We start from the raw sequence: 126545 nt of genomic DNA, 5'->3' as shown, positions 1-126545 counted from the left end.
GGAGGGCAGGAAATCAAAGAAAAGTGAAAAACCGGGGAGGGGGGGAGGGGGGCAAGTTATGAAGAACTTTGAGAGAGCTGTCCCAATTGGCATATCTCTGACACCTCTCATCTACAAGTTGGCATGAGATAGAATTTATAGGAAACTTGAACAAGTTTACTTTCTACTTTCTCCTCTTCCTCCCCTTCTCTGCCCTCCTTGCCTTCATCAATACTTTAATCCTTAATAAAAAAGGGTAGACTACCCTTAGATACAGTGCCATTTGCTTGAGGTGAGTGGGAATGTTAGGTTCTTACTTTAAAACAAGTTAAATGTACTTGTCACTCTTAACGCAGTCCTCGGCAAAAGACCTTAGTTTTTGTTCTACCCTCTTTCCTAAAGGGGGAAAGTCTGGAAGACTTGTAGGCTGGAGAAATAGTGTTTCTTACTATTTCCTGTTGAACTAAAGAGGAAGAAGGCTTTTAAAATGTTTTCATAGGCTGGACGACATTGGGACAATCTCTCCCCAGCACAAGATATCAATAGGAAGGGCAGAGACACATCTGCCAAATGGGAGGCTAAGAAAGAGAAGAGATGGCCTTTCTCAGTTGCATTGTCAATTGCTACTAAGTGGAGTCTGGAGACCCCAAATAATCCCTGACAGTCCTTTCCACCTGAGCCAGCAGGTCCTTCCCTAATCTTAGTACTCGTTTGTTATTCTAAACCTCTTCCCGATTCCCTCAAGTTAGCCCTGTGATTTAGAGCTGGAAGTGCTCTTAGAACAAACTAGCTTCCTCCTTTTACCGAAAGAAAACTTGATACAAAGCGGTGAAGCCATCCACTTAATGGCATCCAGGTCGTGTGGGGACTGTCAGGATTAAAAGTTCCCTGAGCTCAGACCCAGAACTCCTCACTGCCTCTAGTACTCTGAGGCAGTACTGAGGGTTTGTTTCTAGGCAGCCCATTTAAATAGCGAACGGGGTAGCTTTTCTTCAGGTCAAGATGACCTTTTCTCATCTTTTCCTAGGCGTGTGGAAATCAATCTGAGAAAAAACATCTTTTCTGTCCTGATGGAGTAGGAGGCAGCGAGCTAGCTGTGTTATCGTAGCGAGAAAACTAACTTGATCATCAGAGGAATGTGATTTCAGATCCCTTCAAGCCTCTCGGATACTGTCAAGTGTTAATTTGAGCCTTAATTTCCTGTTGTTAGAAACAAGACCCCTAACTCAACTTCAAAAGCTGTGATGTTTTATTGAAAGAGTGAGAGACATTGAAGGACGAAAGCTTCGACTCTCGTGAAAAAGGGACATCCCCTCTTCTCCTTGTCCTTTCCCTCCCCCTCCTCCTCCCCGCCCCCCGGGGGTTACAGAAGCCAGTGGAAGCTCTTCTAGGTTAGTCCCCTCCCACTTAACCTTTAATTGACTAGAAGGATAGTGCCTAGGAACGCCCTCTTCCCCACCCCTTTGTGTCTAGATTTGTGTTATTGCTCTCCCCTGGGCGGAGAAGATACTATGCATGAGCTCTATTAAGCAAGCGCAATAAAGAAAAGCCTTCTCCCGGTCATTGACCCTAGCTGTTTAAGCCAGTTTCTAGCCTAGACCCCTTTATCAAAAATATGGAGCCAAGTGAGCCTCTTCTTCTGAAAGCTCATTGGTCAGAGATAACTTATTATCTTACATTACCTTGAAAGTTACAACATTCTGTGGAAACTTAACTTTTCATTATTTCTCATTGCCTGTTCAAGGTTTCTAAGGAATTGAATTTCAACTGTTCTTGTGAAAACTTAACCCTAGTTTGTCTCTCACGTTTATCTCTAAAATATTCTTTTAAAAATGTCTAATTAAGCCTCTAAAATCAAGGATTGGGCTAAGTCCATTCCAGCCCTGAATTTATGATTCTATTATCTATACACGGACATAGAGAATTCTTGCATAGTAAACTCTATCTGTAATTGTAAGGCAACCTGTTCTCTGCAATTTATAGCTATCAAGTCAACAAATATTTATTAGATACCTGCTTTACCCTGGGAATATGGAGAAAGGGGTTAAGGAAGAAGAAATGTCACCTAGAACACTAAGAGATGATCCCAGAGTCATATAGCTAATATGCGTCAGAGCTCGGACTTGAACCTGATTCTTCCTTGGAGTGAAGGCTGGCTGTCATAAAGCCACATTGCCTCTATAGTGTGTGTGTAGATAGATAGATAGATGGATGGATAGATAGATATAGATATATGTCATATGGTGTGTATGCATATATATAACATAAACACAAAATAAGGGAATGGAAAGGGGCATAGGGGGAACAAAGAGAGTAATATAGAATTGAGTCAAAACTTGAAGTCCTAGTTAGAATCCCCTATGCTTCTTGTCTCTGCAATACTCTATCTCTTTGCCAGACTTTGAGGATATCCTTTCTGATATGGGACTATGATATAATTTCTAAAAGTATTATTTAATTTGTTAAAGAAGTAATTAATTTTAAATTTCATTAAAAGGAAATCTCTTTACAAAATTGCCTGATGATGTGGGATCTGGATAGGATACCCCTAGATGTAGATCTAGGTGAGATAGTTACTCCTTTAGGATGTAGGGAAAAGTTGATTAATTAGCCTGGTAGGGTTTTATTTCTAGCATGAGTATGAGTCATTGAATGAACTGATTGCAAAGTCCAGGGGTGGACTGAAAATATTGGTTCTGACCTTTGAAACTATTTATAAAGTAAGTTAGCCAGCTATAAGAGTCAAGAAGAGAAACAACCATGAAGGAAAAACTCAGCTTCAGAAAATGCTCTTTATCTTTGCCTTTGCTCCTATTATAAAATAGGTGGATAGGAAAGATATATCCTCTCCCCACATATGGCAACTTGAAAAGGAAACATGACCGTGTCCAGGGCAGAAGGGAGTCCAGCACAACCTAGCTAACCATGTCAAAGAGGGAAATCAAAAGTTAGCTGCTTAGGGAAGAGATTCTATTCAGGAGACAGCAGCCCCCAGAAATGTCACTCTTTCTGGTCTTCCATTTGAGTCTCCATTTTCTTCTAAACATGCATCATATAAATGTAGAAATATTTAAAACTGCATGTTTAATTCATTTTGGATTACTTGCTGTCTAGGGAAAAGGGAGGGAGAAAAATTTGGAACACAAGATTTTGCAAATATGGAAAACTATCTTTGCATGTATTTTGAAAATAAAAAGCTACAATTAAAAAAATAAAAATGCACTATAATACCTTAGAGCAAAATGTTGTCAAACTCTAAAGTTGGAGGCAGTGGTAGTCAATAAATCAAATTCTGGGAAAGCCTGGGAAACAAGGCTAATAGAAGGAGTTGGAGGATATCAATCATCAGTGGTTCCTATCACCCTCATCCCCACCCCCACCAGAATCCCCACTTTGAATATATCTTGATGACCTATATTCCCTTTGCATGTACTTCTCCACTTATGAACTCTATTGGTATCTCCTGTTCCCATTGATATCCTGAATACTTGTTAGAAGTGTTCATCAGGTAAATTAAATGCTGTAACGGTTATTATACCATTTCAATAAATTCTTTTGTCTTGAGCAATTGGTCCTATGGCTGACTAGAGTCAAGTCAGCAAACATTTGTTAAGAAGGATCCAAATATAAGGATTTGGAAAAATCAAGATATGTTGATTGATGCAGCACATTTTTTTTTTTTTTACTCCATAAGCTAAAAAAAAAAAAAAAAAAAAAAAAAAAGGAGATAGCATCAAAAATATTTCAAACAAAATTATAATAACATTTTCATATCAATTGAGACTCTTCAATTTCTAGTGTTAAGCATTTATAATGTGTCAGGCAGTGTGGTAAGCAGTGGAGATGTAAAGACAAAAACAGTATAAAGACAAAAAAAAAGGAGCTTACAATGTAACATACAAACATATAAACAACTATGTAATTACAGTGTAAATGGGAGGCAGTCTTAAAAGAACAGGCACTGGCATTATGAGGAACTGAGAGGTTTCTTGTAGAAGATAGAATTTTGACTGACACTTAAAGTAAAGGTAAATATATAGGTAGAAACTTGAGAACATGTGGTATTAGGAGTGTGGACATATAAAGTCCTTGATGGCACAATCAGCTAGTTTAAATGGGTATGGCAAGGTGCCCCAGAATGGTGCCACAACTATATTATGGTAAAGCACATACCAAAGGACATAGATGAGTGTTTGAGCTAGAAGAATTAGCATTTTTTCTTGGTGATAATAATAAAGATGAAGCAAATTCATTTTATAATGAAAAATGTCCTCCTGAAATCTAAATGTCCAATGGATTTTTTTTTAATGGAGTATTCTAAATAAGCCAGTGGAGGGTCTTCAAATTCACACAGAACCATCAATTTCAGGTAAGTTGTCCACTGGGACACTCAACCTGCAAATTGTTGGGTGCCCCCGAACATTATATATATATGCTATTTTTATTGTTATATTGAAATTGTTTATGTGTTATAAAAGTGGTAATAAATCCTTACTTTTATTTGAATAAAGTATGAGCTGAAACAAGATGGAGTGGAAGAGGAAGGTGTCATTACATAAAGTTTGGAAACTTTTACTTTTCAATCTGTCTTCCAACTTTACCAGTGTATTAAAAGTACCACCTCCAAAGCTTCAAATATTTTTAATTGAAGCCTAGGAAGTTTGAGTGTTTTTTTTGCAAAGTCATACAAAATAGTAAGGGATAGGACTTCAGCTCAGATCTCCTGACTATGTTCTCATAGAGTGTCTCCAAGAGCAGAATAGTTGCTGAAATAGGAGATAGGGAAAAGCTACCTACCTTGTGTCTTGAAGCTAACAAGATCCATCACCATTTCTACTTCCGATTCTTATCTTTTTTCCTCATTTTTCCTAGTCTGGAAGTGGGAGAAGCTGGGGAGGGAAGATGGGGGAGAGAGAGAGAGAGAGAGAGAGAGAGAGAGAGAGAGAGAGAGAGAGAGAGAGAGAGAGAGAGAGAGAGACAATAAATTAATTTTTTTCCAGTCATTCTTCAGTCCTATCTGATTCTTCATGATCCCATTAAGGATTTTCTTGGCAAAGATACTGGAAAGTGATTTGCCATTTCCTCTTCCAGTTCATTTGACAGATGAGGAAATTGAAACAAACAGGGTTAAGTGACTTGCCTAGGTTTTATTTTAGTAATTATTTTATTTTAATTATTTTAGACCAGACATGAACTCAGGAAGATAAGTTTTCCTGACTCCATATCTGGCATTCTATCCACTATGCCACCCCCAAATCATATGTACTATAGAAATTAAATATAAGATATATCTCATAGTTAAAGTCTTTTGCCAGAAGTTGTTTTGGATTTGCTCTCCCAGAATGGGGTAATGGATGTAGTTTGTATTGATGATGCTCTTATAAAAATAAAGGCTAATTTAGCCAGTAAACATTAATTGAGAGTATATATTATATTAAATGCCTAGGTAAAGTCTTAAAAGAAGTAAGAAACTGGTTTCCCTTCCCAAAAAAACCTGTGGTTTTATTGGTGTAAGAAACTCCTGTGAGACAATTTCTTTTAATACACATAGGCAATTGTTCTGTAATTCAAGGTCTTCAAGCTTTGCCTGGGACAAGGGTCAGCAAACTTTTTCTATGAGAAACCAGATAGAAGATATTTTAAACTTTGTATATCAAGAGGCAAAACTGGGGATATTTTGTAGATGATTATATAACAAGAAAACAAATTTCCAAAATTTTTCATTGATGAAATTCAAAATATAATATTAATAGAGTATAATTTTTTGTAGGGCAAGTTTACTAAAAGGAATGGAATTGTTTGGGGGAGATAAAATTTCACTTAATTAGAATTCAAAATTAGTGTTACCTATTATCAAAATTAATTACAAAGTTTCATCTTTTAATGCTATTTTGTAATGAGAGTTTATGCATTTGATCTTTGAAAATGATTTTTCACATAAATAGGTGCTGGCAAATTCTTATATTAGTCCATCAGCATATAGTTTTATTGTGCATATTCATTACTTAGAAGGCATTTGTAGAATTTAATTTGATTTTTCCCTTGATATTTGCCTTTTAGCAGGCTATTAACCACTTCCAATAGATACTTAAATGGAAGTTCCTCAGTTGCTTAGTTAAATGGATTTTGAAATGTGCATATTTCCTTTACAATTATATTGGGGTGAAAACCACCAATATATCCAATGCAAATTTGTGGGGACTAGAGATCTCAGTTTTTGAGAATATGAGAACTATTTAAAGCAGCTTGCCATTTCTTGTGAATTCAAACAATGTTAATCATTCTAGAATTGACTTTACCATAATATAAGTTTCACATATAAATGGTGCTTTTCTTTGTAATTTTAGACTGAATTCATTAAGAAACATTATCAACTCTGTAGAAAAGGCTAATTTCCAAAGCCATTTAGTATTTGATAATAGTAGTTAAGGATAGTTCTCATTCACAAAATTTTCTATCTTAACACTGAACTAAAAAAAAAAGCAATAAAACCTTTTTTTCTCTTCTTTTGGGTATGTTCTCTGTCAACATGATGTGTAGGTCTAAGTGTCAGAGCTCTGTGACTTCTTATGTAAGGTCCCTTCCCTGTTCTCTTTCCACCACCCTGCGAAGAAATACAGAATGGATCAGAAAATGCCATCAAGGATTACAACTGCCATTTTGTGATATATAATTATCATTGTCAAGTCTTTCAGTGGTCTTTGCATAGAAGATAATGCCACTGTTGTGACCTAGGATATTGGAAGGATGGTGGTATTCATGATAGGAATAAGGAAAATTGAAAGAGACAAACATTTGGGAAAAGATAATGTGTGCTGTTTTGGACATTCTGAGTTTGAGATGTCCATGAGAAACCCAGTTAGAAATTTCCAATAGAAAGTCGGGAGGTATATTCAGAATTTAGGAGAGTAGCTGAGGTTGGATATAGAAATCTGGGGTGTCATTTCCATAGGAATGCTATTTAAATCCATGAAAGATGATGGAATTATTAAGTTATAGCAGGTAAAGAGAGAAGAGAATGCTGGACAAAGCCTTAGGGTAAAGTTAGAAGATGTGCTATAGTTGATGAGCCAGCCAAGTAGACTAAAAAAAAAAAATTGCTCCAAAGACAGATCCAGGTATAAAGAGAACCAGAAGAATAATGTAATGAAAAACCATAACAGAGAAAGTATCAGTGCCAATGCTGCCCAAAAATATCAAGAAAAAAGGAATAAGAATCAAGAAAAAAATAAAATTGACAAAAGATTATTGGTAATTGGAAAAAGCAGCTTCGAGTTGAGTAGAAAAGCCAGATTGCAAAGGATTGAAGAGTTGTGAATAAAAGAGGAAGTAAAGACAAAAGAGTAGGCAGATGTCTTTAGTTAGATTGTGAAAGGGAAGAAATCATTCTCCAGATTGGAAGGTTAGTTATCTTCAGGGACCATCCTAATTTATTAAGCAAATTTGGAGGAGATAATCTGCAGGACCTTCTACAGACTGTGTTTTGTCAATTTCCTATCCTGGGAATTTCAGAATGAACTGAACAATTTTGCAAGGAAGGATTTGGGTGTTTTTGTTTTTGTCCCTTTCGGCATTATATCTATGATTTTATGAAAGTTTGATTCTAGAATATCCCAACATTATCTTTATACAAACTGAGAGGTAAAGCAATTAAATCTGTTGTGAACCAGGTTGGGAGGAAAATAATAAGGATCTTCAGAAAAGTCCAATTGTGAGGACCAAGTTAGCACCCTGGATACCTTAGAATCAGCCAGAGTCAGGATAAGCAAAAGTCCTTGGTCTTTATTCTTGGTCTTTAGGGGTAGAAGTGAATTAGATGGACGCAGAATCTCCACTACCTCTCCTCTTCGTCTCCCTCCCAGAAGTGACTCTGGCTAGTCTTACTCCACCCCCTAATCCTTCCCACAATTCTCATAATACACCAAAAGATTGGACCAGCACAGAAAAGTGGGGAGGGCCATTTTCCAAGCATATGCTAATATTGTCCAAGCCTTAAGGGCTTGGTTGTCCTAACTTCAGTGCATCAACTCAAGAGTTTCAGCCCTTTACATCTCCTGCTTTCTTTTGTTTTAGAACACAGGTGGTCACGCCATCCCTGACTTCTCAGGGAAGGAAGTGAAAACACCAAAAAGGAGGTGATCACGCCCTCCCTGACAGGAAGGGAGATGAAAAGTACCAAAGGGAAGTGGGGATTGCCCGTGGGTTTCTGGGCTGAAGAGTCTTATTAGAAGCAGGTATGCACAAACCCATCAGCATATAGCAATAATGCACAGACTATTAGTGGTGACTCTCCCCACAGCCAGTGCAGGCTCAATGTGGTGTAATAAACATGAATTGTACATGCAAGTAGTGGTATAACAAACAATATAAATTAACATGGTGGTGTAAAAGATTTCCAGAAGTCCTAGAAGGAGGGTATTGTAAACAACAGTCATACATATGCCTTCTTCAGCAGCCAAGAGATAGTCCAAACCAATCTATTGCCCATTGCTTCACGTGTCAGGGAATCTAATGATCCCCACAAGTTTTTGAAGTCCCGCAATAGTCTTATCATTTTTCAGAGAATCCAATAATTCCTGAGGGTTTTCAAGTCCTACAACAATCTTTTCATGTCTCAGGGATTACAATGATTCCTGAGGGTTTTGAAGTCCAACAATTTTTGATATCCATGAGTGAAACACCAAAACTGCCAGGCTCTTTCAGTGGTGGGCACAGTCAGTAATGGAGCCACCCAATGTTTCTTGGGTCTTCTCCTTCGTTTCAAGGGTCTCCTTCGTCTCTCTGCGATAGACAAGGCAAATATGGCTCATTGGCACCCATCTAATTCCTTCTCCAACTGTGGAGATACAAGCAAACCCTCTCCCCCAAGCAGTTAACCTATCTGGTCCCTTCCATTTACCACTTTCTAGATCTCTTCACATCACCTGGCGATTATCTAAAGATAGTGGAGCTGCTCGCACTAGACACTGCCCTTCCGATGGGTTATAAAACCTGTCTGCCAGAGCCAGTGCATCTTTGTCAAAAATCAAGAAATTAATAGTATAAAGAGCTAGATTTAGAAGTTCTCTAGAGTTACCTGTGGCTCCCCCTTTCTTTTGTTTTTGGAGGAACATCTTAATGTCTCTGTTTCTCCTCTCAACTATTGTCTGTCCTTGAAGATTAAAAGGTATACCAGTAGTATCTAAAATCTTATACTGTGCACAAAAATGTGCAAAATGTTTAGACATATATACAGGACCATTGTCTGTTTGTATTGCTTGTGGCACACCCATAATTGCAAATGCTTGTATAAGGAATTCAGCAACCACTCAGGCTGTCTCTTTTGTTGTTGGTATTGCAAAAGTGCATCCTGAAAAAGTGTCTACCACAATATGGATAAAAGACAGGAAATCAAAAGATTTATAATGGGTCACATCCATTTGCCAAATTTCACTGGGGCTCAAACCATGAGAGTTCTTCCCTGGAGGGAGTGTAGGAGTGTGGAAAGGAAGGTAAGCTGTACAGGCTTTACTGTACTCCTAGCTTCCTCTCTTGTTATTTCAAATTGTAAATGTAAAGCTTAAGCAGCCTGATGATATTTAAAATGAGATTCTTGGGCTTCCTGAAATAAAGGAGTATTGGTCAACATGGTTAGAAGGCTATTTGCCTTTGAATTACCATCAAAAATAGGACCTGGAAGTCCACTATGAGAGGGACATGCAAGATATAAAGCTTACCTGGAAGCTTTCTCAGTTGCTCTTGAAGTTCCTTAAAGAGCTGATATATATTAGAGGCTACAAATTTTATTTGGGCTGTAGCAATTCTTTGTACCACACCTACTGATTAGGCCGAATCAGATATTATATTTATATCTCCTGGATGATAAGTAAGAGCTAGAATGATTGCATCCAATTCATTCTGCTGAGTGGATTGAAAAGGACTTCTGACTATTCTCTTTATAGTTAAATCATGAGAGTATATAGTGCAAATGTTATGTTTGGAAGCATCTGTAAAGATAGTTGGTCCTTTAAGGGGAACTTTAGAAACCTTTTCTTCAAGAATACATCGCCAATTATGTAATAGTCTGGTTATCTTTAATGGAGACCCATATGTAAAATTTGGAGCCATGGGCAATAAAATTTGCCACTCTGGGATGGTTTCACAGCATACATTAATTTGTGCATTAGTATTAAAGGTGTATATCTTGTCAGGTCTTATCCCAGATAATTGTATGCTCACTTAATGGCCTTTAATAAATTCTAGCCACAAGTACTAGGTAAGGACTAAGGCTTTGTTCTGGTTGTGCCGAGAGGTTCACCCATTCTAACACTGTCTCCTTGATGAAGGACTGCTGTGGGTGCTTTTTGTGTAACAAAAACTGATATTTCCAAGGGTGCTTCTTTTGTAAGCTGGCATGATGAGTTTAAAACACTGTCTCCCCTTAAAATGTTATATAATGGTTGTAACTGATAGGTAGTCAAGCCTAACACTGGACACATCCATTGGATATCTCCTATCAATTTCTGAAAATCATTTAAAGTGTTTAGCTTCTCTGTTCTTAAGGAAAGTTTTCATACTGTAAACACCTTAGGGTATACTTCATATCCTAAATTTTTAAAAGGAGCATGTCTTTGAATTTTTTCTGGAGCTATGTGAAATTTGTAGTTCCTTAGTGTTTCCATGGTCTTTTGGGGACATGCTTCTAACATTTGTTCCTCAGGTACACATCCCAATATATCATCCATGTAATGTAATAACATAACTTTTGGAAATGCTTTTATTACTGGAGTAAGAGCAGTATCAACATACATTTGACACATAGTAGGGTTGTTTTTCATTCACTGTGGCAAAACTGTCCATTGATATCTTTTATAAGGCTCAGCTAAGTTAAAGCTGGGCATTTAAAAGGCAAATCTTTTCATAGCCTCCTTATCTAGAAAGATAGAATAGAAACAAATCTTAATGTCTATAACCCAAAGAGGCCATTCTCTAGGCAACTGAGCAGGAGATGAAAGTCTGGGCTGAAGACTTCTCATAGTTTCCATCTGTTCATTTACCTTTCTTAAATCAGTCAACATCCTCCATTTTCCAGATTTCTTTCTTACAACAAATACTCGAGAATTTCAAGGATTTAGAGAAGGTTATAAGTGTCCTTGGTAAAGTTGTTCCTGTACTATATCTAATAAAGTCTGAATTGTATCACTACCTATGGGCCACTGTTCTCTCCACACTGGTGGTATCAGTTTTCCATTGGATAGGGAAAGTGTTGGCAGGTCTTCAACAGCTGCCCAAACTAAAAAAACTGAAGTACTTGTTTTTAATCCTAATTGTTGTAAAATATCTCTTCCCCACAGATTGATTGGGAATTTTTTCAACTATAAAAGGAGTAAAAACTCCTGTTTCACCTTCAAAAGTAAATCTCAAAGGGGTAGCACTAACTTCAGCTGCTATTGATCCTCCTACACCAGACATGTAGATGTCTGCTTTAGTCTTTGGCTAGTGATTGGGCCAGTTGGAACCTCTAATGACTGTACGATGTGCACCAGTGTTTAACAATCCTTCTAATAACATGCCATTTATATATACAGTAAGCATAGGTTAGTCAGCTGTCACAGCTGCTATACAGTATATTCCTGGATTTTGTTGCTTTGAATCAGAATCTGGGTGACTATCACCAGGTTGCTTATTAGAAGTCTGTTATCAGTAAACCTGATGCTACTACTTCTCCTGGGTAATAAGTCACACATTGTCTACCTGTATTAGTGACTGGGATATTACCTACACATTTTCAGTTTCCCACACCATTGTATGAATGGACACTGTTTTGTAAGTGCTCTCAGGAGGTGAAATGGTCAAGCTTACTATGCCTGGAGACAAGAGATCCATAGGCTGGAAAGGAACAGATTTCACTTCTCCAAGGGGTATCTCAGTTATCCCAGCTGCATACAACTCTATTCTCCCCAATTGTAATCCCTTTCTCCCATCAGGTTGCTTCCTGGCTGGTTGATTGTATAATCCCCTTCTCCCACCATAGGGGTTGTAGTTCCTTAATGTTTCCATGGTTGGAAACACTTCCTGGCTGATTAATCATGTCTGGGGACTGGACTCTCTGAGTGTAGCATCAGCTGCCATCATGCCCCAAGTGTTTTTTGTCTTGGGTCCTAGGGCTGGGCCCCTCATCCTGTTTCCCTACAGAATCTCTACATTCTGAGGCCCAATGGAAGTCTCTGTTGCATTTTGGGGGGGTATTGGGTCTTGTTTTCCCACCCTGTTTTCTCATTCTGTCTCTATACCAACACTGAGCTTTCAGATGCCCTACTTTACCACACTGAAAGCATTGACGAGTCTCTCTGGAAGTCCCTTTCCAGAAGGGACCCTGTCTTCCCATGTCTTTGGATCTTGGGAAGTCTGCATCATAGCCTGGCTATAAAAGGCATTTGTGCCCACTGTGGCACAGCATCTTATGAGCTCCTTTAAAGGAGCATCCTTGCATAGTCCTAGTATAATTCTTCTGCAAACCTCATTAGCATTTTCCTTAGCAAGTTGCCTTATCAAAATGTCTGTTACTGCATTTTCACCATTAGTTCATATGACAGCTGTCTGCAAACATCCCACAAAATCAGCAAAGGATTCATTTGGCCCTTGGGTTCTTTTTGTAAAGGCTTCACCTTTATCATTTTTACTGGGGAGAGAAGTCCACACTTTGATAGTAGCAGTAGCAATTTGCTCATATGCTGCTAAAGGGTAATTAATCTGTACTGAAATTTCTGCATAAGAACCTACACCTGTTAGTTGGTCATAGGTGATTGGAGGATTAACTCCACTATGAGTATTTTGTTGGGCTTGTATCCTATAGAGTTCACTATATTCAGAAAGCTACATCAAGTTTTGTCCAAATTCTAAGCATATTCTTGCTATAGATTTCCAGTCCCTAGGGGTTAAGACTTCATAAGCCAAATGCTGTAATAACATCTTAACATAAGTTGATGCAGTCCCATAAAGAGTGCAAACCTTTTTCAGGTCTTTGAGGATTTCTATATCAAAAGGAGCGTATCTTCTACTTTCTTGACCTGAAGAATTAAACTGTCGAATCACAGGATACATTCCTATTTTCAAATCATCTAAATCCTGCCCTTCTTCTGTGGCTTTAAGTAGTGCCCTTTGCAATCTAGTCATAGGAAGAGGTGATCGCTGGAGGGGGAGGTGCTGGTGATATCACTGCCCCTCCCACTACTCCTCCTCCCTCCATCCTGGAAGATGGAATTGATGGGGGCCAGTCATTAACCAGTTCTGATTTAGGAGGGGTTGAAGCTGTCTTGTGAGAGGGAGAATCACCACACCCTTTGCCATGCCCTTCATCCTCACTTAACTCCTCATGCCCTTCATGAAATAGCCATTAATCTGTTCATTGTCTTTCTCTTTTTCCTCACACTTCCTCATTTGGCTGTTCTTAAAATTTTTCTTTTTTCTATAACTTGCAGGATTCTTTAAGGCCAATTGTATTATGTTGTATATATAGAATGTTTCCTTGGAAACTGAACGAGGACCTTTATCATTGTAGTATTCACATAGTTTACACATTTCCATTTATCTGGTCCAATATCTTCTTCCTTTAAGAATCAAGGGGACATGTGTTGTAATGTATCCAAGAGTCTAGCAATCTGCAACCAAGTTATAATTAAGCCTTGTCCCTTGATCAACTTAAGTATGTTTTCTATAGCACCCTCTTGGGGTGGGGATGGAGGTGGGTCTGGGGGAGAATCTTTTCCTAATATCTGCCCCATTTCAGCTAGAAAAGATTACTAATTTACCCCTTAACAAAATAAGTTCCCTCTTTGTCTATTAAAATACTCACCCTATTTCCTGGTCACTGGGGACTTCTTCAGTGAAATTAGGGTCCTTGGTCCACACATTGGGCACCAAATGTGAGGACCAAGTTAGCACCTGGATACCTAAGAATCAGCCAGAATCAGGATACGCAAAAATCCTTGGTCTTTATTCTTGGTCTTTAGGGGTAGACGTGAATTGGATGGACACAGAATCTCCATAACCTCTCCTCTTCATCTCCCACCCACAATTGAGTCTGGCTAGTCTTACTCCACCTCCTAATCCTTCCCACAATTCTCTGTATACAGCAAAAGATTGGCCAGCACAGAATAGTGGGGAGGGCCATTTTCCAAGCATATGCTAATATTGTCCAATCGGTAGCTAGCCTTAAGTGCTCAGTTGTCCTTACCTCAATGTAGCAACTCAAGAGTTTCAGCCCTTTACATCCAACCACCAAAAGTAACCTTCAGATGCTGCTCTTTTCCCATACAAACCTATCTGGAACAGTCAATAATTAGATAAAACACACAGATCCATTATTAGAATTTCAGTATATCTTTCATAAGCATTGAAGTAAATAGTGGCCCTACCATTTTTATGGTTTCTATGATTTGTTCCTTGATGCACTCATCATTTAGGATCAGGTTATTTAATTTCCAATTTTAATCTATCTTTCCATGGTCTTTATTGAATGTAAATTTATTGAGCAGAACCAGGAGATCATTATACACTTCGACAACGATATTGTATGAGGATGTATTCTGATGGAAGTGGATTTCTCTGACAAAGAGACTTAACTGAGTTTCATTGGAGAAATGATGGACAGAAACAGCTACACCCAAAGAAGGAATACTGGGAAATGAATGTGAACTATTTGCATTTTTGATTTTCTTCCTGAGTTATTTTTACCTTCTGAATCCAATTCTCCCTGTGCAGCGGGAGAACTGTTCGGTTCTGCAAATATGTATTGTATCTAGGATATACTGCAACATATTTAACATATATAGGACTGCTTGCCATCTTGGGGGGGGGGGAGGAGGGAGGGAGGGGAAAAAACGAAACATAAGTGATTGCAAGGGATAATGTCGTGTAAAAATTATCCTGGCATGGATTCTGTCAATACAAAGTTATTACTAAATAAAATTAAATTAAAAAAAAAAAGAATGTAAATTTATTGCATTATGATCTAAAAATGACATATGTCATATATCTGCTTTTCTTTATTTGATTATAAGTTTTATGCCCTAATACATGCTCAATTTGTGTGTAGATACCCTGTGCCACTGAGAAAAAAAGATATATTCTTCTTTTCTATTTCCATTCAGTTTTCTCAAAGGTTTTTTAATAATCCTATTCATCTCCTAACTTCCTTCTTATTTATTCTTTTAGTTAGATTTATCTATTTCTGAAAGGGGAAAGTTGAAGTCCCCCACTAATATAATTTTACTATTTCCTTCTATTTTCTCACTTCTTTAAAAATGTGGATGCTATCACAGTTGATGCATATATGTGTGGTATTGAAATTATTTCACCATCTATGGTACCTTCCTTATCTCTTGTTTTGTCTCAGATCATGATTGCTATTCCTTATTTTTACTTCAGTGGAAACATAATAGATTCTGCTCCAGCCCCTTACCTTTATTCTATTTGTGTCTCTCTGATTCAAATGTGTTTCCTATAAACAACATGTTGTAGGATTCTAGTTTTTAATCCATTTCCACTTTATGGATGAGTTTATTCCATTCCAGATTTAATTATTATGTATTTCCCTCCATCCCATTTAACCTCATTTATCCTTCTCTCTTCTTTCTCCCTGTCCCTCTTCACCAGTGTTTTGCTTTAGACTATCATCTCTCCCAATCTATACTCACTTTTATCATAGGGAGGACTGATATCTAACCTCTATCAGTCCTCCCTTTTTGAGTCAATTTTTATGAGAGTAAGGTTCAAGTGATGCCCACCCCCTCAGCTTTTCCTCTATTGTATTAGATCTTTTGCATCTCTCTATCTAAGATAATTTACCCATTCTACTTCTACCTTTTCTCCCAGTGCAAAACTCTTTTGCACTCCTTATTACATATATAATATGTGTGTGTGTGTATATATATATTTGTGTGTCTATCATTGCTCAAAGTCAACTTATACCTAAACCTTCTATCTATGTATACTCTGCCTAATAGTAATAAAGTTCTTAGGGGTTACAAGTATCATCTTCCCAAGTAGAAGTATTAAAATTTTAACTTTGTTGAATTCTTTATGTTTTCTCTGTCCTGTTTACCCTTTTATGTTTCTCTTGAATCTTATATTTGAAAATAATTTTTTTGTTTAGCTCTGGTTTTTACATCAGAAATGTTTGAAAGTCCTCTATTTCATTGAAATATTCTCTTTTTTTCATAAAGGATTATATTCAGTTTTGGTAGGTAGATTGTTATCATAGTGTTTTTGCTCTCTGGAATATTTTATTTCAAGCTCTCTAATATAGAAGTTGTAAATCCTGTATAATCCTGACTATGACTTTATGATATTTGAATTGTTTCATTCTGACTGCTTGCAATATTATTTCCTTGACCTGTGAGTTCTGGAATTTGGCTAGAATATTCCTAAGAGTTTTCATTTTGGGATCTCTTTCAAAAGATGGTCAGTGGATTATTTCAATTTCTATTTTATCCTCTGGTTTTGGATATCAGCATAATTTTCCTTGATAATTTCTTAAAACAGGATGTGCAGGCTCTTTTTTTGATCATAGCTTAGTCCAATAATTCTTAAATTATATCTCCTAGATCTATATTCCATGTCAATTGTTTTTCCAATGAAATATTTCACATTTGGCAGATTTTTTTGTACTGGCAAGAAACTGGAAACTGAGTGGATGCCCATTAGTTGGAGAATGGCTGAATAAGTTATGGTATATGAATGTTATGGAACATTATTATTCTATAAGAAATGATCAGCATGATTTCAGACTTACATGAACTGATGCTAAGTGAAATTAGAACCAGGAGATCATTGAACAAGGCAACAGCAAGATTATACAATGATCTATTCTGCTGGATGTGGCTCTCTTCAGCAATGAGATGATTTGGGCCAATTCCAATTGTTCAATGATAAAGAGATCTCATCTACACCCAGAGAGAGGACTGTGGGAACTGAGTGTGGATCACAATATAGCATTTTCACTTCTTTTGTTATTGTTTGCTTCAATTTAATATTCTTTCTCATTTTTTTCCTTTTTTGATCTGATTTTTCTTGTGCAGTAAGATAATTGTATAAATATATATGCCTATATTGGATTTACAAATATTTTCACATCTTTAATGGATTAATTGCCATCTAGGAGAGGTAGTGGGGAGAAGGAGGAGAAAAATTGGAACACAAGGTTTTGTAAGGGTCAGTGGTGAAAAATTATCCTCGCATATGTTTTGAAAATAAAAACTTTCAATTAAAAAAGAAAATAAAAGAGAAAGATAAAAAAAAAAAGAATTTTAAGACATAAACTCAATTCCACATTCTAGTTCAAAGACCTTCAAAATCAAAACTCACTTCTCAGGACTGGAGAAGAATGCTTGTCTGGGTGAACCAGAACTTCCAAGATCTAAGTTAGTTCTCAAACTCCATATTATGTATATATATACTTTGAAGTTAGTTACTTATTGTATCCTATCCAGAGAATTGAAACTCTCTGAGAACAAGGATTAATTTTGTTTTTGTCATTATATCCACAGAAGATAGTATGTAAAATTATAAATCATGGATAAAATACACATATAATGTGTCTTGGCTACAAGTTGAACTAAATTTAATGGCTACTCAAGGGATCTAAAAAAAAAAGAAATATTTCACATTTTCTTCTAACTTAAAATTTTATTTTATTCTTTCTTTCTTTGCTGAGGCAATTAGGATTAAGTGATTTGTCCAGGGTCACACAGCCAGAAAGTGCTAAGTGTCTGAGACCAGATTTGAACTCAGGTCCTGCTGAATAGCTGCCCCCTTATTTATTATTTCTTGATGTCTCACAAAGTCATTAGCTTCCGTCTCCTTAATTCTGATTTTTAAGGAATTATTTCCTTTAATTAGCTTTTCTATCTCCTTTTCCATTGGCCAATTGTTTTCTTCAGTAAATTTTTATACAACTTTCCCTATTTCTTGTGCTTCTTTTACCAAGATGTTGATTTTTTTTCATGATTGTCTTGCATCATTTTTATTTCTTTTCCTATTTTTCTTCTACTTCTCTTATTGGAAAAATGATTTTTGAGCTCTTTAAGAAGTTTTTTAATGGGGGGGGGGAGGAAGAAAGAGAGGGCCTGAGATCAATTCATATTTTTCTTTGAGGCTCTGCAGATAGGCATTTTGACATTATTGTGGTCTTCTTTGTTTTGTGTTTTGATTTTCCCTGTCACCATAGTAACTTTCTAAGGTCAGGTCTTTTTTGGTTTTTGCTCATTTTCCAAACTATTTCATGATTTTTAAAATTGAGCTCTGTTCCTGGATTAACTGAAAGCTATGATCAAAAGAAGAGCCTACATATCCTGTTTTAAGAAATTATCAAGAGTGTGTGTGTGACCTTGGGCAAGTCACTTAACCCCAATTGTCTCAGCAAAAAAAAAAAAAAAATTATCAAGGAAAATTATGCTGATATCCCAGAACCAGTGGGTAAAATATGAATTGAAATAATCCATTGACCATCTTCTGGGGGTAGAGGGAGTCTCTCTCAAGTTTGTTGCTCCGGGAGAGAAGAGCCTCTCAGCTAGACATGTGCTGGGGACACGGGGTCTAGCCTTCCGTATAGGGCTGGGTAGTTCTGGTCACTGGTTTTTCTGTACCGGGGCCATGGGGTCTGACCTGTGCCTGGATTCAGACCCTTGTCCCTGCCTATTGTTGACTTGGTTGGCACTATCTGCACTGGACTGTGCTGCCTTTTTACTTGAGTAAGACAGATCTTTCCTGCTGATCTTCTAAATTGTCTTGAACTAGAAAATAGTTTTACTCCATCTTTCCTTAATTCTAATGCTTCAGATTATTTTACCAGGTGAGGGGGGGGAGGGGAGGGATAGTGACAGGGAGTTAAGGCAATCAGGGTTAAATGACTTGCCCAGGGTCACATAGATAATGTGTCTGAGGCTGAATTTGAATTCAGGTCCTTCTGACTCCAGATCTGGTGTTCATTTGAGCCTCCTCCCTGCCCCTCCAAAATTCATTTCAAGACATTATTTTGTAATTATTTAGAGGTAAATTTACTTAGAGATAAAATTACTCCATCATCTTGGCTCCATCCCCTCTCTACCTTCAAAAATATTTATTCCTAATTTAATTTTTAAAATCTTTTTTTAGTACAGTTTGAAGGATCACCTCACACTCATCAATGTGTTTTAAATTATATTCCCTTATTATTATTGAGATTGGAAATCTTTTCAGGTGATTATTTCTAATTCTCTTTTTATCTTTTTGTTCATTTATCCATTAGGAGCACTGTTGGGCATCTTATTTAAGAAAGGTAGTCAAACAAACAAAACAAATGCAGACAAGATTAGAAGTGAAACAATAAACTGGGAAAACATTTTTACGATCAAAGGTTCTGATAAAGGCCTCATTTCCAAAATATATAGAGAATTGACTCTAATTTATAAGAAATCAAACCATTCTCCAATTGATAAATGGTCAAAGGATATGAACAGAAAATTCTTAAACAAAGAAATTGAAACCATTTATGGACAAATGAAAATATGCTCCAAATCATTATTACTCAGAGAAATGAAAATTAAGACAACTCTGAGATACTACTACATACCTGTCAGATTGGCTAGAATGACAGGGAAAGATAATGTGGAATGTTGGAGGGGATGTGGGAAAACAGGGACACTGATACATTGTTGGTGGAATTGTGAACACATCCAGCCATTCTGGAGAGCAATTTGGAACTATGCTCAAAAAGTTATCAAACTGTGCATACCCTTTGATCCAGCAGTGTTACTTCTGGGCTTATACCCCAAAGAGATACTAAAGAAAGGAAAGGGACCTGTATGTGCCAAAATGTTTGTGGCAGCCCTGTTTGTAGTGGCTAGAAGCTGGAAAATGAAAGGATACCCATCAATTGGAGAATGGTTGGATAAATTGTGGCATATGAATATTATGGAATATTATTGTTCTGTAAGGAATGACCAGCAGGATGAATACAGTGAGGACTGGCGAGACTTATGTGAACTGATGCTAAGTGAAATGAGCAGAACCAGGAGATCATTATATATCTCAACAACGATACTGTTTGAGGATGTATTCTGATGGAAGTGGATCTCTTCGATAAAGAGAGTTAATTCAGATCAAAGATGGACAGAAGCAGCTACACCCAAAGAAAGAACACTGGGAGAGGAATATAAACTGCTTACAGTTTTGTTTTTCTTCCCGGGTTATTTCTACCTTCTGAATTCAATTCTCCCTGTGCAACAAGAAAACTGTTCGGTTCTGCACACATATATTGTATCTAGGATATACTATAACCTATTCAACATGTAAAGGACTGCTTGCCATCTAGGGGAGGGGGTGGAGGGAGGGAGGGGAAAAATTGGAACAGAAGTGAATGCAAGGGATAATGCTGTAAAAAAAAAAATTACCCTGGCATGGGTTCTGTCAATAAAAAGTTATTAAAAAAAAAAAACCCAAAAAAATAAAATGAGAAAAAAAAAAGGTAGTCAATTAACATTTATGAAACACTTTTTATGTGCTGGGCACTGTGCTACGTGTTAGGAATAGATACAAAAAGGACACAAGTACTGACTTTAAGGAGCTTATAATTGAATGGGAAAAAACAACACACAAAAGGAAATAGAAAATCTGAGTGGACGTGGAAGGGAAGGTACACTATAGGAGTGAACAAGTATGATGGAAAATCCAAAGGATTGCAGCCAAACAAGGTCTGGGTAATCTATCTTGGTGGAGCTCAGCTCCACCCTCTAATTTGAGGTGTTCCTGAAGTATATGAAACAGATGAGATAGGAATAATAAGGCTGATTTGATTCTGTAACATTATGAGTAATCAGGATGGAGAAATATGAAGGAGTACAGTCAAGTGGGAAAACAAAATACAGTGTATTCAAAGACAGGCAACAAAGTTTTTTTTTTTTTTTTAACTTTTTATTTTCAAAACATACTCATAGATAATTTCCAATATTCACCCTTGCAAAACCTTGCTTCAATTTTTCTCCCTCCCTCCTCCCACCCTCTCCTTTAGATGACAAGTAATCCAATATAAGTTAAACATGTGCAATTCTTCTATATATATATTACCACAATTACCATGCTGCACAAGAAAAATCAAATTAAAAAAGGAAAATAAGAAAGAAAACAAAATGCAAGTAAGCAACAAAAAGAGTGAAAATGCTGTTATGGTCTACCCTCTGTTCCCACAGTCTTATCTCTGGGTGTAGATGGCTCTCTTCATCACTGAACAAGTGGAACTGGTTTGAATCATCTCAAAGTTGAAGAGAGCCATGTCCATCAGAAGTGATGATTGTATGGTCTTGTTGTTGCCGTGTATAATGATCTCCTGGTTCTGCTCATTTCACTTAGCATCAGTTCATGTAAGTCTCTCCAAGTCTCTCTGAAATCATCCTGCTGGTCATTTCTTACAGAACAATAGTATTCCATAACATTCAGCTTATAACTTATTCAGCCATTCTCCAATTGATGGGCATCCATTCATTTTCCAGTTTCTAGTCACTACCAAAAAAGGGTTTGCCACAAACATTTTTACACATGTGAGTCTCTTTCCCTTCTTTAAAATCTCTTTGGGATATAAGAAACACTGTTGGGTCAAAGGTTATATACAGTTTGATAACTTTTTGAGCATAGTTCCAAATTGCTCTCCAGAATGGTTGGATTTGTTCACAGTTCCACCAACAATGTATCAGTGTCCCCATTTTCCCCATCTCCTCTAACATTCATCATTAATTTTTTCTGTCATCCTAGCCAATCTGAAAGGTGTGTAGTGGTATCTCAGAGTTGCCTTAATTAGGCAACAAAGTTTGTGAGAGAACCTGAAACTCCATCATGAAAAACAGTAGAAAGGAATGGGATGTTTTACTTCAAAAAGAAGATGTCAGGGAGGGAGGGAAAAAATCAGAACAGAAGTGAGTGCAAGGGATAATGTTGTAAAAAGTTACCCTGGCCTGGGTTTTGTCAATAAAAAGTTATTAAATAATAATAATAATAATAATAATAATAATAATAAAAAGATGTCTTCCTGACAGCATCACTATTTTTAAATATTTGAAAGGAAGAGGATTTTGGACTTACCTATGGTATTGTAATAGAGAACAGACTTAGGCCCATCAGTGGATGGAAGTTAAAAAAAAAAAAAAGGAAGGGATCACTTTAATGTAGAGAAAATTTTTAATAATTCAATTTAACATGCATTTAGTTAATTACCTTCTATATAACAAGCACTCTGTTAAGTACAAGAGACATAGAAAACTAAATGAATCAGTTAGGATTGTGAAGTAGTCAACTCCCCAACTGTGGAAGTGTTTAATAAGCATCAAAATGTTATAGAGGGATTTCATGTATCAGGTGAGCTAGATAACCTTCAAAGTCCCTTCCAACTCAAGTATGACCTGATTTGGAAAAGCAGAGAGATATTCTATCCAAAATGCAGGTTGATGAAGTTGTGTTTTGGAGTTAACCAAAATATGAGAGGTCAGGGATATAGAAAGTGTTAAGGCATTTTCAGTGTAGTTAAAGTTGTAAAAACAATGACTTCTGCAAACCACTTCAGTATCTTTGCCAAGAAAATCCCAAATGGGGTCATGAAGAGACAGACATGACTGAAAAATGACCAAACAACAACCAGAACTTTTCCATAAAATGATGCCTGCTATGTATTAGGCATATAAATATATAATATAAAGATAATAATGAAAATAGACCCTAGTCTCCATGAAATTTATATCTATTGGGAAGAAACATCTATACACATATACAACCAAGACACCATGTATACACACACACATACACAATATATATATATATATATACATAATGTAATTATTTGTAGGTGGGGTAGGAGTAAATGAAGGTCTTATGTAGGAAGTGGCAATTAATCCATATCATTGTTATCCTTGAAAGGTATTTCCTTGGAAGGTTATGTGTTTATTTTTAGGTTGCCATTGCTCAAAAATCTGTTTGCAGATCCTCTTTGAGAATTACCTTATGAGCCAACAAGAACATCACATATAAAGGTCATACATTTTCTTTTCTTTACCAAAATCAGTATCATCAGCTTGATCTTCCCCAATCCAATTCAGTCTCAAAGGATTAAGAATTGAGATGTTACCCAAAGGGACTTTAAAGGTAATTTAAAAAGAAGAGGGATAGAGGAATAGAAAAGACAAAATGTCTCTCTTCTGTGATTTCAGGAAAAGATGTGGTTAGGAATAGGTATAAAATAGAAGGGTCAAACACGCAGCCTGTGGGTGGGCCCTGCTGAGTGCAGCTGATCTACTTTAAAAACTAAAAGAAAATATTTAACAAAGTAAATAAAAATACAATAAAACATAGATAACATTGTCTTTTAAAAACTATCAATATGCAGTCAACAGAGATCTCTATGGAACGCTACCATTCTAGTTGAGTTTGACACCATTGCTGTAAACCCCTATTTTTGGAACATGTACTAGTAAATTCTTGAGGAATACTACTAATTGGGAAATTAAGAAGGGCTTTATTTAATCCTAGTGCCTTTCAATTTATCCAGCATATACATTTTGTCTGTATTAAGCTATTTCATGTTGACTCTCCCTATTAGATTATGAGCTTCTTGAGAGAAGCGGGAAGTCATTTTTTGTCTTTTTTCCTATCCCCAGTGCTTAGCACAGAACCTGGCACATAGTAGGTGCTTAGTAAATGCTAGTTGACTTACTGGGAAGGTAAAAAAGCAACAAAACACAGGAAAATGTCAAGTGGGATATTAAGTACTGGGAAAAAATAGTGATCCACAGAGAAAATTTACTGAAAATCTGTGAGATACAACAGAAGGCAGAAAGGGACTAAGAGAAACTGTAGTTCTGGGGACTGACTGGCCAAAACACTTTGTATATACTTAATAGTTTTAACCAGAGGGTGGAGAGGGAGGCATTAGGCTAAGAGAAGAATTAGGACATACTAACTAACTTCAACAGATGAACTGGGAAAAATTGGGATGGACAAAGTCACAAGGAGGCCTTCTTGGCTAGAAGGTCAGACAATGAAAAAATGTCTGAGGGACCTTTCCAGAAGTAGCCAATCTTGACAACTGAAAAGGAAAATGTAGAAACAAGCTAAATTCCTGAAGTATGTGCTTGGAGAGAAATTTGACCATTGCAACAGTTTATTGAGAGTGTATTCTTCTCCAAGTGAAGGAAGTCTAGATAATAAATCCTTTCTAACTCAATGAAATAACTCAAGTAAATCATCTTCCTTTGCTTTTTTTTAACTGAAAAAATTTAACAAAGCAAATGCATGAATACAAGTAAATTCCCTCCCAAACATTAAGCAAATCATTGATACACTGGCATATTTTTGTAATTTTTGAGGTCTGTTGAAAGTAAGACTGTATATCTTAACAAGGAAGACACATTGTGTTGCCATGTAATGTAGTCTTCATCCACATGTAGTAGTCCGTGTTATTCTTTTAGATTTGCTTTCTTTGCTATGCACCCATCATACAAGTTTTCTTCCATTTCTTATAATTCTTGAGTTACAATTCCTTAAAACATGATAATATTCAATTATTTGCATGCTATATAATTTATTCTACTATAATTAGGAAATGGAATAAATTCTGTAACATGCAAATTGTTTGTTTCTAATTACAGAATTATAATTACAAAAAATGGCTGCTTTGAATAGTTTTGTTCAGAGAATCTTTTCTTCCTGTCAATGACTTCTGAAAAGAATGAGTTATTGCACCCCCTATTTTAATCCAGCATTAGTTTAGTGTAATTCCATATAGGTAGTAATAGTCGTCAACTAATATTAGCATAAGGATTATATATATTAATGTTTTTATATATATATATATATATATATGCATATATATGTATATATGCACACACATATGTATATATGTATGTATTTAGGGATCATTAGATAAGACAGATTCTTAGATCCCAAATTTTAAACTACAAGCTATAAGTTTACTAGCTTGTTAAGATAGTTCATTGTTAACTAACCTGTTATAAAGTTCATTTGCCTAATCACACGAATTCTGACTAGTGGGCTTCGACCATTTTGGGTAAAGAATCATGACCAAGCCCAGGGTGAATAGGATCACATATTTTCTCTCTGGATCACCTCTTGCACAACATAAGGAGCCCATTTTATGACCACTTAGCAAAAATGACCCTTGTCTTGTCCATCCTGTGACCACCCATGCTGATGCAATATTTCTGACCCGCCTGGAGGGTCACAAATAAGAGCTGTCAACAAATAAAACTTTTTCTTTGCATCTTCTGAATATTAAGTCCTATAAAAACAAGGCTCTGGAGAAAGGTGGCATCTCAGCTTGTAAGGGGATCCAGTCCCTTTAATAAATATTTTTTTTGCTTTTGTTATTTTTTAGATTTGACAATTTTGGATGATTAAGTGGTGGATGAGTCAAAAATGTATCAAGAATTTTGTAACTTTTGTTACATAATTTTATATTACTTTTTTAAAAGGATGGTCCAATTCACAATTCTATTATTAGAGAATCAATATGCTTGTTTTCTCAGTATTGCCAACATTAAATTTTCACATTTTTTGCCATTTTGTAAATTTAATGGATTTAAAGTACTTCAGTTTTAAAAGTATTATTTCTCTATACATTCACCAATGTTCTGATTGAATTCTTCGCATTTATAACTGTCAATTGTTGTTGACAATCTGTTGTGTTTTTCTTCTTTAAAATAATAATGGTTCTCTCTGAGAGCAGGTTTCTTGGGGAGGTTTTCTGGAGGCAGCCTTAGTTGCAGTTAAGAGAAATAATCACCCAAAATGCAACCAGGTGATTTTCTCCTTTCAAAATAGCCTGGTTAGTTGAGGCCTCTCTCTCTGCTTGGTTCTAAGAGCTCTTGCAGCTTTGTCCTTTGCTTCTGCCTCTGCTTTCTTCATCCTCCAGCCAGCCAAGTGGAAAATGGAATGAATCTCTCTTGCCTCTGAGAGAGGGCTTCTGGCTCTCAATCTCCCAGAATGCTCTGTGTCTGTCTCAGCATGCTCCTCTCCAATCTAATTCAGCTGAACTCACTGACTGGGCTCATTGAAACTCTATTTATGCTCCTTCTTCGAGAAAGGGATTGTGGGATTTCTCCCAGAGTGCTCTCTGGCCCTAAGAGCTTCAGGGAGGTGTGAATTTACAAAGTTACAAAATTTACTTTGTGAAGCTCCCATACTTGTGAACTCCAATGAGTACTTAAATACATTAGTGAGCTAGAGGATTTGCTAAGTACCATGCTAAATTAGCACTTTGTAAAGATTCCAACAAAAATCCTCATTATAGAATCATAGATTTAGAATTAGAAATGACCTTAAAAGTCATCAGTTCTAATCCCTTTCTTTTACAGATAAAGAAATTGAGGACCAGAGAGGTTAACTTGTCTATGGGCACAAAGAAAATAAATATTAGAAACAAAATGTGGTTGTTTTTTTATTTTTGTCTTCCTGCTGTGATGCCCATATATGAATTTTTGTTGTTCAGTCATGTCAAGCCTTTCACAACCCCAGGTGGAATTTTCTTGGCAGTGCCACTGGAATGGTTTGCCATTTCCTATTCTAGCTCATTTTACAAATGTGGAAACTGAGGCAGAGGGCTAAGTGACTTGCCCAAGGTCACACAACTATTGTTTTTTGAAGCTGGATTTGAACTCAGGAAGGAGTGGGCCAGCACTCTATTCACTGCACCATCTAGCAGCCCTTGTAGATAATCATAGCCTAATCTGGAGTTTGAGGGGACCTGAGAAACCATAAAGCCCAACCTTATTACTCTACAGAGAAGGAAACAGGTCCAAGAGATTGGTGACTTGCTCAAACCAGAGACAGGCATGGACTTGAACCCAGGCCCTCCTTCTCTAGACTCAATCATCTTTGCACTGTCATAATACCAAAATAGCAGATGATATTTCTGTTATTATTAGGAGTCAGTTATAGAAGACTTTTGCTCGATTGGCTCCAGATGACAAGATCAACAAATCAATTTATTACCAAAATTACTAGAGATAGTTCTGGCCCTTTGATAAAGTTCTATAGTTACAAGAGTAACAGTGAACATACTTAGAAGTTCTAGTCTTATGTTTAATCATATTATAATCAATCCAGCTTGCATTTACTCTCAGGATAAAGTATTTTGGGGATTTAACTTGCAGTGTTTGTCTCTATTTTAAACAACTGTAAGAATGATCATAGGATTCTAGCCCTGGGGAAAAAAAAAAGAGTAGAGACTAGTGCTGGACTGGATGAAAACTTCAAGAATATGCCCTAAAATTTAAACTTGGAATCATAGGTGGCTAAAGATTTAGTTCTATCTTAAATGAACATAGGAGTGAATCTTTGGAGAGCTTTGCTTATTTTTTGAGGATTACAAAAAAGGCAATAAAATAGCAGTACAATAAGCAATTTGTCAAAAATCTTCCAAGAACAAACAGGTTTAGAGATCACTGAAACCATGATAAGTAATGATGATGAAGGGAATCTTGTCATATGTTAAGGTTAGGCAGCTGAACTTAAAAAGTTGTTTTTAAAATGTATGATCATCAATTTAAAAAACAACAACTGGATTTCACAGTAGACACACACACACAGAGTGAATCCAAACAGTTCTAAATGTTTGCTGATTTCTTGAATTGGTATTTGTAATATCTCTTCTCTAAATTATAATGTTCTTGGGAGCAGGTTTCTTGGGGGGCTTCTGGGAGCAGCCTTAGTTTCAGTTCAAAATAATAATCACCTCAAATGCAACCAGCTATTAAAGTCCAAATCCTTTATTGTTTCCGTCAAAATCTTATCTCCTTCACTTGGGGCTCGAATAGTTTTCTGGAGGCCTTCTGGATTTTGGTTTCAGTGTTCTCCACAGGACAGCCTGCCACCACTTCTCTGTCTTCCTTCATTCTGCCTGGCTTGTGAATCTCCTAGACTGAATCTAGGTGTGAACTCTAATAAGTACTAAGTACATCTATAGAACTGTTAAGCACCCTGCTAAATAACCATTGTCTCTATCAATTCCACTGACTTAGCCCTTGTAAGAATTCTAACAGTATTTTCTTAATACTGGGAAAATATAGCCATTAAAGCTTTTTTGCTGTAGTATTAAGAAACAACATTTTGACAGTTTGGTAATCTAAAGTCCTTGGTTTCACTTGAATTAAAGACCTAGTCACTTTTTAATAACAAAACTTAAATCCAAGGAAGAATTTAATTCCTTAAAACAGATTAAATGGAGGAAATCTTTCTTAAGAAAAAGAAGTGTCCCTGGATTCATCATGAATCAACTCAAGAGAAGTGATCCTTTTCCTTCCCCTGGACCTGACTGAAATAATAGAAGTACCTTTGTTTAATTCAATTAAGAATTTTATCTCTTAATCTACCTTTGATGAAACAGAAAGGAACTGATTGGAGGGTATGGTGAAAGAGAGCGAATGGTTTTAGAAGAAATGTCTATGTGGGTCCAATGACATTACTGTTGTTTTGTTTAAGCAAAACAAAAACACTATCCCCTAAATTCTGTGCTTTACTTTATCTTGCTGTAATACTTTTGTCTTTTGGTTAGTATAATATTAAGAGAATATTGCTTACATTGGGAATAATTTCAAATTTCAGGAGAAACTTGCTGATTTTTTAGAATGTTACATATTTTAAAGTGCCACTGGAATGACACCTATAATCCGGCTCTTCCTCCAAGCAGGAATGCTGAGTAATAATGCATGGCCTCTGACAAGCTTATGGTTAAACCAGAGAGGACAGAGTTTTTCTTCTACAATACAAATAGGAGGGTAGTCATCTTCAAGATGAAGTCAAATATCTACTTGATTGTTCACAAAATCAATCTAAACCTGATGCCATGGCATTTCCCATGTTAACTATTTTTAACTAGTTGAGAACTAGTTCTTTCCAAATTCACATTTCCAAAGTTTCTCATGCTAACTTCTTCAGAGAGTCTCATGAATTCTGTACCTTTTCTCATAGTAAATGTGAAAAGTTCACAGAACATTACTCCCCAAACATCTGAAAACATTTATATAAATACTCATTATATCTTGAGATAATCTGTCTATAAATGAAAATAAAGTTTTTAAAATTTTTCAATGGACAGAATTATTAAGATGGGAACATTTGCTTTAGTGGTTTAAATGTTACCCAACTGGCATATTAAAAAAAAAAAAAGTCTCTTTTCTTATATTACCACCCAGTGGCCAAATAGTTTATTAACTTCATAACATTCAACTGTTATGTCAAATTCTATTATAAAAGTTGTACCGACTTCCAGGACTTGAAGGTAGGATTGAGGGAAGAAATTACATATCAATGATTCTAAAACCATGATTAATTTAAAATAACTACCACTTCTGTAACATACGATGTTTTAAAGTCACCAGTTTTAATATTAAGAGGTATAGTTTTCATAAAATACTGAACATAAAAAAAAGATACTAAAATTTTTATTCTATGTTGTTGAAATACTTTATTTAGAAAAGGTCCAACCTATAGTCATTTTCACAAGGTCATAAAGCAAACAAAAATTATAAGCTATTTGAAACTATATATTTAGTCCTTCATATACACTGGTTGGAATGATAAAGGTCAGGCCTGTTCTGTATTTGGAGTGTCAGTGTGAGGCTCAATAATTAGTCTTGGTTCGATCAGTTCTTTCCAACAAATAGTTATCTGGGAAAAACAAAAGACAATCAATATGGTGATATTATCTTTCCAGCAGACTGCTCTAATGAAGTAATTCATTATCAAATATCGTCAACTTTCATATGACCAAAACATTGAAGAAAACTTTTTTTCTAGTAGCTAAATACCTGGCTGAGTTATAATAAAGTTTATGTACAAAACAATAAAAACTTATTTGTATATAACATTAAAATTGAACACATACAAAAACCCTTAAAAAAAAAAAAAAAAAAAAAACCTGAAGCAGGTTTCATTATCTCCTTTCTAAATTAAGCACAGGGAACATATCCTAGCTAAACTCTCTATCTCACCTAGCAGAGTATTTTGCATATAGTAGGGACTTAACAAAAATTGGACTAAATTTATCTTTAATTACTCAGAAGGCTCTTTAGAACCTTGTTCCTCAAAACAGAGGACATCTGTTCCCTGTGGTTATCAGATGGCAAAGTAATTCCCTTTGTTTTTGCCACTTTGCATTCCACAGATCTGTTCTTCTTAAAAAAAAAAAAAAAAAAAAAAGTAATTCATTTTTTGTCACAGTAAAGCATGCATTTATTAATATATATCAGCTTTCCTAAAATTACAATGACATTGACTTTATTAATGACGTCAGAAGCATCACTTAATAGCAAAAATCACAATAAATGTAATTGCATAAGCAGTACACAGAGGAAAATGATATTGCCTACTATCTACTTAAAATTTAAATTTCCAGAAACATACTGTAGTAAAATAATAAGTATAACAGATTGGGCTAATATATATTCATTCCAAATATATATTCTGAAAGTTGAATTTTTAAAAAATAAATACGAGAGCTTTCCACCTCTTTCATAAAAGATAGAAAAACCTATGTATTTGACCATTTAACTATTTAAGTTTAGGACAAAATAAGGGTTTACTAATTATGAAGTTCACTTGAAATACAAAACTTTCAAATAGAGCATTGTCTTAAATATAATACTCATATTTTTCATTTCAATATTGGCAAAATAAAGTCAATTCATGTCAAAAAACTTTAAACCTGTAGATTTCAAACCTAAATCAAATACTCTTAAAACAGCAATCTTCCTAGTTTAAGCAAATAGAATAGAAAGCAAATTATGCTTAATAAAATTACAAAATAACATTATTAACAGAGAAAGTTTACTACAAAAATCTTGTCATTATGTTTAGAGTAAAGCATTAATAAAAATTAAAAAAAAAATGATACCAAGTAGCTCCCTGAATAGAAGCATACCCTTTTATCCTGTGATACTGCATACTCTACCACTTCTGTTCCATTTTCATTCTGGTATACCAGGTCAAACTTCCCGGGCTCTTTCACCACTGAAAACATAGGAAAAGGGGGGGGAGGGAAGGCCAGAGGAGGAGGAGGTAAGTCTATGTAATTTCTAGGCAATTAAAATATTCTGCTAATTTCTATTTTCTTCATTTTACTAGAACTGTCAGCTGGATAGTTGGTGTGGGGGGAAAAAAAAAAGACAATACAATTCTAATGCCAACAAGGTCATTCAAAACTCAGCAATCTCTATGAAAGTTGTTTAAAAGCACTCTAGAAACCCACAGCCAATTGACTCTAAAAGGACTTACCAGGTAAAGATGAAAGGATTTCAATATCTACTTCCTGAGCATCAGGATTGTAGTTTATTATTTTCCCCTCCTTCAAAAATAAAAAAGATCACATCAAAGTAGTTTAGTAAACACCCCATTTCAACAACACTGGCATACCTCAATACAAATAAAACAAAATTTCATTTAAGTCAATATATGTTCACATCCAGAAGATTAGAAACAAATGAAACATCAGCCAAATGTTGAGAGGCTATGTACTTATTTCAATAAGACTGTCATTACCATCAACCTCTCTGGAAACTTCTTCAAAACTGCTTTATGACCAGAGGATGATAAACTACAGGGAGAAACAGGGAGGCAGCAAAGTTGTATAATTGGTCTCATATATTTTTTAACCTGTACATTTCTTTCCTCACAAGATTCCATCCTGTGTTCTCCCCAAACATATATTCTGGTACTAAATGTTAACTTCCCTGCTGTCATTAACAATGACTAGCCACTAAGACTAAGCTGATTTTTTTTCTGCCTTTGCCAAGAAATTCCTACTACACATGGCATGGTGGCAGTTGTTGGGCAGAGAACTTTCTATATAAAAATCTGCAGGACAGGCTAAAACACTGATGACTCCTCATTCTTGCGTGGGGGTCTCCATTACACTATGACTTGAAAAATTAACCAAAATTATCAAGAGAGAAAAGAAAAAGGAGAAGAGGAAGAAAGACAGAGGACCAGGGAAAGGGAGAGGGGAGAAGAGGAACCTTTTTATCAAGATTTTATTAAAAATCAAAATCTTGAAGAAATGTTCTGGAATTTCAAATTCACCAATTTTTTTACATTTTTCATAGCTATTATATAAGAATATAGCATAACTGACAAGAATTTTAATGCACTGGAAAAATCACAAGAAGCATAGTACTAAATGCCTTTGCTAAAGAAGTGTACTACTATACCTTAGAAAGACTTGCAATAAGTTGTTTTTTAAAAAAGCAGATTCAAGACAATCAAGTACAAACAAATCAACATATTATTTTCTGACCATTCTGGTTAAATCAAAGTTTTACTGAATTGTAATATATAATCTGCCAATAGAAAGTCTCAAAGAGATATAAATAGCTCAATTTCAAAGAATTATAAAATGACAACTCAAAAGAAACACGTTAATGTAACTATCATTAATATAATTATGTAATCTGTAATTTTAGAATTATCTAAATTTTTAAACAGCTTTTACTTAACTCAGATCAGAATTCATAATGGAAAAACTGGGTTCTGAAAAAATGTGAAAAAGATGGACAAGGCTGATTCCAAAAAATTATCTCTTTGGATGAAAATATTCATCCTTTATGAATTACATGGGAAAATTCACCCATTACTAGGCTTAAAACAGAGGTGGCTCCCTAAGTAAGAAAGCCAGTCATTTTGTTTATAAATTAATAATTTTTTCATTCTTCTATCAATTATACTCCTCAGTTCAATCTCCTATACTGTCTGTATCTATTAGGCTATAAAGAATTGGCATGAAAAATAACTGTATGGATATGTATACATATATTGTACTAACATATACTTTAACATGTTTAACATGTATTGGTCTACCTGCCATCTGGGGGAGGGGGGGGGAGGGAAGGCCAGAGGAGGAGGAGGTAAGTCTATGCAATTTCTAGGCAATTAAAATATTCTGCTAATTTCTATTTTCTTCATTTTACTAGAACTGTCAGCTGGATAGTTGGTGTGGGGGGAAAAAAAAGACAATACAATTCTAATGCCAACAAGGTCATTCAAAACTCAGCAATCTCTATGAAAGTTGTTTAAAAGCACTCTAGAAACCCACAGCCAATTGGCTCTAAAAGGACTTACCAGGTAAAGATGAAAGGATTTCAATATCTACTTCCTGAGCATCAGGATTGTAGTTTATTATTTTCCCCTCCTTCAAAAATAAAAAAGATCACATCAAAGTAGTTTAGTAAACACCCCATTTCAACAACACTGGCATACCTCAATACAAATAAAACAAAATTTCATTTAAGTTAATATATGTTCACATCCAGAAGATTAGAAACAAATGAAACATCAGCCAAATGTTGAGAGGCTATGTACTTATTTCAATAAGATTGTCATTACCATCAACCTCTCTGGAAACTTCTTCAAAACTGCTTTATGACCAGAGGATGATAAACTACAGGGAGAAACAGGGAGGCAGCAAAGTTGTATAATTGGTCTCATATATTTTTTAACCTGTACATTTCTTTCCTCACAAGATTCCATCTTGTGTTCTCCCCAAACATATATTCTGGTACTAAATGTTAACTTCCCTGATGTCATTAACAATGACTAGCCACTAAGACTAAGCTGATTTTTTTTCTGCCTTTGCCAAGAAATTCCTACTACACATGGCATGGTGGCAGTTGTTGGGCAGAGAACTTTCTATATAAAAATCTGCAGGACAGGCTAAAACACTGATGACTCCTCATTCTTGCGTGGGGGTCTCCATTACACTATGACTTGAAAAATTAACCAAAATTATCAAGAGAGAAAAGAAAAAGGAGAAGAGGAAGAAAGACAGAGAACCAGGGAAAGGGAGAGGGGAGAAGAGGAATCTTTTAATCAAGATTTTATTAAAAATCAAAATCTTGAAGAAATGTTCTGGAATTTCAAATTCACCAATTTTTTTACATTTTTCATAGCTATTATATAAGAATATAGCATAATTGACAAGAATTTTAATGCACTGGAAAAACCACAAGAAGCATAGTACTAAATGCCTTTGCTAAAGAAGTATACTACTATACCTTAGAAAGACTTGCAATAAGTTGTTTTTTAAAAAAGCAGATTCAAGACAATCAAGTACAAACAAATCAACATATTATTTTCTGACCATTCTGGGTCAAAGTTTTACTGAATTTTAATATATAATCTGCCAATAGAAAGTCTCAAAGAGATATAAATAGCTCAGTTTCAAAGAATTATAAAATGACAACTCAAAAGAAACACGTTAATGTAACTATCATTAATATAATTATGTAATCTGTAATTTTAGAATTATCTAAATTTTTAAACAGCTTTTACTTAACTCAGATCAGAATTCATAATGGAAAAACTGGGTTCTGAAAAAATGTGAAAAAGATGGACAAGGCTGATTCCAAAAAATTATCTCTTTGGATGAAAATATTCATCCTTTATGAATTACATGGGAAAATTCACCCATTACTAGGCTTAAAACAGAGGTGGCTCCCTAAGTAAGAAAGCCAGTCATTTTGTTTATAAATTAATAATTTTTTCATTCTTCTATCAATTATACTCCTCAGTTCAATCTCCTATACTGTCTGTATCTATTAGGGTATAAAGAATTGGCATGAAAAATAACTGTATGGATATGGATACATATATTGTACTAACATATACTTTAACATGTTTAACATGTATTGGTCTACCTGCCATCTGGGGGAGGGGGTGGGAGGAAGGAGGGGAAAAGTTGGAACAGGTTTTGCAAGAGTCAATGCTGAAAAATTACCCATAAATATGTTTTGTAAATAAAAAGCAATTAAAAAAAAAAAAGAATTGGCATGATATAGTAAATAAAGCATTAGACTTGGGAATCAAGAATCTTGAACTTGAAACTCATGGTAGACAATTATGAGTTTGTTCACTGGCAAGTCATGTTAGCTTTGAGTCTCATCTATAAAATGGAGATAATAATATTCAGATCACATATTTCGATGATTGTCAGGAGGAAGTGCCTTTTAAATTTTTAAAAGTTCCATATAAATGTGGATTATTATATTAAAGTATATATAATAACTAAAAACACCAAACATCTTGAAAGAGGTATTATATTTTATAAATATGGTTTACATATGCAAAGATTATTTTTTTAAGCCATATGTTCTAAATACCTTTCCTTTTGTCATATAACAATTTTAAAATAAGTAGTACCTTGTAACTAGAGACATCAGGAGAATAATCTGCTGTCAATTCCAAAAGCTAAGAAAGATAAACAAACAAAAAGATATATGATTGTTTAGTTTTTAAATTTTTAAAATGCTGCTAACATGACAAGAACATTTAGCCACTCCATTGTGGATAACACAAGATGAAAGCTAAAAGGTTTTCCATATCAGTAAGTAATATCCATTTGCCATTGATATAACATAGAATAAAAGGGGAAAATACTGAAACTAGATATGGAAAAAATGGAATTTAAATTATGGCTATTCTGGATCTTCTCATTTCTAAGAAAGGCTGTCTTCCAATTTCTTACTTCTAATTTCTCAAAGTAATTAGTAATGTCAGAACGCTGATCTCTCCTACTTCATCTGCCCTACCAACATGTTTAACAGATGAATGAATGGCAGAGGTGGAAATAGGAAACAATTTTAAGCTATTTTGTTATGAATTCAATAGACACAAAATTCTTAACTTTTTGTGACATGGCTTCCTTTGATAGACTGGCAAAACCTATGGACTTTTAAGGATCATTTTTGAATAAATAAAATAAAATATATAGGACTGCAAGATCATTTATACCAAAATTTTTGAGACTGTTAGTCAGTTATCTTAGTTGTGTCCAATTCTTCATGACCCTAACTAGGATTTTCTTGGCAAAGATACTGGGAGGGTTTACCTTCCCATTTTACAATGAGAAAATCAAGGCAACCCTGTTTAAATGATTTGCCCAGAGTCACACAATTAGGACATATTTGAAGCCAGATTTGAACTCATAAAAATGCATCTTCCTGACTCCAGACCAGGCACTCTATCCACTGTGCCACATGGTTATAAAATATATATTTTAAAAGTTCACAGACCCCCAAAAATCAATGGTTCTGAAATTTGGAACCCCATGATATATTCTAGTTGGTGAGACCATTTAGATGTAAGAGGAAATATACCTTAAATGCAATCTTTTCCCCTACCCGTGGGGGTGCTGCTAATTGAGGAAGTTGACTGTAGTCCTTCTGGGGAGTCTCCACTGGATTCTACAAAAGCAATGTTAGCTATGAAGAGATAACACCTATCACCAAGGCCAACAAGCTACATTTATTCCTGATAACAATCTCTTCCCATCTTTCCTAGAAGACCACCAGGGCTATCATCCCGTACCTTTCTTTAATCTTTAATTTCTCCCCACTTAGTGGTTCCTTCTCTGCTAAAAATCATACTTAAGTCTCTATCATCCTCTCTTTAGATCATGCCTTTCCTTTAAGTATTTTCCTTTCCTTTCCTTCTCAGCCAAATTCCTATTTAAAAAGCTGTGCACATTCATTGCCTCTTTCTCTCTTCAACCCTTTGCAATCTGTCTTCTGACCTTATTACTCAATTAAAATTGCTTTCTTCAAAGTTACCAATGATTTTAGTTGCTAAATTTGATGACATTTTCTCAGTCTTCATCCTTTCCAATTTCTTTGCAGCAGCCTCACACTACTCTCCACTCTAACCTCCTGGATCCTTCTTTGCTGAGTTTTCCAACAATGATCTACCTGAGCTCTCCTGCTACTTGTATGACTGTGCTCCCTCTCAGCCCCTTTTGCTGGGTCATTAACCTTATCATGGTACCCAACTCTGGGCATACCAAGAGAGGTTTCAGGGTTCTCTATGCTCTTTTACAGGCTTAATTAAAATTTCTATGACTCCCAGATCTATACAGTCACATCTATCTCTTAGACTTTGGTCATGCAGCTGCAACTGCTTACTGTACATTTCCAACAAGAAATTTGGTAAGCTACTATAATTCAATAAGTCTAAGACAGAACCCTAAATTCCCTCTAAATGCACTCTTCTTCCACATTTTGTTATTTTGCCAAGGACACCACCATTATGCAAGAGGTCTCCTAGGTTTATAACTTTAATATTCTCTCTCCTCAATGTCTCATTCTGTCTCATTTCCCATACCTGATTAGTTATTAAATCTTGCTTCTACCTCTACAACATGCTTGTTTAGGATCACCTCAGCATGGACTACTGATAATTCTTCTAACTTGTCTCCTAGTCTCAAGTGTCTCTCCAATCCATTCTCCACATAGATGTCCAAATGATTTTCTTCAAGAAAAAGTCTGACCACATCACTACCTTAACTTCAACTCTCACCTTACTGTTTCTAGAATCAATTGTAAACACCTTCCGTTTGGCTTTTAAAGCACTTCATAGCCTGATGCCCACCTACCTTTTCAACTTTGTTTTATATTATTCTTCTTCCCGCACTGTTCTGTCCAACTAGACCGGCCACCTTGCTGTTCTTCACCCAGGGCACTCCATCTTCCATTTCTGTGCCTTTGCACTGGATGTCCTCCATGTGTGGAAAGTACTCCCTCTTCACCTGAGCCTTTTAAATACTGATTCTTTCAAAACTCAGCTCAAATGCTGCTATATAAAATCTCTCCAGATTCATCTAGCTACTTGTGCCCTAATCCCCCAAATTAATTTCTATTTATACTTAAAACACACACACACACACATACACACAGATAGTGTGTTTACACCATCTCCCCAATAAAATTTTTAATCCGTAAGGTAAAGATTGTTTCATTTTTCTTTGTATCCCTAACACAATGGCTAGCATATAAACAGATACTTAATAAATACTCAAATATTGACTGATTTCATTAACAATAATAAATACTGATAAACTCCAGACTCACATATATCAGGTTGATTAACATATGGAGGTAATAAAAATAAAGAAATAAAAGAAGAAAGGAAGGCTACATACCTGGATAATAATGGAAGTATTTTTTACTACTTCATTTAATTGCTGTTGTTTCTGGGATTCACCATTAAACACATAATTAATGTTTCCCCCTCTCCCTCGTCCTCTGATTCCACGAAAACCCCGTCCCCTAGGTCCCCTCCAAGGGAAAATGTCTTCCCCTCTTCCCCTCCCCCTTCCAAAACTGCTGGGGTGAGGAGCTGCTTCTGCAGTCAGAGGGGTTGGTTGTTTCCCACTATTTCCCAATACTGGCTTATCCCAGAGATCAGAGTATCGCATCTCCTGTCTTGTTCCTAAGTGACTGTCTGTATTTGGACCATTTGTCTGGGAAGATCTTGGAGATCCTGCTGCTCCCATTGGGGGACGAGCTGGCGTTGGAGCTCTCTTGGGCATCCCGCCCTGGTCATCTGAACTGGAACTGGAATCCAAACTAGAGGACGAGGCTTGAGTTCCTTTGGCCTTGGCAGAGCCGGTAACAACTCTGTCTGCTTTTGGGTGAGAACCGCTTGACTTTGATGTGATGAATGACTCCTTCTCTACTGATTTTTTACCACCAAGACTTGTCTTGCTGTGACTATCATCTGATGATGTGGCAGAAGAATCAGAATCTGATGAGGTATCAGGGTTGGCTTTAGCAGACAAGCCAATATCCTTTTTCCTCTTGGTTTCAGCTGAACTATTTTTAACGGAAGCACTCTTCTGAACAGCACACCTCTTTTTGGTCCGTTCTGGCAATGTCTTTGCTTTAGAAGACTTTGGAGGCCTTTTCTGTTTCTTTTCTTCAGCTTTTCCTCCCTTCTCTTTCCCTGATTTTTGGGGGGTCCATTTTCCATTATTTTCACTTCCTCCCTCATTCCTTTTTCTCTTCTTGTTTTTTTTCCTTGTGTCTTGATCTGGTTCCAGAGAAGAGGTTTCACTGATCTCTCCCTCTTTCCAATGCTTTTCTATGTATTGATCATTTTCTGCATCTGACTCTTCTTCCTCCCATGTGGTTCTCCTCTTCCGTGCTTTTTTGTATGAATAACTGAGTCCATTACTGACTGCTACAGAGTTCTCAACAATGTCAACATCTTCTAATTTAACTCTGTCAAAAGAATAAAAGAAACCTACTGTCACTGAGAAACCTGTGACAATTTCTCTATACAAAAACACTACTGACTACACAAATCTTAAATCAACATTGAATAGAAAATGTACCAATCTCCAAGACTGCAGTCGTAACTGCTTTCATGAATGTGATTTATGTAATCAAGTCCTAATCTTTTAATGAATAAGCAACCAAAATAATCACAAAATTTAATATGAAGTTGTCATTTATATTTGGCTTTGGATTGCAATTTTTAAAACCCCTACAAATTAATTTTCATATCATATATTTAGTAAAGTATTAAATTCACTAGAACTTGAGTACATTCCCTGATCAAGTAGAGATAATCCAGAAAAATATACCATGACATTTTACGCAAACATTTCACAGATAAATTTCACTTACTATTTTACAATACTCAACAGGCTCTACCATGATCCATAGATGCTACAATCCCTCTATATCATGGCTTCTTAAGCTTTTTTTTCACTCATGACCACTTTTTGCCCAAGAAATTTTTATATGACTTCCAAATATATAGGTATATAAATATTTACTGTAACAAATCACAGTTCCATGACTCCCACATTCAGTTACAAAACCCCACGTGGGAGGAGGGATGTTCTATATAATTTGCTGTGGCATATCACAACTAGAAGACAATCTTAGCATACCTTCTTATCCAGGGACCTCCTCTGAATAAGGTACAATTTGCATTTTGATAACAATTTTTAGTAGTCCATAAAGGATTACAGAATTATATTTTATAAGTAAAAGAGGAAATATTAGTTGAAAATGTAAATGAACTATAGCTTACATTTATATTATGCTTTACAATTATAAAACACTTTGTAAATATGGTGTAATTTGATCTTCACCAACAGCCCTTCAAGGTAGCTGCTGTAAATATTATAATCCATGAGTAACTGAACTAGGTATGAGTTTAGATCTTTTAATTCTAAATCTATCATTATTTCAACTAAAATGATAAGTAAATGGATCACAAATATTCTCCAAAGAATTAAAAAAAAAAACCCACTAGAAGGCTGTTATAAAAGAATAATAAATATACTGAGATATTCAGATAGGGGGCAATAGGTGATCCAGGGGATAGAGTGCTGGGCCTGGAGTTAAGAAGAATCATTTCTATATATTCAAATAACAGATACTTAATTACAGGACCCTGGGCAAGCCACTAAACATTATTTGCTCCAGTTCTTCCTCTGTAAAATGAGCTGGAGAAGGAAATGACAAAACTTTGTTTAAAAAGCCCAAACCAAAATCCAAATGGGATCACAAAGAGCTGGACATGACTTAAAAGTGACTGAACAACTGGCTAGAATGACAGGGAAAGATAATGCAGAGTGTTGGAGGGGATGTGGGAAAACAGGGACATTGATACATTGTTGGTGGAATTATGAATACATCCAGCCATTCTGGAGAGCAATTTGGAACTATGTGCAAAAAGTTATCAAACTGTGCATACCCTTTGATCCAGCAGTGTTACTACTGGGCTTATATTCCAAAGAGATCATAAAGAAGGGAAAGGGATCTGTATGTGCACGAATGTTTGTGGCAGCCCTGCTTGTAGTGGCCAGAAACTGGAAACTGAGTGAATGCCCATCAATTGGAGAATGGCCGAATAAATTGTGGTATATGAATATTATGGAATATTATTGTTCGGTAAGAAATGACCAACAGGATGATTTCAGAAAGGGCTGGAGAGACTTACACGAACTGATGCTGAGTGAAACGAGTAGGGCCAGGCGATCATTATATACTTCAACAACAATACTATATGATGACCAATTCTGATGGACCTGGCCCTCCTCAGCAATGAGATGAACCAAATCAGTTCCAATGGAGCAGTAATGAACTGAACCAGCTACACCCAGTGAAAAAACTCTGGGATATGACTAAGAACCATTACATTGAATTCCAAATCCCTAAATTTTTGCCCACCTGCATTTTTGATTTCCTTCACAGGCTAACTGTACAATATTTCAGAGTCCAATTCTTTTTGTACAGCAAAATAACGGTTTGGTCATGTTTACTTATTGTGTATCTAATTTATACTTTAATATATTTAACATATACTGGTCATCCTGTCATCTGGGGGAGAGGGTGGAGGTTAGGAGAGGGAAAATTGGAACAAGAGGTTTGGCAATTATCAATGCTGTAAAGTTACCCATACATATAACCTGTAAATAAAAGGCTATTAAAAAAAAAAAAGTGACTGAACAATATAAATTCATATGTTGGTAGTATAACCTGAAATTATCTACAATAATTCTCTAGGAATTCACAGTACACAAGTTCATAGATATAAACAAATCAAAAGCAATATAAAAGCTACTAAGATTAATGAAGTGAAGACAAAACTATAAGATCTTGAAATATTATCTGTTCAAATAATAAACACATGTTACTCTTAGCACCATCCAAAAGTAAGGAAGCTGTCCTAAATAAATTAACTTTCCAGATAATTCAATAAATAGGAAATATGAAGTCCTAGAAACAAAGATTTAAAGAATTCTTTAAGAACAATATGTATGTTCTGCATGATTGAAACGAAGTGTTGCGTTTCAGAAAACAGGCTAATGTTAGTGGTTCAGAGAGTATTGGAAGTCAGGGGGAAAAGGAGCATAAGATATAAGGAGACTAGAAAAGTAGGAAGGAGTAATTTACATTTGAATGTTAAACAGGGGATTTTGATTTGCTATTTGATCTTGGAAGTGATAGGAAATTTAGTGAGTAGTAGGGGGAGAAAAATGATATGGTTTGTGCTTTAGGAAAACCTCTTTAACATCTGAATGAGAAAGGAAAGGCTGGGAGCAGAGGTCCATCAGTAGATTATGACAATCATTTGTCTGGCTGTAAGGTAATGAGGACTTGCCCCAGAGTATGGCAGCAAAAACAGAAGAGGTCATATATGCGAGAAGGCAAAATTGACAAGTCTGGCAATAGACTGGGTCTGGAAAGATTGAGAGAATGAGGAGGATAATACCTAGGTTGCATGCACAGGGAACTAGAAGGGTAGTGGTTCTAATGATGAAAAGACATCATTAATAATAATCAATAATAATAGGGAAATTTGGAAAGGGTGAATTTTTGGTGAGAAAGATGAAGAGTTAAACTCTGAAGGAATTTAAGGTGTTTACAAGACATTTAGTTGAAGATATCTAGTATCTGATAGAGTTGCAAAACTGAAGGTCAGTAGAAATGATGCTAGATTAGATTTCCTAAATAAGTAGATTTGAGAATCATCAACACAGGGATCCTAATTTAATTTATGAGAGTTGATGAGATTACCAAATTCAATAGTATGGAGAAGAAGAGGGCCCAGGCAGAATCCTGGGGATATTCATAGTTAATGAACATGATTTGGATGAAGATCCAATAAAGGAAAAGAAAAAGAAAAAAATCAGATAAGTAAGAAAAGACTAAGGAGAGAATAATATCTCAAAAAATCTAAAAAACCTAGAATATCAAGGAGAAAAGAGTGATCAACAATGTCAAAGACTACAGGTTGGTCAAAAGGGATGAAGACTGAGAAAAGACCATTGGATTTGGCCATTAGGAGAACATTAGCAACTTTGGAGAAAGTTGTGGTTGAATAATGAGGTCAGAAGTCAGAATGAGGGAGTTAAGAAGAAAATGGAAAGGAACGAAATGTAGACACCTATTATACACTGCCTTATCCAGGAGTTTAAGCATAAAAGGCTAGCAAGATATGGGATGTTAGTAGGGATAGATCACCCAAGTGAAGGTGTTTGAGGATGGGAGAGATATGGACATGTTTGTAAGCAGTAGGTAATAAGACAATAGATACACATAGAAGATTAGTGAGAGAGTAGGAATGATAAAGGGGAACAATCTACTAGAGAAGATAGATGGAATGGAATCATTTGTGGATGCAGAGGGGTTAGCTTTGGCAAAAAGAGCCAACTCTTTATGTGTGGAATAAAAGAGATAGTGACAAAAGACATTTAAGGGATGTGAGATGAGAACAGAAGAGGGAGCTCCCTGCAAATGACCTCCCTTTTTTGTGTAAAATATAAGGCAAGGTTCTCAACAGAGAGAAGAGACCACGGAAGACTGAAGGAGGGACAGAAAGGTTTGGAAGAGCCCTTGTGGAATGTGTGATAGTGACTTAATGAGGGAGGTACAAGATTGTCTAAAGCAGTGAGAATCCAGTTGAAGCTACAGAACATAAATTTGTAGAAGATCCAAAGCATGGCTTTATAATGTTCTTCAGTTTCAATCACCATGATGTGCACAGGAGTGAAAACAGCAGAAGGCATGAGTGATCCCAGGCTGAGGTTTGGCGCAGCAAGACCAAAAATACAATGAGGAAGCTGCAGTAACTCCAGAGGTCAGAGTAGAAGGGAGATGGAAAAGATGGAGGGAACTGACAAAGAAGAGAAGACAAAGCTGCACCCATCTTTTTGTTTACATTTCCTCTGTAAGCACAGCACAATGACTTTTACATTAGAAATGACAGAAAAGAAAAAAAAAAAAAAACTTGCAGATGATAATTTAAGACTAAGCAGGAAGAGAAAGAGAGAGGGCAGAGTTGCCCTTGATGATGAATTCAAGTCTCTGGGCCCAGATAAACTACATGATTAGGTTTTGAAAAAAATCAGCAGATGTGACAGCTGAGACACCGTCAGAGATTCTTGGAAAGATCATAGGAAATGGGAAATAGATAAAGTCAAATGGACTGATTTTCCGAAAAGGGAAAGATGTAAATTAAATGCCAGACAACTTTTGGTTCAGCAAATATCTAAAAAAGGGAAGAGGTAATGAATGACCAAGAGCCGGTATGGGGTCATCAAAATTAGGTTGTAGAAACATTTTTTTTTTTTTTTGGCTTTTTCAATGAGTAGAGGAAGAGTGGATGGGAGAAAGAAATTAGAACTAGATTAGAGAAATAGAAATTTATTAATATAAAATAAAACTGGAAAAAAATTAGTTCATACCAGACTAACACTATTTCCTCTTTGGGTGAGATTACTGAATTAATAGATGAGGTAAATGGTATGAAGATAGAACGTTTAGATTTTAGCAAAGTTTTTGATTAAATTATTTCATACTATTTTTGTATTTAAGATGGTGAGGAAGAATTAATACAGTGAGTGACAAAATCAGAATCCAAAACAATCTTAATCGGTTAAAATAGTGAACTGAATCTAACAAAATGAAATTCAATAAAGATAGTTTGCAGTTGGGTACCAAAAAAAAAAAAAAAATCAACCCCAGAAGCATACAATTAAGCAGGAATAGATAGAAAACAGTGAAAGTTTAATGGACCACAAGGCTCAATGAATCAATAGTGTGAGATGGTAGGCAAAAAGGATAATGTAACTTTGATCTGAATGAGAAGGATTTTGTTGTTATTTATTGATTTGATTGTCTCCATCTTTTTGAGATCCCATTTGGGTTTATTTTAATAACAATCCTACGAGAGAGATACTTTTATTAACAGATACAAACTGAAACTGAGAGATTAAAGAACATTTCCATAATAACCAGTATATGAGCAAGAAAGGATTCAGATCCAGATGTCCCTGACTCAAAATCTATTTATGTTTATCACAGTTTTAAGTTAACCTATTTCAATAAGCTATTAACTCTTTGAGGATGGGAGAGTTAACACATGGGAAACAAATAATAATAAAGATATTAACCATGACTTTCATCATTTCTTTTTTAAATATATTTCCTCACAATTACATTAAAAACGTTTTAACATTTTTTTTTTTTAAGTTTTGAGTTTCAACTTCTATTCTTCCTTCCTTCCCTTCCTCTTCCCTGAGATGGTAAACAGTTATCAGTGATACAATCATGTAAAACATTTTCCTATTAATGATTATGTACAAGAAGCCTTAGATAAAAGAAAAAGAATGAAACAAAGGAAGTAAAAATATAGCATACTTCTGTCTGTATTCCAACAACATCAGGTTTTTCCCTGGAGGAATAATAAGCTTCATCAAAATTCTTTATCAAACAATATTGCTGTGGCACAGTATATAGACCACCAGCTCTGAAGTCAGGATGACCTGAGTTCAAATCTGATCTCAGACACTTAACACTTCCTAGCTCTGTGACCCTGGGCAAGTCACTTAACCCCAATCACTTCAGCAAAAAACAAACAAAACAAAACCCCAATATTGCTGTCTCTTGATTATGTTTACTTCACTATATATCACTTCATGTTAAGTCTTTTTAGGTTTTTTTTTTTTTTATCCTGATTGTCATTTTTTATAGAAAATAGCATTCCATTACAATCATATATCACAGCTTATTTAGCCATTCTCCAATTAATGGTCATCCTTTTAATTTCCAATTCTTAGCTACCACAAAAAGAGCTGCAATAACTATTTTTGTACAAATAGGTCCTTTTCTCCAAACCCCATTTTTGCTGTTGTTATTGGTTGGTTATTTAAACTTTGGGGAATTTTTTGCTATTTTTGGGATACAGTCCTAGCAGTGACATTGTTGGATCAAAGGGGATGCATACAGTTTTATTGCATGGGTCTGTATTTCTCTCTAGTATGGTTGGATCAGCTCATATTTCTGCCAACAGGGCATTAGTGTCCCAGTTTTCTCACATTTATCATTTTCCTTTTCTGTCATATTAACTAATTTAATAGATGTGAGAGGGTAACAAAGTTGTTTTAATTTGAATTTCTCTAATAGTGATTTAGAGCATTTTTTCATGACTACAGATAGCTTTCTTTTGTCTGAAAATTGTTCATAGTCTATAAATTGGAGAATGACTTGTATTTTTATAAATTAGACTTGGTTCTCCTTATGTTTGAAAAAAAAGAGACCATTATCAGAGGTTGCATATTTTGTTGCAAAATTTCCCCTGCTTCAGTTTTTCTGTCTTCCTTATAATTTTGGTTGCATTAGTTTTGTTTGTGAAAAATCTTTTAAATTTTATATAATTAAAATTATCCATTTTATATTTTATAATGCTCTTTATCTCTCGTTTGTCATAAATTTTTCGCTTATCCATAGATCTGACAGATAAATCATTGCATGCTTTCCTAATTTACTTATGGTATGTTTTATATGTAAATGATGCACCCATTTTGACCTTATCTCAGTATCAGTATGAGATTTTAGTCTGTACCCAATTTCTATTATGCTATTTTCCAGTTTTCCTAGCAGTTTTTATAAAATAATAACATTTCATTCTAAAAGCTTGGATCTTTGGGTTTAATCACATATCAGACTAAAATGATTTTTACTATAATGTAATTTTTACCTATTCTACTGATCTACCTACCACTTTATTTCTGAGCTGATATCAAACTGTTTTATAATTACCACTTTTATATAGTAAGAGTTTGAGATCTCATACAGACACACTTTTTCCCACTGGTTTCCTTCACATTTTTTTCATTGATTTCCTTGATATTTTTGGCCTTTGTCCTTCCAGATGAATTTTGTCATTTTTCAGTTTTATAATTTTTTAATAGTTTGATTGGCATGGCATTGAATAGATTCAGGTAGAATTGTCATAATTATATTGGCTTGGTCTACCCTTGGGCAATTAATATTTTTTCAATTGTTTAGATCTGACTTTATTTGCGTGGAAAGTTTTGTAGATTTGTTCATATATAGTCCCTGTATTTATCTTGATAAACACTCAAGTATTTTATATTACTCATAATTATTTTATATAGAATTTCTCACCTCTTGCTGGTGTCGCTAGGTATATAAAGAAAGTGTGACAGTTTATATGAATTTATCTTATATCTTGCAACTTTGCTAAAGTTGTTAATAATTTCAAGTAGTTTTTTCAGTTGATTTTCTGATTCAAGTATAACATCTGCAAAATAGTTTTGCTTTTTCGTTGCCTATTCTAATTCAAATTTTTTTCTTTTCTTGTTATAGATGATGTTTCTACTAAAATATTGAATAATAAAAGTGATAACAGACATCCTTGCTTTACCCTTGATTGTATTAGATGGTTTCTGGCTTATCCCATTATGGACAATGCTTGAGGATGGTTTTAGATAAATATTACTATATGTTAAAATAAACTCCATTTATTCCTATGTTTCCTAATATTGTTGGTTTTTTTTTTTTTTAATTAAGAATGGACATTGTATTTTGTTAAAGGTTTTTCCTGCACCTATTGAGGCAATCAGATGGATTCTTTTGGTTTTGTTATTGATATGGTCTATTATGCCAAAAGTTTTCCTAATATTGAATCATTTCTACATTCCTGGTATAAATTTCATCTGATCATAGTATATGACCCTTATTTATTATTATAAATTTTTTTGCTAGTGTTTTATTCAGAATTAGGGAAATTGGTCCATAGTTTCCCTTCTGTTTTGGCTCTTCCTGCTTTAGGTATTTTTGTGACATAAAATAAATTTAGTAGAACTCCCTCTTTGCCCATTTTCCCAAATAGATCATAAAGTACTGAGATTGTTCTTTAAATGTTTGATAACAATTCATTTGTGAATTCATCTGGACCTGGGAATTTTTTTTTTTTAAAGCTCATTGATGATCAGTTCCACCTCTCCCCCACCCCCTGAAATTGGGGTATTTTATTTTTTCTATTAAAATGGGCAATTTATATTTTTGTAGATATTCATCTATTTCATTTAAAATGTCAAATTTATAGGCATATAACTGAGCAAAACTGATACTAAAAAGTGCTTTAATTTCTTCATTGGTGGTGAATTCAACCCTTTCATTTTTGAGATTAGCAATTTAGTTTTCAATGTTTTTTTGTTTTTGTTTTTTTTTGCTGAGGCATTGGGGTTTTAAGTGACTTGCCCAGGATCACAGAGCTAGGACCTGTTAAGTTTTTGAAACCAGATTTGAACTCAGGTCCTCCTGACTTCAAGGCAGGTGCTCTATGCACTGTGCCACCTAACTGCCCTCAATGGTTTCTTACTTTTAATTTTATTAATCTCTCCTTTGATTTTCAATTTGGTATTTAATTGGAAGAAAGGGTTAATTTGTTGTATTTCTAGTTTGTTTTTAGTTGCAGGTCCAATTCACTGATCTGTTTTTTCTCTATTTTATTGATGTAAGGAATTAGGGATATGGTTATTCCCCTAAGTATCACTTTGGCTGAATATTATTAATTTCAATATTTTGGGGCAGGTAGGTGGCGCAGTGAGTTGAGCACCAGTCCTGAAGTCAGGAAGACCTGAGTTCAAATTTGGCCTCAGATACTTAACAGGTCCTAGCTGTGTGACCCTGGGCAAGTCACTTAACCCCAATTGCCTCAGCAAAAAAAATTTTTTTTTTTTTTAGCATGTTGTCTCTGTTATTTTCTATAATAAAATTCTCAACAGTGTCTATGATATGATCCATTTTTTAAGATTAGATTATTTAATTTTCAATTATTTTTTAATCCATCTTTCTAATGCCCATTATTGAATGTAATTTTTATTACATTATGATTGGATAAGGATGCATTATTTCTGCTTTTCTGCATTTGGTTATGATGTTTTTATGTCCTAATACATGGTCAATTTTTGTGTAGGAACCACATTGCTGAGATTCCTTTCTGTTGCCAGTTTTTTCCACAAATCTATCAAAAATATCTTTTCCAGAATTTTGTTCACCTCCTTAACTTCTTCCTTATCTTTTGCTTGCTTCCTCCTGAGAGGGGAAAGTTAAGGTCCCCCACTTTTATAGTTTTATTGTCTATTTCCTCCTATAAATCATTCAACTTCTCCCTTAAAAATTTACTTGCTATACTATTTACTTCATTGTCTATGACACCTTTCAACAAAATAGTTTTCTTCTTTAGCTCTTTTAATTAGATCTAGTTTTGCTTTGTCTAAGATCATGATTGCTAGCCCTGCTTTCTTTACTCCAGCTGAAATATCAACTGAAATATAATAGATTCTGCTCTAGCACCTTACTTTTATTCTGTGTTTCAAATGTGTTTCTTGTCAGACTTGTGATGGAAAATGCCATCCATATCCAGAGAAAGAATCATAGAACGTATAGATAAAGCATACTGTTTTTTCTTTTTCTTGTATTTTTCCCTTTTGTTCTGATTTTTTTTCCCCGCAACATTATTAATATGGAAATAGGATATCATATTGCTTGCTGTTTTGGAGAGGGGGAAGGGAAGAGGAGGGAGAAAAAATTTGGAGCTCAAAATCTTACATAAGTGAATATTGAAGATTATTTTTACATGTAATTAGAAAATACATTACTATTAAATGGGGAGAATGGGATTTTTGTAAACAACATATTGTAGGATTTTGATTTTCAATCCTTTCTGCTATTTCCATTTTATGGATGAGTTTATTCCACTCACATTTATAGTTATAATTGTGTATTTCTTTTTAAGCTTGTCTGTTTTCGTTTTCCTCCTGATATTTCACTTCTTACAGCACTTCCTCAATCTGCACTCCCTTTTATCAGTTCTCTGCCTCTTTCTAGTGTTTCCATCCTTTTTACTCCCTTATAGGATAAGTAGATTTCTGATCCAAATGATTGTAACTTCCTCTCAAGAGACAATTCTGATCAAAGTAAGGTTTAAACCTCTTTTATATGAAATAATTTGCCTCATTCTATTTCCTCCCCTTCCTTTTTCCAATGCAATTTTTTTTTCTCATGACTTTATTTTTTGGGGGGAAGATATCATCCCATGGAAGTCACCTTATATCTACACTCTTTGCCAAACTCTGTATAATTCTTATCACAGCACCATGATATTTCAACTGTTTCTTTTTGGCTGCTTGCAATACTTTCTCCTTGATCTGTGAACTCTGGAATTTGGCTACAATGTTTTGGGGAGTTTTCATTTTGGGATCTCTTTCAGGTGGTGATCAGTGAATTTTTCAATTTCTAGTCTATTCTCTGGTTATAGTATTAGCAGTAAGTCATGAAATTCTGAGTGCTTTTTTTTAACTTTTTATTGACAGAACATATGCATGGGTAATTTTTTACAACATTATCCCTACCATTCACTTCTATTCCAACTTTTCCATTCCCTCCCTTTACCCTCTCCCCTAGATGGCAGGCAGTCTTATATATGTTAAATATGTTATAGTACATCCTAGATACAATATATGTGTGCAGAACCATACAGTTCTCTTGTTGCACAAGAAGAACTGGATTCAGAAGGTAAAAATAACCTCGGAAGAAAACCAAAAATGCAAACAGATCACACTCATTTCCCAGTGTTCCTTCTCTGGATGTAGCTGATTTTGTCCATCATTGATCAATAGGAACTGAATTAGATCTTCTCTTTGTTGAAGATAGCCACTTCTATCAGAATACATTCTCATACAATATTGTTGTGGAGTATATAATGAAGTTGTGAAGTATATAATGTTGTGAAGTATATAATGATCTCCTGGTTCTGCTCATTTTACTCAGCATCAGTTCATGTAAGTCTTTCCAAATCACTCTGTATTCATCCTGCTAGTCACAATATTATTGCTAGAACAATAATATTCCATAACATTCATATACTACAATTTACCCAACCATTCTCCAATTGATGGGCATCCAATCAATTTTCCAGTTTCTAGCCACTACAAAAAGGGCTGCCACACACATTTTGGCACATATAGGTCCCTTTCCCTTCTTTAGTATCTCTTTGGGGTATAAGCCCAGTTGTAACACTGCTGATCAAAAGGCATGCACAGTTTGATAACTTTTTGAGCATAGTTCCAAATTGCTCTCCAGAATGGTTGGATCCATTCACAACTCCATCAACAATGCATCAGTGTCCGAGGTTTCCCGCATCCCCTCCAACATTCATCATTATTTTTTCCTATCATCTTAACCAATCTGGCAGGTGTGTAGTTAGCCCACACTTTTAAGAATACAAGTTGGAGGGGGCAATTAGATGGTACAGTGAATAGAGCATCAGCCCTGAAGTCAGGAGAACCTGAGTTCAAATCCACGCTCAAGACACTTAACACCTCCTAGCTGTGTGATCCTGGGCAAGTCACTTAACTCCAAATGCCTCAGCAAAAAACAAAGTGGTCATACTATTGTCCCTCATATATTAAAATTTCATCTGCTACCTCCATACCTTTGGACAGGCTATTTACCACACAAGCCTAGAATGGACTTCCTCTTCGTTTCTACCTGTTAGAAGTTAATCTAAGCCAAGAGACATTTACAAAGGGCTTAATTAGCTTTTTTAAAAAAGCCAGCCACTATGCTCAGAACTGAGGATATATAAAGAAAGGGAAGGGAAAAACCCCTGTTCACAAGGAGTTGATACTCTAATGGGGAAGACAATAAGCCAACAACTATGCATAAATAATATAAAGACAAAAAAAGTTTAGATAATCTTGAAAGGAAGGACTAGCATTAAAGGAATCCTCTAGAAAAGTTTCTTGAAGGAAGTAGGATTTCAGTTAGGACCTAAAGGAAGCAGAAAACCCCAAGTATGGGGGACAGCATGTGAAAAAGCAGAGTCCAAAGAAAGAGTTTCATGTTAAGGACGAGCAAGGCAGCTATCTTCACTGCATCAAAAAGTAGAGGATGGGAAGTAAAGTATCAGAAAGGGACAAGTTATGAAAAACTTTCATCAAACAGTTTTCTCAATATCTCAATTGGGGAAGTGTGTGTGCATGCGTGCGTGCGGGGGAGAATAAGAGGGTGAGAGGGCAAACCTTTGTAGAAATAAAGGCTAATATTCTCCAATTGATAAATGGTCAAAGGATATGAACAGACAATTTTCAGAGGATGAGATTGAAACTATTACCACTCATATGAAAGAGTGTTCCAAATCATTATTGATCAGAGAAATGCAAATTAAGACAACTCTGAGATACCACTACACACCTGTCAGATTGGCTAAGATGACAGGAAAAAATAATGATGAATGTTGGAGGGGATGCGGGAAAACTGGGACACTAATGCATTGTTGGTGGAGTTGTGAACGAATCCAACCATTCTGGAGAGCAATCTGGAATTATGCCCAAAAAATTATCAAATTGTGCATACCCTTTGACCCAGCAGTGTTTCTATTGGGCTTATATCCCAAAGAAATACTAAAGAAGGGAAAGGGACCTGTATGTGCCAAAATGTTTGTAGCAGCCCTGTTTGTAGTGGCTAGAAACTGGAAAATGAATGGATGCCCATCAATTGGAGAATGGCTGGGTAAATTGTGGTATATGAATGTTATGGAATATTATTGTTCTGTAAGAAATGACCAGCAGGATGAATATAGAGAGGACTGGCGAGACTTACATGAGCTGATGCTAAGTGAAATGAGCAGAACCAGGAGATCATTATACACTTCGACAACGATATTGTATGAGGACATATTTTGATGGAAGTGGATTTCTTTGACAAAGAGACCTGAGTTTCAATTGATAAATGACGGACAAAAGCAGCTACACCCAAAGAAAGAACACTGGGAAATGACTGTAAACTATCTGCATTTTTGTTTTTCTTCCCGGATTATTTATACCTTCTGAATCCAATTCTCCCTACGCAACAAGAGAACTGTTCGGTTCTGCAAACATATATTGTATCTAGGATATACTGCAACATATCCAACATATAAAGGACTGCTTGCCATCTAGGGGAGGGGGTGGAGGGAGGGAGGGGAAAAAAAAATCGGAACAGAAACGAGTGTCAATTTAATGTAATTATTAAATAAAAAATTAAAAAAAAAAAAAAAAGCTCTTAAAAAAAAAAAAAAAGAAATAAAGGCTAATTTTGAAAAAGCCAAACTCAGAATTTTATTTTTTATTCTAAAAGTAATATGTAATATTTTAATAAAGTAATAATGCCTATAGAGTTTGCTGAATGAGTGTGGGTGGTGAGCTAGTCAAATCCACTTTAGGACAATCAACTTAACAAATGAAAGGGAGGTAGACTGGAGTAGGGGACAAACCAGAAAGTGACAAGGGCCAGGGAGACAGCAATATCAGAGAGGAGGAGAGAGCTCTACATGAGAGATGTTGCAAAGGTAGAATGAACAGGTCTTGGCAACTGCTATGAAGGATGTTTAAGAGTGAGGAGCTATGCCATTCTCCAATTGATAAATGGTCAAAGGATATGAACAGACAATTTTCAGATGATGAAATTGAAACTATTTCTACTCATATGAAAGGGTGTTCCAAATCACTACTGATCAGAGAAATGCAAATTAAGACAACACTGAGATACCACTACACACTTGTCAGATTGGCTAAGATGGTAGGAAAAGATAGTGACGAATGTTGGAGGGAATGCGGGAAAACTGGGACACTGAGGCATTGTTGGTGGAGTTGTGAACGGATCCAACTATTCTGGAGAACAATATGGAACTATGCTCAAAAAGTTATCAAATTGTATATGCCCTTTGATCCAGCAATGTTACTACTGAGCTTATATCCCAAAAAGATATTAAAGAAGGGAAAGGGACCTATATGTGCCAAAATGTTTGTGGCAGCCCTTTTTGTAGTGGCTAGAAGCTGGAAAATGAATGGATGCCCATCAATTGGAGAATGGTTGGTAAATTGTGGTACCATATATGTTACAGAATATTATTGTTCTGTAAGAAATGACCATCAGGATGAATGTTGAGAAGTTTAGAGAGACTTACATGAACTGATGCTAAATGAAATGAGCAGAACCAGGAGATCATTATACACTTCAACAACTATACTATATGAGGATATATTCTGATGGAAGTGGATACCTTTGACAATGAGAAGATCCAATTCAGTTCCAATTGATCAATGATGGACAGAATTAGCTACACCCAGAAAAAGAACACTGGGAATTGAATGTGGACTACTTGCATCTTTGTTTTTCTTCCCAGGTTATTTTTACCTTCTGAATCCAATTTTTCTTGTGCAACAAGAGAACTATACAGATTTGTACACATATATTGTATTTAAGATATACTTTAACAAGTTTAACATGTATGAGACTAGGGGAGGGAGTGGAGGGAAGGAAGGGAAAAGTTAGAACAAAAGTGAGTGCAAGGGACAATATTGAAAAATTACCCATGCATGTGTTCTGTCAATAAAACGCTATTAAAAACAACAACAACAACAAAAAGAAATCAGAAAAGGAAAAGAAAGAAAGAAAAAAAAAAGAAGGAAGGAAAAAAGAAAAGGGAAGGAAGGAAGGAAGGAAGGATAGTGTAACCTCTCAGAGTGGCTAAGACAGGAAACAATAATGACCAATGTTGGATGGGATGTGGGAAAACTGGGACACTGATACATTGTTGGTGGAACTGTGAAAAGATCCAACCATTCTGGAGAGCAATTTGAAACTATGCTCAAAAAGTTAGCAAACTGTGCATACCCTTTGATCCAGCAGTGTTTCTACTGGACCTATATCCCAAAGAGATCTTAAAGGAGGGAAAGGAACTCACATGTGCAAAAATGTTTGTGGCAGCCTTTTTTGTAGTGGCAAAAAATTGGAAACTTAGTGGATGCCCATCAATTGGAGAATGGCTGAATAAATTATGATATATGAATGTTATGGAACATTATTGTTCTGTAAGAAACGACCACCAGGATGATTTCAGAGAAGCCTGACTTACATGAACTGATGCTGAGTGAAATAAGCAGAACCAGGAGTACAATGATAAATTCTGATGGACGTGACTCTCTTCAATAAGATGATTCAAGCCAGTGCCACTTGTTCTACACCCAGAGAAAAGACCATGGCAACTGAGTGTGGACCACAAAATAGCATTCTCACTCTCTCTGTTGTTGTTTACTTGCATTTTTGTTTTTCTTTCTCAGTATTTTTTTCTTGATCTGATTTTTTTTTTTTTTTGTGCAGCAAGAAAACAGTATAAATATGTATACATATACTGGATTTAACATCTATTTTAACATATTTAACATGTATTGGACTACCTGCCAGCTGGGGGTGGGATGGGGAGGAGGGGAAAATTTGGAACAAAAGATTTTGCAAGGGTCAATGTTGAAAAATTACCCATGCCTATGTTTTGTAAATAAAAAACTTTAATAAAAATACATTAAAAAAAAAAAAGTGAGGAGCTATGGATGATGCTAGTGATAAGATTAGATTCAGGGAACCAAAATGATGAGATTAGGGTTCCTGGTGGTTAGGGAGTTAAATGATGAAGTTAGTGGCAGGTTCAGGGTTCAGGGAACCAAATGAAGAAGTTTGGCTCCCCTAAATCCCCTTTAGGATCTGCACAGGGTAGGGAGTTGTGGAAACCCCCCTTCTGGAGATGCAAAAGTCTTTCGTAAAGGAATTTATGAACCTGAAAAGTTAGACTGATAAAAAGAAGTTTATTATAGGTATTGGGAAGTCAGCCTTTGCTATACATGAATAGAAAGGCTGAATTCCTTAGTGGGAAGGTCCCTACAGAGAGAGAGAGATAAAGTCTTGTTAGGGAAATAGGTGAGGGAGATAAAGAGAGGGTAACACTGAAAGAGAATATTATTTCAGTGAGCAGAGATTTCCTTGGTACACCATGGCATGGCATGGCATGGCATGTCCTCTGTGAGGATTGGGTTTAAAATTGGCTCTTTTTATAATAGAAGCCTTTGGCTACAAGCCTAGGCCTGCTCCAGATGAGGGCTAGTGGGTAGAGTGTGAGCTGGAATTTAGTAGAAAATCTTAAAATTGAATGTGTGTTTCTCTAATTCAAAGGACTCAGGTAGTCCCACCTAGATGATAACAGAATAAGCTGTCTTGAGGCCAGAGGCCAGAATTCAAGGAGACTTTCTCCTTCAAGGATTTTAAGAGAGTTTCGGGGCTCCCTTGTCACTAGTGAACGAGATGAGGCGAGATCTTTCAAGACAGTTGTAAAAATTGAGTAAGGCTTCATCTATTTCAGAGTTGAGTCTCTGAGTAAGCCTGAAGGACTTTAAGCATTGAGTCAAGGGCATACTTAAGTCCTCTTCCTGCTAGTGTCCTATGACATCAGCATCTCCCTATTTCAGTCAAATATGGGCAACTATGTAATTATTGGTCAAGTTCAATTTCTTGGGTAGTTCCCGCGTTTAGAATGTAAGATCCTCAGCTAATAAGGATGAGGGTCAGTGGGGGGAGGGGGGGAGAGTAATTTGCATTAGGGATCAAAACTATTGACCCCTGCCCCTACGGGGCTTCCTCCCTTCGATTGTCTGCTCGATGAGTGGGACGGATTGGACACCCTTCTCATGAGAATGTATGATAAACTTTGCTTTGTTTCTAAAGATCTCTCCAGCTTTTTTATTAAAATGGTGATCCCTCACCATTTCTGAACCACACACTAAGGTTGTAAGTCTGGGAGAAAAAAAAAGGATAGTAGTACTCTGGACAGTAATAGTGAAGATAAAAAGGGGATAGTTTGGGAGAAAGATAATAAATTTAGTTTAGGACATGTTGAGTTTAAGATTTCTGTGAGATATCCGATTCAAGATGTCCAATTGAAATGGACAAAGGATGGGGTCCCGTCCAGGTCATGAGGCTTATTGTAAGATATTGTAAAAAGTATTTGCTTAACAATGTCAGGTTTTTTTTTTTTAAATTTTATTTAATAATTACTTTATATTGACAGAATCCATGCCAGGGTAATTTTTTTACAACATTATCCCTTGCACTCGTTTCTGTTCTGATTTTTCCCCTCCCTCCCTCCACCCCCTCCCCTAGATGGCAAGCAGTTTTATATATGTTAGATATGTTGCAGTATATCCTAGATACAATATATGTTTGCAGAACCGAACATTTCTCTTGTTGCACAGGGAGAATTAGATTCAGAAGGTAAAAATAACCCGGGAAGAAAAACAAAAATGCAGATAGTTCACTTTCGTTTCCCAGTGTTCTTTCTTTGGGTGTAGCTGCTTCTGTCCGTCATTTATCAATTGAAACTCAGGTCTCTTTGACAAAGAAATCCACTTCCATCAAAATATGTCCTCATACAATATCATTGTCAAAGTGTATAATGATCTCCTGGTTCTGCTCATTTCACTTAGCATCAGTTCATGTAAGTCTCGCCAGTCCTCTCTGTATTCATCCTGCTGGTCATTTCTTGCAGAACAATAATATTCCATAACATTCATATACCACAATTTACCCAGCCATTCTCCAATTGATGGGCATCCATTCATTTTCCAGTTTCTAGCCACTACAAATAGGGCTGCTACAAACATTTTGGCACATACAGGTCCCTTTCCTTTCTTTAATATTTCTTTGGGATATAAGCCCAATAGAAACACTGCTGGATCAAAGGGTATGCACAATTTGATAACTTTTTGGGCATAATTCCAGATTGCTCTCCAACAATGTCAGGTTAACATTACAAAATGTATGTCGACATCTCCAGTTCTGTGCTCACCCTGAGCAAGAAATCAAGTCAATGTTTAACATAAAAATGTAACCATAAGGCTATACCAGGAAGAGACAAATATGCTTAAAAGTGCACCTCGCTAAAGATTCAGGGCTGATCTCTACTAGCCTGCCTCTGGCAGGGTCAATCGCTGGCAGGCTAATAAATACATCATATGATCTGGTCTGAGCAGTTTATCTTGTGTTGGTCTATTTCACAATAAAGCAGATATAGATTCGAGATTGGAAGTCAGCAGAGAAATTAGAGCTGGGCAAAAAAGATCTAAGAATCATTTGCACAGAAAGAATTAAATTGAAGGGAATTAATGAGATCAACAAGTAAAAATCATATATAAAGAGAAGAGGGTCCAAGAAGAGCCCTAGGGGGCACCCAGATGGCAGGTTGACCAATATATGTTAAATGAGTCAAAGATGAAGATGAAAAAAAGATCATTAGAATTGGCAATTAAGAGATCACTGGTCAATGAGATGAACCAAATCAGCTCCAATAGAGTAATAATGAATTGAACCAGCTACACCCAGCGAAAGAACTGACTATGAACCACTACATAGAATTTCCAATCCCTATATTTTTGTCCGCCTGCATTTTTGATTGGTCAACCTGCCATCTGGGGGAGGGGAAGGAGGGGAAAAATTGGAACAAAAGATTTGGCAATTGTCAATGCTGTAAAATTACACATGCATATAACTTGTAAATAAAAAACTATAATTAAAAAAAAGAGATCGATGTCCTAGTAACTTATGACAACGTTGTTTCAGCTACCAAAGGAAACCAGGACCAAATGACATAGAGTGAGAAGAAAGGAAATAGAAGCACCTACTGTCCTCACACCCCTCAAGGACTTTTGCAATACAAAAGCGAAATAAAGCTAGTAAGGCTGGAAGGATTAAAGGAGAGTTTTTTTGAGGAAGCAGACTTGGACATGTTTGCAGGCAGAAGGTAAAGAGCCAGTGGACAGGAAAAGACAGAATTTTAGTGAGTGAGGAAGATAAAGGGATAATATGCTGGAGAAGATCATTTGTATATGTTTGCCTTATAAGGAGAAAGGCCAACTTTTCATGTGTGTGGTTTATGTTTGTTCTTTGTTCTCCTGAAGAGGATCAATGCTGTCACAAGGGTGAGTTCTCCACTTCTGAGTGAATTGGATTTAAGTTAAGGCAGAGATGCACAAAGCTGTCAGATTCATTCTTTCCTCCAGTCAGGGAAGTTGACTGGCAATGGCCTGGCATGTAGTGGATAATCTTAACCTTTCTACATCAAGGTCTCTACCAGGCCAATTTGTCTGAGGCAAATCAAATTCTGACAGCCTCTGACAGAGGTGTAGATGATTGTAGCAAAAGGCAAGAATGATGTGAAATGAGGGAAGAAAAAGCTCTTGTCCAAAATTTCAACTTTTTCAATAAAATGTGAGGCATAGCTGTCAGCTGGGAAGGTTGGGAGAGGGACATGAGAGGTTTGAGGAGAAGTCTGGAAAAGCTGCTATAGTGAAGCAATTAGGGAGGCATGAAAGGATTACTTTGCCATAGTGATTCGGGATCATGTAACAAATTTGTAGTGAATTCAGTCAATACAATTTTGGTATTTTTTTCCATCCTTGTTGAGCAGCAAGTGAATAGGAATGAAGGCAGTAGACTATGGGACTAATAGAAGGCTGAGTTTGCTAGGGCAAGACTATTAATGGAATAAGGGAGGAAGAGCCTCAGAGGACAATATAGTATAGAGGTTCAAAATGGCAAAGAGAGGAAGAGTACAGCTAGAAAAGGTCTGAGAAAGAAATGAGGGAGAAGGATTGAAGATTACCATGAAGAGAAAGAACAGGGTTAGGTGATGAGAGACAGTGAGACAGTAAAATGAAACAGGTAATTAAAAGAATTTCAAAGTTCACAAACACAAAAGTAAAACATTTGTGGGAGATGGCAAGATCAAGAATATGAACATCTCTGCAGATAGCTGAGTTGGTCAAGAGAAATTAATAAATTAAGGAAATGAGAGGTTAGAATACTTGAAGGAGTATCAAAATTCATCATAAAGTCCTCTATTATGAGGGCAAGAGTTAGAAAAAAAGAGAAAGAATGTGAGTTAGGCACTGAATGCTTTAAGGAAGGGGAAAGAAATTGTTCTGGGGTTGGTAAATAATAGCTATCAGAATCTTGACTGGTTGATAAGTATGAATTGAATGACCCTTAAAAAAGGTGAGATTACTGAATGACAGTGACAGGAGAAGATGGGAGTAAGGGGAGCAAGGAGTATTCTAACTCTTATCAAAATTTGAATTATGAATGAAAATGTAATTAATCCAAAAAAAAAAAAAAAAAAAAGGCCTGGAAGGGAAGCTGCATAGTCTAGAGCAATGCAAGTCTCAGTAGGAGAATTAGTGCTTCCTTCAAAACTCAGCTCAAGCATCACATCCTAATTGCTTACTAGTGCTTCCTTCCTCCTCAAATTATCTTACATTTATTTTGTATGCTTTTTTGCATCTACTTGCACATCCTATGTCCAGTCTATATCCAGAGCTTGCCTATCTAGTAACACATACTAAGTACTTTTTAAATACTTAATCAGTAGTTAAGGGAAATACTCAAGTATGGAGATTTAGTATTGTATTTGTACTATGTGTATGGGGTTGATTGACTGGTTGTTGCCTTCCCTTCTCAAGAAGACAAAATGGAATCACTGTGTTAAAACAGGTTAACAGTGAGTCTGACTGATTGGCTGACTAGGCCAACATGAGCTCAGAATGCTCTGCCACAGGTCAAACACAAAGCCCTTATGAACATTTGGGGATTGTCTCTCTAATTTTGGACATCTCTCATTTCTTCTGAGCCAATTCCGTTCTGCTTTGTTCATAAATGGTGGGCTTCTCTGAAGAGAGCATGATATGCTAGGTAGTCCTGTGCCACTGTCTCCCAAGTCATACAATCAATTCTAAAGCTCTTAAGAGAGACCTTGAGGGTATCCTTATATCACTTTTTCCAACCACCTTGTGAGTGCTTGCCCCGAGTTCTCCATAAAATTTATTTTTGGCAAGTATACATTTGCCATTCAAATAATGTGGCCAGCCCAAAGGAGTTGTGCTCTCGCTGTAGAGCTAGAATGCTTGGCAGTTTAGTTTGAGAAATGACCTGTGTGTAGGGTAAGAAGACAGTGGATGCTCTCAGAGCTCCAGATTTAAGGAGAGACCCGTCAAAACTATGTACAAAGTGGTGGGTGAAATGAGTGCTGGTCAGGAGTCATGAAGTCCAAATCTAGCCTCAAACACAGAGCAGCTCTGTGATCCTGGACAAACCACTTAACCCTATTTGACTCAGTTACCTCACCTGTAAAATGAGCTGGAGAAGGAAATGACAACCACTCCTGTGTCTTTGCTAAGAAAAACATAAATGGGGCCATACTGTAAGACGGGGCTGAACAACAACAATTAGGGAATAATCACCAGAAAAGAAGGCACAAGAGTTAAAGTTTCCTGCAGAAAGTGGGATTTTAGCAGGACCTTGGCGTTAGTAAAGGAAGGCAGAGAAGAAGTGGGAGGGTAGAGCAGGCTTGAGTTCCGCCACTGAGCGAACCTGGAGCGTTTAGTTAGGGCGAGGAAGGCCGCCACTCCCCCTAAGGACCCAGTACCGGGAAGGGGCGTGTCGGGCATAAGACTGGAAGAGGGAGAAGCAGGCTGGCAAAGGGTCGAAGGCTGATGAAACCAACCAGCTGTTAGAAAATTCAACACACGTGCTCCGGCCGGATCTCACGCCCACATTAATGGACTTCCGAATCTAAGCCGGTATCCTCACGTGCACGTGGGTTTCCATGCTTGACTCAGCTCAAGAGCGTCCCAAACCACGGCTGAAGAGGGGCGGGGTGCCGCCTCATCAAAATACATGGCCCCGGGACTTAATGGGGGTGGGTAGGGAAGGGAGAATGCTACTTATACTTTATTGGGGAATGCTACTTATACTTTACTCCAGCGTCAGAACACGAACACGAAGTGCGGAAACCACTAGGTGCACACACCCCCAAGACCCCCAGCCAAGTCCGCGTATACGCTCACCCAACTCGGTACCTGACAGACTCCCGCTACACATCACGCGCACGTTCACGCACCTGAGGCAGTCGTTGTCACGCACCAGGCGCGCGCTCTCAGTGGGGGGGAGTAACCCCCCATCCAGGTAGAGTCCCAACGCCGCCCCAGAGCTGAAACCGAAGCGGTGGCGGATGAGGCTGGCCAGATCAGTGACCACTCGACATTTGGTCAGGTCGGCCAGGAGCCAGAAGACTGAACAACGCGGAGAGGAAGGTGGCGGGTAGTCGAAGTGGAGCCGCAAACGAACTGTCTCGGAGGCCGCCATCTTGTGCCGTGCTCGACGGAAGCCGGGAGGCACCGGCAAATCTCAGATACGTGAGAACGTCATGACGGGCCCCCTTGGTTGCCTTGGGGATGATATCGCCATCTTCTGACTCAATGGGGATACTGCAGGCTCTCTAAGGGAGAGAATGGCAGGAAAGAAGGCGGGTTCTTTGGAGAGCTCCCTGTAATTGGAATGACTAGGAAACTAAAACCCAGAGAGCTTACGGTCTACACATGGATGATCCTTGCAAAGAAACTAACACAAGTATCGACTATTATAGTCAGTTCTAGAACCGATGATTTTAGTGGAAAGTACAATAGGCTAGTTAACGGCCCCTTACCAACCCTGCAGCCAGTTCAAATCCAGCCCCATATTTATTAGCTGTGTGATCCTGAGCACTCCTGTCTGCCTCAGTTTCTTCTCCTGCAAAATGGGGATAATTATAGTACCTACCTCCATGGAGTTGTGAAAACCAATAAGACAATATTTGTAAAGGACCTGGCATGTTTTTAAGCACATTCCCTTTTTTTCCTTCCTTCCTTTAACTTTCCAGTCTTGGGTTCCGGTTTTCACAGTATGCTTCGTCTACCTCTCCAGCCTTATTTATTACCAATGTTACTTCCCCCCACGCACCTGCCCTTCGGACCTTACTGCTGTCTCTCACCCATGGTATTTCAGCTCTTGCTTTTGCACACTTCCTCGTGCACCCAGCATTTACTTCCTCATCTCTACCTCTTAGAATCCTTGGCTCGAGGCTTACCTCTGAAGTTCAGGTTCTCATCAGTGCTCAGACCCTTTAAGAGGGGGGGTTGAAGAGGGATGAGGGTATCGAGGAAGAAATTAGGCAGGAATGGGTGGGGTTCCTTCTCTCCAAAGCAGGAGTTCGGAGCGAAGGAATTCGCTAAACCCAGAGGCTTTGGTGGCAAAAAGCTTTATTGTTAAAGAAACACCACACGGGATTCTCTTGGCGCGTATATCTTTCTCAAGGAAGAAGTGATCTGCAGAAAGTCATTTTTTGAAGATCAGTTTTATGCATGAGCCTAAGGGAAGTCCAAGTAAACGTGAAATCTTGCCTGAGGTGGTGACTTTCCCCAAGAAAGTTTATCTTACTCTGAGAGGAGGCAAGGCCATTTGGGTTTGTAGATCAAAGGAGACTTTTATTGGTAATTTTACATAATTTTATAGGGCTCACTCAGGTCATACAGAGTTCGCTCTTGTCAGAGTGACCTTGGTATTTCATTTAAACTGCTTGCTAAAATGCATATAACAATGCAAACTACTTTTTGTAAACTAAAAGGCAGAAGGTGATCAAGAGTTCCTGTTTTTTATCCTCCTGAAATTTTGGTAAGAGAACAGATCCCCTTGTCTGGAATTTGGCACATTGCTTGGAAAGGATACCACTGGTGCTGTTAAGTTGATAGTCTTTGCAAAGCAGGTTGACTACATCTTCGTGAAGGCAAGATAACTAGTCCATTGCCAAAGTTCTCCTTGTTCCTTGCCACTAAAAGAAAAGAAAGAAAAAAATGAAGGTAAAGGCTGAACTTATCCATAGACACATACGTTAATCCTCAGTGAGAGTAGGCCACACTGTTTTGCCAAGAATCACAAGAATCACTCTTGATGTGGGAAAGATTCCTTTGTAGATTCCCACCCTCTCCTAGTTAATAATGTAAATTACCTTTTAACTCTCAAGTCCTGGTCTCTTTGAATTCCAATAGAAGATCCGGACCTGTCCCAGCCCCACCCAGATCTGAGCCAACTTTGGGGCTACATCCAAAAGCCCCTTGAGCTAAATCTCCCATTATAAAAGGGAGACGCTGGGACCCCCTCTTTGCAGAGATCCCAAACATGCTAGCCATGTGAGGACCCTCTGTCCACTGGACCCTCTGTCTGGTGCCCTCCTTATCTCTACCTTCACCTTTCTCCTTACTTCCAAACCCCATAATAAACCTCTTTTATCAATCTAGCTCTCCGGCCAATAAATGCCTTTATTGGGGACTCTCGCCTCTACTATATCCCATTTACTGCCGTATCCTTGCGCTGAATCCAAGGGGGTTGCAGGGGAGCTTTGCTTGACTCCCTGTACCCCGAACCTGCCACTAGACCTCAACTAAACCCTAATCTCATTTAGGTACCCCAAATCTAGATCTCAACACTCTGGTTAATCAAGGACAGCCAGAAGAAATATACCTTATTCAGGATTTTTTTTTTTTAACAGCACATATTTTACGTTTCTGAAAGCATGGTTAATGGAAATGTCAATGATTTACTAGAGAGATACAATATTAAGTGTCAAATAATAGGCCAATATTTAGTGAATTCCTACAGGACATCCACATGCATACCACTCTGCTAGGGCAACCTGATAAGGTCATTTGAACCAACTAGTCTCTGCCCTTGAGGCACGTGGAGTAATTACTATGATTTACTTTCAGAAAAGGAGTGTATAGATTTAACTTCATGTTTCCTCCATACTTACTGTGAATAATTATTTTGGCCCAAATAAATTCACTATTGAATTTTAAATTCAGAAATTGAAGCTGGAAGTAGGTTTGTAAGCAGCTGTGAGGAATTTTAAAAAAATCAAACCCCAGGGAAATGTTTTAGGTTGTTAATAGCACATATCAATCTCTATCTGGCCAGTTCTTAAACTTGACAGTTTTAAATGAATTCAGTTTTTGAGATACAAGCTTAGAACAAAAAAGGAATCATTTCAGGTGACTCAATAACCATGGAGAGGCAGCATGGCATAGTGGAAAGCCAAATCCTGGATTAGAAATTAAGAGACCTGGCTTTGAGTCTCTTAGCAATGTGGCCATGGGAAATTCACAGTATCTAGAACATCCCCTTACAATTTGTCCCTTATAAAGTGGGGAGGATAATTATCACACCACCTTTCTCATAGGGTTATTGTGTGTGAAAATCAAGTGAAATAATATCTGTAAATTACTATGTAAATGTCAGTTATTATTTGAAAAGTGGAAAGAGTAGGAATATCCTTTTTTTAATAATAAAAACTTCTAAGACCTGAAGAAAGTTTCTAGCAAGAATTACATTTACAATAAATAGTGCACCATCCCTGAAGTCAGGAGGAGTTCAAATCTGGCCTCGGTACTTAACACTTCTTAGCTGTGTGACCATGGGCAAGTTACTTAACCCCAATTGCCTCAGGAAAAAAAAATTACATTTACCATTCTTCTTCTCAATCAGTTATCCAGCACTGACCTATGGAACTTGCCTTCCAATTACAGAGATATTCCGAAGGTTTGTGGAATCACAGTGATTTTATTTATTAACTAGTTGTCCTCCACCCATATGCTCCACATAGTTTTCTCTTTTTAGAAAAATGATGACCTAGAAATGATCAAGAAGAGAGCATGGGTTTATCTCTTGCCCCAGAAAAATATTTTTAAAATAGTCTTTAAAAACATTCCAGAGACACCAGGCTCTTCAGCCCATGTTGGTTAATTTTACAACACATTTTCATTCACACATCTGGTCATTTGGAGAATCATAGCATCAAAGATTTGGAGTTGGGAGGAACTTTCAAGTCCCCTGAATCCTCTCTTTTTACTCATTGTAAACTGGACATTAAAAATGTCCAGCTGTTTATCTGGGAGACAACTGGGAAAAGGTAGAAAGACCCCTGCTTAAACATAATGAGTCAAAAATCTATGCTCCCAGGTGCACCGAATCAGCTTGTCTCAATAGGGAAATTACTTAATCTGATTCAATTGTCAGAGCAATGAATCCTGCAAACTAAAGAAATACACTATTTTCTTCTAATCTAACTCCTCCCCCTGATAAGGTACAAATTCAGGTGTAACTCAATTTTGGGAGAGACAGGAAGCTGAGGAATGTCTGCCTAAGAACTTCCCCAAACCCTTACCAGAACTTCTTTCATCATCACCCATTCAAGATCAAGTGGTACTAGAAATTCCTTCTTTTCTTTCTTCAGAATGCAGCCCAATTAGTTTCTCAGTCTCAAATCTCTTCTTTCTCAATCTACCCTCCACCATATTGTCAAAGAGATATTCCTGAATCATGTCTGACCACATCACTCCTCTTCAAGAGACTTCTTATTCTCATACCAAAAAGATTTAAATCCCCTTACAATCTGTCCCTAGTTTACCTTTTCAGACTTATTACAGATTCTTTCTACATATTTTACTGGGCAGCCAAATTGGCCTTTTCCATGTTCCCTATATATATTCTATCTTTCTTTCTTTCTTTCTTTTTTTTTTTTTTTTGCTGAGGCAATGGGGGTTAAGTGACTTGCCCAGGATCACACAGCTAGGAATGTTAAGTGTCTGAGGCCAGATTTGAACTCAGGTCCTCCTGATTTCAGGGCTGGTGTTCTGTCCACTGCACCATCTAGTTACCTTGACATTCCATTTTTCTTCACTTTGACACTGGGTATGTCCTCAAGGCTTGGAATGCTATCCATCCTTAGTCTACTTAGAATCTCTAGCTTCCTTCAGAGATTAATTTCCAGGGCCAAATCTTATAAAAGACTTTTCCTTATTCCCTCCTGACTTCTATTGGTTTCCTCATATCCCTGGAGAAACTACTCTATATAGACTGTTATATGCTTCAAAAGTATATACTTGTCACATATGTGAAGCACTTGTATTGTGGCTAGAACAATGGCTCTCAATTGTGAGCAATTGGTGAAATTGTCATTGTTGTTACTGGTTGGTGGTTGCTGTCCTTCCTTCTCTAAGGACCAAAATGACATTAGTATTAGAGTCAAGTTACAATGTGTTTGTGACTGATCAGACCAACACAAGCTCAGAATGCTTTGCCACAGGTTGGACACAGAGTCTCCATAGATATTGGGCGTGGCCTCTCTAATTCTGCACACCTCAAGTTTCTTCTGAGCTATCTGGAGTCCTCTTTGCTCATAGAGCAGAGCATCTTTTCTAATGAGGAAATGCCATGTTGGGTGGTCCTGTGCCAGTGTCTCAGGTGTCATATAATCAGTTCTATAGTTCTTAAGAGAAACCTTGGGGGCAGCTAGGTGGCGCAGTGGACAGAGCACCAGCCCTGAAGTCAGGAGGACCTGAGTTCAGATTTAACCTCAGGCACTTAACCCGTCCTAGCTGTGTAACCCTGGGCAAGTCACTTATCCCCAATTGCCTCAGTGAAAAATAAGACAAAGCTAGAGAAAAACCTAGAGAGTATTCTTGTATCACTTTTTCTTACAGGAAAATTTATAAATAACTTTAGGGCAGCTAGATAGAAGAATGGATGGAGCTCTGGGCCTGGAGTCAGAGAGACTCCTTTTGTGTTCAAACCTGGTTTCTGACATTTCCCAACAATGTGACCCTGGGCAAGTCACTTAACTCTGTTTGCCTCAGTTTTGTCATCTATAAAATGAGATGGAGAAAGAAATGACAAAACAGTCTAATATTTCTGGCAAGAAAGCCTCAAATGGGGTTACCAAGAGTTGAACACAAATGAACAACATAAATAACTTTGCCACACATTTTATTTATCCACCATACTTAGTGTGATAAGAATAGAATTAAAAAAAAAATTCAACTATTACACATGCATTAAGTCCATAACAGATCAAACTTTGAGCTCACTACAAATGAACAAAAGGGCTGCTCTGATGATAGGGAAAATGCCCATTTGAGGCTCTCCAGACCATTGTTCTCCCCAAAGTTCAATTCATAGTGATTGCTCACGTAAAAAAAAAAAAAAAAAAAAACTATCATGGACAAAATAAGTTGGAGAACCACTGGAAGGAAGAGCTAGGAAGATTTGAGTTTTGAGTTCTCCTTCTGATACATAATAGCTGTGTGACTCTGGAAAAAGTTCTTAAACTCTCAGTGCTTCACCCTTCCAAGATTCTAAGATGAAGAGCAGATGTTGTTCAGTGATCTACAATGGTAGAGGCAATCTCTTGGAAGAATCCAGTGAAATAACAGATCTAGTAAACAAACAAACCAACAAACGTTAAAGAGAAAAAGGAAACAATCTCTGCATTCAAAGAGCTTACTTTCTCTGGGTCTAGGAAAGTGGAAAAAGTATGCAAGTACTACTCCTACATCTACTCCTACTCCAATTTTAGTTATCCCTTCCACATCAAGGGAGTTAGGGAATATTGGGGGATGAGGGATGAGGATTATGTGGAAAATTTGTTGGTCCTCTCTTCTTACCAGAGAAGTTTGATAATTTTTTTTTCCCCATTTAGGGGGTACTTACAATACCTTACTGTAAAATTTGGGTTAAGTATTTGCTCAGTGTCATCTGCTGGACTTCACAAACTTTTGTGGCTTCTGCAAACTCCATAATTCCCATTTAAATTCTTATGCCAACCCATGTTATATTAAAACCACAATGGGGAAAGATGTGGAAGGGATAAGAGTACTAGCGGACATTTCCATCGTACTATTGTGCATTTGATCATAGAAGAGCTGGAAGAAACCTTAGAGGCACGTAGGTCCAATCTCATCATCTTCTAGATAACGAAGTTGAAAGAGCTACTAAGTATGAGGCAAGATATGAATCTAAGACTTCCTAATTGCAAATCAGCACTCCATCTTGTACACCATCTCCCAAATAGCTAAATATATATATAAATACAAGGCCATTTCAGCGCCGAGGTCAAGGCTTCTGTTTCAGTTATAGTAACAGCCAAGTTTTACACATCCAGGCTTAAATAGAGAATGAGATCTAGGGCCCCTTGTGGGTTTCAAGCATCCTTGAATGTCATCTTTCCTCGCCCTCCCCTCCCCCATCCCAAATACATTAGCAAAAGTTAAGTTGACAGTTTATTTGCGGTACTTGAAGCCCAAATCTCCACTCCACGCCCACCCGCCTCAAGTATCCCCCGGAGCTGGAGGCTTTTCTGTCACCCGCCTGTAGTAGCCGAGTGGAAGGGCCAGAGGGAGCCCTGGAGAGCGCGTCCCGACATCCCAACCAAAACCAGTCCTCCCCAGCCCCTTTTTCTCCTCCGCCCATCCGGTAGGTCATATGATCGCTGGGTAAAACTCGGGTCCTCTGCCGCTGTCGCACTGCTGTTGCCGCCGCCGCCGCCGCCGCCGCCGCCGCAGTCCTCATGGAGCTGGTCCCCTGGCACTGGCCTGCCCTGCTGCTGCTGCTGAGACTGAGCCCCGGTAGGTCTGACTGCCGGAGCTGAGGCCGCTGCTTCTGGCTCGGAAGAGGGAAGTTGTTGCTGGTCCTTCTCTGCCCTTTAGCTGCCTTTCACCTACTGGGCTTTTACGGGGGTTAGACTTAAAACAAGCTCCGCTAAGTAAGACTCGCCTTGTTGGGAGCGGGAGGCGGGAGCCCTGAGCTCCAGCCCCACTTCCCCTCTACAAGCTGTGGGGCCCCGAGACAGCCACGGTTTCTCCCATCTCCGAATAAGGAGGTGCATTATGTTTTTACTACTTACCCCCTAGAAAAAGAACTTTGTAAAAACCTGAAGGCATCCCTAGCTGCTCTCAGGAGACCCGGTGGAAAGGGCCCTGAACTTTAGCGAGTCTGAATGCTGACTCTGTGTATATGTTATCTAATTACTAGAAAGTCACTTCCTTATCCTGGACCTCAGCTGTCCCATCTGTAAAATGGGTTTGGGGTCTTAGATCTAAGATCCCCTTTTAAGTCTAGATCTCTGATCTTCTGAGAACCTGAATTTAGGTCCTTTTGACATATTCCAGCCTCTACTGAAGATAAGTCGCTTGAAGTTTTGGGGGCCTGTTTATTTATCTGTAAAAAAAAAGCATGAATGTTGCCTATCCCACGGGGTTATTTTGAGGGGAAGCCATATATAAGTGTGAATGGTTATTCTTTCTCAGTGTGGAAGAGCTGGTAACTACATGCTCCGTAATCTCAGGACTGAGACTTCCCTTTTTCTGCTGTGTTTGAGTGGGCTGAGATAAGTGATGTTCTTTCTTTTCTCTAAAATCTTGAGTTGAGAGATCCAGAGGAAGAAGAGACTTTTTAAAAAGCTCTTGTTACCTCAAGACAAAAGAAAATTTTCTACCTCCATGCCTTCTTAATGCTCTGAGAAGCAGCCTGTATAAGACAGACCTTGGATTCCAATCCTGCCTTGGATACTAGCCATGTGACTTGAACAAGTCATTTAATGTCTCAAGGCTTTCAGGCAACTCTACAAGGTATTTTCCATAGTTAGAAAACTGGGAATCCCCTCCATTTATGAAATCTTAAGAACCCTTATTTTATCCCCACCTTTTTACAAACAACATCAAAAATTTTTCTTGCTTTACAAAGTATTTAACACAATATTTCAAGAAGCATTTTGGAGAAACCACATGAAGGACTTGGCCAAAGCTTTGGATCATTTTGAGTAAACATGTCTTATTGTCATGGACTAAGTGGTTCATGGAGAGAGACAGACTTGGAATCAGAACTTGTAAAAAGTCTATTTACTAAGTTCTATTTGTATAGCTTGCCCATACCACAGTTTTGCATTTTCTCCCTCTCTTCTAACTTAAAAGCAGCATGTTGTTATTGTTGTCAGAGAGTCTCTATGACCCCATTTTGGATTTTCTTGGCAGATATACTGTAGTGGCTTGCCATTTCCTTTTCCAGCTTATTTTACAGATGAGGAAACTGAGGCAAACAGGGTTAAGTGACTTGCCCAGACACATAGTAATCTGAGACCAGATATGAACTCGGGTCTTCTTGACTCCAGCCTGGCACTCTATCCACTGCATCTATCAGCTGCCCACCGATAGCATCCTGTCATGGCTAAGAGTCTAGACTTGAAATAAAGAATAGTTGAGTTCAAATTCTGTTTCAATCACTTAGTAATCTCTTTGAGCCCAACTTTCTTCATCTATATAATGGGGATAGTAATATAACCTATCTCTCCAGCATCCATGTGAGGCTCAAATAAGATCATGTATGTAAAGTATTTGTAAATCTTCAAATGCTGATGTATCAAATGGCAGCTGTTATAGTATCTCCAAAAGTGGGGCTAAAAACTAGAAACTCTGGGCAGCAAGATGGCACAGTGGATAGAGCACTAGCCTTGAAGTCAGGAGATCTTGAGTTCAAATCTGGCCTCAGACACTTAATATTTTTTTAGTTATGTGACTCTGGGCAAGTTACTTAACCTCAATTGCCTCAGGAAAAAACAAGAAACAAGAAACACTCCATCTGTATACTTCCTGCCATCCTCCTGATGAGGGCCACTTTCTGTTCCTCTTAAGTTGTCTTCTTTACTCTTATCCAGCCTCACTCAGCTACTAAATCTTTCTAAAAAGCAAACCTGACCTTGCCACATTTCCTCCTCCTCACTCAATAAACGGTGAAGACTCCTCATTATCTCCTGGTTCAAATATAGAGTCGCCTTGGCTTCTGCAGCCTGGGCTCTGGCTCCTTCTGACTTCTCAGACTTCTTAAACCTTCTTCCTAATTGTGCCTCTGGTCCCTGAACAAGATATTCCAGCTCCTCCTCTGGCATTTTCACTAGCTACCTCCCATTTCTGCACACTCACCCTCCCCTGTCTGCTGGCTGTCCTTGGTTTCCTTCTGTACTAAAACCCCACCTTCTCCAAAAAAATCTTTCTGGGTCTTCCTTAATGATGTCTTCCTTGGGAAAAGTCCTGCCTTGTGCCTTATGTATGTCTTGTATGTACGTAGTTATTTGCATGCGTAGTTACCCCATTAGAATGAAACTCCTGGAGGGCAGGTTCAGAACTTTTTGCCTTTCTTTGTGTCTCTAGCACTTAACCCAGTGGCTGGCATACATTAAGTGCATAATAAATGCCTTTTGGCACTTTTCTGTTCCTCTGTTCACATTTCCACCTCCCTTTACCTAGTCATGCTCATGTCCAACATCAGCAACATCATCCATATGTTCTTTTTCTGCCAAAGAGACATTACAGTGTAGTATGGAAAAATGCTTCCTACATTTACTAGTTATACTTTCTGACTCTCAGTCTCTAAATCTTTAAAATGGGAATAATAATGCTTATTTATCTCACATGGTTTTGGGGCAATCAAAAGACAGTAAGTGAAGCCCTTTGCAAAATGCTAAAGTTCTAATATATCAATTATCATTATTATTCTTTCTGTCACAGAGTGAAGGTTTGGAGGTAAAGGGATTAAGAAATTTAAAAAAACAGAAAAATCAAGTCAGGAATGGGATTTTAACAAAACTTCCTTTTGCCTTTATTTCTGAACACTGTTCCACTTTCCACCCTTTATAAAAAGGCCATGATGATATGAGGTGAAGACATTTAATGGCATTTGGAAGCAAGGTATGTGTTCAACAAAAGGAGGTGTTGTAAGGAAGTGGATTTAGCCTGCTGCATGAAAATTTAGATTGGATTTACAAAATAGCTTAACAAAAAAACTGCAGGTTTTTAGATTAAAACAATAACAACAAACTGGTAAATACACTTTGGAAGGTTTAGAAAAATTGATGAAATCCTAATCCATTGAACTTAATTTTGGTCCTACCTAAAGTCTTTTGAACATCAGCAATTCTTAAGTTCAGGTTTCTATTTTTATTCTGTCATTGAGGTGGGGAGACAAATTATAGAATGCAAAAACACAATTGAGCTATAGTCTAACTGGCATAGTAATACCAAAGTGAATGTAGCAATGACTTGGAATCCAAAGAATTGTTTTCAAGTCTTGTGTGCAGTGAGACAGAGAGAGAAAATAAATTTATTTTATGCACCAGACTCTATGCTAATTACTGGGGATACAAATACAATTTTTAAAAAAAGGCCATTCTTGCCCAGTTCTTGCCCTCTTATATTCCAATGAGAGAGAATAAATAAAGAGGCAACTGAAAAGAAGATTGGAGGACAGCACATACTTGGGGACAAGGGAAGGGTTTGGGAAGTCATGGTCTGAATCAGGTTTGGAATGAACATGGGCTGACTTGGAAACTAATTCAAATGGAGATTTGGGGACACTCTCATCAATCAGATGAATAGACTATGGAGGTAAAACATGGGTTAGCTTGGAGATAGGGCTGTGGACAGACTAGAAAGGTATCCACAGCCTAGTCAGGGCCTGAGCCAGGTTTAGAATATGTGGCCTTGACTTAAATAGTACTACTAGTGTTCTCCAATGTGAAGTTCAAAAGTCAAGTTTGAGCAGTTTTTGTTGTTGTTGATATTTTTTTAATTCTTTGAGTCTTGACCTTTAATTTTATTGGTAGAAGAAAGTTTTGTTGGGGCAGCTATTCTAAATCAAATTTTTCTCCCTACTGCCTTGGATGGGGGTGGGGGTGAAGACAGCTAGGTAGTGCAACTGATGGAGAGCTAGGCCTAGAATCAGGAAGACCCAAGTTTAAGTCTAGCTTCAGACACTCACTAGCTGTAGGACCCTGCTTAAGCGACTTAACTCTGTTTCCTCGTCTGTAAAATGAGCTGGAGAAGGAAATGGCAAACTAGTATCTTTGTCAAGAAAAACCCAAATAGGGTCCTAGAGTCAGGAATGACTAAACAACAAAACTGCTTTACATCAAGAGCATGATGGGATTCCAATTGTTTCCCCAACCCAAATCCCCCAGAAATCCTCAATCACTAGCTGACAGGTACAGGTCTACATGGTCTGTTAATTCCATCATCCATCAAGTTTAGGCATCAGTCAATAAGGAAATATCACCAACAGGATGTAGACCAAGAACCACAAGTTTCAACAAATCTTTTCCCTGACAATGCGCCTGCACGTTTATCTTTCTGTGTTTACATTTTGGTGAGCTTATAATGAAGTCATTACCATACATTAATACCACCCCTCCCCACAGTGGGCTTTTTTGGGGGCATTCTGAGTAACCACAGTTCCATCTAGGCTTTAGGAGACCCCCATTTTAGCAAACTCCTCCTGTAACCTCAAAATCTGCATATTTTGGGATGTCCTCAGATTGCATAAATATTTTTGTCTTGCTTTGCTGGGCTGCTAACTTCTGCTAAACTCCAAAAAGAGCGTAGGAGTTCCAAGTGCATGATTTTCAATAAGTATTAACAAATTCCTTTTACTTGATTTGGAGAGGACCTGAGTCCTGACTATCTGCTTGAATCCCATATCCCTAGGTTAAGTGACTTATCTGGAGTTACACAGTCAGAGGGGCTTGAACCAATCTTCCTAATCTCAAGGCTAATTCTCTGCTCCTACCAGCTGCTTTTCATATAAAATATATGGGAAAAGGAGAAGAAGCTGTTTGTTACCATGATGATCAGCACTCTTCTGGTAGTACTATTGAGGGAGGGAGAGTAGAAAGATAAAAGTCTGAAATCTGGAAAAAAAAAATCCCCAAGTCAATGTCTTCTATGTGGGTACTGTTCAATGAATGAAAAGATAAATAAATGTAACTTCCTCTTTTAGGCATTGCTCTAGTTCAGCCAGTAGAGCAAGGCAAGGAAGCCTGGGATTATGTGACGGTCCGGAGTAATGCATCCATGTTCTGGTGGCTCTACTATGCCAACAACCCCTGCAAAAACTTCACAGAATTGCCTCTGATCATGTGGCTTCAGGTAAGAGGGCCCACACATTTCTAACTAAAAGTGAGCTAAAGTGTTTTGTTTTCCCCTGCCCTTATCAGGTGCTTTGGTATCCAAAATAAGAAGGGAAAAGCCTCAACAATGTATGGGGAATTCTTCATTTCATAGGACATTGTGGGGCAGTCACCTGGGGTCATAGCTATTGTGGTTTCAATTCTTAGTTCAGCCAGCTATGGCAAAAGCTATGGCCAACTTAGCCATGGACTTTGTGCAAAGAATGAATACCAGTCCCAGATTGTGTGAATTTTTAATTTCCATTTTTAAAGATCTTATTTAAGGACTTTCTGTTTAAAGTGCTTTTTTTTTTTTTAAATGAAAATATTTTTATTTTATTACTTGCCCTCTAGGAGAGAGGGTGAGGATAAGGGAGGGAAAAATTTGGAACACAAGGTTTTGCAAGAGTGAATGTTAAAAATTATCCATGCATATGTTTTGAAAATAAAAAGCTTTAATAAGAAAAAAAATGAAAATGTTTTATTGTTAAGTTAATAATAGCATGGAACAATTGAAGAAAATGAGGAATGAAACTGCAAAAATCATCTAATATGGTACAATGGAAAAAGAATTTGAGATCTGAAGATTTGAGTTTATATCCTACTTCAATCACTATCTCATGATCTTCCTCATTTGTAAAATGAGGAGTTCGACTAGTCTTTAGGTCATTATCAGTCCTAAATCCATGGTCCTAGGATCTATATTTTGAGGGAAGAATATAAATGAAGGAAGAAAAAAAAATTACCCTGATGATTTCTTTGTTATGTGTTCCCTTAAAGTCATCAAAAGCATTTTGAAATAATTGGCCAACTATTGGTTGAAAGGTTGCTGCTCCTTGCTTCTTCCAGTTCCCCTTGAGGCACTTTGTTCTCATGATAGGATAAATCTGCTGTATTGGAAGATTCTGAAGATAGCTTTGTGAGAGTGACAGTTCCCTCTTCTTCTAGGCTTATTTTCAGTTTCTTTCTTTCTCACTTCCTCTCTGCCTTCCTCCCTCCTCCTCTCTCTTTCTTTCTCTTCTTCCTTCCTTTTTCCTCTCTACTTGTGGAATGAAATGCTTTGTCTCCTGTTAAAAGTTTCCCGAAGGAGGGTAGGGCAGGACAGGACTGAACCTTTCTAAAATAATAGCACCTCCCCCATGAAGTCCCCTGACCTCCAGGGGGAATATGTTTCAGGGTAGAGTTTAGGATTGTAGTCATGTTGTAGATCATGGGATACCTAGACATGACTTTGCCCCTGTCATCAGTACAACTAACAGCCAATGTAGCATTCTCTCTATATATGAGCTAATAAAGAAATAGCAATCCGAATTGCAAAACTCTCCTTTTCCTTCAGTCTCTTAAGTTGACCCAAACTATCTCATGAGCTGATGAAGATTAGGCAATTTACAGAGCATGATTCTTCCAGAAGTCACCATACTCAAATTCTCTGATAGATTAATAGATGATGCCCAGGTAGGATACCTGACAGTGGAAGTACTGAAAACTTCTGTGGGAGAAATATCTTGGAGATATCCACTCAGAAAATGTTTCTTCCTCCTATCTAGTGATGCTTTGCTTCTTTGTGGGGAGCAGAGATAAAACTAACTGCATCCTAAGTCTAAAGAGCAGCTGAAAGTTAGGCAACTGGGCAATAAACATTTGCAAGCGATTTTAATAATAGTTTGAAAATAGCACTTTTAAAGATTCAGAGTGGTTTACTTATAAATAAGTGCTAATAAAGAGCTTTACTGTAACATCTCAGAGGATTGAAACTAAAAATAAATCTTAGTTGAAACAGGAATTATATGAGTTAAATGTGCAGAAGAATTTTCCCATAAGGATGGTTTGCAGTTCTAGAATGGCATCTCTTGGCGGTTTATAAGAACAAGCCACACAGCCTTAGAGACTTGGAGATAGAAGACTCCACCATCTGATTAATGATTAAAGTTCTGCCTAGTTCTGAGATTCTAGAATCATGTAACATTGTAGCATCACTGAAATACTAGTTTTTATTAAAAATATTTAACAGTTTTAGACTCATTGCACAACAGGCATCTGCTGGAGTGTCAGTGTTCTATTTATTCCTTTCCACTGAGGAGGAGTCAAAAATGAGTCAGATGTTGCATCTGGATTACTGGCAGGGTGATAATGCTCTTGATAGAAATGGGAAAATTAGGAATAGGGGTTGATTTGGAAGGAAAGATGATGAATTATCTAGACATATAAAGTTTGAGATGTCTATGGAATATCCAAAGGGAAACGCCCAACAGACTATTGAACCCATTTTATCACAGCTCTCCCATGTTCTGGAATCCCTTCAGCAGTTCACAATCACTTTTGTCAACAAGGTTTTTTCATTGTAAAGGTATGACTCCAAAGGTAATATAGTGGAAAGAACAATGGGCTTTGTGTTAGACTTTTGCTTGCAATAAAATTGGAACTTCCTAGGGCAGGATATATAGGATAATATGTCAGCTGCATACCGGAGCATTGCTACTGATTTGACTGTGAAATTTGGGGATAATCAATTAACTTGTTGGAGCCCCATTTTCCTTCCCTTTTGAATGAGAGAATTGAACTAGTTCCTTTCTAATATCCATCTCAGGTCTTAAAACTATATGCTTACTCATGGTCATGCAGTAATGAAGTACTAGTTCTATTTGGAGCCCATAGCTCTGGGGAGCCCTAATAAATATTTAGGGTCTTCTCTTTTCTTAAAATAAAATTAGCATTAAGATATATTAATTTGGGCAGCTAGGTGGCTCAGTGGATAGAGAGCACCAGCCCTGAAGTCAGGAGGACCTGAGTTCAAATCTGATCTCAGACACTTAACCCTTCCTAACTGTGTGATCCTGGGCAAGTCACTTAACTCCAATTGTCACAACAACAACAAAAAAAAATTCATTTTTTGAACCTAGTTGTTTCCATTGCAATATGTATTTTTTTTTTAAAGGGAAGAGAAGAAGATAGCTCTCTCTTTATTTTTATTTTTTTTAATTAAAGCTTTTTATTTTCAAAACATATGCATGGATAATTCTTCAGCATTAACCCTTACAAAGTCTTGTGTTCCAGTTTTCCTCCCCTTGCTCCGTCCCTAGATGGCAAGTAGTCCAACATATGTTAAACATGGTAGAAATATATGCTAAATCCAGCATATGCATACATATTTATGCAATTGTCTTGCTGTACAAGAAAAATCAAATCAAACTAGAAAAAAACATGAGAAAGAAAATAAAATGCAAGCAAACAACATTTAAAAGAGTGAAAATTCTAAATTGTGAACCACACTCTGTTCCCACAGTCTTCTCTCTGGATGTGGATGGCTCTCTTCATCAAAAAATCATTGGAATTGGTCTGAATCATCTCATTGTTGAAGAGAGTCATGTCCATCAGAATTGATCATCGTATAATCGTGTTGTATACAATGATCTCCTGGTTCTGCTTATTTCACTTAACATCAGTTCATATATGTAATTTTTTTAAAAAAAGTTATTGATATCTTCATTTTTTAATACATCCCTCTCCATTTTCTTCCCTTGTCACAAAGAATATGAAAGAAAAGAGATAGAGCAGTTCAGCAAAACGAATCAATATATCAGCTAGACCTGACTGTACTTACAATATACTATACCCATAGTTCTCTATCTCCCAACTTTGCCTTCTTCTTATTTACATTGTTGTATTTTTCATTGATTTATATATTCTTTTATTTTCTATTTATTTGTTACAGGGGGGTCCAGGAGGTTCCAGCACTGGATTTGGAAATTTTGAGGAAATTGGTCCCCTCGATGATGAACTCAAACCAAGGAAAACTACTTGGGTATGATAAAGATTATTGTGATCTGTTATTGTTCAGTTATTTCAGTTGTGTCTAACTGCTCTTGACCTTATTTGGAGCTTTTTCATCATAGATACTGAAGTAGTTTGCCATTTCCTTCCCTAGTTTATTTTATTGATAAGAACTTGAGACAAACAATATAGATTTGAACTCAGGAAGATAAGTCTTCTTGACTCCGGGCTCATCACACTATCCATTTTGCAACCTGGCTGCCCATTGATCTGATTTAGTCTCACCTTATTTGTAATCAAGCAGTTGAAATGGAAATCTCAGCATGTAATTTTAAATCCTTCAGACACTGAAATGACTTAGTGAATCTTAATATGCATTCCTACTGATATTTTATTATAGGACAGTTCTCTGATGGTAAAGGCAGTTTTTCCCCCCTTCTAATACTTAGAGGATCATTTTTACTTTCTTCCCAAGTCCTTCAGAGGCAGCATGGTGCTGTGAAAAGAAAGAATAATGTAAATGGGATGGAATTTCAGGTCAGCTCATTTGCTCATTGGTTATGTGATTTTAAGTATGTAGCCACCCTTCATTCTAGGCCTGAACTTTCACAAGTATAACCTATGGGGCTTAGATTTGGGTATCTCAGATTTCAGCCAGCTTCAAATCTCAGATTCAGCCAAGAATCTTTAGAAATGTCTTAGAGCATCCTGATTAATCGGAGTCTGAATCTGGAAGGCAGGAGGCAAAGGTGGGAGATGAGCAGCTAGTCCTTGTATATGTCACCACTGCTCTGAAATCACTGGTCAGACTGGCTCAGCACAATTTCACATGGATCTTATCAGGTATTCTCTGCCACTTAGTATTTGTGTGGTTCCGGGGGAATCACCCAGCCTCTCTGGGGCTCCCTCTTCTCTTGTGTAAAATAAAGGTGGCAGACTGGATGACCTCAGTGTCAGCAAATCCATGACTCTGATCTGGGCTATTCCAAGGGGTACAATCTTACATTAATTTCCTTCTCTCCCCACTCACATCCACCTGATGTTGCTGGGGGGAAAATCCCAACATCCTAATTATGAGATCTCAGCTCAGTGAGGATGATTCATGATGAATCACACTTTTCATGGGGTGCTGGCTGTTCAGAAAATATTCTGTTTGGTTCATGGTCTTTGCTGTTCATCTTTTCTCTTGGACATACAGCTACAATCAGCCAGCCTTCTGTTTGTGGATAACCCAGTGGGCACTGGATATAGCTTTGTAAATCAGAGTGACGCATATGCCACAAATCTTGACATGGTGGCTTCTGACATGCTGGTTCTCCTGCAAAATTTTTTCGATTCTCGGCCAGAATTCAAGGTAAGCAAAGATCTGTACTCTGAAGCAAAGATCAACTCTGATACAAGTGGAAGCAACATAGCTTTTCTCAGAACAAATATGTCTTTCCTTGGGGATGAATTTTTGAAACACCCAATCCTGTGACATAGTTTGAGGCTAATTTCTGCAAAGATTAGAATATCAGTTATTGTTAAAATTGACATTAGCTTGACTCAACTCTGCACCCTAATCAGGTTTTGATTGCACCTTAATTAGGACTCAGAAGAAACCATAGCAACTTTGTTTTGCCTAACACACATTGTGAAGTAGAATGGACTTTGCTCATTGAAAAAACCTTTGGATATGAACAAATGTGAAAAAAACTCATTCCCTGCAGAAAAGAAAGACAAACTCCTTGGAGATGCAGATTTTTTCTTCTGATTTCATTATGTTTTTAAGCAGTGACAAAAGCCCACTTTAAAATCTTTCCTGAGAAAAAATAAGGAATCTATAGGGGAAAGTTATTATTAATCTAATACTCTCTAATGGCTGTAATCTCACTTTGACTGTTCTTTTTTCTAGTTTGACAATATCTTTTGTGAATATGTTTACTAATGTTTTTGGAATTTTTATTGATGATTTTAGGCAGAAAAACTGCATGAAGATTAGAAAAAACCTATAACAAAAAAGTAAAAGCTTATGGGACTTAATTACAATTATTTCTGAATCCCGAAATAAATTTTTGATCTCTAGCATTTTATATTACCTTTTTATTTTTGATGATTCTATGAAATATACAAAGGAGAAAATAAATGTTCTTAATCATTCAGCATGCTAAAAAACTATGAAGTAAAGAAACAAATCACAGAATGATACAGTAAAAAGCATATTTTAATAAAATAATTACATCTTATGCAACTAAAAAAAAAGACTTATGGAATTTTTACTTTTCTACAATTTTTTTCTCTGCTAGACTATTCCATTCTACATTTTCTCAGAATCCTATGGAGGGAAGATGGCTGCTGGGATTTCCCTAGAGCTTTACAAGGTAAAGGGAGAAGGCTTGGCTTTTGGTTCCTGGCAGGTGCTTAAGGAGGATGCACTTTGCATACTATTTTGAAACTTGATGTGTCTTCATTGAATGGTTGAGAGAATTCTATGGGCTAGGAACCTGAACTCTTGTTTCCATTCCACTATGTGATTGTAGGATAAGTCATTTACCTCTCTGGGCCTCAGTTTCCTTATCTGCAGAATGGGAATCATCTTTATACCCCATGCATATTATGCATATATCAAGGACACCTGAAGAGCTTAGAGCTCTTCTGAAGAAAGGTGCCCTATAAATTAAACTATTTCATCATTGTTACCAATGAAGCATTTCAGTACAATCACTTAAACCAGTATTTGCTAATAGGTATATGTTTTGTATACCCATGTTTTCTCCCTCAGTAAAAAAGAAGTTCCTGGAGAGTAGAGCCATTTTTTCCTTTGTAATCCATAGCATGCTGGTTACCAGTAAGTGCTTACTAAATACTTATTGGTTGGTTGATTAATCAATCTAGTTTTTTCTTTAAACATTTTTTAGAATCAGTCATACAATGGAAAGGAACCGGAATTTTATATTTTAAACACTTTTTTAATATCATAGTCAAAATGGCATAGTACCCTAAATAATTAATAATGTTGCTTAATGTTTTCTAATCTTGATATTATGATAGGGATCAACAAACATGAGCATTTCCTGTATCAAGAAGAAAAAGAAAAAGAGAATTACATATAAAATTGTAAATTTCTACTACCTACAGCCCATGGAGTTTTTGTTTTTTAATATGTTTTTTTTTTATTTAACATGGTGATTCTAACAATTCTAATCTAAATGTCTCTCTTCTCTCTGGACCTTTCCTCTGCTCTCTTCACTTTTTAAAAAAATGATTCATCAGTACCTTTTTCTCTTGATTTTTTCTTTTTTTTTAAGTATCACTGTCACTATTCCCTCTTCTTTTAGTTTTTCCCTCTTCCCCCAAATGTTTTTCCTTATAACAAATAAGTAGAGTCCCATAAAACCAGTCCATACACTGTAGTTCAAAATGTTTGTCTCAATTCGCCACTAACGAAGAGGAAATTAGAGCAATAATTAGGAGTTACTTTGCCCAACTTTATGCCTGTAAATTCGACAACTTAAATGAAATAGAAGAATACCTCCAAAAATATAGCTTGCCCAAACTAACAGAGGAAGAAGTAAATATCCTAAACAGTCCCATCTCAGAAAAAGAAATAGAACAAAATGTTTGTCTCATTCTATACCAGTCATTCATCATATCTTAAGTCAGTCTTCTGGAGACATAATTAGGCACTGGATCATAGATAATAATACGGTTTTTTTTTAACCATGTTATAATCAGAGGATAAATTATTCATTTATTCAATTTTTCTCATTTCATTACTTTATATCAGTTCACAAAACTCCTCCCAGGTTCTGTGAATATTCTATTACTTTCACATACCATAATTTGTTCATGCCTTCCCCAACTGGTGGGCACCCTTTAAAAGTTTCCAGTACTTGTTACTATTACAAAAGTCCTGCAATTTATTTATTTATTTATTGTGTGTGTGTGTGTGTGTGTGTGTGTGTGTATGTGTGTGTATGTGAGTCCTTTCCCTCTATCTTTGACATCTGGAGAGTATATGAAAAATAGTGGTGTTTCTGGTCAAATGGTTGTACACAGTTTAGTGATATTTTAGTCTAGTTCCAGTATACTTTACAAAATGGTTACACTATATTACAGTGCTACCAGTAGTGCCTTAATGGACCTGTTCTCACATAGTATCTCTAATATTTGTCATTTTCCCATTTTGATCATCTTTGCCAATCTTATGGGTATGAAGTAGAACCTCAGAGTTGTTTAAATTTGCATTTCCCTAAGTATTAGAATTGGGAGCATTTTTTCCATATGATTATTAATAACTTGAAGTTCTTTTGAGAACTACCTGCATATTCTTTGGCCATTTAACTACTGGAGAGCAGATTTTTTTTCTTACATATTTATAGCAATTTCCTATGAGAGTGTCCAAAATTCTTCATGCAATATATGTAACTTAAAACTGAACTAGGACACTGCATATATCTTGAATACTGGACCTTTAACAGAAAAGTATACCACAAATATTTTCCCCCCAATTTCCTTTTTTTTCCTTATCCTAACTGCATTAATTTTGTTTGTGTGAAAACTTTTCAATTTTATATGAACAAAACTGACTCTCTTTTCCCTCACGATTTTCTCTGTCCCATATGTGTTTATTTAAAAGCTGTTCCCTCTATTTTTAAAATTCTATTTTATTTTACTTACAGTTCTAGATTTTCTTCCTTACTCCAAACCTCCCCCACCTATTGAGAAGGCAAGAAATACAATATTCATTAGACATAGTAAAACATATTTCTCCATTAACCATATTAAAAGGAAGAATAGGAGAGGGAAGGGAAAAAAAGAAGGGAAGGAGGAAGGAAGAAAGGAACCGAGCATTTGTAATTATACTTTAGATGATTGGGTTTGAACCCACATCTCCCTCACTCCAAGTCCAGCCTCTTTGTTAGACTGGTTCTTTCGCTATCCAGTGCTAGTATCTGTGATTCATTGGTGTAGATGCTTCAGCCATCAAGGTGGTTTTCATAACTTTCTGTTGCTGGACAATTACCCTTCAGGCAGGCTTGGTGCTGAGCTCTCTGATCTTCGCCAGACCAGTTCTCAGGTGATCCATGTACATCCATGGCTGGGCCCAGCCTGGAAGGCTCTCCTTAGCCTTTGCCAGCAGCTCCTCCCCACAGTGAAGTGTCAGAAAAGAATCGCAGTGAAGGCTTGCCACCCTCATCACTCCTTCACAGTGATAATTACAGCTTATATTTACAGGGTATCTTCTAACAACAGCAATATATTTTACAAACTGTTTCATATATACATTACCTCTTTCAATCCCTGCAGCCACCCATAAAGTAAGCAGTACAAATGTTGTTTTATAGAATAGGAAACTGAGGCTCAAAAGAGATAAAGTAAAGTCCCCTAAGTTGTAGGACCTGGATTCACCCTCAGTTCTTCTCAAGTCAGCATTCTTTTCACTACATCTTAGCTCCTGCATGAATGTCCATCAGATTTATCCATTGGCATTTATGAAGCACTTACATACCCAGCACTGGCCAGGCTTTGGGGATACAAATACAATTCCTATTCTCAAGGAACTTGCATTCAGTTGGGAGATAAGACATTTAAGTGTATGGAAAATAAATCCATTGTCATTTAACACAGGGTAGTAAGAGAAGGAGGGCATTAGTGATGGGAGGATCAGGAAATGTCATAGGATGCTGTGCTTGTTTGTAGCTGCAAAAAAAGAGAGAGGCAAAAGCAAAGAAAAAATTTTATGTACTTAATGGGAGAGGATAAAGACTTCTTTCTCGTCTTCTACCTAAGAAGGGACGACTGGATTTAAAATTTGCCTGAATATGAGAAAGAATATGAGAAAGATCTGCTGGAAAGGATAAGGTCATCTAGACCAGGGCTTAAACTTTTTCTGTTCCCGACCCTTTTTCACCCAAGAAATATTTATGTGATCCCAGTCATATAGGTATACAAATCAAACATTTGCTGATAATATATTATAAATTTATTTTAAAACAATTCTTTGGTATACATGTAATTTTACTATTTATTAAAGACAAGAGCAAATTTGCATACTAAGGAGATGAATATGCTTATTCATTTTTACATAAAGAATGAAATCTTGGTGGAACATGTGATGCTTTTTACTGTTGCCAAATATTTTGCAGCACCCACATTTAGTTACATGATCCCAGATAGCATCGCTACCCAGTTTATGAAACTTTGAACTAGTACAGCCCATTTATTCACTTTACAGTTAACAAAACTGAGGCCCAGAGAAGTTAAGTGGTTTGCATACGTTCTTTCAGAGAGTAGCCAAGACATTCTGAACCAAGATTTGGCCTCTGGCACTTATATATTTTCTTCCCTCAGGCTATCCAAAAAGGGAGTATAACATGCAATTTTGCTGGTGTTACCCTGGGTGATTCCTGGATATCTCCTGTAGGTAAGGTTTCTCCCCCATTTCCCATGTCATAAATTTTTAGTTGTGTTTCAAGCCCATAACTAGCATGATATCCTGATTCTGATTCTTGAAGAGGATAGCAGCTTTTGACCCATTGTCCTCTTTCTCCAATATTAAAAAGTCTTCCAGAGCTGCACAAGATGCCTTGGAACAGAAATTTCCATTTGTTTTAGAAATTGCTGCTTAGATGCATATTATAACAGATGATCTTTTTTCATCCTTCCCTTTATTAGCTTCCTTGTCCGCAAGTCACAAAAGTCACAAAAAAGTTAGCTCATTTTATATTTAATTTGAATACTGAAGAATTGGAAGTGTGGTTTCTAGAGTTTGTAGCAAATAGATTTTGGTTTAATGCTCTTCATATCCCTCCTATTACTCAGGCTGTCGTAAGAAAATATAGCAAATTCACTTAAAAGATAGCTTTATGGTTTTATATAGGGACTCTATATGTTTTGAATAATGAGTCATTCTTTACCCTTATATTTGCCATTTATGAAATAGAATGAAAAATCACATGAAATGAACTGTGAATCACCACTAAGAACTATTGCTTTTTATTTTTCATTTGGAACTTCAGCTCTTAAAAGGCAATTAAGCTTTGGTGACCTTAAAGTATGCCTAAGACCTGAAGGGCTTCCTGCTTGATCATAGAACTTTTGAATAAAAGGCATCTCAGAGATCATCTAGAACAGTTTGCAACCCACAACACTATACCTCTGGACATTTCCAGTGATGCTTTCAAGACATCCCATTCTACTGCTGGATAGCTCCAGTTGTAGAAAATTTATTCTTTTTTGAACTAAACTCTTCCAGCTTTAAGCTACTATCTGTTTTTACTGATTGTACTTTCTAGAACTACATAGAGGGATTGATTTAGAATCTAATTAGAGGGATTAGAATCCCCTAATATCATTTCTCCATGACTGTTCTTCAGCTATTTGAAGATGACAATCACATAGTTGCCTTTTTCTCCTTTCCCCTTCCTTATATTTCTCCCAAAGTGGCTCTCTAGCAGGTCCTCAAATAACAAGGTCTTTAGTTTATTGCCTAAAATCTAGCACTTAGACTCAAGACAATTCCAGAGAGTTATGGAGACTGAATGGAGATCAAAGTATAGTATTTTCACCTTTTTATTGTTGTTTACTAGCTTGTTTTTTTTTTTCTTTCTTGTGTTTTTTCCCCCTTTTGATCTAATTGTTCTTGTGTAACATGACAAATATAAAAATACATTTAGAAGAATTGCACATGTTACTTGCTGTCTATGGGAGGGGAAGGGAGGAAGAAAAATTGGAACACAAGGATTTGCAAAGATGTATATTAAAACATCTTTGCACATATTTGGAAAAATTAAAAGGTATTTAAAAAATACCTACTATTGGACCCAATATTCTAGATGTGCATAATATAGCAGGGAATTTTCTTAGACACTAACTCTTTGGATTTCCTGAAAGATTTGTTTATTCTTCCTGTTAATGTAAAAGCACAAAAAGCAAAACAAATCAAACAGTTTGCAAAGCGAATGTCAGTCATTTTGGTGTTTTGTTAAATCTGCCCTCAGCCTTTCTTAATTAATTCATTCTCTGAAACAGTAGCCTTGGAAAGTAGGGAACAAACAGGATATAAGTCAAGCATGTGGGGATGAGCAAGTATTTAAAACAATTAGAAGACTGGGAAATAGGCAGAGAAGCCACAATCTACTTGTCAACTACCTTCCTATAGAGATACTTAATTATTTATGACCATGTTTATTAAAATGTGCAATTAACTTCTACTCAGCTTTGGAGCATGCAACACACCCTATCCTCATCTTCTAACCACAGAGAAATTCATGAGTATCACAGGGAGTATGATTCTAAGTTAAGGAGACAGGAAGTTATGAAATAAACACTTCAAAATTCTGTTTAGGGGTGTAAGGTTAATTTTGTTTTTTTCTCTTGAAAACAAAGCTATAACATAAACCTACTTTATTCATTCTGGATATATGTGATTCTTTTTAGATTCTGTGCTTTCCTGGGGACCTTATTTATATAGCATGGTAAGTATTACTTCTTTCATTTTCTTCATTATGTCTACCAACTAAATTCCTTCAATTGGAAATATTAAACTCTGGATTTGTGATTGTATTGAATTTTCTTTAAATTTCCATTTCTTTTATCAACCTGACAGCAAGTGTATTTAATTATCCTCAGGGACTAAAAGAGATTGGTGATTCCTTTGTTTTTAGTGAACAACCAGCCTCCTGGATGCATTAGTAAATAAATCAAATTTATCATTTTCCCAGTCCTATGAACCACTTTTCTTGCTTTAATAGTCCTTGATTGAAGGCAGATGTTATCAGTTAAATACACTTAACTTATTTTACATTAAAATTCTTTCCTTGAAAGAGTTTTCTTTAATTGATGCCCTTTATTTTTACACTATAGTCATATGTGGGAAGAAGCTTCTCCCATTCCTCTGCTGCTACTATCACCCCCAAGCCCATATTAAAGTCTCTCTAATATCTAAGAAGAAACCGTTAAACAAAAACAACCAAAACACTGAACCTTCCCATTGATAATGACATGTAGTCTTGTGCTCTCTATATCCTTCTACTTCTTTGAAGGGGAAGGGAACATGTTATATGATCGGTGGGAGGAATCAAGAAGTTCCTTTTAGTGTTTGTTTCATTTAGATTATTTTAGTCATTGTATATATTTTCTTGGTTCTTTTTTACTTTTCCTCTGTGTTAGATCATCAAAGTGTGCCCATGTCTCTCTGAATTCTAGAATTTAATCATTTTTCATGGCAGGATAATATTGCATTATCTTTATGTGTCCCAGCTCATTTAGTTATTTTCCAATTAGCAGGCTCTCACTTTGTATCCAGTTCTTTACCACATAGAAAAATGCAGTTATGAATACTTTGGTATATGTTGTCTTTGTATTCACAGTGCTTATCCCTATGTCTGAAATGAAGCAAAGGAAATTTAACAAATTGCTTGTTGAGTGACTAGCTTTGACCTACTCGGGATATATACTTCAGTAGTGAGATCTAGATTAAAGGATATGAACAATTTAGTAATTTTCCTTAAATAATTCCAAATAGTTTTCTGGAATGTTGGACCAATTCACAGTTCTACCAATTCTATTTTCCCAAAGACTCTCTAATATTTAACTATTTCCTTTTTTTTTTTTTTTGGTCACATTGTCATTTTTTAAAAATGTGAAGTAAAAACTCAGAATTATTTTAAATTACATTTCTGTTATTAGTGAATCAAAGAATTTTTTGCATCACTATTTAACTTTTCTTCTTTTGGAAACTTTATTCATATGCTTTCATCACGTTTATCTTGGATGTTAAAACTCTTATCAGTAACATTTGACATGAAAATTTCTTCCCATTCAACAATTTCTCTTTCCATTGCATTTTATTTTGTGTGTGGGTGGGTGTGTGTATATATGTATGTATGTGTGTGTACTCTATTATTTCTTCCCCCAACCACAGATCTTAATAATACCTTCTTCTATTCTCTATTATTTTTGTAAAAAATATAACATTTTATATTTAAGTATCTTTATTCTCCCCGCTCCAAATTCCAGACAATTGCTTAATATTTATTTTTTACATTTTTATTTTACTATGATAAATAAGATCTTCTGTGAGATCAACAGAATCCTCATTCCCAGAGCATAACAAAGGTTAGGCTTTTAAATTAACAGTGCTCTTTTCCCTCTCTTTTTTGTATTCTAGTCTCTCCTAGATGACAGAAGTCTAATAGAGTTGACAAAAATTGGAGAGAAACTTCTAGATGCTATGAATAAGGGACTATATGAATGGGCTACCCAGCTGTGGGCAGATGCAGAAACACTTGTGGAACAGGTGAGAAATCTGTTTATGGATAAAATAAGCTATCAGACACAGACTCAGGATCTAAAGAAAAAAAACTACAACAAATAAGTAAGAGTAGCATGATTTCTAATTTAATTTCAGGACACAGATGGAGTGAACTTTTACAACATTTTAAATAAAAATCCCCCTGAGTTGGCAAAGAAGATGAGCCAAGAATTCACCCAGCATCATCTAGGTGAGTTAGGCCTGGTGACCTTAGAGCATACATACCTTGAAAAAGTACCCAGAGACTGTTTTTGTCTTCTTTGTGTCCCTAACTTATAGTAGAGTGCCTGGCATTCAGTACTTATTTAATAATGTTTGTTGATTCATTGGCTGATAGTTTAGTATTGCAATGGGAAATACACTTGGAAAATTGCTGTCTGCTTTAAGCCCATTATTATTTACTCTTTATCTAGCTCAAATGTTGTATTAATGCACAATTTCCAAGCTGAAAGTACATTTCAATTGAGTTCTCACCTCTTTGAAAATTAATTGAATTTATAGGTCTGCTATTTTTGCTAATTCTTTTTGCTTCCATTTGTATCCCCAATGCTTAATACAGTGCCTGACACATAGTAAGTACTTAATAAATGCCCCCTGAATTGGCTTTTGGCATAAGACTGTAGCCTCCTCTGCCTCAGGCAGTCTGCCTCCATAATTAACTAGTAAGGACTCAAGTCCAGGATTTAGCCACGTACTGAATCTGACCTCATAGTTTTTTTTTTTTTTTTTTTTTTTTTTTTTAACTACATTTCATTCCATTCTGGTATATAGTATGTATGGGTACACATACAGCCTTATGTGGTGCTCAGGGTCTGACTTCCTGCCCCCTTTGCCAGGGCTCCCAAACTCTGCACAGGCACTAGTACCCACTAACTTAGACTTTTCCCAGAGTATCTCTGCTATTAACTTTCTGATCTCCTAAGAACACATACACAAGCAGAACCTTCTCACTACAGCTGCTGAGATTCTTTCTGTTCTCTTCCATTCAGAGATCTTCCAAATTCCAGTCAGCACATACCAGCTTCTAGGCTATTTTCTGATGCTCCTCAATATCCCCATGGATTGCAGATCCTCTCTTCCTCAATTACTTTCCACAAATGTCCCTCAGTGGGGCAGCCACTTGTCTTTTCTCCTTCCAACCCCACAGCATCCCTGTTCCTAACTTCAGTTCTCTTTGAGCTTTATAAACAAAGGAATGGAGTTCACTTTCCAAAAGTTACAAACTAGCTCCACTTTCACCTTGTATTTCTTTGCGGGACAGCCAAGATACTCCTTTTACAAGCATAACTCCTTTCACCAAAATTCTAACCCTACCATGACAGTGTCTCTGAAACTATGAAATTTTTTATATTGATGTCTGCAACTTGATATTTCGAGTAATTTCACCTTGGAGTCTTTGTAAGAAAGAGGCTGTCATACAATTTTTTTTCTTTTGGATTTCTTTTCAATCCAGTGATTAATGCAAACTGGTTCTGTTTCAGCTCGACTTGATCATCGCCATGTGAGACAGCTACACAACAATAAATTAAGTGCACTCATGAATGGACCCATCAGAAAGAAGCTTGGAATCATTCCAGATTCCGTCACGTGGGGAGGTACTAGTTTGTATTATTAGGTTCTGTTTGTAGAGAGTTTTGAAGAAGATAACTTACACTTATGTTTATGAACTTTAAGATTTGCAGTAAAGGTTTTCTTTCATATTTTATTAATGCTTTTTTTAAAATTCCCAATATCCTCCCCCAACTTTGAACCTGCTTTTGCAACAAAGCAATAAGAAATACAGGTTGAGAAATTAATCAAATCTGGCCTTTATTTGCAACATTCCGATACCTGGAGGTTCCTACCTCTACTGAGAAAAGGGATGAGTAACATGTTCTCCTTTCTTCAAAATAATTTAGCACGTTTTTAATATTATTTTCTCTATTATTATATTGCTATGTATGTTGTTTTTGTGATTGTGCTTTCTTGACTTCATAAAAGTCTTGCCACATCTATCTGAATTTCTCATACTTCTTATTTCTTATGGCATGATGATATTCCGTTACATTCATGTGCCACAATTCATTTAATTGTCCCCCAACTTGTGGGAAACCCCTTTGTTTCCAGTGTATTTGCTAACATAAAGTATGTTACCACAGGTGAATTTTTTTTTCATGTGCTTTTCTTTCTATAATTGCCCTTCTTAGAGCATATGCTCCTAGTGAGAACTTGGAGACAAATGGTAGGAACAATTTCATCATTTTTCTTGCATAATTTCATATTTTTGTTTAGACCAACTTGTTACTGCACCAAACTTGCACCAAAAGTGGATCAGTATGCCTTTTTTCCTCCAACATGGATTGAGTCTATTCTTTATCATATTTGTTAATTTATGGCAGATAAGGTAAAACTTGAGTTGTTTTAATATATATTTCTCTTATTAAGGCCTTGGAGCATTTTTTCTTATAATTATCATTTGCATTTCTGCTGTAAATTCTCTATTCAGATCTTTTGATTACTTATCATGGTCTTCATCTTATATCTGTGTCCATTGTCTATGTGTCTTAGATAAGCTTTGATCAGTAATATTTGATACAGAGGTAAAGATTCTTTTCCCCACTTGACATCCTCCCTCCCAGCATTTATCACAGTGCCTAGCTCATGATAGGCATTTAAAATACTTGTTGACTTTTTATCCTAGCTGCATTGATTCCACACACAAAAGCATTTTGATTTTATACCAGCAAAATTGTCTATTTTATCTCTTATGACCACCTCCTTGGCTAAGAATTTTACCCCAAGCCATTGATGTGAAAGTTTCTTTCTTCCCCCCTTTTATGATGTGATCTTTTTTATTTAGGTCAAGTAGCTATTTGGAAGTTATTGTGATATATAGGGTAAATGTTGATTTAAATGTAATTTTTCTGCTAAATTGCTTTCAAGTTTTGCCAGCAGTTCTTGTTATAATATTTTGCCCAGTCATTTATCTTCTTGGGTTTATCAAAGTAACGATGACATTTTTGTTCTTCTTTTTCTCCTCCTCTTCCTCCTTTTTCTTCTTTTACTTCTCCTCTTTCTTCTTTTTCCTTTTTCTGCCTCCTCTTCCTCCTTTCTTTGTAAAACTTTGTGACATAAATTGTACAGCTATTTCTTTAGAAAAATTCCTTAAAAGGGCTGATAATCAGAATGGTGTGTATTTTTATAGTGCTTTGTTTAAAAATGGGGGTGAGGAATGTCTGGCCATAAAGGCCGAGAAATCATTGATCTGGCCCTTCCAAGGCAAGAACAAGTGACAGCAACCTCCAAATGCTTGAGTTCTTTACATTGAAAATTTTGTATAACTCACAAATATCCAAATGGCTCACAGCAGGAAAAAAGATTCCCCACCCCTAGTTTATAAGAAGAAACTTTTTAAAAGTGCTTTCTTCTATCCATTCACTTTTTATCCTCTCAAACATGTAAGGAATTCCTTATCCTATATATAGATGGTGTATGAAGGCCCAGAGGATATAAATGATTTGCTTGGATCATACAGCTAGTGCTAGACCCTATTCTAGACCAAATGCAGTCTTTTCAATGCCCAAGGCTCTTTCTTATAGTCCATTTTGCCTCTGGAGATCATCATTGCCCCTTTCTAAACCTCTTCTTAAGGAGAAGCTATGGGTGAGGCTATATGAATTAGATTAGCTTGTTAAGGTTTTCTAGTGGTGGCTAGCACAAAATGACTTATGGAGACCTTGAAAGATCTGTCTTCTGAGGCAAACTGCTCTCCCCAGCTTTAGTTTCTCTGTAGAATAAGATGTCATGAAATCTGTCAAGTCATTACCAGGCATTTAGGTGAACAATGGCGGTGGTTCCTTTTATACTTGCCCATCCTTTCCTCCATCTTTGGTTATCACAGAGTTGCAGTACATCAGGACCAAGGCCAGATACCATGGCCTAAGAACTTAATCCTTCCATTCCCTCTACAACTGTTTTTCCAAATTTCAGCTGGTTAACTCTTAGACTGCTCATTATTTCAGCCTGCTCTCAGCCATAATTTACTCCCCAATACACCACCACACCCCTTCCAGTTCTTCAACCATAACGAAATCAATACTGGAAAAGGTGTGCCTTTCCACTGCCCGTAACTTTCCAAATCAAAATGCTCCTCTCCAGCTTAACCATTTCCTTGTATTAGAATCTCTCCATTAGATTGTAAACTCCTTAAAGGCAGGATTATTTTTGCACTTTTGTCATTTAATCCCCAAGCCTTAGCACTGTGTACAGTGTACATATAGGAAGCATTTAATAAGTGCTTATTCATGTATTAAATCAGGGCCTTTTTAACCAGTCATTTTGTCATGTTTTCAGTACTATTTTGTCATATACTCAATGACTTTATTCTGATTAACTCAAGTCTAATCTACTTTTTTCCTTTCTAATATGCAGAACAGGCAAGTTTAGTTTTCAAGAACATGCAGAACGACTTCATGAAGCCTGTGATTAACATTGTAGATGAACTGCTGGAAGCTGGGATCAATGTCACAATTTGCAACGGGCAATTAGATCTCATAGTGGACACCATGGGTAGGCAAGGTTGGGGAAGGTGGGGAGGGGAAAACAATGAAATCTCATAGTGGACACCCTGGTGGGGTATGGGTGGGATGAATGGGGAGGGGTTGATATTGCATCTTAGATTGCATAGCAATGATTGGGGAGGGTGGAGAGAAAGAGATAAAATAACCTGGAGAGAGTTTTATGAATTGGCCTTTAAACAAACAATGAAAATTCACAGAATAGGCAAATGGAAAAGATGACATTAAGTTTGTTGGGAAACTGGTTATCTGTTTTCTGTTGGATCTTCCCTCTCAGTTGGCTCTTAAACCTTGTGATGAAGGAATAGGACTACTTGTCTGTACTCCTTTCCTCTCCCCTCCAGTCTTTCAAGTCAAGTCAAAAAGCATTTTTTCAAGCAACTACTATGTGCCAAACACAATGGGCTACAAAGTAAACCCAGTTGTCAAGCATTAATGGGGAAGAAGGCAACTAGGAAAGTCTTACAGAGGTCTCACCTTCTGTAAGACTTAAAAGACACCAGGGCAGCTCAGAGGCAGAAGTGAGGAGAGGGGGCATTTCAGGTAAAGAGAACATCTACTGAGAACACAGCAAGTCAGGAGATGATATCTTCTGTGCAAGAAATGGGAAGGAGGTTGTGTGGTACACGGAAAGGAGCAGAATATGAATAGGTAGGAAGGGAGCAGCTTAGGAAGGACTTTAAGCACCAGACAAGATTTTACATATGATCTTGGAGGTGAAGGGGGCATTGAAGTTGAATGAATGGAAGGCAGAGATGAGAAAGGCATGGTCAGTTATGTGCTTTAGGCAAGTCCCTTGGGTAACTGAGTGGAAGATGGACTGAAGGGAAAGAAAAAGGGAGAAGTCAGGAAGTGTAAGGATGGATAGTATCTTGTTTCCACTCTCACTTTTTGTGGCCAACATCACTGATGGTAGAGAACATAAAGAAGAGTAAAGTGGAAGAAAATTGGAAAGATAGGAGGAGGTCAGGTGCCCCTTGATGGGAGAAGTGTCCGACAAACTACTATTTTCATTCCATCTGCCTGCTGTCTAGGTATGGGAGACAGCTGGCTGTACTGCTGCTATCACCCTATCCATATAGTTATTTATGGGAGTCTCTTAATACTATATCAAGTTGCTAGAGAAGCATTTGACTGTAGCAGTTTCACAAAAAAAATGAACACTTGTGCTTCTCTGCTGGTGCAAATAGAACTGGGTGACCCATGTCTATGGGTTATAGGCCCTTTGTAGCCAGTCACTGATGGTGATGGGAGAAGGTCTTGTTGGAGACAACTGATAACATCATTTCTTTGTCTTCCTCCTCACTGATAGGTCAGGAAGCATGGTTGCGTAAACTGAAGTGGCCTGAGCTTACTACTTTCAATCAGATGAAAAGGAAGCCTCTGTATGTTAATCCTGAGTCTTATGATACATCTGCTTTCTATAAGTCACACAAGAACCTCGCTTTCTACTGGATCCTCAAGGCTGGCCACATGGTAAGAAAAACACAGCTTTTTTCCAGATTGAAAAGCATGGCACTTTGGAGAAGCAGAAGCCCAGAAGGAGAAGGCTAGCCTTGGGCTCAGGAAATATAGGGCTTCAAATAGCTCCCCTGACGTGTGCTGGCTCAGAGACACAGGCCAAGCTCAGAATATCAGTTTTTTCTTATGGTAGGCATAACCCTTGTGCCTCCCTTATGGGAGGTTCAAATGACATAATGTGTGTTAACAGTTTTGCAAACCTTCAAATGCTCTGATAGGAGCAGCTATGCTAGCCTGAGCTATGTGTCTTTCTAAGGTAGATAAATGGTACAGTGGATTGAGTGCCAGACCTGGAGTCAGGAAGGCTTGAGTTCAAATCCAATCTTGCACGCTTATTAACTGTGTGACCCTGGGCAAGTCACTTAGCCCAGTTCCCTCATCTGTAAAATAAGTTAGAGAAGGAAATGGCAAACTTGCCAAGAAAACCCCAAATGGGATCATGAATATTTGGACATGATTGAAAATAATTGAAGAAGAACAAAACGTGTCTCTCTAAACTAATTAGTGCTAGGATTGGTGATGATTCATTTACTGAAATCTCACCATTAGAGAGTCATAATTGTTGAAACTAACAAGCCACTATATAAACCACCTGGTAGTTATATTAGTACTTTTTGTATATAGAGATGGATAGATAGATATAAACGTGCACCTGTTGTTTCTGGATAAAACAGACACTCCCAGAGAATTCATCTCAACGGTGCCTGACATGTAGTAGGCATTTAATAAATGCTTATTGATTGAGAAGGTGAATACAGTGGAATTGAGTAAATTCATGAAATCAAATACTTTCCTCCTAACTAAAATGTGTTATGTGCTGAGGGAATGGGAATTTGGGGTAGTTAAGGGGAAGAAGAACTGAGGGACACCAAAGAGAAGGAACTGGCCTGGGTAGGGAGGAGGAGTCCCAGGAGAATTTTAAGCATTGAGAATTCTTGGATGAAGAAATAAATTGCTGACCATTGTTGTAGGCTACAAAAGGAATCAACAGGCGGTGGATAAATTCAGCACAATTTATCACTGCTGCTGGGGGAAATCAAACAATATAAGTTATTATGAGTTTTTTACATGGAAAAGACATTAGGTACATGCAGACCAATTCAAATTTTTTCTAATTTTCCATTCCTTAAATTATTTCTATTGATTTTTCTTAAGATAATTTCTAGGTTTTCCATGACTTTTAAAATGGAACACTGAGTCTTCCCTCACATCCTTCCAAAAGTAGGAGGTTCTGCCATGGGAAATTTGACTTCAAGAATGCCCTAAGTATTATTTTAATGATTAATATCCTACTTTTTCATAGCATTCCTTTTGCCCTGACTGATATAATTTGAAAGTGATAGCATTAAAACATCAAGGTTAAATGCTACCCAGAGTGGTTTCAGAAAAACCTAGAAAAATTTATATAAACTGATATTAAGTGAATTGAGCAGAGCCAGAAGATCATAACTGTGCATAACTGTGTACCAACCTATGCTACAACTATTAACAGCAAAATTGTTCAATGATCAACTCTGAATGACTTAGCTATTCTCAGCTATACAGTGATTTAAGACAGTTCTGAAGAACTTGGAATGAAAAATACTGTCAACTTTCAGAGTAAGAACTGATGGAGTTTCATTGCAGATCAAAGCATACTTTTAAAACTTTTTCTTCAGTTTTTTTTTTTTTTTTTTTAAGGGGAAAGGTTGTTTTGTTTTTGTTGTCTGTGTTCTCGTTTTCAACATAGCTAATACGGAATATATATTTTTGCATGACTGCACATAATTTATATCAAAAGACTTTCCTTCCCAAGAAGGAGGAGGGTGAGAAGAAGAGAGGGAATTTGGAATTTAAAAATTATGAAAAACGAACATTAAAAGTTATTGAGAAAAATATAAACATTATTAAGAATAACAAATCAAATGCTACCCTAATATTACAAAATACTGACATAACACTGTTCTGAAAAACTGAAAAAACAAGTTTAAGTGAAACATAAGGTTCTAGAGGCAGTTGCTAGCTACTTAATTTCAGATATTAAGTAGCTAGCAACTGCCTCTAGAGCAACTGCCTCTAGAACCTTATGTTTCACTTAAACTTGTTTTTTCATTTATATGCCTATACTTTCTTTACTTTGTTTCTTCCTTACTTCTTTCCTATCCTCCCTCCCCTCTCCTTTTCTCTCCCTCTCTTCTTCTTCTTCTTCTTCTCTTCCTCCTCCTCTTCCTCCTCTTCTCCCTGTCTCTCTGTCTCTGTTTCTCCCACTTGTTAATATAACCATGGAGCAGTGCAAAAAGTGCTATATTTGGAGTCACCACCTGTAGTCACATCTCAGTTTTTCTAGTTCTTATGTAACTTTGGACAAATCACTTCTTGGTCTCTCCATTTCCTATCCTCTAAAGTCAGGCAATTTAAATGGTCTCCTAGTTCCCTTCCATTTCTCCATCTAAAAAAACTTATGTTGTATTGAACATTATCCCCCAATCCCAATTTCCCAAAATGAACCCAGCAGTCGCAGTGCCACCATAAACATTAATATCTGGAACTCTTTTTTTTTTTTTTTCTTCCCAGATTCCATCGGACCAAGGGGAAATGGCCCTGAAAATGATGAGGATGGTGACAGGACAAGAAATGAATTGAGATGGAAGCCAGCTAGCCTGGCCTCAGTAGCTTGGCACAGTGACAAGGGCACCTTGCTGAGTTGGGCAACACAATAACCACTGCGGTGCAGGAGGCCTTTCTTTTAGACATCAAAAAAATGAACTTTTTATTATGATCTGTGAAGCTTTGAATCAACGGACAGTTCTTCCTAAATTGAGGATTTTGCTGTGACTGAAAGCCTCCCACAACTACCTTCCTAAAATGCCCTATGGTTTAGGGTTGGGTTTGGGTTTTTTTCTTTTATTTCTTGGAGATTTGGGGGGGAGCAGTTAGCTTTTGTGGGGATTACAAGATGCCTTTTTATGGACCTATTTTTGTCAAGATGAAGTTTCAAGTGTTTTTGTATTTCTTTAATGTAGCCAATCCTGAAATTATTTTTGGATTTGATATCTTTAATTAGTTAAAAGGATCCAGAATGCTTCCATTCCATCAACAGTCATCATTTCAATACTGAAATCCTCCCCCCAGACATTTGTTGACATTTTAAAAATCAGTTGATACTGGTTGCCTGCAGACATAGACTTCCAATCCAACAAGCATTTACTAAGCACCTGCTATGTACTTTGTACTATGTACAAAGCATTTTCTGATACTAACAAATTTTCTATGTGGACCTGAAGACACTTAACTTCCTCCTGTCTATTGAAGAAAGTTTTAATTTTGACATCACTGAACCATCACTAGCCTGGGATTCAGCCTCTCCTGATACCTCCTTCCTGCCTTGTCCTCTGACTGGTCTGCCATGACAGCACTCATCATTAGAATCTGCCCATAACCCCCATCCGATCTCTCTTCGTGCCTTGACTGTTAAAAATAAAAATGAAATGAAGATTTCACTACCTTGATCTTTTCTTTAACAACAACCTGTCCTTAGGTTCTCAGGCAGGTGTAATTCTTATGTCTTACTTCATTGTTTGGAGTGACAGATTTCCCAGGCTTGCACTTCCCAGGTAGGACTGATGCAGTATGAATATGTTCCCATAGAGCTCATTATCTTTCTCTCCAAACCCACTGTCTCCTCCAAACACATTCTCCCAGATCCATAATCCCAGCATTATTTTTGATAATTCACTTTCACTTATTCACCTTCTAGATCCATTCAGTTCCAAATTTCTTTTTTTTCCTACCTCCACAAAACCTCTCATACCTACCCTCTTATCTTCCTATCCACACATGTGGCTACTATCCTGATTCAGGTACTTAATTACTTCTTAACCAGGTTATTGAAATAGCTTCTCATATAGTTTTCCTGCCTCCAATCTTTTCCCCATACCAATTTATCATTCACAGAACTGACAAAGTATAGAAGGCCAGAACTCTGGAGAAGCATACTTGAAACAAGGTATTAACTCAGTGGAATCAATGAGATGATGGTTCTCTAGTTCACATATATACTTAGTACTTAGTATGGTGATGCAATAGTTCTCTAGTTCACACATATTCAGTATGCTGTAATGATGTAATTGTACTAAGGTGTATATATAAGGACTGAGAAGGGCTGGAAAAGATTCGTTTTATTTTTGACCAGCCTCATGGTGGCTGTTCTGCTTTCATAACTTCTCCACTAAGACCAAGGACTCAGGCTGATCCCGAAGTCCTCTAGAAAGCTAGTCTAGACTTTCCAACAAAGTAGTTTTCCTAATGCACAGATCTGACTAAGTAAATGCCAGTCACTTCCTATTACTTCTAGCCTCTAAGATCAAATATAAAAGCTTAGTTTGACATTGAAAGCCCTTAAAAATCTCTCCTAATCCCAATATTATTACTGGTTATTCTCCATATACATTATGATTCTGACAATTTGCCACCTACTTTCTCACATACAAATTTCCATCTCTCATCTCCATGCCTTTGCATCAGCTGTCTCCCATGCCTGGAATGCCTTCTGTCCTCTCCTTTGCCTATTAAAATCCCTCTCTTTCTTCACAGTTCAACTCCAGCTCCAGATCCATCTACTTGAAGCCTTTTCTGATATAATTATTAGTGCCTTTCTCCCAGTGCTTTATATGACTATATGTATATATTCAGATCTATCTTATTATCAATCTATATCATCCATTTATATATATGTATATATATAAAATATCATTTATGTATGCATCTTATCATCTGTTCATATACCTATCGTATAGCTATATCTTATCTGTCTTTTCTTGTTTGTAAATGCTGAGGGTAGGGCCCTTGTCTCTATCTCTGCTGCTTTTCATAGTGCCTAGCATATAGTAGGTTTTAATGTCTGTTGGCAAATTTATTATAAAGTGTATTTTGTTTTGCCAGGTGAGGAAGACTTGAAGTTATACCTTGCAGAAAAGATTGTAGTTTATGTAGAATATGATAAAAGACAGTTTATTTCCAATTCAATAAGAAAGTACCTGCTAAGTGTACAGGACTGCTTAAAGCAGAAATCACAAAGACAAAAACAAAACACACCTTAACTTCAAAGCTCCAAGCCTCAGGAAATCTCTTCCCAGGAATATGAAAGCTCTGAAGTTGTTTTGTTTTGTTTTGTTAAATTTCTAGTACTTAGAACATAGTAGGTACTTAAATATCAGTTCATTTAAAAATAAGCCATTGGTTTTACATGAACCAAAATCTGCCTATTCAGCTTTAGTTTTATCATAGGACTTCATTAAAATCTAGCTAACCTTGTAAAACAGGCCTTGACATTCCTAGGACATATTCTGGATCTCTCTCTTTCTCTCTCACTCTCTCCTGTCTTCCTCTCTCTTTCCCCCTATCTAAGCACTAGTATGTGCTTAATAAGTGTTTGTTGACTACAATTATCTTGTTAAATCTCATACTGAAAAAAATATATAATAAATTGCTGGTCATAAGAAAGCTTTTGAGACTGGTCAGTATCTTTAAATTATTTTGTTGTCATTTCAATTATGTTCAACTCTGTGTAACCCCATTTGCATTTTTCTGGACAAAGATACTGTAATTCCATTTCCTTCTCCAGCTTATTTTACAGATGAAGAAACTGAGGCAAAGAAGATTAAGTGACATGATCAGGATCACACAACTAATGAGTATCTGAATCCATATTTTAACTCAGAAAGATGAGTCTGCTTGATTCTAGGGCTAGCACTCTTACCTACTTCACTACCTACCTGTCCCTGTCTAAAGTCAACTGTAATTGTTGCCTTAGGGATTCTGGGTCCTTAGAAAGAAGGAAATCTTTATTCATTTATTCATTCATAGTACTGATTTTTATGGTTCGTAGAAAATGAATCTTCCCTGAATCTGTTGTAATATGATTTTGTGGTCCCCCTGATTTTAGGGGGCTTCTGTTCTAACAATAAGTCTGTGATGACTGCATTACCACCCCGGATACCATAGAATAGAATCGGCCAGAATCAGGATAAGCAAAAGTCCTTAGTCTTTATTCTTGGTCTTTAGGGGTAGAAGTGAAGGGGATGGAACCAGAATCTCCACAACCTCCTTGCTCATCCACTGCCAAAGTGACTCTGGCTAGTCTTACTCCACCCCCTAGTCCCTCCTACAACCTTCTGTATACACTAATCATCGAGCAGCACAGAATAGTGGGAAGGACCATTTTCCAAGCATATACCCATAGAGTATTGTCCAATCGGTAGTTAGCCTCAAGTGCTCGGTAGTCCTGATCTCAGTGCATTGATTCAAGAGTTTCAGCCCTCCATATAAGTCAGTAGTACTAAATCTTCTGGCTTTGGAGTCTGCCTCAGGAAAGTCCCCTGCTCAGATCTGTCTGATTCTGAATAGAATCCTCAATGACACTAGAAATAGACTGGGCCCAGATTGTGATGATTTAAAAAAAAACACACTTTAACTTTGAAGCTTCATAAGCTCCTCATTCAGATACTTTTGGCCTCAAAATAGTTCTACAGATCAAACTTCTGAGACAATAGTGAACAGACCACTCTTCAGTTCATTGCTGACTGTCAGATGGATAATCTGTTGGTCAATGATAATCAAATTCCAGAAACTACTCCTCTGGGCCATAGAATTAGCATGTCAATGATAGAAAGCTGGATAAAAGGATCTCCTCTCTTAGGATTTTGCTAATTTATTTTGGAATTCAGCCCACTTATAAAGGCATTACAATTACAACAAACTTTTCCTTTTGACTAGGAAATGGGTTCAAGGCTGCAAATTCTTTTGAGACGCCTCATGACAACAATCTGTGACTCCAAAGTTTTTGGATCCCCTTCCCAACCTTAAATCCATGGAAAAATTCAGATTCATCTCAAACAAATTTTAAGGTCACTACTCTAGAAACTGGGCTTGGAATTAACACATTAGACATTGTCAGCAACCTCCTTAGAGCACCAGAATCTTTCTGTCAGATCTGTACTGCCCTTAGTTCCAGAAGCCATGCCTGTGTCATCCAAAGTACAGAAATGTCCTCCACAGTCACTCAGTGTTTCCTTCCTTATGTAAAGAAAGTCAAAAGCATAAGGACAACATAAAACATCAATCAGCAATTTCAAAGGTATCAATATCCAATCTATAACCCAACTCCCTTTAACTTTTTGAAGGAAAAAAGGAGATAAGATGTTTTAAAACCAACATTTTCACCTGTCTGAAATTAGATAAAAATTATATTTTTTTCTATTGCTGAGATATGAGTAGAGAGAACTAGAAAGGAGCTTAGATGTCATCCAATCTGCCCCCCTCAATTTGTACATGAGAAAACTGGAGCATAGAGGTTAAGTGGCTTGTTCTATAGCTATTAAGTGTCAAGGAAGGATTTGAACTCATTTTCCTGGGTTAGTTTGAAATCAAAAAATGGATGAAACCAGCATGACCCAGGAAGGGACTTTGTAGAGGTACAAAAGATGAATATAATTCCAGTGAGTATGATATAGAATAAAAGAAGGATAACCAGATTCAACATAACTAGAAAAGATGATCTCCCAAGTTTGTAATCTTAGCAACATGCTCAAGTCTAATCCTAAATCTGATCAGCTTACTAAATCTTGCTAAGTCTACTTCAATAATATTTCTTGTACCTGATCCCTTCTCTCTATTCACACAAATACTGTTTTAGTTCAGACTTCCATCACTTTCCATCTGGACTATTTCAATAGGCTTCTAATGGATCTTTCTACTTCAAATTTTTTCCCACTCATGTAGCGCTCTTTAAACTTTTTTTACTCTTGACCCCTTTTGCCTGAGAAATTTTTACATAATCCTGGATATATAGATATGTAAAGTACATATGAAAATCAAACATTTATTGATAATGAGTCATAATTTCATGACACCCACATTCAGGTATGTGACTCCCTATGGTGATCATTAAGTTTTGTTCCATTCCATCTTCTACTCAGCTGCCAAAGGGATTTTCCTCAAGAGCAGATCTGACTATGTCACCCCCCCCTACCCAATAATCTCTTGTGGCTTCCCCTAAAATAAATAGAAACTACTCTGTTTAGTTTTTAAAAATCATCACAATCTGGGCCCAGTCTATTTCTAGTGTCATTAAGCATTACTTCCCCTCCTGTATATTGCAATTCAGCTAAACTGGTTTTCTCATTATTCCTCACCATGTCATTCGTTGCCTATGTCCTTGCCTTTGCCCTGGCTTTCTGCCAGACCTAGAATGAACCTCCTCTCCTTCCCTTCATCCTTCAAAGCAGAGTTCAAGCATTATGAAGAAGCTTTGGTGATCCTCTTAAAATACTAGTTCCCTCCTTCCCAAAACTACCTTTCAATTTAGCTATTTTGTATTTAATCTCTTTATTTTATCTTGCATATAATTATATATTATATTTTATATATATTATATATATATGTATATATGTATTCCTCTCTTAGAATGTAAGCCCCTTGCAAGTAGGGATTGTTTCATTTTTTTTAATACTGGTATGCAAAAGTATGCTAATCAATGTTTAACAGGCAGGTCCCCACAAAATATATATATATATATATATATATACAAGACACACTTCTAAGTTTAAATTACATTATTAACATTTTCTTTATCACTTTCTTCAGTCTGGACAATCTACAATCAATACATTAAACCTTGATTTGTAGCATTTGCAGATTTCTGAGGTGAAATCCTCACACTGAAAATGCAATAGTCTATTCTCACAAACTAATTAGAACTAGCTCCAGGATACTACTTATAAGTATCCCAGTGTACAGCACACTGCCCAACACACAGTAATTTCTGAATAAATAATTCTTGATTGATTGAGTGATGGAATTTCTTTGGATCTTGTTTTTTCTCACTGGTAAAATGAGGCATTTGGACTAACGATCTCTAATGCTACTTACAATTGTAAATGTGTGATCCTTTCCTGGTCTTTTTTCTTATTTCTTCCTTTCCTCAACTCACTCTACACTGTCTACAATTCCTCACAAATCTCTTTTGTATTTTTATGTTAATTTATTTCCCCCCAATTACATATAAAAACAATATTAATTTTTAAAAAAATCTTGAGTTCTAAATTCTTTCCCTCCTTTCCTCACTTCTCTCCCTGAAATGGTAAGCAATTTGATCTAGGTCATACATCACAGGTCTCTTTTGTTCAGACCTAGATCTTCAATTCTGCCCATGAATGATGTCCCATTGTGTTTCTCTCTCTACTGTTCCACCCACAAACACTATTTTATCGAATTTCCCCCTGTCTAACCCCATTCTGATGGTACAATCTCCTCCTTGATAGTAAACGACAATCCTGGGTTCCAGGAGAAATTCCTCTGTGACTCAGGACTTAGTAGTATAGTATATTACAATTTGAGGTTTGTATATTGATCCTGACATTTCTGTTTAGAAGGACAGTAAATCATATCTTTGATTCCCACGTATTTTAATTGTTTTTTAAGTGAATTCATTTAGATAATGTCTTCCATTGGTTACAGGGTTAAAGGTTTCTCAGAAATGCCCAGATCTTTGAAAGTCAATTGAGAATATGAGCTCATAAATCATAGACTGCTGAAGAAAATCATCTAGTCCATTCTTTTCACTTTAGAGATATGGAAACTGCCTCCTATAAACAGAAGATTCTCACTTAATAGGCCTTTAATAAATGCTTGCTGTTGTTAGTGGCAGAAACAAAGGGGAATGATGGATGTCTGTTTACTTCAATTTAAGTCAAATGCATTACTGCCCTAACTTTAGTTCGAGTGCTAAAAATCATTTTTGGTCTTGATTTATGATTTCATTGATAAAAGAACTTCAGGTGAGGAAAATCCCTCAAACAGTGCAGGGTTTTTTAGAGAATTGCTTGGGTCACTAAGAGGTAGTGATTTGATGAGCTCATATAACCAGCAGGGCTCAGAGATGGGACTTGATAAAAATAGGTATTCCAAAATTAAGTACAAGAGAAATAATTAAAAGATGTTTCACTGCTACATAAAATATGTGGATAACTAAAGCAAAAGCCCTGATATTTGGGTGATCCAAACCATGGACATTAAAATCTCAATATATAAAGGGAAACCTTTTATATCCTTTTTGTCCCAATGTATTTTCTTGTCATAAGGAATCTCAATAAGAAACTCCAACTCAAGCAGATTGGCAACAGTTCTGCAACTCATAGTTGTTGCATGTTGGGAAATGGCACAGAGAGACTAAGTGATTTGTCTGGACCACACAGTCAGTCACAGAGAAACTTGAACATTGGTCATAGAGTCACATAAGCATTGCTCTCTGTGTACTACTACATCCTGCTGCATCTCTTGACTCTTTTAAGTTAATGTAGCTAATCAATTGGATAGAAAGTGTTGGATAGCACAACATTTTTCTTTCAAAGAGCTACATCTAACACTAATTCCAATAGCCTCTTCTATGCAGGCTATAGTTACAGTTACTGCAGCTTTAAGAGCCATATGGAATACTGAGGATTTGGCAGATGGGTTGATAGTCTTGTCTACTTTTGGGTCTTTGCTTTGTTAATAATGTAATACCATCCACATTTACTTATTCTTAGATTAGGGATTTTGATATAGAAATATGAATATAAATATATGGGTAAAGAGTTTCTCAAGTTGATTAAATAAATAGGAAAGTTAACACTCTACTAGTTGGAGAGCTGATCTCAAAGTCAAAGAAACCTACTTTCAAAGTCCCATTCTGACACATAAAAATCGTGTGTTCTCAGGTAAATTATCAAATTCTCAGTGCTCTAGTCTAGCCACCACTTTTAAGAATACAAGTTGGAGGGGGCATCTAGTTAGTGCAGTGGATAGAGCACCAGCCCTGAAGTCAGGAAGATCTGAGTTCAAATCTGGCCTCAGACACTTAACACTTTCTAGCTGTGTGATCCTGGGCAAGTCACTTAATTCCAATTGCTTCAGCAAAAAAGAAAAAAAAATTATATATATATATATATGTTGGTGTGATGGATTTGGCTTTTTTCAAACAATGAGGTGATTCAGGCCAATTCCAGTAGACTTGTGATGGAGAGACCTATTTGCATCCAGAAATAGGATTATAGGAACTAAATGTGGATCACAAGATAATATTTTCACCTTTTTTTTTCATTATTGTTATTGTTTGCTTATTTGTTTTTTTCTTTCTCATTTTTTCCCTTTTGATCTGATTTTTCTTTTGGAAAACGATAAATGTGAAAATATGTTTAGAAGAATTGCACATGTTTAACCTATATTGGATTATTTGCTGTCTGGGGGTGAGGTGGGGCAGAGAGAAGTAGAAAAATTTGGAACACAAGATTTTGTAAGGAAGAATGTTGAAAACTATCTTTGCATGTATTTTGAAAAATAAAAAGCTATTATTATTTTTAAAAATGAAGAGGAAAAAGAACATAAATTGAAAAGAAGGTACTGATTGATAGCAATAAAGGAAGTTTCCTCTTTGGGAGTTCCTAAGCTAATAAAATCATACATCTAATCTCTATTCTCTATGAAGTATAATATTTAATAAGCTGGAGTGGGGGAAATCAGATTTTAATTGATTAATCAATGACAGGTGTAATTAGTAATTAATGAGGCAATATTCAAAGTGTTCTCTAGATTACACTAGAATTCAAAATTATGAGAGTGAATAGGTTTATATATCAAAGCAGCAAGCTGACAGGTGACCTAATGTGGATAAAGAAGCAGCAGCACTGGGAAGGAAGCCTCTTGGGGAACAGAAAATCACAATAATGTCCATAATGCAATAGTTCTAAATAAACCTGGCAGTTCTGACTGAGTATGCCCCAAGGGTAATGATATCTGTAGTATGTAGAGGACCAGAACTCTGTACAAGTATACTTGAAACAAGGTGTTAACTCAGTGGAATTGATGAGATGATTGTTCTAGAGTTCACATATATCCTTAGTACTTAGCATGGTGATGTAATGGTTCTCTAGTTCACACATATTCAGTATACTGTAATGATGTAATTGTAATAGGATATTTAAACTGGGGACAAAGTCAGACTCAGGGGAAACTGGTTGAGGCTGTCAGATTGTCAGACTGCTGAAGGAGACTAGGTCAGATTATGACAGACAATAAAGACTTTGGACTCTATTCTTGTCCATTCTCATGGAGTCTATCCTGCTGAGAGAGGATAGCCTGGACATTACATTTCGGTGCCTGAACAGGGACTTAAGGACCTACATTCAGCAGTTCAACTGGAAAAGTCCCCGTAACCTGGAAATAGAGTGAGTATAAAAATAGACAAGCAAGAAACTTTGGTAAGGGCTAAACTAGTCATTTTTGGTTTTTAGCTGAAATGGGGCAAATACTAAGAAAAGAGTCTCCCCCACCCAAGGGAAATGTGCAGAATGCATAGTTAGGTTAATGAAGAAGCAAGGTTTATTGGTAACTTGGAAGCAGATCACTAAACTCTTAAATATATTAAAGTACACATCTCCGTGGCTCTCTAAGGAAGAAAAATTAGAGCCAGATATATGGGAACTAGTGAGAGAGCACCTAATTGAATATTATGAAACTATGGGTCCTGATTCAATTCCTGAGAGAGACTGAGACAGTCTCTAGAAGTTCAGTACACTGACATGATCAACCAGATAAGAAGGAACCTGATTGGGGAAAGAGATTACAATTGGGGAGAATAGAGTTATATGTAGCTGGGACTACTGAGATATCCCCTGGAGAGGTGAAATCTGTCCCTGTCCAGCCTATGGATCCTTTGTCTCCAGGCACAATACGCTTGACCATTTCACCTCCTGAGAGTGTTTACAAAACAATGTCGATTCATGCACTGATTTGGAAAACTGGGGAACGTGTAGATAATATCCCAGTCACTAATACAGGTAGGCAATGTGTGACTCATCACCCAGGAGAAGCAGTAGTATCAGGTTTACTGATACGGTCTCCTAATAGGCAATCTGGTGATATTTGCCCAGATTTTGATTCCTAACAACAGAATCCAGGAATATTCTGGACTGCAGCTGTTACAGCTGACTGACCTATGCTCACTCTCTAAATAAATGGCATACCATTGAAAGGGTTGGGTAGACACAGGTGTAGATCATACAGTCATTAGAGGTGCCAATTGGCCCAGTCACTGGCCCAAATTTAAGGCAGACACCTATATGTCTTGCATAGGAAGCTGAAGTTAGTGCTACTCCTTTGAGATGGACATTTGAAGGTAGAACAGGAGTTTTTTACTCCTTTTGTAGTTGAAAATAATCCCCATCACATGTATACTTATTTTGTATTTACTTTATACTTTAATATATTTAACATGTATTGGTCATCCTGCCATCTAGGGGGAGGGGGTGAGGGGAAGGAGGGGAAAAATTGGAACAAAAGGTTGGCAATTATCAATGCTGTAAAATTCCCCATGCATATAACTTGTAAATAAAAAGCTATTTAAAAATTAAAAATAAATAAATAAATAAAAGTAAACATACTAAAATACTGAAAAAAAAAATCCCCATAAATCTATGGGGAAGAGACATCTTACAACAGTTATGATTACAATTGAGTAGTTTGACTTTTTAGGCAGGGCTGCTGTTGAAGGCCTGTCTGCACTCTCACTTGTTCCCATTCAATGGAAAACTGATAAACCACTGCGGGTAAAACAGTGGCCCTTAACTAGTGAAAAAATTCAGGCCTTATGAGATATAATACAGAGATATAGCAACTTGACCAAGAACACTTACAACCTTCTCTAAGTCCTTGGAATTCCCCTGTATTTGTTGTAAAAAAGAAATCTGGAAAATGGAGGATATTCACTGATTTAAGAAAAGTAAATGAACAAATGGAAACTATGGGAACTCTTCAGCCTGGACTTCCATCACCTATTCAATTACCTAGAGAATGGCCTCTTTGGGTTATAGACATTAAGAATTGTTTCTATTCTATCCCTCTGGATAAGGAAGATATATGCCCAGCATTAATTAGCTGAGCCTTATAAAAGATATGAATGGACAGTTTTGCCACAGAGAATGAAAAATAGCCCTACTATGTGTCAAATGTATGTTACTACATTCTTACTCCAGTAAGAGAAACATTTCCAAAAGTTATGTTATTACATTATATGAATGATATCTTAGGATGTGCACCTGAGGAGCAAATGTTAGAAGCATGTCTATAAAAGACCATAGAAACACTAAGGAACTACAAATTGCATATAGCTCCAGAAAAAATTCAAATACATGCTCCTTTTCAAGATTTAGGATATGAAATATATCCTAAAGCTCTTAGAATACAAAAAACTTTCCTTAAGAACAGAGAAGTTGAACACCTTAAATGACTTTCAGAAATTGATAGGAGATATCCAATGGATGTGTCCAGTGTTAGTTAGGCTTAACTACCTATCAATTACAACCATTATATGACATTTTAAGGGGAGATACTGCTTTAAATTCACCACACCAGCTTACAAATGAAGGCTAACAAGAGGCTAAAAAAGGCTTTGAGAGAAGTTGAATTGGCTTTATTCAATGTGGTTGAAAGAGTCACTCAAAAACCCTTGGAAATATCAGTTTTTGCTAGAAAAGAGGCACCTACAGCAGTCCTTCATCAAGGAGACAGTGTGATCGAGTGAGTAAACCTCTCAGCACAACCAGAACAAAGCCTTACTCCTTATCTAGTGCTTGTGTCTAGAATTTTATTAAAGACCATTAAGTGAGTAGTATAATTATCTGGGATAAGTCCTAACAAGATATACACCTTTTATACCAATGCACAAATTAATGTATGCTGTGAAACCAACCCAGAGAGGCAAATTTTTATTGGCCACAGAAACAAATTTTACATATGGGTCTCCATTAAAGATATCCTGGCTATTACATAATTGGCAATAGATTTTTGAAGAAAAGGTCTCTAAGATTCCTCTTAAAGGACCAACTATTTTTTTTTAAATTTTAATATCTTTTTATTGATAGAACGCATGCCAGGGTAGTTTTTTACAGCATTATCCCTTGCATTCATTTCTGTTCCGATTTTTCCCCTTCCTCCCTCCACCCCTTCCTCCAGATGGCAAGCAGTCCTTTACATGTTGAATAGCTTACAGTATATCCTGGATACAATATATTTGTGCAGAACCGGACAGTTTTCTTGTTGTACAGGGAGAATTGAATTCAGAAGGTATAAATAACCCGGGAAGAAAAACAAAAATGCAAGCAGTTTATATTCATTTCCCAATGTTCTTTCTCTGGGTGTAGCTGCTTCTAGGACCAACTATTTTTACAGATGCATCCAAACATAACATTTATGCTGTATACTCTTGTGATTTAACTATAAAGAGATTAGTCAGAACTCCTTTTCAGTTCACTCAGCAGGATGAATTGTATGCAATCACTTATTATCCAGGAGATATAAATATAATATCTGATTCAGCTTATTCAGTAGGTGTGGTACAAAGAATTTCCACAGCCCAAATAAAATTTGTAGCTTCTAATATATATCAACTCTACAGGTGGAGAAGGAATCAGATGGGTGTCAATGATCTATATTCACCTTGTCCATTGGAAAGAGACAGAAAAGGAGAAGATCCTCAAAACAAAGGAAAAGACCCAAGAAACATCAGATGATTCCATCTCTGATTACAAGTGCCACTGAAAAAACATGATGGTGAACATCAAAAATTGTTGATGAGACTACTGTAGGACTTCAAAACCAGCAGGAATCATTGGATTCCCTGACAGGTGAAGTAATGGACAATAGATTGGTTTTGGACAATCTCTTGGCTGCTGAAGGTGTATGTGTGATTGTTATTTACATACTTTCCTTCTAGGACTTATGGAAATCTTTTATAATCTCATCTGATTCATATTGTTTGTTACATTATTACTTGCATGTATAATTCCTCATGTTGATTTATATTGTTGGTTACATCACTATTAGCCTGTGTTATATTATTACATGCTTGTGTAATATCTCCCATGCTGATGGATTTATGTATACCTGTTTCAAATAAGACCCTTCAGGCCAAAGGAAACTTGCTAACAATATCTGGTTTGGTGTTCTCACCTCCCTAAGAAGTCAGGGAGGGGGTGATCACCTCCTTTTTTGGTGATTTCATCTTTCTTCCTGAGAAGTCAGGGAGGGCATGACCACCTGTGTTCTAAAACAAAAGAAAGCGGGAGATGTAAAGGGCCAGAATGTGGACAAGTATACTTGAAACAAGGTGTGAATTCAGTGGAATTGATGAGATGATTGTTCTCTAGTTCATATATATATATTTAGTACGTAGCATAGTGATGTGATGGTACTCTAGTTCACACATATCAATATATTATAATGATGTAATTGTAATAGGGTATTTAAACTGGGACAAAGTCAGACTCAGGGGTAGGAGTGGGGGGAGATTGGTTGAGACTGGCAGACTGTCAGACAGCTGAAGGAGACTGGGTCAGACTGAGAATGGATCAGATTATGTTAGCCAATAAAGACTTTGGACTCTATTCTTGTCAATTCTCATGGTGACTCTCCTGCTGAGACCAAGGCCCTTCCTGAGGACCTCCAGAAAGCTAGCCTGGACATTACAGTAGTACCCTAAGCAGGGAAGCATTAGAATGGGTATCATCAAAGATTATGCCACATGTCACCTCTTACATGTAAACTTCCTATTACTGGAGCTTTTGGTAGTAACACTTCCTCAAAAAAAAAAATATTGTATGTACTTTTCATATACAGTATACCTACTTCTAGGTGTATAATGCACTGGTGTGATGCTAAGGATTATTCAACTATTCCCTATTTATTCCTCACTTTACCATTAACTCATTGCCTGGATGAGTTTCCCATATAACGTTCTCTCTCTGCTCTGGGAAATTGTAATAAAAGGATCTATAATTCTTTCTATTTTTAACTCTGAATCCCCAGCCAGAAACAATACTCTGGCAAAACACTTCAGTGTTAAATTTATCTCTTTTTTTCTTTTCTTTTGTTTTTTGGCTGAGGCAATTGGAGTTAAGTGACTTGCCCAGGGTCACACAGCTAGGAAGTGTTAAGTGTCTGAGGCCAGATCTGAACACAGGTCCTCCTGAATTCAGGGCTGTTGCTCTACCCACTGTGCCACCTAGCTGCCCTGTCTCTTTTTTTTTTTTCTGTCTCTGGAAATGGCTCCTCTCAATTATCTCCTTTAAACTACAATCACACTAAATATACCCAGACTAGCAAATGCTTATAGCTAACACTGTTTCATAAAGTCAAAATAAATATTAAAAAATATATATTTTTATGATAGAATTATGATATAATACTGCTTCTAGGGGAGACAGCAATAATTAATTGTAAAGTCTCCTGACTCTAGGGTGCTTCTGTTCTAACAATGTCAGTGATTCTAAAGTCTTCTGGCTTTGGAATCTATAATCCCAAGATCCCCTCCCCACCCCTAACCTTGGAGTACTATTGTTCTGGCAACCCTCTGTCAATGATTGTAAAAATTTCTCGCCTAGGGATATAGTAATATTTCTTCCCTTAGGCTTGAGGGAAGATATGTTAGTGATCCTGAGACTCTAGAGAGTCTTATGGCTTTGGAATCTGTGATCCCGAGGTCTCCCCCCATGCGCAACCTTAGAATACTATTATTTTGACAATCTGTTAATGATTCTAAAGTCTTCTGGCTTTAGTATAATCCTAGATTTGCTAGTTAGGGGTAACCAAATTCCTGAGACCACTTCTCAGTTCTACCTCTAGGCCATAAAATTAACATCTCTATAACATGAAGAACAAGATAAATTTGTCTCCTTGCTCTAGTTTTTTTGCTAAGTTCTTTTCAAATTTAGCCTACTTCAATTGGCTACAATTACAATAAACTTTGCCCCTTGACTTGGATATAGTTTCAAGCATGCAAATTCTTTTGAAACACCTGCAATCCTGGTCTGTGACCTTTAACCTTTTGGGGTCCCTTTTCAACCTCAACATTTGGTAGTCTGGTATGGGGAGAGTCAGGATTTCTCTGGCTTGAGTCCCTCCTTGTCAAGATAAGCTCCCCCCTCCCCCCATTTTTTTCTCCCTCAATCCTATAGCTTTGACATCCTAAGCTACTGGGAAAAAGCTTGTCTGGGTTGTCATGAACTCTGAGCTCAGTAAGTTTTCCTTGAGTAGGGACACCCAGACTTGGAAATTTTTGCAATTTTTGACAAAGTTCTAGGGAACTTTTGCCACCTTTTCACTTTCTCTGGGACACCAGAGGAGATGAAGCGTTATAGGATGTTTTTTGGCAAAATTTTATGGCTTTTGGCAGTCCACTTTCATGTAATTTTTATCTGTGTCTGCGTCTTTGTGCAGAATGTCTGTGTCATGTTTGCTCTGTGAGCTAGATTCTGTTACCTCAAAAAATTTAATATTCAACCAGCAAGGAAAAAACTTCTATGCTGTAGTTAGGATTCTGGGAAGATTTCTTAAAAAGCCTAACTTTTTCCTTGGACTTTAGCTCTGGCCAAGCTGGGGACTACATAAAAAGTTAACTAATTAAAATTAAAATAACCTTTTAGCAGATTCTCAAAGTTTTGAGAGCAATGATTAAGAAGTTTGGCAAATCAGTCAAAGAAATTCTTGAAGAAAATCCCTGAAACATTAGGGAAAGAAAAATTCCTGAACCATTAGGAATAATTCTAGGGATTTACCCCATTCTGAAAGAAAAAAAAACCAAAATTAGCAATTTTTTGCTAACCTTTTCTTGACTCTTATCTTCTCCAGAGTCCCCTTCTGCTCCTCCGGGAAGGTACCCCAGAAGGTATTAAGGGGGTCTCTTTCCTCCATTCCCCAGAATCCTGAGTGTATCTCAGTTGTGGGGATTGCTAACAAGATCAATATATAGCCCAAATCCCTCTGTTTGCTAACTCCTCTCATCTCTCAAATTAAGAAAAGAGAATGCTAAAGTATTATGGGGAAATTCAGATTCTGCCTCACCTGTAGAAATAGGGGAAGCAGCTGTGGGGATCCCACACAACCTTGCCCAAACACCTCCCTAATCCAGCTTAGGGTAATTGAGATCCTTGGCTCCATGGCCAGCATTCCCTGGCAACTGAAACTACCATCAGAAGGGATCCTAGCACCAGTTACCCCAATCTTTAGCAGGTCCTGACAAGCAACTGCCTAGAAACAACCCAGATGCCCCTGGCAGCACCCAGCATGGCAGTGTAAAGTGAAAAAGTCATCAGGCTCTGTATTTGGTAAGCCCACCATTCTCTGTTTCAGTTGTGGATATGTATTAGCTATGTATTTTATGGCAAAGTACCTTATCTCTGCCCAGTTTTCTGATTTGTAAACAGAAATAATAATTGTTGTTATGAAGATCACATAGTTGCCAAAGTATTTAGAAAAACATGGTATATGAATGTTAACTGCTTTACTGGATATAGTTGCTTTATATTTGATAACTTTATGGGTTTTTAGATGTGACTAACAGATAAATGAGTTCTATCTCTGTAAAGTAATTTGGACATTTGTTATTTGAGATATGAGAGTAAAAGCAATTTTTAAAGGAGCTCTAATGAAAGCCCACTAAAGGGATGTGTAAATTGTAAACTATTTGCACTAATAGTATTAGCAGAAGATTTAGGAGTTTGGGAACTTTAGGAAAACAGAAAAACAATTTGCTACTACTAAAAATCCTGGCAACAAACACCCTGGTTTTAAGTTATTAAAGTCAGCCTTCTGAGGGCCCTGTCAGTAAAAACTGGCACCTTTTTCTGGCTCACAAAAGAGAAATGATTTGTGTGAATTGGAAAATAACCAAATGGCAATTCAGTTTGTCTAAAACATTTAATCAGAATCTAAGGAATTTCATTAAATAAAGTTAAGACCATTTTAAAATCTGTTCTATCTCAATTTTAAGAATTGTTTTGTTTTCTCCCCTAAAACAAAAGGGAAATTTATTTAAGGGAATAGAAATCTGGCTATTACTCAGGAAAATTCCAAAATTATTAAGTTATTTGGGGTTATTGTCATCATGTTAAATCTAAAATTGTTAATTACTTTGTGTGGAACAAGAGGGATGAGATGAAAGCTTTACCAATTCATCTTCAAGTCTTTTCCCACTTTACTGAGTAGGGGGAGGTATCAAATAGCAGAGCCCATGAAAACATTAAGCATAGTTGGGTCTATGTTTGACCCTGGGCAAGTCACTTAACTCCAATTTCTTAGCAAAAAAAAAAATAGTTGGAGTGGGCCATAGTAAGCTCAGTCTCTTCTCTGGGGACTCTGTCCCCTTAATTTGTAAGCTTGCCAGTTTTCTTGAAACCATCAAAGTAAGCAAGGTCATTAGCCCTGAAAAAATGAGTCTGTTTAGGAATTATAGTTTCTAAACAAGGAATGTGTTTACTAATAATCTATAAGCTCATATAATAATCGATCCTTTGCACTAGGATAAATTTATGTATTTTTTTACATGTTAAAATATATGTTAAATCCAAAATGTTAAACATACTTATACAATTGTCTTGCTGCACAAGAAAAATCAGATCAAAAAGGAAAGTAAATGAGTAAGAAAACACAATGCAAGTAAACAATAACAAAAAGAATGAGAATGTTATGTTGTGATCCACATTCAATTCCCACAATCCTCTCTCTGGGTGTAGATGGCTCTCTTTGTTACAAGATCTTTGGAACTTGCATCAGTCATCTCATTGTTGGAAAGAGTCACATTCAACAGAATTGATCATCATATAATATTGATGTTGCCATGTACAATGATCCCCTGGTTCTGCTCATTTCACTTTGCATCAGTTCATGTAAGTCTCTCCAAACCTCTTTAAACCAGGATAAGTTTAAATATATAAAACATGTTAAATAAAAATTTCATGTGTGTAAGTCATGGTAAACTTCTATAAGTATCTGGCCCTAAGATGTGATTAGTAGAATTTGCTATTAGAGATAAAATCTCTTAAGATAGTAATTGATAATTTTTGGAATTTTGAATTTGATTGCTTGATCATTAAGTCAGTAATCCACCATTCGAGAGAATGCCATAAATTACTCAGAGGACTGGCTCCCTGAATTGTCATAGATGGACTTCTTATCTGGGGGAGAGCTGGGTGGACACCCTAACCTCTGCTTAAGGTGGGATCTTTCTGACTCAGTTTCCCAGTTTTGTTTCTTTGTTTCCCACCTGATTATTCCTGAGTCTGGCTATGAGATGGAATTATTACTATATGATCAGTTGTGAAAAAGAGCTAAGGATGCTTTATCCTGTCATGTATATGCTCTCAGGCTGAAGCCTAAAGGACCTGTTTTGATGCTATTATAATTATACCCCAGCTTTTTCCTCTTATAGCAAATTTCTGTAATCAGAGCAAATGATCAGTAGAAATCATGAGCCTAATATAAGTATTGCAAGGGATACAATGGTTTTCTACTTTAGATCTTAAAAATGCTTTCTTTTGCATATCATCATATAAAGATTCACAATTTCTTTTTGCTCTTGAAGGGGCAACTCTAAGGAAACCTAACCCCCACTAATTAACATGAGCAGTCCTGTCCATAACATGGAGGTAGCTCAGGGCTTCCATGACAGCCCTCACATATTTGGACAGGCCCGGACTGTCCAGTATGTAGATGATATCTTGATCTGCAGCCCTATCTGAGAAGCTTCTCTGGCTGCAGTAATAAAAACCCTTAACTCCCAGCCCCCTGCCTTGACCCAGGGCGATAAAGTTTCTTTGTCTAAAGGCCCACATTGCCTATTAGTCTGTTAAGACCCTTAAAACTAATCTCTTGCCCCAGCCTTAGCCCTAAAGCCTTTTCTACTGAATAGTGATGGAAGGCGGGGCCAGAGCCTAGGGGTCTCCACTCAGTCCCTGGAACCCTATCCTAGAACCCTTCCTTACTTCTTTGTCTTTGGGATGACCCTCCTGCCTTAGAGCACTGGCTGCCACAGCCCTTCTAAGTGAGGAAGCCTCTAAGCCCACCCTAGGCCATCCATTGTATGCAGGAGTACTCAAACTAAGGGGGCCAGATGAGGCAGCAGAGGACGATTATCCCCCTCACCCAGGGCTATGAAGTTTCTTTATTTAAAGGCCTACAAAACAAAGTTTTTGTTTTTACTATAGTCCGGTCCTCCAACAATGAACTGGCCCCTTATTTAAAAAGTTTGAGGCCCCCTATACAGTATGTTTCTAACCCCACACTGGGTTCAGAGCTGGACTCATGTTTCTAGAATTAAAAGCGCTGCTCCTGTTACTTCTCCCTCAGACACTCCTGAATATTCCCATGAACTCAAAGGGGACCTGAAACTCTTCTGCAAGATTCCTGGAAACACACCAGATAAAGAAGGGTGAAATTGTCTGTGTCCTTCTCTCCCTCATTCTACCTTTCTTTCTATCTTGTTATTTTCCACTTTTTCCAGATGTACTTTTAACAACTGCTCCTGGTGTCACTCTGTGGGCTTCTGCCAGTGGGGAGATAACTCCTTGGTCCTTAGCAGTCTAGGGAACTCCGGGGGCAGTGGGGGCATTCAGGATTGTTGGGTGTGCATCCTTAAGGTAGCCCACATATGTGACCTGATGCAATATTTGCAAAGACCCCACACCCTGGATGTTACCCCATTTGTATTAGCTAACCCCTCTAGGGGAATAACTTTAACTTGACCAATCCCTGTTTTATTGCTGAAAAGGATTTCTCACTCACATATCTCAACACCCATATCACAGGTACAGTAACTGCCACTGTGACCCATAATGGCCATGTTTACATCCCAGATGTCAGGACATTGATTTGTACCACTAACACTGGCAGAGCAAGTATGTTCCTTGCCCACTTGCCTCACCCCTGCCACAATTTCACCTCAGCAACCTGTATTAGCTGTTAGGGTGGTCAAGGGCTTGCTGTACCTACAACTTTGAACCATCCCTTGAAATAACTGTAGGATATGCATTCCAAAATTATTCTGACAAATGCAATCATAATGCTTCTACACTACCTTCCTTGAAGCTGTTTCATAACCTTCTGAGAACTAACCTTCCTATTAGTAGATTTATTTCCTCCAGACTCCAAGCTATGAACTTCCAGTTATTTGTTCACCCAGAATACCATCAGCTAACTGATTCTGACATTCATCATCTCTTGGATGCTGCTGCTGCCATCTTCATGTTGTGTCTTCCTCTCCTCAGTCTGGACCTCACTAAGCAAGGACAGTTCTATGCCCCTTATTAGCATGAAGCAACTCCAGAAGATGAGATCTCCCTCCCTAAGTCCCAAATGAATTTGGGGTATGACAGCTTGAGAGGGGAAATGATGGAATATAGCTTCTAGGGGAGACAACAATAATTTTAAGGTTCTCTGACCTTAGGGTGCTTCTGCTCTAACAGTTTCAGAGATTCTAAAGTCTTCTGGCTTTAGGATAGTCCTAGGTCTACTGGTCAGTGATTACAAATTCCCAAGACCACTCCTCTAGGCCACAAAATAAGCATATCAATAATATGAAGAACTGCTGAAGTCCAGATCCAGTGAAAACTGAGAGTGTGAATCTGAAATGAATATGTGAGGCCAGATGGAAGATATGCTTTACAATCTCCGTTTATTAATCTGAGAGTCAGAATTTATATACTCTTTAAGCTAGTGTTACATTAACATTAGCTACCTCCAGGTGATGCCATATACATTCCAGGGTTAATGCATAAATCATATTTTGACCTTTCAGTATCTACCTTAACTATCAATACCAAAGTACTTATCAAAACAGAATTGTAAATAGCATAGTTGTGATGCTCATCAATACCAACAGAATTGTAAATAGTCGTGATCTTGTTGAAACAGAGTTGTAAATAGCAGAAATTATCATATTAATATACATACCAAGACAGAATCATAAATAGCATAAATGTGATGCCTTGTTCCCGTCACATGCATCCTCCATCAAAATTATCCTAAATTTGTCTTGAGTATGTCTTTCATTCATTGTTAGGGAGATGATAAGCCAATGCTTTGAACTGATTGGTGTTACAACTACCAAAAACTTTGCCCTTTGACTTGGATATGGGTTCAAGCCTGCAAATTCTTTTGAGACACCTTGCAACACCAGTCTGCAGTCTGTGACCCCCCCAACCTTTTGGGGTCCCTTCCTAACCTCAACAAATAGATTTTTCCCTATTTCCATAGAAAAAGTAGTATTTAGATAATATTATAATCTATAGGTAGGACTGCTTTGTCTGCCTCTCAATGATGTAATATAGCATTTGAGGTCCCCTGATTTTTGAGGGGCTTCTGTTTTAACAATAACTCAGCAGTCCTAAATCTTCTGGCTTTGGAGTCTGCCTCAGGCAATTCTTACGTCCAAATCTGTCTGACTCTGAATAGACCACTCCTGAGTCAGATACTTCTGACCTCAGAATAGTCCCACAGATCAAACTCCTGAGACAATAATGAATAGACCACTCTTCAGTTTATTGCTGACTGTCAAATAAATAATCTGTTAGTCAGTGATAACTAAGTTCCAGAGACTACTCCTTTGAGCCATAGAATAAGCATATCAACGATAGAAAGCTGGATAAAGGGGTCTCCTCTCTTGCTAATTTCTTTTGGAATTCAGCCCACTTGTAATGGTGTTACAATTACAATAAACTTTGCCTCTTGTCTAGGAAACGGGTTCAAGCCTGCAAATTCTTTTGAGATACTTTATGACACTAGTCTGTCACCCCAAACTTTTGAGGTCCCATTCTCAACCTGAACATCAAGAAACTTACAATCTAGTGGGAAGACAAGATATTAGATATATTTTTTAATTATAGCCTTTTGTTTTCAAAATATATACACATGGATAATTTCCCATATTCACCCCTACAAAACCCTATGTTCTAATTCTAACCCTACCCTCTACCTCAGTCAGCAAGTGATCCAATATATGTTAAACATATGCAATTCCTCTATACATATTTCCACAAATATACTGCACAAGAAAAATCAGCTCAAAAAGGAAAAAAAAATAAGAAAGAAAACAAAACACAAGCAAACAACAACAAAAAGAGTGAAAATAATATGTTGTGTTTCACATTCAGCTCTGGGTGTAGATGGCTCTCTCACAAGACCATTGGAATTGGCCTGAATCACCTCATTGTTGACAAAAGCCATGTCCATCAGAACTGATCATCATATAATCTTGCTATTGCTATGTGATATGTTATATATTAAAGAATAATGCATGAGATTTATCCATTTTTTTTGGTTTTACTCTTCTCATCTCACCTCAGCCAGCTAGTCTTAGGGTATAAAAATTCAGATCCCCACTTAGAAACTACATCTGGAATCCTTACCAAAAATAATTCTAGAACCATTCCTCTGAAGGTGTGATTATGAACCTAACACCTGTGATTATGAAAACCAGAGTTCAACCAGGAATCCAGGCTCCCAAACTAGTCACCATTTATTAAAGATGAGTAATTAGCATCAGTGGAGGAGTTTCCACAACAGAAGCTCCCTATAATGAAATTTCTTATCCCTCCTCACAAAAAGCTTTACTTTTGAGAGTAAAAAATATTTCCTTCTTTTCTGTGACCTTTTTTCTAAGACATTATCTTTATAGTGACAAATTTTAAAACAATGAAATTATTAATAATATATACTTTATTTCAAGCACTTTGTATATTTAATTTTTTATTTACTATGCATTTCTTTTCTTTTAAAAACAAATTTATTATTTATTTTTAACATTTTTTTAAAGTTCTGGCTTCCCTCCCTCTCTCTTGGTCCTCCATTACCCATTGAAAAGGCAGTAGATATGGTATCAATTATGTATACATGAAGTCATGCATATATTTCCAAGTTAGCCATATTGCAAAAAAAAAAAAAAGCAAAAGAAAGTGGAAAAAAAAAGACTATTTCTTTTCTCTCTCCCCATTCCACATTTAGAGGAAACAAGAAAAATAAAATCTTTATAACAAAACATATAGTCAAACAAATCTCCAGTTTGGTTCTGTCCTAAAATATCAATTTCATTCTGCATCTTGAATCTATCAGCTTTGTATCAGGAGGTGGGCAATATACTTCATCATGTGTTCTATGTGTGTGACCTGGAATAGCTTAGTTGGCAAAGTGAACAGAGCACTGTGCTTGGAATCAGGAAGACTTGTTGAAGTGTCCAAATTTGGTCTCAAATACTTGTCACTTAACCCTATTTGGCTTAGTTTCCTCATCTGTAAATGAGTGGGATAAGGAAATGTCAAACCACTCCACAATCTTCACCAAGAAAATCCCAAATGGAGTCAAAGTCAGATATGACTAAACAAAGATTATGATCAGTTATTGAACTGCTAAATTTTTAGATTTTTCAAAGCTGTCGTTGAGTATTTAAATACCTCTTATGTATCAGGTGTTATGCTGGGCACTGAGAATAAAAAAATAGAAATGGAAGAATCTCTGCTCCGAGGAAACTTAAAATTGTATTAAAGGAGATTATTTGCACCCCTAAAAAATATGTAAGAAATAAAAATAAAGCCATTTGCTGAGAAGTTCTAGATCAAGAAAAGCACTAGATGGCAGTACTTGAGCTGATTCTGAAAGGAAACTAGAACTTAACAAATAGAGATAAGAAGGAAGAGCTTTACAAGCTCTTCAAACAGTCTATGCACAAAAACAAAGATGAAGATTAGAAGGTAAACAGAAACTAGCTGATCTATAATCTCCCTTTTACCTGCTCTACCTGGTGTTCTGGGTGGTTGTAGAAGGGAAGAAACATTTATTAAACATCTACTATATGTCAGACACAGTACAGTGCCTTTATTATTACTGTCTCATTGGATCTTCACAACAACCTTTGTGGTTTTTGTTGTTCAGTCCTTTAAGTCTCTTCATGACCTCACTTCAGTTTTTTTGGCAGACATTGGAGTGGTTTGCCATTTCTTTCTCCAGCTCATTTTACAGATGAGTAAACTGAGTTAAACAGGGTGAAATGATTTGTCAGAATCATGCAGCTACTAAGTGTCTGAGGCTGGATTTGAAAGGTCTTCCTGATTCTAGGTTTAACACTCTATCCACTGCATTTCCTGGCTGCCTCATTTTACAGCTGAGGAAACTGAGGCAGACAGAGGTTAAGTAAGTTGCCCAGAGAAAGTAGCTCTTAATGTCTGAAGTGAGATTTGAATGCAGGTCTTCCTGCCTCCAAGCCAAATGTATCTCTATCTAGTGCATGTCTTAGTTGCCTCAAGATCACAAGTGGCCTGATAGAGAATGGAGAACAGATAGCTACTTGGATGGCTAATTAGATAAGTGGTTGGGTGGATGCTTGATTAGCATTAGATTCTCTATCAAAGATTAAATCTTTAAACCAGCATTGTAGAGACATTGTTCTTTATATAATCTATCTATTCTAGCATTGGCAATGCCTGCTATGTTAAGATTAATTTTTTCTTTAATATACCACTTTTGTGTCCTGGAAATGATTCAGTTCTATAAAAGCAAAAGATAAATCTAACAGAACTGCTACTGATGGCAGAAAAACATTAATAAAGCCCTAACAATGCCTTAATTATACCTCATGTTGCATTACTAATTTGTCCATGGCTGCTGTAGTTAATAAAAATTATCCCTTATCAATTAATCAAGAGGCATTCAGCCCATCTCTCTTCTACCTTCTCTTTTGAACTAGAAGAATACCCACTTAAGGCTTTTAAATCCTTTCAAAATCTGAACATACTTTTAAAGACGACATAAAAGGTATATTTTGAGAGGTAATGGAATGGAGCAAATCACAGCCTCCCAGGGTCCAGGTAACTCTTCTAAGTTTCTGTATTATCCAGGAGTTGTAGAAGGGATTTCCCCATACTGATGAAGTCACAAGTCAAGCTTCCTCACTTACTCTTGTTCAATCATGTCTGACTCTTCATGATCCCATTTTGAGGTTTTCTTGGCAAAAGTACTGGAGTAGTTTGTTCTCCAGCTCGTTTTACAGGTGAGGAAATTGAGGCAAGCAGGGTTAAGTGATTTACCCAGGGTTACATAATTAGTAAAGGTGTGAGACCGATTTTGAATTATGAAGATGGGTATTTCTGATTCCAAGCCCAATGTTTCATTCACTGTGCCACCTAATTACCCTAGCTCTTCTCACATGCTTCCTTCTCAAAAAGATGTTATTAGACAACATTTTGAATTTACCAGAAAAGTATCAAGTAAAAGATGCCCTGGGATTAATCAATCACTTGATGGAATGTGGAGATTTTCTTGTATCATGGAAATGAAATTTTGCTAGAAGTCATGGCTAACAAAAGGTAGTTTCATAGTAAAAGCTATTTGATAGAAAAGGTCCTATTAGTACTGTTGCCAGACTTCTTTTTTTGCAAGTAAGTTGTTCCACACAGTTAGTATCCATTAATAATGCCAGGACTCTAATGAAACATTATGTTCTAGGTCAAAAAAGTTGCCTAATTATGGCCTAAAGAAGGACAAATTCTTAGAAAAGCAATAATCTCACCTTGTATAATTGGCAAAAATAGAATTGTTCCTGCTTGGGCTATCCTAAAAGGAAGATGGGAATAGCCAATAATTTTTCATTTTATTTTTTTTAATTTTTAATTTTTAAAATTGTAAGCTTAACTATCTCAACAAATACAAACTATCTCAACAAACAAATAGATCAAAAATTAAAAATAATAAAAATTTAAAATTACAAAACAAAAAATGAGGTAAAAACAATAAAAATATTGATCAGAACTATTTACATGAAAGTTTTTAAAAAGTAACATTATTTTACCATCTGTGTCCAGAGAAGTATAGAGACGGGATGCAGATCAAAGTATACTATTTTCACCCTTAAAAAAAAAAATTGTTTGCATTTTTTTCTCATGGTTTTTCCTTTTCTGATTTTTCTTTTATAACATGACTAATATGGGAATATATTTTAAATGATTGTATATGTGTGTGTGTGTGTGTGTGTGTGTGTGTGTGTGTGTGTATAACCTATATTAAAATTGCTTGCTGTCTTGGGGGTGGGGAGGTAAGAGAGGGAAGGAAAAAAAATGGAACTCAAACTTTTACAAAAATGAATGTTGGAAGCTATCTTTACATGTAATCGGAAAAATAGAATAGTATTGAAATTAAATAGAAAGAATGAAAGCAAAAACAAAAACAAAACATTATTTTAATCTAACATAAAATTTAAAAATAACAGTACTATCAATGTAGGTACTGAATGTCTCCTTCCAGTTTTATTCCTACATATTGTCACCCAATGGTTATACTTTAGTTTGTTTTTCTTCACATTACATATCTTTCGATATTTACTTAATTTTCTTATTCTATTATATTGACTGTGGTTTGCAGGTTGTTGTTGTTGTTATTGCTTTTCAACTAAATCTCAATCACTGACACAAAAGTTGCTTCTAGGTTGGTCTTTTCTATATTGTAAGTCAATAGAGGAACAACTCCAGTGGGGGGAGTCATTCTTTCAGCACCACCACCATTTATTAACCAACTGCCAAGGGTCTGGGCAGCCAATGCAGAAGCAGTGAAGTATCCTGAGGGAGACACACAAAGTGGTGTAAGGGAGGCAGGAGAGAATTCAACTATTATGGACCTAGAAGTGGCTACCCTGGATCCTAAGAACCTCCAAGTTCTGAGACCAGATAATCTGTCCACTATACCATGTTGCCTCTTGAATAGACATAGATATATAATGCATATGTATATATGAATATGTATAATATAGAGAGTAATTTATAATTCCATGTAATATAATAGTGTCTATTTCTCCATAATCCCAATAGTATCAACTTTTGTCCTTTTTTCTTATTTTGACTGATCTGATGTTTGTTTAGTTGTTACTTCAGATTTTTAAAACTTCTCTCTAATTATTAAAGACTCTGAACAAATTGTAATGGCTATTTATAGGATTTCATGGTGCTTTAAACTACTTCTAGCCTGATTTCCTGGAGGATTATTCCCTACATAAATAATTGGGTGAATGAATTATTATACTTCGTGCTCTTTCTTTTGTAAATTGACTCTTCATATCCTTTTACCATTTATTCATTTATCCAGTGTTTTGTGTAAAGACTATTCTTGTAGGAAATCAGGCTGAAAGCTGTATCCTCCAAGGAACCCAAAGACATCCATCATCATAGAGAGACAATAGAAAACAAATTTACCCTAGAGTCTAACATGATGCTTTTTAAGTTATCTAACAGGCTCTATTGCTGTGCTCAGGAAGTTAAGGAAATAATAAAAATACTCTTATTTTCAAATAATAATATTGATATTCAGAACTTTAGGAGTGGCAAAATGCTCTATATAAATTATCTTCTTTGATCTTCATAATATCCTGTGAAGTAAATATTCTGAGAATTCTCTGACCCATGACAGCTAGAGGTGGGATCTGAATCTACATTTTCTTGACTCTTTGTCTAAGAATCTATTCTCTATAACAGGTCTTCTTAAACTTTTTCCATCTGTGATCTTTCATCTGAGAAAATTTTACATAACCCCAGTTATATGGGTATATAAAATAGTTGTGCAAACCAAACATTTACTGATAAGAAATCATAATTTCATGACTCCCGAATTCAGTTACATGTTTCCATTTAGGATCACGAACTACCGTTTAAGAAACTGGTTCTATACCATACTATCTCTCAAAAGTAAAATGATAAAAAATATATTAAATAATAAATAAGTACATATTTTAAATTATTTATTAATAAACAATATATTTAACATATAATTGGGCAAAAATAAAATATATATGTAAAAATGGCTTAAATTTTCAAAATATTGTAATATTGTTTCATTTTAGCTTTCATCAGTATTGCCTAATATAAAATAGGTAGCACATGTGACATTATCCTCATTTTGCCCTTAGGGGTACCTGGGGAAAATTAACCATTGTGTTTCTTCAAGTTTCTTAAAGCTAGAATCAAGACAGGAAGTCTCTTGACTACCTATCCAGTATCCTCTTCATTCAAAGTAGATCATAATATCTCCAATGTTGTAGGAAAAATTTAGGTAGTATATATATGTAGGTATATGGTTATCATATATATGTGTATATGTATATACATATATATATACATAAATGTATATATTATATGAAAAATATAATATATAGCATGTATTATATATAATATATCATTGAAAGTTCTGTATTATATCTCCGTACTCTCTTAGCTAGATCTAATCACTATGTTTTGATGACTCAGACTGAGCTGTTCTCTTATGTGTTCCTTAAATTAGTCAACAGCCTCTAGGTGCCCAGGCAACTCTCTTAGACTATAAATTGCAAAGGATTTTCTGTTTTGATAAAAAAGAGATTCCTCCCTGGGGGAGATCTCTAAGGGAAATTACAAATATGAACTTACTATATGAATAAAAATTTTGTATATTTCTATAACCTTTAGAATTTGCAAAGTAATTTACTCATTTACAATCCCTTTCCCTCAGTTCTTCTTTATGAATCTGCCTTTACTAGAATATAAACTTGAAGGCAGCAGCTTTTTTGCTGCCTTGGAAATTTATCTCCTGAGCTTAGTACACTGTCTGACATATCAAAGGGTTTAATAAATGCTTTACCATCATCAGTATATATTATTTAATTTGACCCCCACAACAATCCAGTGAGGTATATATGCCAGGTATTGTCATCCTCATTTTATAGATAAGGACACTGAGGATCAGAGACATTAAGTGACCTGCCCAGAGTCACACAGCTAGAATATAAGGTAGTATACGATCATTTATTGCAGGAAACCTACAAAGGATAATTGCAGAACAGCTTTCCCATTGCAGTCCTACATTTATATAGTAAATTAATAAAGCATTTATATGGTAAGTTAATAGAGCCTTTCACAACCATTATCTCATTTGATCCTTATAGCAATTATGTAAAATAAGCAAGGCGCATATTATTATCCTTGTATTAAAGCTCAGGGAATTCTAAAATGTCAGAGTTGAAAAGGAGCTTAGAGAGTATCTTGCTGGTATTTCCATGTTACAGAAGCATTCCCACTTGCACTGGTAAAGGGAACTTGAAGACTCTCATTTCAAATAAAAATTGAGACCCAGAGAGATAAAATTAACTTGTTTATGATCACCCATTGTATCTATCCAGACCAAGAACTCAAGTCTTCAGAAAACTCTTTTAGTAGCTCTACAAGTTCAGACTTAAGAAAAAGCACTTCCTGATAGAGAGTTTGGGAAGACTTAAAGAAAGAAGTAGGACATGAGCTAGGTCTTAAAAGATGAGGAAAGGGTTGGCTGGGTAGAGCACCAAGGGAGAGCCCTTTCCCAATCCTGTTTTTGCAATAATAGTCTAGAGAATTTCATTTTATCTC

The 126545-nt window shown here is 36.7% G+C and overlaps 2 protein-coding genes across 3 annotated transcripts; one reads left to right on the top strand and one right to left on the bottom strand.

Annotated features, from left to right (window-relative positions):
- Positions 1–29435: 29435 nt before the first annotated feature.
- On the bottom strand, positions 29436–61710 carry COIL (coilin). 2 transcript variants are annotated; one of them, XM_051994237.1, is made up of 7 exons: positions 61411–61710; positions 37958–39038; positions 36141–36227; positions 35185–35232; positions 33109–33178; positions 30917–31005; positions 29436–29664 (listed from the first exon to the last, which is right to left on the bottom strand). In XM_051994237.1, exons 1-7 carry the CDS (start codon positions 61653–61655, stop codon positions 29581–29583), a joined length of 1704 nt encoding a protein of 567 aa, XP_051850197.1. In that variant the 5' UTR covers positions 61656–61710; the 3' UTR covers positions 29436–29580. The 2 variants fall into 2 exon arrangements, with proteins under 2 accessions (XP_051850197.1, XP_051850198.1); XM_051994238.1 differs by lacking the exon at positions 33109–33178 and adding an exon at positions 31270–31339.
- Positions 61711–68640: 6930 nt separating this feature from the next.
- Positions 68641–99774, top strand: SCPEP1 (serine carboxypeptidase 1). The gene is made up of 13 exons (XM_051994235.1): positions 68641–68782; positions 73980–74128; positions 77861–77950; positions 79118–79273; positions 80205–80279; positions 84253–84325; positions 86341–86378; positions 88073–88201; positions 88313–88406; positions 89698–89811; positions 92627–92764; positions 94085–94248; positions 96847–99774. The coding sequence occupies exons 1-13, from the start codon at positions 68725–68727 to the stop codon at positions 96913–96915; spliced, it is 1347 nt and encodes a 448-aa protein (XP_051850195.1). The 5' UTR covers positions 68641–68724; the 3' UTR covers positions 96916–99774.
- Positions 99775–126545: the final 26771 nt, after the last annotated feature.

This window comes from Antechinus flavipes, chromosome 4 (assembly GCF_016432865.1).
Source record: "Antechinus flavipes isolate AdamAnt ecotype Samford, QLD, Australia chromosome 4, AdamAnt_v2, whole genome shotgun sequence".
Lineage (NCBI taxonomy): Eukaryota > Metazoa > Chordata > Mammalia > Dasyuromorphia > Dasyuridae > Antechinus > Antechinus flavipes.
Note: the sequence above shows the minus strand (reverse complement) of the source record. Positions and strands in the feature narration are given on the sequence as shown.

Coding starts and splice junctions, on each gene's coding strand:
- COIL (XM_051994237.1), bottom strand. CDS start 61,655: ATGGCGGCCTCCGAGACAGTTCGTTTGCGGCTCCACTTCGACTACCCG. Junction 36,228..37,957: donor ATACTTCCATTATTATCCAG/GTATGTAGCCTT, acceptor TTGCTTTTGTAG/AATCCAGTGGAGACTCCCCA. Junction 29,665..30,916: donor CAGTATCACAGGATAAAAGG/GTATGCTTCTAT, acceptor TGTTTTTCCCAG/ATAACTATTTGTTGGAAAGA.
- SCPEP1 (XM_051994235.1), top strand. CDS start 68,725: ATGGAGCTGGTCCCCTGGCACTGGCCTGCCCTGCTGCTGCTGCTGAGA. Junction 92,765..94,084: donor TCTCATAGTGGACACCATGG/GTAGGCAAGGTT, acceptor CCTCACTGATAG/GTCAGGAAGCATGGTTGCGT. Junction 94,249..96,846: donor TCCTCAAGGCTGGCCACATG/GTAAGAAAAACA, acceptor TTTTCTTCCCAG/ATTCCATCGGACCAAGGGGA.